The sequence below is a fragment of the Palaemon carinicauda genome, chromosome 1 (genome assembly GCF_036898095.1).
Source record: "Palaemon carinicauda isolate YSFRI2023 chromosome 1, ASM3689809v2, whole genome shotgun sequence".
Lineage (NCBI taxonomy): Eukaryota > Metazoa > Arthropoda > Malacostraca > Decapoda > Palaemonidae > Palaemon > Palaemon carinicauda.
This window is the reverse complement of record NC_090725.1, coordinates 47,532,868-47,652,867: the sequence shown is the minus strand read 5'-3', so window position 1 is coordinate 47,652,867 and position 120,000 is coordinate 47,532,868. Positions and strand designations below refer to the sequence as shown.

Sequence of the window (120,000 nt, the reverse complement as noted above, 5' to 3'; positions counted from 1 at the left end):
CCGTTTCTAGTTCATTAGGCGCCCCAGGCAAGAACTCGTTATGGCGCCCCCCTTCCCTCCAGGCTGGTAATAATAGCATAAACAATTTCGAACACAACTAGTATCTCAAGTTCTACAACAAACTACATTATTAATAAATCATCTTCATGTATATGTATACACAACAAGGAAAAGTATAGACTCAAAAGTATACAAACTATTTTTGTAAATTTTAATGGAATAACACCATTATACATTTTTATTGCAAATCCTACCTAAGATAAATTGAAAAAGGTAATCTTGCCAATCTAAAACCATAGAACTTAATACATATATGTTGAGGGCTATGCTAAAACTATTATATACAAGTTTTCTTCAGTGATTTTTCATATTTAAAACCTGACTCTTCTTGACTTTCTTGCAGCAAAATCATCTATAGTGTCATCATACGAAATCTGTTTGGATATTTCTCTATTAATACTAATTATTACCAACCCATTTAGGCGCTCCTGTGACATAGTAGACCTTAAATATGTTTTAATGAGCTTAAGTTTAGAGAAGCTTCTCTCTGCAGATGCCACCGTCACAGGTGTAGTGACAGCAGCTCTTAATACTACCCACATGTTTGGATAGATCTCTTTTAGGCCTTTCTCCAGAAAAACAAGAAGGTCTAATGTTGTCATATTTAGTTTTGGCCATTGTTTTGGAAATACTGCATCTCTACAATCAGTTCATCATAATTTAAATCAGAATGATCCTCAGATGTAAGTGTATTACACAAATCTTTTGCCTGCTTTTCTAGCTCACTAGATGTCAGGTCAGAGAAGTTTATGAGAACATTGAATTCCTTTGCAACATCACTCATCATTACAGTTCTCGCTCTCTCAGAGATTTAATGGCCATATCCACAACTACATTGAAAAAAATGAAAACTCCCTTTTTTTCAAGGTTCATCAGGGGCCTCATTGGAAAATTGCCATTTAGTAGTTCTGAGACTTTTCTGCTTTAGAGCAGCTTCCACATTCATCTCTTTAGCAGATGTCTGGGCATCAGCAAACCCAGTGTCTCTGTAGCTAACAAGGGAGGTTTCAGCCTTCTTCCATTATTCATTTATTTTGGCATTTACACTTGTATTTATTTATTTGAATTATTCACGTAAAAATAATACTTCTCTCATTTATTTATGTATTAATTTTGGATGGCAATTTGGAGCCCCCCAAGCAAATGGCGCCCCAGGCGACCGTCTGTGTCGCCTGTGCCCAGAAACGGCCCTGCTCACATCCGAGGCCAGCAGATCGCAAGGGAGAGGAGTTTCTAATAGGCTACCACAACCAGTCATGGGAAAGGGTCACTAGTCAATTCATATTTCTTCCTATTGGGATGAGCATCAAATATAATTATTCAGTATTATTAAGTCAAGGTTGAGACCATAGATATGAGTGAATCATGACCATTAGGATTTCAAGTAAACTCAGTAGCCTATTTGGATAAGCTCTATTTATGTGCTATACTCAGAGATAAGCTGTTGGACAAGTAAATGACAAGTCACAAGTTACGGTTTCATATCCTTTTAGAGGAGGTATATCCTATCACCTATTTCCAGTGAAGCTTGCCTGCTTATGTTGTATACCTCAACCCTTTGCTGTAGAAGATAAAAAATGAGATAGTTTTCCTTATTTTTGACGGGACAGTGAGTTGGTAGAACCGTAAATAGGGTTACAGTATACTCGTTTCCGATTCCCCTTCTTTTCTGGCTTATGTGCGTTAATGGATAAAGTGTCAGCCTGATGAATAATAAATCATGCTCAAATCCTTGGAACAAAAGCGACTGACTTACTATTATTTCTTTGCATTTTCATTAGGTTGGTAGTTGTAGCTTAGCAAGTAATAATAATAATACCACTGAGACTGGATCCCAGCTGTGGCATACCTCTTAATGATCTACCCCCAAATATCGTGTTTTCTGAGAAATGTTAATTTTTTTTTCATGAAACCAAGTATATAAAGAGTTGGAAGAAAATTACTATTCAATTAAGGTAATTTAACAAACGAATATGTATTATCATAAAAAAGGAGCCCTTTAGGTCAGAAATGCTAAAATCTATAATGCTGCATTTAATTAGCATAAAAGTATATCATAAACTTATGAGCAATGTCAATGAGAATAAAAAAATGATATCGCTCCACTAGTGCTAAAGTGTGATAATATGATGCTTTTACAAATTCTGGGTCGTGAAGCTCAACATAGTACAATGCAAAAGATTTTTGAGTCCTTCCACTTAGAGGGCTCATGAAAGTTCTCTGTTAATTAGCCCATGGGTGTTTAAGCAGAATTTCATGGAAGTTCTGCTATTCAAACAGGAAATACTGTGAGTATTTATACTGCAGCGATAGAGATTTATGAAGTTCCTAGCATCCAGATATGAAATACTGTGACCATTCAAATTGCAGATAGAAATCTTTGTAATTTCTGACATATAAACAAGAAATCAGTATTTCAATAACAGCAGAATAGAAATATCATGGATAAAAATCCTTTCTACCTCCAAATTGAATTGAAAAATATTTTTGCAAATGGTAAACTTTTAAAACAAAACTATCTATCAACTTTCAGTTTACTTTTGGGTTCTCTCTACACACTTGTGAGCTAGGACCTTCTTAACTTGATATCTTCAGTTCTACTTTTAATATAACAACTACTCGAGCTAATAAATAATTCTTGGTTTGGCTTCACATATAAAAATGCACCTTATTGGATGTAGTAAGACTAGACAAATGATACACATTTTATTTTACCTTACCTACTTACCATGCTATTCCAAATACCTAGCAACTTATTCCTTTCTTAGAATCTAGGCCCCTGGTCTATAAATTCCGAGGAAAGATATCTTGTTCTGAAATAGTTCATTCGTGTAAGGTTCCGAGCCCAATTATTCAAGTTATTTCAAAATCGTACATGATTACATATGTGATATTTGCTTTGTAATTTCTTTTATATAGTGCTCTGTATAAATTGCCATGTCAGTTTTTGTCGTATAGCTTTTTCTCTACTCGTCATCAAAGATGAGTAGAATAAAAGAACATCGCAATGCAGGAGGTTTAAAGGATGCGTAAGAAAAGACTTTGGAATAGATGAAAAATATGCAAAATGACGTAATGCAGTGGTATAAATAATAATGCATAGTGGTGGATTCAAAGGGTTCATAGCAAAAGGCTTTAGAAAATGTAGGTGAGTCAGAAAATAGATGAAAAAAATACAGAATTACGTTAGCAGTGTCAGTAAGTTTGTTATTCTAATACAACAAAGGAAATTAAAGAAAAGAATAATACACCTTGTGCTGTGTTAGTCGAAGAAAAGAAGTTGTAATGTGAGAGTAAGCTGACGTAGAAGGGACATAACGTAAGAACAGATGACACGATTACGTTTATTATGACCCCATTCTGACCTAACCATACAAACAGAGATAGAATTAAAGGTTACGTGGGCACAAAAAGTAAACAATGAATATATATATATATATATATATATATATATATATATATATATATATATATATATATATATATATATATATATATATATATATATATATATATATATATATATATATATATATATATATATATATATATATATATATATATATATATATATATATATATATATATATATATATATATATATGGTGTGTTGGGCAGGCTTAATAGAAGGGCCATGGATGCCTGGTGGTTTATCAAGAGGTTGTCTTTTCCTTTTTCTGATTTTTTCTTCTCAAAACCATCCTTACAGTCCTCCCTTCAGTTGAAGTGGCTATCCTGGAGGGTATTTAGCCTTGCATGGTGTATCGGCTCCTCCATGTTGACCAGTTTTTCCGACTTTTTACTATAGTCTATGGATATCATCAATCACTTTTATTATTATTCTGTACATATTGTTTTTGTTTTAAATCTTGTTAATCTAGTTTTTAAGTATGATGTCTCTTTTTTATTTCTATTAATTCTTATGCTGTCTGGAGACATTGAGCAAAATCCGGGACTAGTACGTCCTAGATTTCGTCAATGTCGTCTTCTGTATTGCAATATTCGTGGTCTTCATGCAAATATCCGAGACCTTACAGTTGCGTCCAGACAGTATGATATTCTTTTGTGCTCAGAAACTTTGGTTTCTAATATGTGGCACTCATCTGAGCTCCTTATAAATGGTTTTAAGAAGCCAATAATGCTGAAACGTGATTCCATTCCTAGGGCCAGGGGAATGGCAGTGTATATTAGGACCAAGTACCCTGCTTCTCATAAGTCCTGCTATCAATGTGGATGTCATGAGATTCAGGTAATAAAAGTTTGTGGCAGGCATAACAACTTTTATTTGTGTTCAATCTACCGGAATCCAGACATGGAGGATTCTATCTTTGATTGTCTTCTTACCATTATGGCTAAGATACAAGATGATAGAAAGGCTTCGTTTGTCTTTGTTGGTGATTTTAATGCTCACCATAGGGAGTGGTTGAGTTCTATCTCTCCTACCGATCGCCATGGCTTAAGAGCTTTAGACTTTGCCTCAGAATCAGGCTGTGAGCAAATCATAAATGAAGCTACTCACAGGTCTGGTAATTGCTTGGACCTCGTATACACTGACTCCCCTGGCGTTATAACTAGTAAGGTTGGTTCTCCAGTCGGGACTTCTGATCATGCCTTGATTTCATTATTAGTGAAGACTGAGCAGCCTGTCCCTGATATATCATATTCTTGTAAAATTTATATGAAATCCCAAGCAGACTGGAATGGGATTTTGCATGATCTTTTGTGCTTGAATTGGTCACAATTATATAATAGTGTAGATCCTGTTGTCCCTTTGAATGAGAATCTAGTCAACATAATTGATAGGCGTATCCCTTCTCGTGTGCTAAGGTACCGAATGAATTACAAACCGTGGTTCAATGATGATTGTAGACGTGCTTATTTGGAGAAGCAGGAGGCCTATCACCTTTGGAAGGGTAACAGATCAGATTTGACCTGGAACAACTATACTCAGCTTCGAGCTTTTGCTCAGAGAGTTTATGCCTCAACTGAAAAGGAGTACAATTTAATCATAAAAGAAACCCTCTCTGGTACAACTCGGGAACATAAATGGTGGTCTACCCTTAAATCTGCACTCTTTGGTGTAGATGCAACAGTTCCTCCTTTACTTAAACCAGATGGCTCAGTCACTCACTGTCCAAAGGAAAAGGCAACCCTTTTGGCTGATGTTTTTGACAGTAAACAGAGTAATGAAAAACTTGAACTTCCTCATTCCTGTTTTCCTGAGGCTAAACTAACTAGTTTAGCTTTTCGATCTCGTGAGATTAAAGCTCTGTTGATGGACCTTGATGCTTATGGAGGTGTAGACCCTAATGGTATTTTTCCTTTGTTTTTTATAAAGACAGCAGATTTCTTAGCTCCAAAGTTATCTGTTATTTTACGCAAGTTAGCAAGAAGAGGAGCTTTTAGCACTTGTTGGAGAATTGGTAATGTTACTCCTCTATGTAAATGTGTTTGTGGTAGCTCAAGTCCCACTGATTACCGCCCAATTTCCATAACTCCCATATTATCTAAAGTTTTTGAACGTCTTCTGGCAAAACGTCTTAATAGGTTTGCTGAAGGTAATCATCTATTCCCTAGTTTGCAATTTGGTTTTCGGAAAGGCCTTGGAGCATGTGATGCCCTTCTTACAATCTCCAATGCAGTACAGAAATCCCTTGATTGTGGTCGGGAAGTTCGTATGATTGGCCTTGATTTTAGTGCTGCCTTTGACCGTGTTAATCATGAGGCCTTTGTTTTCAAACTGAAACAGTTGGGAGTGGGTGGGTCGTTTCTTAGCATTATTATTGATTTTTTAAGCAGTAGATCTCAAAGAGTTGTTGTTGATGGGCACCATAGTGAGTATAGGAATGTGATATCCGGTGTTCCACAGGGTAGTGTTCTTGGCCCATTACTTTTCATACTATATACACATGACATGTGGTTTGGCCTAGAAAATAAACTTGTTGCATATGCAGATGATGCTACTCTCTTTGCATCAATTCCATCCCCTGAATGTAGATCTGGGGTTGGTGAATCCCTTAATAGAGATTTAGCTAAAATTAGTGCATGGTGCAAATTATGGGGTATGAAGTTGAATCCTAACAAAACTCAAAGTATGATTGTAAGTAGGTCAAGGACGGTGGCTCCTCAACATCCGGATCTCAGTATTGATAATGTTTCTTTAAATTTGTATGACTCTTTCAAAATTTTAGGCGTGATTCTTGACAGCAAATTTACTTTTGAGAAACATATAAGGTCTGTGTCTTCTTCAATTGCACAAAAAATTGGCTTATTGAGAAAGTCTTTTAAGATATTCGGTGATCAATCTATTCTGAAGAAGTGTTTTAATTCTTTTATTCTACCTTGTTTTGAGTATTGTTCTCCTGTCTGGTCTTCAGCTGCTGATTCTCATCTTAATTTGTTGGACAGAAACTTACGGTCTATTAAATTTCTTATTCCTGATCTAGATATTAATCTCTGGCACCGTCGATCAATTAGTTCATTGTGCATGTTGCATAAGATTTTTCATAACTCTGACCATCCTTTACATTCAGATCTCCCTGGACAATTCTATCCTGTTCGTAATACTAGGCAGGCAGTTAATTCTAATAGCCAGGCCTTCTCCATCATAAGACTCAATACTACGCAGTACTCTAGAAGTTTTATTCCAGCTGTTACCAAGTTGTGGAATGATCTTCCTAATCGGGTTGTTGAATCAGTAGAACTTCTAAAGTTCAAAGTTGGAGCAAATGCTTTATTGTTGACCAGACGGACATGAGTCTTTTTATAGTTCATATATGACATTTTTGTTGTTGACGTTGTTAATAGTTTATATATGATATATCTCTTTTGACATTACTTTTTTTAGAATGATTTATTGTTAATTTGTTCTCTTCAGTTATTTATTTCCTTATTTCCTTTCCTCACTGGGCTATTTTTCCCTATTGGAGCCCCTGGGCTTATAGCATCTTGCTTTTCCAATGAGGGTTGTAGCTTGGATAGTAATAATAATAATAATAATAATAATACACACACACACACACACACACACACATATATATATATATATATATATATATATATATATATATATATATATATATATATATATATATATATATATATATATATATATATATATTTATTTATATATATATATATATATATTTATATATATATATATATATATATATATATATATATATATATATATATATATATATATATATATATATATATATATATATATATATATATATATATATATGTAGGCTCTAAACGAAGATATAATTAGGGCTGGGGGACTCAGAATAGGAATTCTATAAAGTAATCTAATCTGGAAATTGCTGCAATAATGAAGGGTGACTAAGGATTTAAGGATTTTTATTAACTCTAGCAACCCCTCTCAGGGTATGAGAGTACATTACAAAATATATATAATTATAATTTGACTTGAAATAATAGTACAAGATGGCAGTAAAAAAAAAGCAAAACTACTTATATTCACATATCTATACAATGCTGTACATATATCCGTATACCCATATATGCCATGTATAATGGGGACATGAGCCCATATGGACTAGATAGAAAACTAATATATAACTAAAACTGTTCTATTATTATATTTACAAATTTTGCTAGGTTACACAATTCTCTCTTATTTTCTACTTTAAACAATTGACTAAACTTTATACTATTTGTTCTAGTGTAATAATATCTTTTATATACAATTCTCTGGGGCTACTGAAATAAGGATACACCAGAGTATAATACTACTCATCGGCCAGTTCCCGGGTATTACACATTGGGCATGTTTTTTGGCCCTTGGGAAGCCGAGTATCGCTTATCAGCAACAGGAAGCAAATGAGATGTCACTAATAGAGGGCCGTTACATAATCGGCAGCTTACGGATACTACTAAATTGAACAGAATGTAAACAAACAGCAGCCATAGCGATATCCTTTTGCTGTCTAGCAGTTCACTATTATTTCGGTCACTGTAAGTATATCAAAGCTTCATTGCGTTTGGTAGTTATTATTTTAAGTGTTTATATCCATAAGATTTTCCTGATTCCAGGTTTTCAGGCTTACAAAAATTCTTGATTAGCTAGGATATCGGTTCCAGACTTACGGGGTAGGGCCCAGTCTCGTAATTCAAGTTAGGCTAGGAGATATGTTTGTAATCATAGGGTGAAATGTAGTTTTACTGCTAGTTCCGCTATTGCATCATGTTTCTATCTTAGCAATGATTTTATAGAGAAGATATTGCTCCTATCCCTGAACATCACCTTGAGTTTCACTTCATGTAGTACAAATGTTATATGGTAATATTATAGAACAGTACAATAATGGGTTAGTAGAAAATAAAGCTGTTTCATTGGGTATTTTGTGGTGTTTTGAACGTTTATGATAATGATTCAGGGTTGAAATTGATAGATTATGAGTTATGTTATGTTGACTACCCTAATGGAAAACCGGGGTGTATGTATGATAGCGGCCACCAGCATGAATGATTACGAATAGCTTAGGATGGTAAATTTGTATTGTATTACAGGGTGTTATTTCGAACAGAAAATATATGTTTTCCTAAAGTAAATAACGTGATTTAACCGAATTTGACCTTCATTTCAACCGCAAACAAACAGATCAACCAATCCGGCTAACTTCAAGTTGCCGAATTGGTTGCTGTTATTACGGATGAAATGAAGGTGAAAACCGGTTAAATCACGTTATTTCCTACAGGAAAGCATATATTTTCTGTTAAAATGGTTGAATATAATTACTGTTGTCATATATGTTGTGTAAAAATATTTAAATATAAGCACTTGTTCAACGGTGTCACTTCCCTTACAAATGTACTGCGAACGATAACATTAGCAACGTTACCAATGATGCACAGTGTTACCAACGTTGACGTATAGTACACAGAGTTACCAACGGCACGATGACATTACTAATGGTAGCAATGCTAGATATTTCCATACGTATTTTAAATAATTTTTCCATATAAGTTGTAGTATGACAGGTCACAAACCTCAGGTATTTACAAAGAACGGTAAAATTCTCCATGTTACGAATGATACACAGAGTTACCAACGGTACGGTGACATTACTAGCGATAGTAATGATAGATATTTCCATATGTATTTTAAATAATTTTTCCATATATAAGTTTTACACAATATATAAATAGCACAAAAAGGGCACAGAACCTAACAAACCTACCTAACCTAACCTATGAGTTCCCCGGTCACAAAACACATATAATGACTATCGAGGAATGACGTACCTTTACAAAAAAGACGTCAAAACTTGCGGGTCACGGGAGGGTGAGATTGACGGTTTAACTCCTATGACAAGGATGAGGATGGTTGTGGGGCCAATGTTTATGTAAAAAGTGGTTTGCAAATAATATTATCTTTCATGGAAGTAAACGACTTTTTCCATGGCGTTTCTTTTTGGTTTTAGGTATGTTAGTTTCGGTATTACAATAAAACATGTGAATGACTTTCCTGTAAGATAGGAGGGAACGCACTTAGGGCACTGTAAGAGTTGAGGAATTACGTTGCATTCTTTCAGGAAATTATCAACATTGGTTGAAAAATCATAAAATCACCATGGAATTTAGCAAATGCTTTTAGGTACGGAATACTGCAGCCGTTACAAGGTTCTATAACTTCCTCCATCGCAAAATACGAAAAAATAAATCTCACTTGAAATGACGGACACCTTACTAGGACAAAGGTTTCAAGGGAAAAGGATTTGGTGGAAGGGGTATGAATAGACCACTCAAAGAGATAAAGGAAGGGTGGTAGGGAAATATCAGTTGACAAACCACTTGTGTAAACTTTGAAAACGTATCGGTTCGTGATTGATTAAGGGAAAAACAACGGAGTCTAGAGGGTAAACATGAATGAACTAAATAAGGAAACTAGTCCAGAGAAATTATTTATGTGAAACCGGGGAGTGAAAACGAAATAACAAAAGAAATAAAAACAATATCGGAAGATAAAATGGAATGTATGATAAATAATATTGAATGGGAATATAAAATGAGATGATTTTACCATGAATGAACTGTATAGGGAAACTAGTTCAGAGCAAGTATTTATGTGAAACCGGGGAGTGAAAAGGAAATAACAAAAGAAATAAACCCAGTATAAGAAGATAAAATGGAATGTATGATAAATAATATTGAATGGTAATATAAAATGAGATGATTTCAAAAGGTATACAATAATAAAATGAGTAATTGGAGGGGGAAAAGCTTCTGCGCAGGGGAAGGGATTTTTGCGCAGGTCGAAAACTGGTATGCACGAACGTACGTACGGGTGCTAATGTTAGCATGGAATGCTAACATTTGATCTACATCAGACGTTGGCAGCACTGGTTACTGTATTTTTTCATGAAATCTTTCCAACGGCGCCTCCAAAGTTTATCCAGATATACTGTACTGTTTTGTATTTTCTCCGATTATAATACATTCAAGAAGGTAATGTATAGAGAAGAAAAGGCTTGTTTTACGTTTATATATCATTTCGCCAGTATGATTTCCCCACCCAAAGCCCCGAGTTCCCACTGGGGGTCCCCCATTATCGTAGTATATAGATGTATATATATTTCTGAAACTATTCATTTGGGACGGGAACGAGTGTCATTTTCGAAGAGAGAGTAATTTTTTCTATAAGAAAAAGTAGTTGTTTTCCTAGGTTACATTGCCCTGTAATACACTACAATAAAACCCTTAGGGTACAGCAGTATAGGGGGTTCGCAGTGGTCGTTAGACCCACCCCCCCCCTCCTTTTAGGTGAGTAGGTAAGGTCACGGCTTGTAGGTTAGGTTAGGGGGGAAAGTTTAGGTTAGTTTAAGTCCATTTTCAATGAACATGTAAGGAACTGGCCACTGATATACAAAGGCTTCAATAAAAGTGTTACATTGGGTATTTTGTGGTGTTTTGAATGTTTATGGGAGCCATTGTATATCAGCGGCCAGTTCCTTCCACTTGAACTAAAATTGACATCAACCAACCTAAATTTCCCCCCTAGCCTAACCTACAAGCTGTGTCCTTACCTACTTACCTAACGGGGGGAGGGCTAACGCCCCCATGCAACCCCTCTTCCACTGCTGTATTCTAAGTTAGCTGCAACCATGCATACAGGTGGCAGCTATCATACATTTACCCCTGTTTATGATAATGATTCCTGGTTGAAAGTGATAGTTTTGAGTTATGGTGAGTTTACTACCCTAATGGAAAAATATTTGTTTGCACTAGGTATTGTCATTAATTAAGTTTGAAACTCCATAAAATATACCATGTACCAGTCTAATTGTATGATACTTGACTTAACTTTTTAAAACTTTGTTGTACCCGCTAGTCCTCATCATAAAAACCTGTGATTGTAATTAAAAAAAACAATTACACATTTAAATAAGGGTGAACTGTAGCTTTGCATTTCAGCCTCTGTTCAAACATGGGCTTGACTTCCATTTCCCATTATCAGACTAAATATATCAAGCAAACATTTCTATCCTAACCTGTCATTATTAAAATTATAGATATAATAATAGTTATAATTAAATTATATTTCCCAATATTGAAAACAAATAACCAAGAAGTTTAGAATATAAAACATTGGGCCCTTTATTCTGTTCGAACAAGTAACTGAATTACCAAGTGGAAGGAGGCTCCTGTGGCCTGTGCTAGGTGACAGAAGGAACAAACTGATATTTTTTTATTAAAATCTGTAACCTTGTCAATAGAGGTTTCTGCCTGTAACATTCAATTCAAAATAGCGTTTGTTCCGTAACTGACATACAAATCACGCTATTTAATATGGGTTATTACTTTCGGCGTAGCTGAAATGACGAGCCATTAGAATTTTAACGAGGGTTTACTACCCCACCGCTAGTTAGCGGGGGGTAGGGAGGGTAGCTTGCTATGCCCCCTCCCCCCTCACACACACCTGTGCTTGAGCTCACTTTGCTCTCGGCTCGGGTGGTAGTCTGGCGTATCCGCTGTCACCCTCGCCTTCTTTGACAGCCATTGTTAATGCTTTTTGCTTTTCCTTTGACAGGTGTGCGTGAAGTTGGACTCTGCTATGCGAAAGTGTCCTGGATTACCCGACCGCCCTTGTGGCACGTAGGCTATATGTCGGGGGTCGATACGGACCCTCACACCCTATGTCCTTATTGTAGGGGCCAGCGGTGTGATAGAAATAAAGTGTGTGGTGAGTGTAGGGAGTGGTCTACCTCCCAGTGGGAGAGGTTTTCTCGGCGCCGGAAGAAGAAGTCCAGACGGGATATTTCTCCTTCGAAGGTTTCTTTGAAAGGAGAAAATCCCAAGGGCTCTTCTTCCGAAGCTCCCACTCGATCGGTTTCTTCTGAGAAACTGTCGAGAGGTAGCGTAGGCCATAGTTCTGTTGCCCGATCTCGGGGTTTGGGAGAGTGAGTTGCCTCCCATAGCGAGGCAGCTCCTCCTCCTCCCCCGCAGGAGGATTTAAATATTCCTGTAACTAATGATGATTTTTTTCAGCTTTGGGCTTCCTTGGGGCTTGAGGGTTCGCCCTCCAAGGAAGCCTTGTTTGACATGATCAGGTTGGGGGCCGCTGTCAAACAATCGCCGACTTTAGCAGAGGTTGATCCTCTGTCTATCGTCGACGTTGTCGTGGCAGAGGCTTCCGATGAGTTGCCTCAAACCCCTGCTCGTGATGATCCTGATGTAGCTGAAGGCTTTGTTCCTCCCTCTGCACATCCTTCGAGGGAAGAACTAAGTCCAACGGTCTCTCCTGCCGGTGATTCTCCCCCTCGGGGGAGTTCACTCACAGAGACTTCTCTTCGGAGGGCTGCTAATGGTCAGCCCGCTGACCCCATGGCCCCCAGAGGGTGTATAAGGCGTAAAGCCCGCCCTCCTCTTCGCCGTAGAGGCCTTCCTCCACCTCACAAGGGTGTTAGGAGGCGCCTCTTCGGTTCATCGTCACCGCAGTCCGCCGCTGAGGAACCTTGCCATCGTTCCCCGACTCTCCCAGCTACAACCCTGGACCTCTCTGCAGATCGTTCGCAATCCCCTTTGGTGGAAGGTCGTCCTTACAAAGGGCACGCCAACCTTCCACCCGTCAGACCTGCTGACCTGCCGTCGCCGTTCCTGGCTGCTGACGCGCTGTGGGCGCCAACGCATCCCGTTGTAAAGGGGGCAACGGTCCCTTCGGGGCATCAAGGGCGTATGCGCAAGTTAGTGCATACGTCTCTTACGCGCCAGAAGAAGCTCCTGTTAAAGCGCACCAGCGCTCACCTGCGCGTCAGCGCTCATTGGCAGAAGAAGCTCCTGTTAAAGTGCGCCAGCGCTCACCTGCCCGCCATTGCGCTACTGCACGCCCTCATCCTGCTGCGCGCCATGCACGCCTTTGTTCTACTGCGTGCCAGCGCTCGCCTACACGCCAGCGCTCGCCTACACGCCAGCGCTCGCCTGTGCGCCAACGGTTTCCTGCGCCCCCACGATCTTCTGATCTGGGCGCAGGGGGGAAGTTAACTTCTTCTCCTGCTCGCTGGCGCTCACCAACACGCCACCGATCGCCAACGCGCCATGGGTCCCCGCCTGCGCGCCATCCCTCGCCAGCGCGCCTTCGCGCGCAGTCTCCGACGCTCTCCCACAAAGTTGCGTACGCACGCCCTGCGCGCCCACGCCCATCACCACAGCTGGATGTGCGCTCTCATGCGCGCCCGCGCGCAAGGGATGTGTCTCCTGCGCGCCCGCGCCCAACGTTATCACCCGCACGAACAGTCGCCTTCGCGCGCATGAGCGCTTATCCATCCTCCAGCGCGCCCTCTGCCTTCGCCAGCCCGCGCCCCTGCGTGCCATCGCTCGCCCGCGCACGCCCCTGCGTGCCATCGCTCGCCCGCGCGCGCCCCCTGCGTGCCATCGCTCGCCCGCGCGCGCCCTCGCCATCACCCTCGCCATCGCCCTCATGCGCGTGCCAACATTCGCCCGCACGCGCGCGTGAACATTTTCCATCCCGCAAGCGTCAGCACGCTCCCCAGCGCGATCCTCAACCCACGCGCGAGGCTGCAAGACAATGCACGGCCAGGTCATCATTGTCGCGTGTCCCCCCCACCCCCGCAAGCACAGAACAGCGCGCTTACCGGCGGGGGGGAAGATTCCGGATAGGTCCAGGGACTTTTCTTCTTCTTCATCTTTTCAGACGAACCCCCCTTTGGTAACTCATCCTAGGGATTGGTCGATCCCCTTCCCTCCAGAGGAAGTTTCTGACAGCGCATCTGTCAGTCAGCAGCCTTGGTTTGGGTCCTTGGTCAGAACGGTCATGCAGGCTTTTAAGCCTGTTCTCTTTGAACTGGGCCACAAAACATTGGCAGCTTCTACTCCCCTGAAGAGGAAGAGAGGAATGTCGAACGTGGTAACTTCTCCGAGGCCGAAGCTGACTCCTCGAAAGTCCTTGAGGAAGGCCTCCTTATCCCCTTAGACTTTCACTCCCTCTCCTTCTGACGAAGTTTTCCCGTCCTCAGGGGAGTCACGCGAGGTGAGGTGTTCCCCCATCACACCAATGAGGGTAACCCCACCTCGCGCTGGAAAGTCTTCTCGAGTAGGGGTGGAGAAGAGCCTCCCACCATCGTTGTTGGAGTCCTGCATCCCTCCCAAGAGGGAGTCGAAGGACTCCAAGACTTTGCCGAAGTCATCGTCAAGGCTTAGACCGGAGCCAGCCAAACACTCAGAGAACGTCCACGAGTCCCCCCAAGAAGAGCCTTTGGGGACAGGAGACTTCGCTGTTAGCCCTTCAGGAGGGGAGCTACAGGAGTCAGAGCATGCGTTCTGGCAGGTTCTGACCCTTATGAGGAATCTCAATGGGTTTGCGGATCCAGAGATTCCCCCTCGTGAGGGCAAAGACATGGTCTTGGACCTAGTCTTTGGGACTCAAAAACCCTCAAAGGCTAGTGCGGCTTTGCCCTAGTCTCAAGGGGTTAAGAGTGCCAGAGACAAGGTCGAAGCCCAGCTCTCTGAGCTTGCCTCCTCCAGCCGATCCAGCGCCAGCAACAAATCCTCCCACCTCCTCGTGTCCAACAGAGGAGGTACTTTGACATCGTTGAGGAGACTTGTTTAGCTCTTCCCCTGCACCACTCTTTGGAAGATCTTACCAGGGGAGTCCCTCTAAAAAGACTCCAATCTGCAGGTCTCGTTCTCGGCGACGGAGATCCTTAGCCAGGAGAAGATAGCGAAGTGTGCCATGCAGGCAACTTCGTGGCTGGACATCTGGCAAGGGTCCCTAGGCATCCTGTTACGTTCATAGGACTTGTCCAAAGAAAGTTCCAGGAAGGCCATGGAGACTTTTTTACTCTCTGGCAGTCGTACGATCGAGTTTCTAGCCCACCAAGTCTCGAACTTGTGGGCTAATACCATCTTGAAACGTCGAGATGCGGTGTCCGAGAGATTCCATCAAAAGGTCCCCAACACCGAGATCAGCAGGCTCAGACATTCTTCCGTTATGGGGAAGAACTTGTTCGAGCCTAAGAACGTGGACCAGGCGTCTAAGAGGTGGAGGAAGTCCAGCCAGGACTCTCTCCTACATAGGGTTCTAACATCGAAGCCCTATAAACCTCCAGCACTCCAGCAACCACGTCCTACCGAGACCACGAAACCGGCAGCTGCAGCGAAGACGACAGTGTCTGAGCCCTTTCCTGTCAAGGACAAGAAAGGCAAAAAGTCCTCCAGGGGAGGAAAGAATCCTAGAGGGAGCGGCCGAGGCCGCAAACGCTAGAATTGGCAGTCCCCCTGCATGTCCACCAGTGGGGGGATGCCTACAAAGTAGCACGAACAGGTGGCAGCAACTCGGGGCCGATTCCTGGACGATTTCCATAATCAGTCAAGGATATCGCGTCCCGTTCGCATCATCTCTACCTCCCCTGACAGCGAATCCAGCGTCGTTGAGCTCCCTTGCCATGGGATCGGCAAGGGGGCAAGCCCTTCGGGCAGAAGTCCAGACCATGTTGAAGAAGGGTGCTCTCCAAGAGGTCCTCGACGGGTTCCCAGGCTTCTTCAGTCGACTCTTTCTTGTAAAGAAGGCGTCTGGAGGCTGGAGACCAGTCATCGACCTCTCAGCTCTGAACAGGTTTGTCAAGCAAACTCCGTTCAGCATGGAGACCGCAGGCACGGTCAGACTTGCAGTGAGACCACAAGACTTCATGTGTACACTGGACCTGAAGGACGCGTACTTCCAGATCCCAGTCCATCCATCTTCATGGAAGTACTTAAGATTCAGCCTAGACAACAAGGTGAACCAGTTCAAGGTGCTGTGTTTTGGTCTCTCCACAGCACCTCAGGTTTTCACCAGAGTGTTCTCCCTAATATTGTCGTGGGCACACAGGATCGCCATCCGTCTCCTCCGTTATCTGGACGACTGGCTGATCCTAGCAGACTCGTAGTCAGCCCTTCTTCGACACCGAGACAAACATTTTGGACTTTGCCAAGATCTGGGGATCATGGTAAATCTCGAGAAGTCCTCTCTGCTTCCCACTCAAAGACTGGTATATCTAGGCATGATCATAGACACCAATCTCCACAAAGCCTTCCCATCAGACGACAGGATAGCAAGGCTAAAGAGGGTCGCAAGTCTTTTCCTCAGACGAGAAGAGCTTCCAGCCCAATCGTGGTTACGTCTCCTCGGTCACCTCGCATCCTTGGCTCGTCTAGTTCCCAACGGTCGCCTCAGGATGAGATCCCTCCATTGGCGACTCAAGTCTCGGTGGAATCAGGGTTACGATTCCCCGGACGTCATGATCCTTATGGGTCCTGCAGAACAGACGGACCTTCAGTGGTGGGTGACAGACGAGAGCCTACGAAGAGGAGTGGATCTTCTCGTCCTCCCCCCGGATTTGATGCTGTTTTCGGACGCCTTAAAGAAGGGGTGGGGGTCCCACGTTCTGTAGCACAGGACCTCAGGCCTATGGTCAGAATCAGAAAAGTGCCTCCATATTAATCTGCTCGAAATGAAGGCTGTATTCCTGGCCCTTCAACAGTTCCAACAATACCTGGCGGGTCACTCTGTGGTGGTGATGAGCAACAACACCACAGTAGTGGCTTACATCAACAAGCAAGGAGGTACCTTTTCAAAGCAGCTATCCCATCTCGCAGTAGAGATACAGAGATGAACCGAAGCCCATTCGATTCCACTATCGGCTCGCTTCATTCCAGGCAAGAGGAATGTGCTCGCCGACAGTCTGAGCAGAGCGTCTCAGATAGTGAGTACCAAGTGGTCTTTGGATCATCTAGTAGCCAACAAAGTCCTGACTTTGTGGGGTTCCCCGACTGTGGATCTGTTCGCTACAGCGCTGAACTTCAAGCTTCCGCTGTACTGCTCCCCAGTTCCAGATCCCAAGGCGCTCTGGCAAGATGCCTTCCAACAACGGTGGGACAACATCGACGTATACGCCTTTCCCCCGTCTGTCTGATGAGGAGGGTGTTCAACAAGACCAGAATATTGGTCAATCTTTCGATGACCCTTATAGCTCCGCTATGGCATCACGCGGAATGGTTTCCGGACCTTCTGCAACTCCTAACGGAACTTCCGAGAGAACTCCCTCCACGACATGAGCTACTCAAACAACCACACGCCAACATCTTCCACAAAACCGTAGCTTTGCTACGACTTCACGCCTGGAGACTATCCAGCATCTCCTCTCTGAGAGAGGATTTTTGCAACAAGTTGCGGTCAGGATGTCTGGACACCTGCGAAGGTCATCCGCATCTGTCTACCAGGCAAAGTGGGGAGTCTTCTGTGGTTGGTGTCATGGAAGGGGTATCTCTTCACTCGATGTCACTATTCCAGCAATAGCGGAGTTCTTCATGTATTTGCGGGAAGAAATTTGACTTTCAGTCTCGGCGGTGAAAGGCTATCACAGCCTTAAGTCTAGCCTTCAGGCTCAAAGGAGTGGACATTTCTTCCTCGCTGGAACTTTCCCTACTCATACGAAGTTATGAACTTACCTGCCCTCAGTCGGAAGTGAGACCTCCATGGAACGTGGTTCGAGTTTTCAGGTCTCTTAAGAGACCTTCCTACAAACCATTACAACTGGCTTCAGTTCGCCACCTAACTTGGAAGACGGTGTTCCTACTAGCTTTGGCCTCGGCCAAGCAAGTCAGTGAACTTCATGGTCTCTCTTATGACATCGCCCATTCAAGGGGATGGTGGGAGGTAACGTTCAGATTCATCCCTGAGTTTATTGCTACGACTCAGAATCCGGGAGTGCCGGACCCTCGGGTCGACTCCTTCCAGATTTCGAGTCTTCGTTCTGTAACAAATGACCCAGACCATCTCCTACTTTGTCCAGTAAGGAGTCTGAGGCTATATCATAAAAGAATGGCTGCAGTTCGTCCCCAGGTGCAGGCATTGTTTGTGAGCACTGGGAGGACTAAGAGGAGGGTTGCCAAGAATACCATCTCGGCATGGATTCGTAGGGTGATCCATCTGTCCCTGAATCCAGACCCCCCTCCGTCACGTCGCCCTAGAGCACATGACGTCAGGGACGTAGCTACGTCCCTGGCCTTCAAGAAAAACTTTTCAGTGACTACAAGCTGGGGTGTGGAAGCGTCAGACGACCTTCACAGCCCACTACCTGCAAGACGTGACCCACAGAAGGCTCGATACGTTTTCTATCGGCCCTGTGGTGGCTGCACAATAGCTGGTTTAAAACCTCAGGCTCCTTAATGGACAAGTTGCAGAAGGTTGAAGGCATTGTTACCTGGTCTTAGTCTGCATGAAGGAAAAGGTATGTCTGGCCCTTATTCTTTTCTTCATCCTCCCCTCTCTTGGGGAAAGCAGCATCCTGGGTTCTCTGCACAGCTGACCTTGAACCACTGCAGGTAAACCATGTTTCCTTGTGTTCCTAGTATTAAGCTAAGACTGTCACGTCCCCATACCCTGACGAGGTGGTATTGGGAGAGTCCTAGCCTAAAGTTTCCTTCTAAAGGACTACAGGTTAACTTCCTAGGACGAGTGACACTTCATACCTTCACACACAGCTTGTGTAGGCCGCAGCCCTTGCGTAGCAAGGTTCTAGCGAGGTGCAGGGACTCCTTATTGTTAAGTGCTGACACACTCAGATACTGAGTCCCCGGGCAAAGCCAAAAGCCAGTACTGACTGGGACTTTCCACCCTTCCTAACGGGTGAGTCACCCATATTAAATAGCTGGTTTGTATGTCAGTTACGGAACAAATGACAAATTCGGAGATAATTTGTATTTTTCCTAACTATACAAACCTTAGCTATTTAATCAAACTTGCCCGCCAGCCCTATCCCCCTTGAAGTCCTACCTCTAAGCAAAGTGAGCTCAAGCACAGGTGTGTGTGAGGGGGGGTAGCAAGTTACCCTCCCTACCCCCCGCTGACTAGCGGTGGAGTAGTAAACCCTTGTTAAAATTCTAATGGCTCGTCATTTCAGCTACGCCGAAAGTAATAACCCATATTAAATAGCTAAGGTTTGTATAGTTAGGAAAAATACAAAATATCTACAGTACGAATTTGTCATATTTGCAAAGACCTATTCAATTGTGTGAGTCCCAATGCCCAACTAATATTGCACTTTTCTGAAAATAAAACGTATCATTTAAAAGACTGGAACAGACATTATTGAATATATCCCTTTAAAAACAGTAATATGAACCTATGATATAGACTAATAATACTTTAGAAACCTAAATTGTTTATAAATTCCAAATTCATTGTCCTAAAACATTAATTGTTCCGTAACTGAAATACAAACCACGCTATTTACATGGGGTAATTACTTCGGCGTAGCTGAATGACGAGCTATAAAAGTTTTAACGAGGGTTTACTTCCCCGCCGCTAGTTAGCGGGAGTTAGGGAGGGGTAGCTAGCTACCCCCCCCCCCCCCCCCCCCCCCTCACACACACCAGTGAATGCTTCACTTTACTTTTGGCTCGGGAAGAGAACAGACCTGTCTGCGCTCTCCCTCGCTTTGACTGCCATATTAATCTGTTTTTGCTTTCTCTTTTTCAGTGTGCTTGAAGTTGGCCTCTACTACCAATGCGTACTTGCCCTGGACTTCCCGGCTGCCCTTGTGGGACCTTTATGTCGGCGGTCGACACCGATCCCCACACCTTATGTCCTCACTGTAGGGGCCAGTGGTGTGATAGTGATAATGTATGTATTTGATGTCTAATCATGATTTTTTTCAGCTCTGGGCTTCCTTGGGGCTGCAGGGTTCACCTCCAAGGAAGCTCTGTTTGACATGATCAAACTTGGTGCAGCCGTCAAACAATCGCCAACTACAGCAGGGATAGATCCTCTGTCTGTGGTTGACGTTGTTGTGACGGAGTCATCTCGTGGGTCAAGTCAAACCCCCGTTCCTGTGGCTGAGGTAGCTGACGGCTGAAGTAGCTGACGGCTGAGGTAGCTGACGGCTGAGATTCCCCCTCCGAACACCCTTCGAGGGAGGATCTAAGTCCCACGGTCTCTCCTGCTGGTGATTCTCCCCCTCGGGGGAGTTCACTTACAGAGACTCCTCTTCGGAGGCCCCTTGATGGTAAGCTTGCTGATCCCACGGCCCCTCGTGGGCGTATAAGGCGCAAGGCTTGTCCTCCCCTTTGCCGTAGAGGCCTTCCTTCCCCTCACAAGGGGGTTAGGAAGCGCCTTTTCGGCTCGTCGTCACCACAGTCCTCTGCGGAGGAGACGACTCGCCGTTCACCGATCCTGCCAGCTACCACCCTAGACCTCTCCGGGAATCGTTCACGATCACCTTCGGATGATGGTCGTCCTTCGGGGCACAGTGACGAGTCTCCCAAACCTGCTGAGTTGCCGTCAACCTCTAATGTTCCTGATGCGCTAATTGATCCTGCCGCTGCGCAGTCTCCGGGCCCTTCGGGGCTGAAGGGTCTTGAGCGCAAAACCGCGCCTCTCGCCCTCAAGCACCAGGTTCTTCCTGTGCGCCCTCCTGCTGCCGTCATCGCTGTGCCTGCTGTTGCCGCCGTTCCTGACTTAGCGCCCTCCTGCTGCCGTCATCGCTGTGCCTGCTGTTGCCGCCGTTCCTGACTTAGCGCCACGGCGCTCTCCAATGCGTGTGCGCACCACCTTTTCTGCTACGCGCCAGGGTTCCCCTGCGCGCCCACACCCTTCTGCGCCCCGGCACCCTCCAGCAGTTCCTGTTACAGCGCACTAGCGCTCACCTGCGCTCACGCGCCCCAGTGTCCCCCGGTTCCTGCCTCGTCGCACGCGGTCCAAGAGGTTCTTTCGCTGGCGCACAGGCGCCCACAGGGTCCTCTGGACTCGCTGCGCCCGTCTGGGGAGATGCGCGACACGCGCCCACGCGTGGTTCCAGATCCAGCGCTCACGTGCTTGCCAACGCGCTTCAACATCTCAGCGCGTCGCCCAGGAGGCTCCCAAGCTAGCACACGGGCGCTCACAGCCGCCCCTGGGCTCTCCTTCCAGATCGCGCGATCCTGCACGCGCTTCAGCCGCGCGCGACGCTTCGGTTGCACGCCCTGTTCCTGTCATGCTCCCCGTTCCTGTCGTCAAGGCGCCTAACGCAACCCTCCAGCTCACACCTGTGCGCCCTCATCCAACCGCGCACCCTGCGCGGCCGCAGCAGCAGCGCACCCCAGTGCGGCCGAATCCTGATGCACGCCCACGATCGCTGTGCGCGCCCACAGGCGAGCATGCCGGTCCTGTCGGACCAGCGCCAACCTCCGCGCCAACCTCCGCGCCAACCTCCGCGCCATCCCTGCCTCAGGCGATCCTGCACCAGCGCTCACGCACCCTCGCCCGGTTCTTCCGGACACACGCTCAGGCGCCCCCGTTATCTCGCGCCCTCCGGGGCCGCATCAGGATGCTGCGCGCCCTCGCGTCTGGCCGCCTCCTGTTCCGGCTCCTGCCCGCCACACGCCCTCGCCATCTCCTACATGCGCCCGCGCTCACGCACCCGCTCCAGCTGCTGCGGGCTCCCGCGCTTACTCCCTCGCTCCTGTGTCCTCGCCTGCGCGCCCGCTCTCGCCCATGCTGATACGTGCAAGCGCGAGATTCCTGTGTCGCGCGAGCCTTTCACGCGCGACCCTGACCAGGGCCCGTCACGCGACCCCCAGCATGGGCGCCGCCAGGCGGACAGGTCTTCGTCTCGTTCCCCTCCCCGCAAGCGCAGACCAGTGTGCTCGCCGGAGGAGGAGCGGTTCTCGGACAGGTCTAGGGACTCTTTCCTTTCAGCCCCACAGGCGAACCCGCATCTGTCGACTCCTCCTAGGTATCGTACGATCCCCATCTCTCCAGAGGGAGTGTCTGACAGCGCGACTGTCAGCCAGCAGCCCTGGTTCGGCACCCTAGTCAGAGCTCTTGTACAGGCGATTAAGCCCGCCCTCTCTGACGGGGGTCACAAACCAGCGGCAGCTTCCTCCCCCCTGAAGAGGAAGAGAGGAGTCTCTCCCGTGGAAACTCCTCCAAGGCCTATATTGTCTCCTCGCAAGCCCTTGCGCAAGGCTCCTTCTCCCTCCCCCAGACTTTCTCTCCCTCCCCTGCGGATGAGGATTACCCATCCTCAGGAGAGTCGGATGAGCTGGACCATTCCCCCATCGCACCAATGGGGGAAGCGCCGCCTCTCCCTTTGAAGTCTTCTCGTCCTGGGGTGGAAAAGAGCCTGCCCCCTTCGTTGCTCGAGTCCTGTATCCCGCCCAAGAGGGAGCCTAAGGACTCTTAAGACGATTCCCAAATCGTCAGTAAGGATCAGGCAGGAACCATCTAGAGCCGCCGAGGATGTCCACGTGTCCCCCCAGGAAGAGCCACTGGGGACGGGAGACTTCGCTTCCAGTCCTTCAGGAGGAGAACACCAGGAGTCAGAACACGATTTCTGGCAAGTCCTGACCCTCATGAGGAACCTCAACAGGATCCCAGACCCTGAGATTCCCCCTCATGAAGGTAAGGACACGGTCCTGGACCGTGTCTATGGCACTCAGAAACCCTCTAGGGCCAGTGCAGCTTTGCCCTGGTCTCAGGGGATGAAGAGTGCCAGGGACAAGCTTACCTCCTCCAGCAGATCGAGTGCCGGTAACAAGCTCCTCCCTCCTCCTCGAGTCCATCAGAGGAGGTACTTCGAGATCCTTGAGGAGTCTTGTCTGAGTCTTACGTTACACCACTCTGTGGAAGAATTCATAGGGGGAGTCCCTCTTGAGAGACTCTCCAACCGGCACGTGTCCTTCTCGGCCACTGAGATCTTGAGCCAGGAGAAGGTCACCAAGTGTGCCATGCAGGCAATTTCGTGGCTCGAGATCTGGCTGGGGTCTCTGGGCATCCTGGTGCGGTCCGAGGACCTCTCCAAAGAAAGTACCAGGAAGGCACTGGAGACTTTCTTACTCTCGGGCACATGGACCATTAAGTTTCTGGCCCACCAAGTCTCGAGCTTGTGGGCCAATACGATTCTCAAACGTCGGGATGCTGTGGCCGAGAGGTTCCATCAGAAGGTTCCCAGTTCGGAGGTTAGCAGGCTCAGACACTCTTCCGTGTTCAGTAAGAGTTTTTTTGAGCCTAAGGATGTGGAGCTCACCGCTGAGAGGTGGAGGAAGTCCAACCAGGACTCCCTCATCCATAGGGCCCTGACATCGAGGCCCTACAAACCTCCAGCGGCCCAACAGCCCCGTCCAGCTAAGGACACGAAGAAGACTACTGCAGCGAAGCCGAAGGTGTCTAAGCCCTTTCCTGCCAAGAGCAGAAGGAGCAAGAAGTCCTCCAGGGGAGGCAAGAACCCTAGAGGTAACAGCCGAGGCCGTAAACACTAGGGTTGGCAATCCCCCTGCATGTCCACCAGTGGGGGGATGCCTACAAAGTTGCGCGACAAGGTGGCAGCAACTCGGGGCAGATGCCTTGACGATCTCCGTGATCACTTTAGGTTATCGCGTCCCGTTCACAGCCTCTCTACCACCCCTGACAGCGAAGCCAGTGTCGTTGAGCTCTTTTTCCATGGGATCGGCAAAAGGGAAAGCCCTTCAGGCAGAAGTCCAGGCCATGTTGAAGAAGGACGCTCTCCAGGAGGTCGTAGACGGGTCCCCAGGCTTCTACAGTCGACTCTTTCTTGTGAGAAAGGCGTCTGGAGGCTGGAGACCAGTCATCGACCTCTCAACCCTGAACGGGCTTGTCAAGCAGACTCCGTTCAGCATGGAGACGGCAGACACAGTCAGACTTGCGGTGAGACCACAAGACTTCATGTGTACACTGGACCTGAAGGACGCGTACTTCCAGATCCTAATCCATCCGTCTTCAAGGAAGTACCTAAGATTCTGCCTAGACAACAAGATCTACCAGTTCAAGGTGCTGTGCTTCGGTCTCTCCACAGCCCCTCAGGTGTTCACCAGAGTATTCACCCTCATCTCTTCGTGGGCTCACAGGATCGGCATCCGTCTCCTTCATTATCTGGACGACTGGCTGATCCTAGCGGACTCGGAGGCAACCCTTCTTCGCCACCGAGACAAGCTCCTCGAAGTTTGCCAGGATCTAGGGATCATGGTAAATCTCAAGAAGTCCTCCCTGCAGCCCTCTCAGAAACTGGTATATCTAGGCATGGTCAAAGACACCAATCTCCACAAAGTCTTCCCATCAGACGACAGGATAGCAAGGCTGAGGAAGGTCGCGAGACCTTTCTTCAATCAAGAAGAACTCCCAGCCCAATCGTGGCTTCGTCTCCTCGGCCACCTCTCCTCCCTGACCCGTCTCATTCCCAACGGTCGCCTCAGAATGAGATCCCTCCAGTGGTGACTCAAGTCCCGGTGGAGTCAAGGCCACGACTCCCCTGACACTTTGATCCCTATGGGTCCTGCGGAACGGACGGACCTTCAGTGGTGGGTGGCGGACGAGAACCTACGAAAGGGAGTGGATCTGGCCACCTGCGTAAGTCATCCGCAGGAGTCTACCAGGCGAAGTGGCGAGTTTTCTGTGGTTGGTGTCGGTGAAGTGATATCTCTCTCCTCGATGCCACTATGCCAGCAATAGCGGAGTTCCTCGTTTATCTGCGGGAGGAAATGCGCCTTTCAGTCTCGGCAGGGAAAGGCTATCGCTCAGCCTTAAGTCTTGCCTTCAGGCTTAAAGGAATAGACATTTCTTCCTCACTGGAACTTTCCCTTCTCATACGTAGTTATGAACTTACCTGCCCTCAGTTGGAAGTGAGACCTCCTCCATGGAACGTGGTTCGAGTCCTCAGGTCTCTGAAGAGACCTACCTACGAACCATTACGCCAGGCTTCTGATCGCCACCTTACCTGGAAGACAGTTTTCCTGCTAGATTTGGCCTCGGCCAAGCGAGTCAGTGAGCTACATGGTCTCTCGTACGACGTCGCCCATTCAAGGGGATGGGGGGAGGTAACGTTCAGCTTCGTCCCTGAGTTTGTTGCCAAGACTCAGAACCCGGGAGTGCCGGACCCAAGGTTCAACTCCTTCCGGGTCTCGAATCTCCGTTCTGCAACAGATGACCCAGACCATTTCCTACTGTGCCCAGTTAGGAATCTGAGGTTGTATCTTAAAAGAACAGCTGCAGTTCGTCCCCAGGTGCGAGCCTTGTTCGTGAGCACCGGGGAGACGAAGAGGAGGGTTATCAGGAATACCATCTCGGCCTGGATTCACAAGGCGATACATCTGGCCTTGAATCCTGACCCTCCTCCGTCACGATTCCCTAGAGCGCATGACGTCAGGGGCGTATCTACATCCCTGACCTTCAAGAAGAACCTTTCAGTGACGCAGGTCCTTCAAGCTGGGGTGTGGAAGCGTCAGACCACCTTCACGGCCCACTACCTGCAAGACGTGACACACAGGAGGCTCAATACGTTCTCTATCGGCCCTGTGGTGGCTGCACAACAGCTTGTCTAATCTCAGGCTCCTTATTGGACAAGTAGCAGAAGGTTGAGGGCATTGTTACCCGGTTTTAGTCTGCGTGAATGGAAAGATCTGCTTGGCCCTTATTCTTTTCTTCATCCTCTCCTCCCTTGGAGAAAGCAGCATCCTGGGTTCTCTGCACAGCTGACCTCGAACCTCTGCAGGTAAACCATGCTCCCTTGTGTTCCTAGTATTAAGATGTAATACTGTCATGTCCCCATACCCTGACGAGGTGGTATTGGGAGAGTCCTAGCCTAGATTTCCATCCGAAGAACTCCAGGTCAACTTCCTAGGACGAGTCACTTCTCACCTTCACACACAGCTTACGTAGGCCGCAGCAGTTTCACAGCTGCCAGCGAGGAACAGGGACCCCTTACTTCTTGGGTACCTACATACTCGAATTTGGGGTCCCCGGGCAAGCCAAAGCCAGTATGGCAGGGGACTTACCGCCCTTCCTAAGGGTTAAGTCACCCCATGTAAATAGCGTGGCTTGTATTTCAGTTATGAAACAAATGACAAATTCGTAGATAATTTGTATTTTTCCTAACTATACAAACCTTAGCTATTGACACATATGTGCCCGCCAGCCCTGTCCCCCAAGATAAGTCCTACCTCTAAGCAAAGTGAAGCATTCACCGGTGTATGTGGGGGGTGGGGTAGCTAGCTACCCCTCCGTACCCCCCCGCTAACTAGCGGTGGGCTAGTAAACCCTCATTAAAACTTTTATGGCTCGTCATTCAGCTACGCCGAAGTAATTACCCCATGTAAATAGCTAAGGTTTGTATAGTTAGGAAAAATACAAATTATCTACCAATTTGTCATTTTTCCATTTTCTGTATCATTGGAATGGGTTGCCATTTCCATTATCCTTCTTTATTAATCAGTCACCTTCTTCAATTTCCAAAGAGGTGCTATCTCTGACATTTTGAACCAATTCTTCCATGTATCGTAGTTAGTGAGGATGTCGTTGGGCTTATGTCAAATACGAATCCATTTCCCTTTTGGGGGATAAAAAAGGTGTTATTTGTGATTTGAATGGTTTTATGTGTAATTATCAGGAAGTCATTCTTTATGAGTTATAATGATGAGAGAAACTAGGAGATATTTGTATAAACCATTTGTTCCTTTATGTAATACAAACCTGTAACCTTTAACAAGAATATGTATGACTCATTGCTGGAAGCTGGCCGTTAAGCTTTTAACAATGTGTTGGGTGATGGAGAGCACTGTTTCCCCAACAGGTAGCACTTAGAGTACAAATGTACTTTGCTTTAGGTGAAATTTCTAATCATTCCGCTTTGTTCCGTAACCGAAATACAAACCACACTATTTACAGAGGGTTTACTTTCGGCGTAGCTGAAAATGACAAGCCATTAGATTTTTAACGAGGGTTAACTACCCCCGCGCTAGTTAGCAAGGGGGTAGGGGAAGGGGTAGCTTGCTACCCCTCCCCCCCCCACACACCAGTGAATTGTCTCACCTCACTTTTGGCTCGGACGATGAGCAGACATGTCTGTCTTTCGTCCTCGCTTTTGACAGCCTTAATCTGTTTTTTCTTTTTCTCAGACTTTGTGTGTTTGGAAGTTGGCCTCTACCTTCATCGCAATTATGCGCAAATGCCCTGGACTCTCCGGCCGCCCCTGTGGTACCTTCATGTCGGCGGTCGAGACGGATCCTCACACCCTTTGCCCGCAGTGTCGAGGTCAACGGTGTGCTAGAGACTTAACGTGTAGTGAGTGCAGGGAGTGGTCTACCTCCCAGTGGGAGAGGTTTGCCTGGCGGCGTAAGAAGAAGTCCAAGAGAGACCGTTCTCTTTCAAGGGTTGCCTTGAAGAAGGAAGGCTCCAAGGACTCTTCTTCTGCCGCCCAAACCTCCTCTAAAGCTCCCACTCGGTCGGCCTCTTGTGAGAGACCGTCTAGTGTTAGCGTAGGCCATTGTTCTGTTTCCCGATCTCGGGGTGCGGGAGAGGGTATTGCCTCCCATAGCGGGGCGGTTCCCCCTCCTCCTCTGGGGGAGGATTTTGATTCTCATTATGATGATGACCATGCTGTTTCTAATGATGATCTCTTTCAGCTTTGGACTTCCTTGAGGCTTAAGGGCTTGCCCTCCAAGGAAGCCCTGTTTGACCTTATCCAGTTGGGGGCTGCTGTCAAACAATCGCCGGTAATAGCAGAGGTAGATCCTCTGTCTATTGTCGACGTGCTTGTGGCAGAGGCTTCCGACAGTTCTGGTCAAACCTCTGCTGCTGCTGCTGTTGCGGACATTGCTGAAGGCTCTGCCTCCCCTTCCGAACATCCTTCGAAGGGGTAGTTGAGTCCCACGGTCTCTTCTGCGGGTGGGTCTCCTCCCCGGGGGAGTGCACTGACTGAGACTCCTCTTCGGAGGACCGACGATGTGGATGACCTTCCTCGAGGCCGCCTTCGCCGTAAGGCTCGTCATCCTCTTCGCCGTCAGGGCCTCCCTCCTCCCTATAAGGGAGTTAAGAGGCGCCTCTTCGAGTCGTCTCTGCCGCCTTCCCCTGCAAAGGATTCTCCTCGTTGGGAGCAGACCGTAGCAGCCACGTCCTTGGATCTCTCCACAGATCGCTTGCGATCTCCTACGCCTGCCAGACCTTCCAGTCCTTCCGGCCTACCGTCACCTCTGGTTGCAGATGCGCAGCAGGCGCCTTCTCACCCCGTCACCCGACGGGCACCAGTCCCTTCGGAGCAAAGGGATGTCTCCCACGGTGTGGGTATTTCCCTTGCGCGTCAGGGTTCCCCTGTGCGCTCAGCTGCGCGTTCGCGTGCAGTAGGGCACAAGCGCTCTCCTGAGTTGCAGCCATCAGGCTCACCTCGCCAGCGCTCTCCTGCTCATCAACGCTCGCCTGCTCGCCAGCTCTCTCCTGCTTGCCAGCGCTCCCCTGTTAGCTGTCAGCGCCCTTCTGTTCCTGCTGCGCGCCATCGGTCTCCTGAGCGCACACGATCTCCTGTTCGTCAGCGCGCACCTGCTCACCTTGTTCCTGATGCGCGCCCTGCGCGCCAACGCTCGCCCACGCGCCCTAGATCTTCGGATCTTGACACAGGCAAGGACCTTACTCCTTCGCCTCGCCCTTGCGCTCCTGTGCGCCCATCTTCACCTGCGCAAGAGCGCGCACGCTCCCCGGTGCACACTTCAAGAGTTCCCGCACGCCCGCGCGCCCACGAGTCTTCGTCTCCTGAGCCCGACCGCGAGCGTTCGCCCTTGCGCATTTCCTCGCCACCTGATCCTGCGTCCCAGCTGACTGCGCGTCGACACCCTCCTGCGGGCCAACGATCTCCTGAGTGCCCGCGCGATCCTTCGCCTGTGCGCAAGCGCTCGCCAACGCGCCAGCGCTTCCATGACTCGGATCGTCACAGGTCTCCGACGCCCATACGCGCTAAATCGCCTGTGCTCGGTCGATCGCCTGCTCGTACTACGGACACGGTCAGACTTGCAGTGAGACCACAAGACTTCATGTGTACACTGGAGCTGAAGGACGCGTACTTCCAGATCCCAATCTATCCGTCTTCCAGGAAGTACTTGAGATTCAGCCTAGACAGCAAGACCTACCAGTTCAAGGTACTGTGCTTCGGTCTCTCCACAGCACCTCAGGTGTTCACCAGAGTGTTCACTCTGATTTCGTCATGGGCGCACAGGAACGGCATCCGTCTCCTCCGATATCTGGACGACTGGCTGATCCTGGCAGACTCGGAGTCGACCCTTCTTCGACACCGAGACAGGCTTCTAGGACTTTGCCAAGATCTGGGGATCGTGGTAAATCTCGAGAAGTCCTCTCTGCAGCCGTCCCAGCGACTGGTTTATCTAGGCATGTTATTAGACACCAATCTCCACAAAGCCTTTTCATCAGACAACAGGATAGCAAGACTGAGGAGGGTGGCAGAGCCCTTCCTCAGGCGGGAAGAGCTTCTAGCCCAATCATGGTTACGTCTTTTAGGTCACCTAGCCTCCCTGGCCCATCTGGTTCCGAACGGCCGTCTCAGGATGAGATCCCTGCAATGGCGGCTCAAGTTCCGGTGGAATCAGGGCTCCGATTCCCCGGGCTCTCTGGTCCCTATAGGACCCACGGAACAGGCGGACCTGCGGTGGTGGCTGATCGACGAAAACCTACGAAAGGGAGTGGATCTTCTCGTCCTTCCCCCGGATTTGACACTGTTCTCGGACGTGTCAAAAGAAGGGTGGGGAGCCCACATTCTGAACCAGAGGGTCTAAGGCCTTTGATCAGAATCAGAAAAGTACCTACACATCAACCTGCTAGAGATGAAGGCCGTGTATCTGGCTCTTCAGCAATTCCAACGGACCCTGGCTGGCCACTCCGTGGTGGTGACGAGCGACAACACCACGGTAGTGGCTTATATCATCAAGCAGGGAGGTACCTTTTCACAACAGCTATCCCATCTTGCAGTAGAGTTTCTGAGGTGGTCCGAAGTTCACTCGATAACACTATCAGCTCGCTTCATTCCTGGCAAGAGGAATGTGCTCGCCGACAGTCTGAGCAGAGCTTCGCAGATAGTGAGTACCGAGTGGTCTTTGGATCCTCAGATAGCCAACAAACTCCTGACTTTGTGGGGTTCCCTGACGGTGGATCTGTTCGCGACGGCCTTGAATTTCAAGCTGCCTCTGTACTGCTCCCCAGTCCCGGACCCCAAGGCTCTCTGGCAAGATGCTTTCCAACAGCGGTGGGACAACATCGACGTGTACGCCTTCCCACCGTTTTGTCTGATGAGAAGGGTGCTCAACAGGACCAGACTATCGGTCAACCTGTCTATGACCTTAATAGCTCCGCTATGGCATCACGCGGAATGGTTCCCGGACCTTCTGCAACTCCTAACGGAACTTCCGAGAGAACTTCCCCCACGACACGAGCTACTCAGACAGCTACATTGCAACATCTTCCACAAACCCGTAGCCTCTCTTCGGCTTCACGCCTGGAGACTATCCAGCGTTTCCTTACGGAGAGAGGCTTTTCGCAGCAGGTTGTGGAAAGAATGTCCCGTCACCTGCGAAAGTCCTCCGTGGGAGTCTACCAGGCGAAGTGGAGAGTCTTCTGTGGTTGGTGTCGTGGGAGGGGTATTTCTCCACTCGATGCCACTATTCCAGCAATAGTGGAGTTCCTCGTGTATTTGCGGGAAGAAATGCGCCTTTCGGTCTCGGCGGTGAAAGGCTATCGCTCAGCCTTAAGCCTGGCCTTTAGGCTGAAAGGAGTGGACATTTCTTCTTTGCTAGAACTCTCTTTACTCATACGTAGCTACCTGTATGAGCTTACCTGCCCTCAGTCGGAAGTGAGACCTCCTCCATGGAACGTGGTTCGGGTTCTCAGGGCTCTGAAGAGACCTCCCTTCGAACCATTACGCCAGGCCTCTGATCGCCATCTGACTTGGAAGACGGTTTTCCTACTCGCGTTGGCCTCTGTCAAACGAGCTAGTGAACTTCGTGGTCTCTCATACGACATCGCCCATTCAAGGGGATGGGGGGAGGTAACGTTCAGGTTCGTCCCTGAGTTTGTTGCCAAGACTCAGAACCCTGGAGTGCCGGACCTAGGGTTCGACTCCTTCAGGGTCACGAGTCTCCGTTTTGTAACAAGTGACCCAGACCATCTGCTATTATTCTCAGTGAGGAGTCTGAGGCGTTACTTGAAGAGGACAGCTGCAGTTCGTCCCCGCATGCAAGCGTTGTTTGTAAGCACGGGAAGGACTAAGAGGAGGGTCACCAAGAACACCATCTCGGCTTGAATTCGAAGGGTTATCCATCACGCCTTGAATCCTGACCCTCCTCCGTCACGTTGCCCTAGGGCACACGACGTCAGGGGCATCGCTATGTCCCTGGCCTTTAAGAGAAACTTCTCTGTAATGCAGGTGCTACAAGCTGGGGTCTGGAAGCGTCAAACGACCTTCACAGCCCACTACCTGCAGGACGTGACCCACAGGAGCCTTGATACCTTTTCTATCGGCCCCTTGGTGGCTGCACAACAACTGGTCTAACCTTAGGCTCCTTTTTGGACAGGTAGCAGAAGGTTGAGGGCATTGTTACCCGGTCTCAGTCTGCGTGAATGAAAGAGTATGCCTGGTCCTTACTTCTTTCTTCATCCTCCCCTCTCTTGGGAAAGCAGCATCCTGGTCTCTGCATAGCTGACCTCAACCTCTGCAGGTAAACCATGCGCCCTTGTGTTCCTAGTATTAAGTTAATACTGTCGCGTCCCCCATACCCTGACGAGGTGGTATTGGGAGAGTCCTAGCCTAGAATTCCATCTAAAGGACTCCAGGTCAACTTCCTAGGACGAGTCACACTATTCCTCCACACACAAACTTATGTAGGCCACACGTTCCTTGCGGAGTAAGGAACTTGTGAGGTGCAGGGACTCTTTTTCTCGAGTGCTTCTCACTCAGATTCTGAGTCCCCGGGTAAAGCCAAAGCCAGTAAGGATGGGGAGTTTCCACCCTTCCTAAGGGGTAAGTCACCCTATGTAAATAGCGTGGTTTGTGTTTTGGTTACGGAACAAATGACAAATTCGGATATAATTTTTATTTTTCCTAACCATACAAACCTTAGCTATTTACACACATTTGCTTGCCAGCCCTGTCCCCCAAGACAAGTCCCACCTCTAAGTGAAGTAAGACAATTCACCGGTGTGTGTGTGTGTGTGTGTGGGGGGGGGGGGGTAGCAAGCTACCCCTTCCCCTACCCCCTTGCTAACTAGCGCGGGGGTAGTTAACCCTCGGTAAAAATATAATGGCTCGTTAGTTTTAGCTACGCCGAAAGTAAAACCTATGTAAATAGCTAAGGTTTATATGGTTAGGAAAAATACAAATTATCTCATAGTTTTTCATTTTTCTTCCAAACTGTGTGTTTGGATTGTGGTTGTGATGGCGGCTGCATGGTCAGATAATGTGGCTTTGTCCCGGAAAACCCAGTGAGGGCTGTGGCCGGTACATGAGTAAGCCTGAATTCAACCCTCATAAACTTTGTAGCTTCTGTAGGGAACATTCCTATTCACAGGAGCCCCCCTGTGTTGAGGGTAGGGAGTGACCTCTGGTACAGTGGGCTTAGTTTGTCAAGAAGTGAAAGAAGTCAAGGAGGGATTCTGTGGAATCTGGTCCCGGTGCGCCCAAACTTATGCCCAAGAAGTTCTTTGGCTCCTCTATCCATTTTTCAAGTTTAAGCTTTTCCTCTTCTTTTCCCGAGGCGATGTTCATTACAGGAGGGAGGAAAAAGAAGGAGACCCTCGCCCTTCTCTCGTTGAATTCTTTGAGCATGACAGGAGTATTATCTTTCCTTCAACGATGGTAATACAATCAGCCTTCCATTTTCGCAGGTTCATTCTTTGTGATTTCACTCGTTCGCTGCACAGAGAACCGTATAACCTATTCAATATTAGATAAAAATCATAGCTGCAGGTTTGTGATAAGTACTTTCGCAGCCCGACGATGTCAAACAGACCATGCTCCTCTGCACCGAGCATCCTTCATGCAATTCCCCTCTGCACACAGCACAACACGCCATCTCATTCACTCGGCTTCAGTCTTGCATAGTCTCTCTACGTGTGTGCATCTCCCGCTTTGATCCTTTTTTAGCAGAATCACATTTTGATGTAAAAAAGTGATGTATTTGTATTGTACATACTCCTTTACAGTGTACCTAATTACCAGGTAATGTACTGTACAGTATATGTTTGATTCCCTACAGTACTGTGCAAGACATGACACATCATGTGTTGCATCATGCTTCATGATTGAGCAGAACTTTGTATGAAAATGGTTAATGGACTCTATAAAATGTGTACAATTAATGAGTCTTAACTATAACTGTATACCTATTGTACAGTACAGTATTAGAGTAATGTATATTTTTGTTTATCAACTATACTGTACAGTACTGATTGTAAATACTACTGTGCTCTACAGTACAATATGTAAATGTGTGAGTCGTCCTTCCGTAAAAAGTGAACCCTTACAGTACAGTACATGATACCTTAGCTAATGTAGCTGTACTGTGGTCATATTACCGTATTGTACATATATTACAGTAATATAGAGTACATCATCAGCGAATGTTACACTAGACAGGAACAACAGTGTTTTGATGTTATAAGTGTCCCAATGACTAGTGTTACGTACTGTACTGTATGTGTACTGTACTATAGCCTTTCTGTATACAGTACGTAGTAAATGCGTGAGCATGTACTGTACTCCTACTGAAATGTGTTCATTCATCAATACAATACTTTTGCTGTGATATAAACCAAGTAAAAACAGTATTAGGCAGTACTAAGTATGTTAGTCGACCGCTCAAAGGCAGTGGGCAGTGAGTTGTTCTGTTAGGAGTTAATCCACCCTAGGGCAACAAGTACTCGCAGATTCTTACTTTTCGCACCTGTCTCTGCTACCTATCCCCCCATGAAAAGCAAGGTCTGACTGTATCCCCCTGCCTCTCGCCCAAAACTCTCACTCTGACGTAACTGTTGACGACCCTCGCAAAGACCTGAACAGGGATGTGCTTTGGCATGCCTATGGTATTGAGGGCGTCCATTCAGTGGAGAAGGTTCTGGAGGTTTTAGCTGCAGCTAGTTTGCATAAATCTTGCTGCCCCACTGTTGCTCCCATCTGGCCTGTGGAGGAGAGTTGTGGAGTGACACTTCTGGACGTGTCCTTTGATATGATTGTTGGCGAACTACCTCATGATGCAGAGGGTACGTCGGCTGTGAAATCCTCAACTTTGGTGAAGGAGAACCATTATTGCTCTCTGTCACCTGCTTCGTCTGTTCCTCCGCCTTTTTCTGCTGAGGAGTTGTCTGCCACCACAGGATGACCAATCTGGAGACGTCTCCAGGTTTTTCTGTGGGAGGAGTAATATTGTACAAAAACTTTCTCCCAGGGGAAGCATTGAGTTGCGAGGTCAAAAAGTCAAGGCTTTTGCCTCAAGTAATAAGTCTCACAAGGGATTTTCTATGTACACTACTGGTCATGACTGTGAACTATGCTGTAATCCCTCTCCTGCCCAATGAAGCTGCCCCTAAGATCTCTGATGCTAATTGGGCTTTGGACAAGCTATGAACACCTTCTCCACATGTATACATAAAAAAGGCTGATTGTCGGTGTTGCGTTTTGTTTTCATAGGAGTAACCTCCACGAGGTGAAACACCCCCACGAGCAGAGATGTGTAAGAATCGGAAGAACGATAAGCCACAAGGTCTCTGTAGAATCCACAATCTGGAGGCTCACAAGCTGCTCCATGATCACTTCCCAAGTCTGGGAAGGGATTGAATTGTGAGGATTGTGAGTATGCACACGCCTCGTCTTCATGAAAACTTTCTTCTGACCTTCTTCTAAAAGTTCCTAGGGTCAGAAGAAGTTCCAAGAAGGTGAAGCCTACCCTGTCGCCAAGGACACGCATGATCACCGCAAAGGAGGTCGCCACAACCATGATCACCATGCTCATGACCACAACATGCACGATCACCACGCTCGAAGTCAGCACTCGTAGATCCTCCAAGCTTGCAATGCACACAATCAGCACACACATGATCACCTCAACTCACTCTAGGAACAAGGAAGGCTCTGGTTCTCCAGAGAGGACAGGATCGATCTCTCATTTGCGTATTTAGACGCACACACAAGCATCATCGTGTGTTCGTTTGCCTGTTAAGGCAAGAACAGACAAACGGTCAGGGTGTTCTTGCTCATCATCTCGTGACCATAGAGGCACAAAACCCAAGGAACCTCAATCCCCAAAGACCAAGGCTTCACGTTCTTGAGTCTTGTTTTCTGTTGTCTAAGCAGAAACACCACAGATTGTACTTTTCTTTTCCCTCGAGTTACATCTGAAGAATGCCAAGTCCGACCTGGATGCCCAACCCACTGATAGAACTCATAAACCTTTGTCTCCCAGAGATCAAGATTCCGTTGCAGCCGCATTGCCTGTCTCCTCCGAGCACTGAAGCACAGTGTTAAGGCACACCCATCAACCTGAAGAGAGTTGGCTAGTTGCACGATCTCTCCTATATTGCTACCCATTCTCCAGGGTGGAAGGAGGTCTCCTTCAGTTTTGTGCTGGACTTTTTGGCAAAGACCCATACCCCACAATACAGGATCTCAGATTTGAGTCCTTCTCCATCCACACCCTGAGTATGGAGGATTTTTTAGCACTGGCAGTTCCAAGGAAGAGATGTCAAGGCTAATGGTTTTTTTCTGGCTTCATGAGATGATGTGTTAAGTTTACTTCTTTTTAATCTAACTACCCTTCCTAATCACCCCTCTAATTCCTGGGCTGAAGGATCAAAAGTTAGCATTCTTTGATCAGAATGGGGTTGAGGCTTCTTGCCCATCCCCTTCACTAGTCAGATAACTGCTTTTCACCCAATTTCAATGACCGATTCTAGCTCGCAATGAAGTAATTTTTCTAATCAAAGGACTAAAGTATGTATAGATAGGAAAAATACTAGATAATAAAAAGAATTGTTGTGTTAGTAGTTCAATTTCAATAAATATATGAATATTTATCCTAAGACAATTACTGTAACCATGAAAATATGATAATAAAAGTGACTATTCAGTGAGTAAGCAAGGGGCGTGCTGGGTATCCCTGCTCCCGGCTGTTAACTACCAGCTGACTACCAACACCTCGTTATAAGATTATAACTGCTGCATTCCAGCTTCGCTGTTATTATTCTTCTCGGTTAAGGACTCAAGTTTGCATAGTTAGGAAAAATACAAATTACCTCCAAATTTTTTATTTTCAAACAAATAGATATTTCCCTAATTATTCTAAAGATTAGTACAGTAATTGTGTATTGTAAAATATACAAAACATCATATTATTTTAGTGCTAGTACTGCATTGTATACTGTGTTAAGAAATTCCTGTACCTTTCCTTTATATGAATTCTTTTCGCATTATGTTTTTAGTAAATGAAATATCAACACTCATGAAACCTTTATATAGCTTAGAAAATGAATTTATCTGAGTCGGTAGGGTCCCTGCCAAGCATAGTTTCTAGCCGTACAGGTGGTGGTTCGAATCACCACCCGGCCAGAAGCTGTTACCATAAAATGAATTCCAAGTGGATATGCATTTCCCAAGATAGAATTCGGTATTAAATGCATTTCGTGGGTGATATTTACATTAATTAAAATCACGTGTTCTTGTGATATATATATATATATATATATATATATATATATATATATATATATATATATATATATATATATATATATATATATATATATATATATATATATATATATATATATATATATATATATATATATGATAACTTAGTTTTTTAAATATTTAACTTAGCCGGTGAATATATAGCTGCAACTCTGTTGCTCGACAGACAAAAAACTGTACAAAAAAAAACTCGCCAGCGATCGCTATACAGGTTGCGGGTGTGCCCACCAGCGCCAACTGTCGGCCAGATACCAAACTCCATGTAAACAAAGACTCAATTTTCTCTCTGTCGACGTGTCGACAAGACGTACTTTACTCGCTGTTGAAACCTGGAGTTTTTCCCATCATCTTTGGTGAAGTACTATATTCTGGTTTGAGCTTTCGCAGTGCAGGTGTTTTATCTTCATCTTAAATCTTGAACTCGTTTTGGATAGATTTAATTTTTGGTGACAAAGAGAGTATGGACTTTCTTTGACTTTTAAATGGCCGACCCTTCCCTTAGACGGAAGTGTGTTTAGGCTTTTAGTAATTATCTTATCACGTTATAAATTAATTATAGATTTTCCTCTATATATTTTATATCTCACCGCCTTTATTAGGCCTCTTCGATTAACTTTCCATTTATAATAAACATAAAAAATAAATTTTAATGTTTTGTTTATATGCGACCTTTCCTGAGAGTAGGCGGTCCTAACTTGGAAACCGAAGTTAATCAACGTTGAGCCCTTTCAATTGTAAATAGCTTTTATAGAGCTAATGATTTAAAACTTTTTAAATGAAATATTTTATTAAAGATTTTCTTTGAATAGTCTTCGTACTGTTTTCAAAGATGAACTAACGTTTAGTTTATTTATGCTACGCAGTTTGCGCTCTATCGTTACGATAGAGAGATAGTGTATCACGGTTTCACTTTGCAGAAAGAGTAAATCGATTCTGACGTTTTGTTCATTCTTCTTTCAAAGCTTAAATGTTTTAAATTCTATTTTAAAGGAACTTTTTAATTGAAAAACCTTTCAGTTTTTTCCTTTGGTCAAATAACATGTTTTTTTGACGAAACGTAATTGGGCTCTTCTCTTAGGTGCGAAATCAAGAGAGAAAGAGAGAGAGATATAGGGACGGAGGGAGAGAGAGGAGAGAAAACGTTCCGTTCAAGCGGGTAACGTTGTTCTCGAGTTACTCTCGTCCTTAGTCTCTGTACGGGGAGAAAGGATAAAACGTTTTTAGTTTTATTCTCGTCCCCAGGCAATGTACGGTGAGAGATTGAAAACGTAGTTTTGAATGAACTAGTGTTTATTCTCTTCCCCAACCACTGAATTTTTTTATCTTAAAAGATGTTTACTGTTTTTTTTGCTGGTATTAATGTGCTTGCATTATACGACTGATTTCGCATTTACTACCTTTTGATGAGGGTAGAATTGCGTGCTTCAGGTAGAAATCAGTAAAAGTTTCGATTTCAGTGAAATAAGTGCAAAACAGAAAATCGTAGTGATAAAGTGATATTGCGCAAAGTGTTACAGTGTTGCGTCCGAGGGTTCGTCTGTTCGTGCCTGTCGTTCACCTAGTCCGGGACCTCTTGCAAGCTCCCAAGCCCAGGGGAGAAGTAATGTCGAACGACTTATGGGTTCGAGAGGCCTTGATCAGCGAACAGACGTTTCCCTCTATGGTATCGGGTGTATCTTACCAAGATCTCCCCTACCATAAGGCGAGAGAGACGTTTTTCTCCTCGTCATCCGAAGGCTTTTCGCATAAGAAACCTGAACAAGGTTTCGAGGCGGTTAAGCGAAAGTCAGTCCTTTCAGGACAGGTCCAGCGTCCTGGTTGCAGCCATTAGGACAGCTCTGACCCTATGCAGTCATCGGAGAACTGCTCGCCGCCTAACAAAAGCGTAACACAGACTCCGAGAGTCTTTTTTGTTGGCAAAGTGTTGCGGTCACAGACGTTACCCTCGTCTCTTACCGCAACCATTTCCGTTGATCCCTAATGGGTTGTACGGCAAGACATGCAGAATATGCTTGCCTCCCTTATGGAAGACTATTCAGCCGATTAGTCCGTTTAGTCTAGCCGTTTATCTCATCGATATCCTGGCTTTCAGCCAACCTAACGTCCCTTTGTGCATCCTGTTGACGTTGGCGTAGCTAAGTCACGTCAGTCAGGTTGTTTAGAACCACACTCGATGCGGTCTCGTGTGGATTTTCAGCCACATTTGGACGTTAGGCCACTTGCTGATGCTCCTGTTGACGTTCAGGACGTTCGCTAACAATCGGAGTTGACTTGTTTTGACGCTGTGCGTCAACCTCCGCATTCTAGAGTTGTTTTGACTGCTCAGTCTAGGCAGTCAAAGCAGTCTCGAGTGGACGCTGTGCGTCCTCACGCACCTGTTGTTGACAGTTCAGTTGTTGACAGTTCACAGACTGTCAAGCAGTTACATGACGTTGCATCCTGGTCCGCTACTACTGCACCAGTGCGTGTGGACTCTGCTTGTAAAGCATTGCCACCACGGTAGATCTCTCCCTTGCTTGAGACTCAGCTTTTATCGGACAAGGTTCCTTTAGATGAGGAAGTTGCTGTTCCCCCTCCTACTGATATTCCCTTGAGGACTCTGTCAGACGGAGAGGAGCCTAAAGCTGCTTAGCCCTCTATGGACTTTAATTAAATCATGCTGATTTTTAAGGATCTTTGTCCGGATCTCTTTGTAACTGCTGCTCCTCGTTCGCCTAAACGTCAGAGCTTACACTAGGCCTAGCTACTTCGAAGCCGTTGTTTATAAGCTAGTGCTCTCTCGCTCTCCTAGAGAGCTTTACGTTTGCTAGGCGACTGGTTTATCGCCAGGAGGAGTTTTGGGGATACAGCCTTTGCTTTCCCTTCTTTTAAACTGGCTTATAGAGCGAGAGTCTGATATGACACAAGAGAAGTTCTCGGCTTGGGAGTTCCTGCCTCTGCCCTGATAGACTTCTCAAATCTCGTAGACTCTCCCTGGCGCCTGGCCAGGAGACGCTCCAAGTTTTTTTACAGGTCAACTTCACAGCTGTTTTCGAGCCTTTGAAGTTTTGCTGTACAATTATGTCATGCATAAACAAGGCTTTCAGGGATGGAAAGCGGTACCGCCTACGTCGCTAACCCCGTCTGTTTCCGCACCTGCTCCCGTAGACCCTAAATGGGCTTTGCTGCAAGACATGCAGTCCAAGCTTGCGTCCTTGATAGAGGACTTTAATGCGGAGAAGGTTGCTGCCGAACATTCTGGCCAACAACCTTCCAACCGGTCGGTTGTGCGTCCTGTTGACGCTGAGGTAACCTTCTCGCGTCTACCAGTTGAGGTGGTTCCTCCAACGATGCGACCCAGTGTGGGTTGCCAGCCGCACGTTGACGTTAAGCGACGCTCGGAGGTGGTTGTTGACGTTCAGGACGTTCAACAACCATCAGAGGTGACTTGTTTTGACGCGGTGCGTCAACCTCAGCAACCCGGTATGGTGTTGACTGCACAACCCAGACGGTCTAGACAGTCTCGGGTGGATGCTGTGCTTCCTCGCGCACCCATGGTTGTTGACAGTTCACAGACTGTGCAGCAGTTCCATGACGTTGCGTCCGGCTCTGTCACGCATGCACCAGTGCGACCGGACTCAGCGAGCCAGACGTTGCCCACTCCATTGCTGTTTCCTCATCAGTTTTCGGATGAGGAACTTTCTGATGAGGACGTTACTGAACAACAAGACGATCAGCCCCCAGAATAGATCAAGCCCTGCTATCCATCCAGAAGATGCTGAAGAAGGAACGCTGCTCAGTCAGGCTGTGGATGAGTCTGGTGGGGACGCTGTCATCCCTGGAACAGTTTGTATCACTAGGAAGACTACACCTCCGTCCTCTTCAATACCATCTGGCTTTTCACTGGAAAAAGGACAAGACGCTAGAAGCGGTCTCGATCCCGATTTCCGGAAAGATAAAGTCTTGTCTGACTTGGTGGAAGGACAATATCAACCTAAGAGAGGGTCTTCCCCTGGCTGTTCAGACTCCCCACCACGTTCTCTTCTCGGACGCATCGGACTTGGGCTGGGGCGCGACACTGGACGGTCGGGAATGCTCAGGTCTGTGGAACTCGAGTCAGAGGAGCATGCATATCAACTGCAAGGAGCTGTTGGCAGTTCATCTGGCCTTGAAAAGCGTCGAGTATCTCCTTCGAGGCAAAGTGGTGGAAGTAAACTCGGACAACACCACGGCCTTGGCGTACATCTCCAAAAAAGGAGGTACCCACTCACTGACGTTGTACGAGATCGCAAGGGACCTGCTCCTCTGGTCAAAAGGTCAAGACATCTCCCTAGTAACGAGGTTCATCCAAGGCGACTTGAACGTCATAGCAGATTGTCTCAGTCGGAAAGGGCAAGTAATTCCTAGCGAATGGACCCTCCACAAGGATGTGTGCAAGAGACTTTGGGCCACTTGGGGTAAACCATCCATAGATCTCTTTGCAACCTCGCTGACCAAGAGGCTTCCAATCTATTGCTCTCCAGTCCTGGACCCAGCAGCAATACATATAGATGCTTTCCTCCTAGATTGGTCACATCTGGATCTCTACGCATTCCCACCGTTCAAGATTGTCAACAAGGTACTGCAGAAGTTCGCCTCTCACGAAGGGACAAGGTTGACGTTAGTTGCTCCCCTCTGGCCCGCGAGAGAATGGTTCACCGAGATACTTCGATGGTTAGTAGACGTTCCCAGAAGTCTTCCTCTAAGGGTAGACCTTCTACGTCAGCCACACGTAAAGAAGGTACTCCAAAGCCTCCACGCTCTTCGTCTGACTGCCTTCAGACTATCGAAAGACTCTCGAGAGCTAGAGGCTTTTCGAAGGAGGCAGCCAGTGCGATTGCTAGAGCAAGGAGAGCGTCTACCATTAGAGTCTACCAATCGAAGTGGGAAGTCTTCCGAGACTGGTGCAAGTCAGTTTCTGTATCCTCGACCAGTACCTCTGTAGCTCAAATAGCTGATTTTCTTTTATACCTGAGAAAAGGACGATCCCTTTCAGCTCCCACTATCAAGGGCTACAGAAGCATGTTGGCATCGGTCTTCCGGCATAAAGGGTTAGATCTTTCCAACATAAAGATCTGCAAGACCTCCTTAAGTCTTTTGAGACCACCAAGGAGCGTCGTTTGGCTACCCCTGGATGGAATTTAGACGTGGTACTAAGATTCCTCATGTCAGACAGGTTGGAGCCGTTACAATCAGCCTCCCTGAAAGATCTCACTCTTAAGACTCTTTTCCTGGTATGCTTAGCCTCGGCTAAAAGAGTCAGTGAGATTCATGCCTTCAGCAAGAACATCGGATTTTCGTCGGAAAAAGCCACTTGTTCGCTGCAACTTGGTTTTCTAGCCAGACACGAGCTGCCTTCTCGGCCTTGGCCTAAATCTTTCGATATTCCCAGTTTATCGGAGATCGTAGGCAATGAACTAGAAAGAGTCTTATGCCCTGTTAGAGCTCTTAAGTTCTATTTAAAGCGTACTAAACCTTTACGAGGCCAATCTGAAGCTTTATGGTGTTCAGTTAAGAAACCATCCTTGCCTATGTCAAAGAATGCTTGGTCAGACTTTATCAGATTGTTAATACGAGAAGGTCATTCACATCTGAGTGAGGAAGACCGAACTTTGCTTAAGGTGAAGACGCACGAAGTTAGAGCTGTAGCAACTTCCGTGGCCTTTAAGCAAAATATATCTCTGCAAAGTGTAATGAACGCAACCTATTGGAGAAGCAAGTCAGTGTTCGCGTCATTTTACTTGAAAGATGTCCAGTCTCTTTACGAGAACTGCTACACACTGGGACCATTCGTAGCAGCGAGTGCAGTAGTGGGTGAGGGCTCAACCACTACAATTCCCTAATTCCATATCCTTTTAATCTGTCTCTTGAAATGTTGTTTTTTATGGGTTGTCCGGAAGGCTAAGAAGCCTTTCGCATCCTGGTTGATTTGGCGGGTGGTCAAAGTCATTTCTTGAGAGCGCCCAGATTAGGGGTTTGATGAGGTCCTGTTGTATGGGTTGCAGCCCTTGATACTTCAGCTCCTAGGGGTCTGTCAGCATCCTAAGAGGATCGCGAGGCTCCGTAAGGAAGACGTACTTATAAGGCAGAGTAATCGTCTAAGTCGACTTCCTTACCAGGTACCTATTTATTTTGTTTTTGTTATTTTGATAACTTCTAAAATGAAATAAAAACTCTTAGCTCATAAGATGTAAACATATTTAACTGATCTCTACCCACCACCCTGGGTGTGAATCAGCTATATATTCACCGGCTAAGTTAAATATTTAAAAATGATATTTTAATTATAAAATAAATTTTTGAATATACTTACCCGGTGAATATAAATTAAACGACCCTCCCTTCCTCCCCAATAGAGACGCAGTGGGATGAGGAGAAAATTGAGTCTTTGTTTACATGGAGTTTGGTATCTGGCCGACAGTTGGCGCTGGTGGGCACACCCGCAACCTGTATAGCGATCGCTGGCGAGTATTTTTTGTACAGTTTTTTGTCTGTCGAGCAACAGAGTTGCAGCTATATATTCACCGGGTAAGTATATTCAAAAATTTATTTTATAATTAAAATATCATTTTGTAGCACAGTAGTGTATTTGTGCATTACAGGTCTGTTGTGGGACTTTCTAACTTAGCAGTGGTACTTCCTATATGATACATCCATCTGTAGCACTTCGCAGTTGTGATAAATGTCGGAATTATAAGTAACAGAATTATAGTTACAGAACAGCCTGACTTTGAAAACTAGGAAAATAGTAGATGACTCCTAACAGGTCAGTACTACAGTACCACTTCTTTTTTTGAATAAATTTTACTAGTGAAATGTATCTAGGCTACCCTAAGATGATATTATTATAATACTTATGACTTAAGTATTCTGAAGAGTCGACAAACAGAAAAAAATGCTCAATATATTGACTGCAGATTAGGTGCTAGAGGATAGGCGTATTAACGTAACTGCAAGAAATGATAGACACAGAATTGTTGGAAAGGAAAGTCCTTTGCAGCATCTTGAAATACAGAGGAATGCATTATTTGTACCTAGTTCTAATATTTATGTGGACCTTTATTTTCTAGTATGATCAAGTATCTATAATCCAAAGCCTTCAGCTTGGGTTAGGATAGGTAAATTTTAGGTGGATGCCAAAGACAAACTACATACAGTCTGTTCCTATGCGGCATACAAAATCTCATCCTATAAAGAGGAATATCATTTCAGAGTGAGATAGAATTTGTAGTTAAAAGTTGGATAACTGCTGTCGTAGAAGGATGCACAAGACAGGTCTCTGTATACAGTGCCTAATTTCTTTCTTCCCTTTCAGGAAGTGAATGTTAATCGGTTGTGATGGACTGGAAGCAAGAAGTTTGTGTTTGCCAGGGTATGGGAGGACGATACAACAGGTTTATGGCAAAAACAGTTGCTGATCTGGTACAGTGGTAAGCATGCGCCTTGAAAGGGAGAAAACAGGCGAAACATTCATTGGTGTTGGACTGGGCAATGCCCAAGAACACTCCGGAGAAGTCTTTTGTCACTTCTATCTCTTTAGGGAGTGCCACCGCTGCTCTCCCGTATGTCCATACGCCCCCTGGATCGGTCCTCGGGGAGTATGCTGCAGGTGTCAGAGGACTCTGATCTACATCGGCCAAGCTGGAGCATGGGGAACCTCTGGTGTTTCTTCGGAGGCTGGAGACTCCTCGCTTGATGATGCTGATAATGAGCTGACCTTCTTTCGGTCTTTCAGGTAGGCCCTCCATGACACTTTTGAGGGAGTTGGTAGCGAAGATTTTCTCTCCCTGTGTAACCCATATGGATTTTGTGTCTCAAGTGTCTCTGGTAATGCCAATGGTGAAGGGTGTGATGGTTCCCCCTTTGTCAGGGACCCCTTTGGTTCCCTTTAAAGTAAAGGGTAACTCGGATAAAGTAGCCCCAAATGGGCAGGCAAGGTGCCGGGTTTGGGAGCCATAGCCCCTACGCCTTTTAAAGATAAAGACAAAAGGAAAGGTAAGAGGAAAGAAGGTATGAATTGCTCTGTTACTCTTATCCTTGATGTTACCCCAATACCTGACCTAGTCCATGTAGTCCCCACCCCTTCCCCTGTGCTTGTTGCCTCAACCCTTGTGCCAGGGGTCCGAGGCCTGTTCCTCCTCTCTCATTGTCATTGATTGTGCCTCCAGACCCGCTTGTTGTGTGTGCTCCTTCCCCTCCTCCTGTGACAGTGTTCCCCCATGTTGTGGCCTCTGACAGATCAACCTGTGTGGTTTTTCCCTTTGGGGGAGCATCGTCGTCGATGGTTACTCAGGCCTTGACCATTCTTCTTGCAGAACCAGGAGCGAAAACTAGGAAGAGGAAGAAGCATCTGTTTTATTCGTCCTCTTCCTCCTCCTCCAAATCTAATTCCATTTCTTCTTCCCACACACCCATGGCTATCCCGGTATCCTCGGTTTTCCCAATAGCCGACCAGGACAGAGGTGTATGGCCCGTACACTTTTTGTTCCAAGGTTGATTTATGAGCTTAGGTGACCTGTTTCTTCCTTGCCTCTAGAACATTTGACACCTGCTCCTGCGCTATCAAATTTTGGTCTCTTGATTCAAGAGAGAGGATGATACATTTACCATTTGGAACCGTTATCAAGTGCTTTCGAGCTTTGGTTGGTCTAAAATGGGAAATGGAAGGCCTTGCTTCCCATGCCTTAGGGAACAGTGCCGTGGTTGCCCCTCCACCTCAACCCACAGGAAGAGAAATACCTGATATTCTTCCTGTTTCTGTTGGGTCTCATACCAAGAGATCTCCTCCAATTGCTATTGGCCAGCACAGGTCATCGACAACCCCCGATTACGTACCTGTATATGTGGGGGCCAGGAGCCGAGTCACTGGAGCATGCTGCCTCATCCTTGGTCTTGGCCAAGTGCTGAAGGCTAGTGTCTGGAAAAGGCAGACCACCGTCACGGCCTTCTTGCGAGAGTTTATCTACAAGTCTCTTGACAGCTTTGTGCTTTGACCTGTTGTGGTTGCTCAAGTTGTTGTGTAACCAGCCCAGCTCCCACATGGGACAAGGATGCATATCAAATATGGTAACATGTAGATGTAAGTCTGGAATGAAAGGTAGTATAACTGGCTCTTCTTTCTTCTTCTTAACCCCCTTTCATGGACAAAGCGGTCAAAATGTTACATGCTGTTCGGACCATATGCTGGTAAGTTTCACTTCAGAGCACCATTCTTTATATCTAAAGAAGTACAAAATCTCTCCATTCCCCTTAATGAGCAGCATGATGGTGAATTAGATACCAAACCATCAATTATCATACTTGGTATTTGATTGTGTGGTAAAGAGTTTCTGGGTTGATCAAGTGCATTTTCACATATACAACCCTAGTCCTATCAGTCTTTTATTCTTATGAAAGCAGATGGGAGGGTGTCAGTGACCCTCCCTTCGTGTCTCCATAGATCAAGCATTGATGTTTCTTCCATTTTTGCTTCTAGGGGACTTCCAACCCTTCAAGCAGTCTCCCCTAAATAAAGGACGAGTGTTTGTATGTCTCTTATGAACAAATGACAAATTTTCAAAGTAATTTGTATTTTTCTTAGCATACAAACCTGAGCCCTTTAACCTAACTTCTCTCTTCAACCACCCCTCTAAGTCCTGGGCCAAAAAATTAATAATGAGTCTTCTCCAACTGGAGACAGTGTGGAGATCCTTATCTCACACCCTTGCTAGTTGAATAACTGCTCGTTAACCAATTTTAATGACTAATTCCATATCGTATCAAAACAATTTCTCAAACTAAGGTACTCAGATTTTTATTGCTAGTAAAAATACAAATTACTTTGAAAATTTGGCATATTTATTCAAAAGAAATGATAGTAAAATATAACCTTGATAGCAAGATTACTCTATAGTTCTATTTTAGAAACCTTCATTTTTAAATATTTAACTTAGCCGGTGAATATATAGCTGCAACTCTGTTGCTCGACAGACAAAAAACTGTACAAAAAAAACTCGCCAGCGATCGCTATACAGGTTGCGGGTGTGCCCACCAGCGCCAACTGTCGGCCAGATACCAAACTCCATGTAAACAAAGACTCAATTTTCTCTCTGTCGACGTGTCGACAAGACGTACTTTACTCGCTGTTGAAACCTGAAGTTTTTCCCATCATCTTTGGTGAAGTACTATATTCTGGTTTGAGCTTTCGCAGTGCAGGTGTTTTATCTTCATCTTAAATCTTGAACTCGTTTTGGATAGATTTAATTTTTGGTGACAAAGAGAGTATGGACTTTCTTTGACTTTTAAATGGCCGACCCTTCCCTTAGACAGAAGTGTGTTTAGGCTTTTAGTCTTATCACGTTATAAATTAATTATAGACTTTCCTCTATATATTTTATATCTCACCACCTTTATTAGGCTTCTTCGATTAACTTTCCATTTATAATAAACATAAAAAATAAATTTTAATGTTTTGTTTATATGCGACCTTTCCTGAGAGTAGGCGGTCCTAACTTGGAAACCGAAGTTAATCAACGTTGAGCCCTTTCAATCGTAAATAGCTTTTATAGAGCTAATGATTTAAAACTTTTTAAATGAAATATTTTATAAAAGATTTTCTTTGAATAGTCTTCGTACTGTTTTCAAAGATGAACTAACGTTTAGTTTATTTATGCTACACAGTTTGCGCTCTATCGTTACGATAGAGAGAGAGTGTATCACGGTTTCACTTTGCAGAAAGAGTAAATCGATTCTGACGTTTTGTTCATTCTTCTTTCAAAGCTTAAATGTTTTAAATTCTATTTTAAAGGAACTTTTTAATTGAAAAACCTTTCAGTTTTTTCCTTTGGTCAAATAACATGTTTTTTTGACGAAACGTAATTGGGCTCTTCTCTTAGGTGCGAAATCAAGAGAGAAAGAGAGAGAGATATAGGGACGGAGGGAGAGAGAGGAGAGAAAACGTTCTGTTCAAGCGGGTAACGTTGTTCTCGAGTTACTCTCGTCCCTAGTCTCTGTACGGGGAGAAAGGATAAAACGTTTTTAGTTTTATTCTCGTCCCCAGGCAATGTACGGTGAGAGATTGAAAACGTAGTTTTGAATGAACTAGTGTTTATTCTCTTCCCCAACCACTGAATTTTTTTATCTTAAAAGATGTTTACTGTTTTTTTTTGCTGGTATTAATGTTCTTGCATTATACGACTGATTTCGCATTTACTACCTTTTGATGAGGGTAGAATTGCGTGCTTCAGGTAGAAATCAGTAAAAGTTTCGATTTCAGTGAAATAAGTGCAAAACAGAAAATCGTAGTGATAAAGTGATATTGCGCAAAGTGTTACAGTGTTGCGTCCGAGGGTTCGTCTGTTCGTGCCTGTCGTTCACCTAGTCCGGGACCTCTTGCAAGCTCCCAAGCCCAGGGGAGAAGTAATGTCGAACGACTTATGGGTTCGAGAGGCCTTGATCAGCGAACAGACGTTTCCCTCTATGGTATCGGGTGTATCTTACCAAGATCTCCCCTACCATAAGGCGAGAGAGACGTTTTTCTCCTCGTCATCCGAAGGCTTTTCGCATAAGAAACCTGAACAAGGTTTCGAGGCGGTTAAGCGAAAGTCAGTCCTTTCAGGACAGGTCCAGCGTCCTGGTTGCAGCCATTAGGACAGCTCTGACCCTATGCAGTCATCGGAGAACTGCTCGCCGCCTAACAAAAGCGTAACACAGACTCCGAGAGTCTTTTTTGTTGGCAAAGTGTTGCGGTCACAGACGTTACCCTCGTCTCTTACCGCAACCATTTCCGTTGATCCTTAATGGGTTGTACGGCAATACATGCAGAATATGCTTGCCTCCCTTATGGAAGACTATTCTGCCGATTAGTCCGTTTAGTCTAGCCGTTTATCTCATCGATATCCTGGCTTTCAGCCAACCTAACGTCCCTTTGTGCATCCTGTTGACGTTGGCGTAGCTAAGTCACGTCAGTCAGGTTGTTTAGAACCACACTCGATGCGGTCTCGTGTGGATTTTCAGCCACATTTGGACGTTAGGCCACTTGCTGATGCTCCTGTTGATGTTCAGGACGTTCGCTAACAATCGGAGTTGACTTGTTTTGACGCTGTGCGTCAACCTCCGCATTCTAGAGTTGTTTTGACTGCTCAGTCTAGGCAGTCAAAGCAGTCTCGAGTGGACGCTGTGCGTCCTCACGCACCTGTTGTTGTTGACAGTTCAGTTGTTGACAGTTCAGTTGTTGACAGTTCAGTTGTTGACAGTTCACAGACTGTCAAGCAGTTACATGACGTTGTGTCCTGGTCCGCTACTACTGCACCAGTGCGTGTGGACTCTGCTTGTAAAGCATTGCCACCACGGTAGATCTCTCCCTTGCTTGAGACTCAGCTTTTATCGGACAAGGTTCCTTTAGATGATGAAGTTGCTGTTCCCCCTCCTACTGATATTCCCTTGAGGACTCTGTCAGACGTAGAGGAGCCTAAAGCTGCTTAGTCCTCTATGGACTTTAATTAAATCATGCTGATTTTTAAGGATCTTTGTCCGGATCTCTTTGTAACTGCTGCTCCTCGTTCGCCTAAACGTCAGAGCTTACACTAGGCCTAGCTACTTCGAAGCCGTTGTTTATAAGCTAGTGCTCTCTCGCTCTCCTAGAGAGCTTTACGTTTGCTAGGCGACTGGTTTATCGCCAGGAGGAGTTTGGGGGATACAGCCTTTGCTTTCCCTTCTTTTAAACTGGCTTATAGAGCGAGAGTCTGATATGACACGAGAGAAGTTCTCGGCTTGGGAGTTCCTGCCTCTGCCCTGATAGACTTCTCAAATCTCGTAGACTCTCCCTGGCGCCTGGCCAGGAGACGCTCCAAGTTTTTTTACAGGTCAACTTCACAGCTGTTTTCGAGCCTTTGAAGTTTTGCTGTACAATTATGTCATGCATAAACAAGGCTTTCAGGGATGGAAAGCGGTACCGCCTCAGTCGCTAACCCCGTCTGTTTCCGCACCTGCTCCCGTAGACCCTAAATGGGCTTTGCTGCAAGACATGCAGTCCAAGCTTGCGTCCTTGATAGAGGACTTTAATGCGGAGAAGGTTGCTGCCGAACATTCTGGCCAACAACCTTCCAACCGGTCGGTTGTGCGTCCTGTTGACGCTGAGGTAACCTTCTCGCGTCTACCAGTTGAGGTGGTTCCTCCACCGATGCGACCCAGTGTGGGTTGCCAGCTGCACGTTGACGTTAAGCGACGCTCGGAGGTGGTTGTTGACGTTCAGGACGTTCAACAACCATCAGAGGTGACTTGTTTTGACGCGGTGCGTCAACCTCAGCAACCCGGTATGGTGTTGACTGCACAACCCAGACGGTCTAGACAGTCTCGGGTGGATGCTGTGCTTCCTCGCGCACCCATGGTTGTTGACAGTTCACAGACTGTGCAGCAGTTCCATGACGTTGCGTCCGGCTCCCTCACGCATGCACCAGTGCGACCGGACTCAGCGAGCCAGACGTTGCCCACTCTATTGCCGTTTCCTCATCAGTTTTCGGATGAGGAACTTTCTGATGAGGACGTTACTGAACAACAAGACGATCAGCCCCCAGAATAGATCAAGCCCTGCTATCCATCCAGAAGATGCTGAAGAAGGAACGCTGCTCAGTCAGGCTGTGGATGAGTCTGGTGGGGACGCTGTCATCCCTGGAACAGTTTGTATCACTAGGAAGACTACACCTCCGTCCTCTTCAATACCATCTGGCTTTTCACTGGAAAAAGGACAAGACGCTAGAAGCGGTCTCGATCCCGATTTCCGGAAAGATAAAGTCTTGTCTGACTTGGTGGAAGGACAATATCAACCTAAGAGAGGGTCTTCCCCTGGCTGTTCAGACTCCCCACCACGTTCTCTTCTCGGACACATCGGACTTGGGCTGGGGCGCGACACTGGACGGTCGGGAATGCTCAGGTCTGTGGAACTCGAGTCAGAGGAGCATGCATATCAACTGCAAGGAGCTGTTGGCAGTTCATCTGGCCTTGAAAAGCGTCGAGTATCTCCTTCGAGGCAAAGTGGTGGAAGTAAACTCGGACAACACCACGGCGTACATCTCCAAACAAGGAGGTACCCACTCACTGACGTTGTACAAGATCGTAAGGGACCTGCTCATCTGGTCAAAAGGTCAAGACATCTCCCTAGTAACGAGGTTCATCCAAGGCGACTTGAACGTCATAGCAGATTGTCTCAGTCGGAAAGGGCAAGTAATTCCTAGCAAATGGACCCTCCACAAGGATGTGTGCAAGAGACTTTGGGCCACTTGGGGTAAACCATCCATAGATCTCTTTGCAACCTCGCTGACCAATAGGCTTCCAATCTATTGCTCTCCAGTCCCGGACCCAGCAGCAATACATATAGATGCTTTCCTCCTAGATTGGTCACATCTGGATCTCTACGCATTCCCACCGTTCAAGATTGTCAACAAGGTACTGCAGAAGTTCGCCTCTCACGAAGGGACAAGGTTGACGTTAGTTGCTCCCCTATGGCCCGCGAGAGAATGGTTCACCGAGATACTTCGATGGTTAGTAGACGTTCCCAGAAGTCTTCCTCTAAGGGTAGACCTACGTCAGCCACACGTAAAGAAGGTACTCCAAAGCCTCCACGCTCTTCGTCTGACTGCCTTCAGACTATCGAAAGACTCTCGAGAGCTAGAGGCTTTTCGAAGGAGGCAGCCAGTGCGATTGCTAGAGCAAGGAGAGCGTCTACCATTAGAGTCTACCAATCGAAGTGGGAAGTCTTCCGAGACTGGTGCAATCCAGTTTCTGTATCCTCGACCAGTACCTCTGTAGCTCAAATAGCTGATTTTCTCTTATACCTGAGAAAAGGACGATCCCTTTCAGCTCCCACTATCAAGGGCTACAGAAGCATGTTGGCATCGGTCTTCCGGCATAAAGGGTTAGATCTTTCCAACATAAAGATCTGCAAGACCTCCTTAAGTCTTTTGAGACCACCAAGGAGCGTCGCTTGGCTACCCTTGGATGGAATTTAGACGTGGTACTAAGATTCCTCATGTCAGACAGGTTGGAGCCGTTACAATCAGCCTCCCTGAAAGATCTCACTCTTAAGACTCTTTTCCTGGTATGCTTAGCCTCGGCTAAAAGAGTCAGTGAGATTCATGCCTTCAGCAAGAACATTGGATTTTCGTCGGAAAAAGCCACTTGTTCGCTGCAACTTGGTTTTCTAGCCAAAAATGAGCTGCCTTCTCGGCCTTGGCCTAAATCTTTCGATATTCCCAGCTTATCGGAGATCGTAGGCAATGAACTAGAAAGAGTCTTATGCCCTGTTAGAGCTCTTTAAGTTCTATTTAAAGCGTACTAAACCTTTACGAGGCCAATCTGAAGCTTTATTGTGTTCAGTTAAGAAACCATCCTTGCCTATGTCAAAGAATGCTTGGTCAGACTTTATCAGATTGTTAATACGAGAAGCTCATTCACATCTGAGTGAGGAAGACCAAACTTTGATTAAGGTGAAGACGCACGAAGTTAGAGCTGTAGCAACTTCCGTGGCCTTTAAGCAAAATATATCTCTGCAAAGTATAATGAACGCAAGCTATTGGAGAAGCAAGTCAGTGTTCGCGTCATTTTACTTGAAAGATGTCCAGTCTCTTTACGAGAACTGCTACACACTGGGACCATTCGTAGCAGCGAGTGCAGTAGTGGGTGAGTGCTCAACCACTACAATTCCCTAATTCCATATCCTTTTAATCTGTCTCTTGAAATGTTGTTTTTTATGGGTTGTCCGGAAGGCTAAGAAGCCTTTCGCATCCTGGTTGATTTAGCGGGTGGTCAAAGTCATTTCTTGAGAGCGCCCAGATTAGGGGTTTGATGAGGTCCTGTTGTATGGGTTGCAGCCCTTGATACTTCAGCTCCTAGGGGTCTGTCAGCATCCTAAGAGGATCGCGAGGCTCCGTAAGGAAGACGTACTTATAAGGCAGAGTAATCGTCTAAGTCGACTTCCTTACCAGGTACCTATTTATTTTGTTTTTGTTATTTTGATAACTTCTAAAATGAAATAAAAAACTTTTAGCTCATAAGATGTAAACATATTTAACTGGTCTCTACCCACCACCCTGGGTGTGAATCAGCGATATATTCACCGGCTAAGTTAAATATTTAAAAATGATATTTTAATTATAAAATAAATTTTTTAATATACTTACCCGGTGAATATAAATTAAACGACCCTCCCTTCCTCCCCAATAGAGACGCAGTGGGATGAGGAGAAAATTGAGTCTTTGTTTACATGGAGTTTGGTATCTGGCCGACAGTTGGCGCTGGTGGGCACACCCGCAACCTGTATAGTGATCGCTGGCTAGTTTTTTTTGTACAGTTTTTTGTCTGTCGAGCAACAGAGTTGCAGCTATATATTCACCGGGTAAGTATATTCAAAAATTTATTTTATAATTAAAATATCATATTATAAATAATATAACAAGAGTGCTTATTAACAAGAAAATTACTTGTGTACAGTATATACATCTTTCTTGAATAATTTACAGGTTTATTGCTGTCACCAACATACAAGAATCATGCTTCATGTCTGCTACTACGCCATCCCACGGAAATGCTCTGACAATACTATGAAACCATTGCCTGTAGAAGATATTGATCCATTTCTTTGCACTCATTTAATTGTTGCTTTTGCCAGGATTAGAGAAAATTCTCTTGTCCCTGAAAATGAGAATGATATTGAGGTAAGACTTGAATGGTCAGGTTTAATCTTACTTAATGATCATGTTGATTTTTATCCATAAATATTTGTATTCGGAAAATATTTTAGGTTACTTTTTATGCAAATGGTTCCTATTTTTCTAGCAATCAAAACTTTTTATTATTCATATACTAAAATTTTCAACAGGTGGATTAAAACCAAATTTTATCTTGCTTAAATACAAATGAAAATGATTATAAAGTCTGATATTTGGATTTAACTTGGTGAGTCTCCTGTTTTGCTTAAATTATTCCCTTTGCCAACAGTGCTGGATGAAGGCTGTTTATGTACCTATGAGTGTTTCGTTTCATTGTTTATTTCTCTGTAAACTTTCTCCATAAGTTAGTGTATAATTTGAATTAGATTTGTTCCTATGTCTATACATACCTTTCATCCTTTAAGGTATGGATTGGCTTCATCGGCCCTAGAAACGTCATTAAGTTGCTAAGCAGGTTGCTGGTTAACAACAGGTGACACTAAGGGGGAGCTCTGCCCACTTACCTGTCACAGAATAACCACTTTTGTTTTTGTCTGCAACAGGTTCAGATGGACCGTCACAGTTTCTCAACTGTTGGATCTTTTTTATATAGTATTCATTTTTATCATTTTACTTATATGAAAAGTAATTTCGTAGTTGACCAGCCAGGAAAAACCTATGCAATAGTAGCTGTTATTTGCACTGGTATCCTTCTGGACCAAACTCTAACTCTTAGGCAATTGAGGGTAGGGATGTGTATGAAAGAATTATGTGTAGGGTAAATGGAGCAATTAGTGGGAAGAACCAGCAGATATGATGTATTGAAAAGAGAAAAGGGGTGGGGAAACAGAGAGGTGCAAGAATCAGTTAAAAGAAAATCAGACATTTAAGGACTGGAAAGTAAGCCAGGCACATGGAGCATAGGAACAGTACAGAGAAGAGGAAAAAGATCTTATGTGGAAAGTAGGTATAGCTATTAGGAGAGTGGTAGAGAAGTTAAATGAAAGGCTAGGAACAAAGGAAGGAGAAAAGGATATCTGTAAGATTTCAAACTTTAGGAAAAAGCAGACAGGATTTTGGGAAACTGGTAGTCATCAGGGATAGAGATGAAAATATATTTCATATTGACGAGGAGATGGAGAGAATATTATGACCAACTACTGAATACTAAAAATGCAAAAGAGGATCTGGGAGAAGCACAAAGAGTGGAGAGGCCAGTGATGGAGATACAGAATACATAAGTGAAGCATGCATTGAGTAAAATGAAGAATGGTAAAGCACCAGGCCATCAGAGTTTCAAACTAAAATGGTCAAAATATTAGCTACAGAGGGGGAAGAGTGGATGCTGAATTTATTGAGAGCAATATAGGAAGAAGAAATAATGCTTAAAGACTAGGAGAGCCTAATGGTATCTATATTTAAGCAGAAAGGTGACATCATGGAATGCAGTAACTGCAAGGGAATTAAACTAACAGAGCATGGTTTGAAAGATTTAGAGAAGGTACTAGATGAGAGATTGTAAAGATGGGAAACAACAGTATGGATTCATGAAGGGGAGAGGAACTATGGATATGGATACCATCTTTATAGAAAGGCAGTTACAGGAAAAGAGACTAGAGGGAAACCAGAAGCTCTTTTGTGCTTTTGTAGATTTCGAGAAGGCTTATGATAGGATAGCAAGAGAAGTGATGTTTTGTTGTTTGAAGAAGAGGAAAGTCCCGAAGAAGTCTGTTAGAATGGTAGAGATGATATACAAAATAACAAGGACAAAAGTAATAACAGCTGTTGGCAAAACAGAAACCTTTGAAGTTGGTGTTGGATTACACCAGGGGTCAGCATTAAGCTCCTTTTTATATGTGTTGGTCTTGGATGTGCTAAGTAAAGGAATCAGAAATGAAGAGTTGTGGGAGCTGCTATATACAGATGATTTGGTGATTGCTGCTGAGAAGGAGAAAGAATTACAGAGAAGGGTGGTGAAGTGGCAAGAGACTTTGAAAAGGGGTGGCCTGAGGGTAAATCTGGATAAGACTGAAGTTATGGTGAGCAGTACGGGAAAGTAGGGGAGCAGTTATAAAACAGGTAGAACAATTTAGGTACGTGGTATCTACTATGAATCAGGAGGGATGATGTGAAGCTGAAGTTAGGAATAGGATAAAAGCAGTGTTGGGAAAGTGGAGGGAGGTAGCAGAAATGGTATGTGATAAAAAAATGCCAATTTAGGTAAAAGTCAAGATCTATAGCACAGTAATAAGACCAGTGTTAATGTATGTAACAGAAATTTGAGCTATAAGACGAAAAGAGGAAGCAAAGTTTGAGAGAACAGATATGAGAATGCCAAGGTGGTTTATGGGGATATCACTGTTTAAAAGATTGTAAAATGAGGAAATAAGAATGGCAGGTGTAGTAAAGATTTCAAAGATGATAAGAGTGTCATGACTGAGATGGCATAGGCATGTGTAGGTGATGGATGGTCGGGAGTGAGTGAAGAAGGCTTGAGAGGAACCTAATGGGTATAAAAGATGAAGAGGGAGGCAGAGAAGTAGATAGCAAGATAAGGTAAAGGATGATATGAGAGAAAATATATGGTGGAAGAGGATACCTTTGATAGATGGCATTGGAGAGAGCGCATCAGGCAACCGACCCCTTCATGTAGGGATAACGATGGGAAAGAAGAAGTTATGTAGTGTGAAACTATTCTCTATCTCCTCTTCCTCTTCCCATTGTGATTCTGACAATTCTTCTCTAAAGAAGAAGTTGAAGAAATCCAGGAAGGCCAATCGTAGAAAATACAGTAGGACTCTTCGCGACACCTGTCTGGGGAAGTGGACGGCTCCCAGCTGATTCCCACTAGACCAAAACCACAACCCTGTGCTATAGGCTGAGGCCCCTTGACTAGCTTGACTACTTCGGTAGCCAGACTGGCCAGAGATGCATATTTTCGTTCGGTAGGGGTTCCAGAAGCTTCAGCACCCTCCATCACTTTTTCTATCTGGATGGGGGAAGGCTGGTCCCTTCTGTTAGGGGTACTTTGATAACCCAAATTAGGAAGATGGCACCTTTCAAAGATTTTGTTGCCATCTTTCACACAGCCAGCAGCCACAGGTTGGTGCCTGAGGTGTTACGGCTCTGTGATCACGAACACAGAAACACTGCTTAATCTCCACCATGATCAACAGAGGGAAAGGTACATGGTACCTCTTCTGTCTTTTCTTTCACAAAGTACTTTGGCCCTTTAAAAGAGGAGATACCAATGCTTGGTACTGGTCCTGCACATTGTAACACTTGGTACTGGTCCTGCACGTTGTAGAATGTGCCGAGCCAGTGAATGACTGGTCCCCATTCTAGGCAACCGCGCACTGAGCAGAGTCGACCACACAGCCAAACCCGTTCACCAGAGGAGAGTACGCTGCACTGTATTTTTCTTGCTTTTTGACACTAGAGATTGTTTTCCAGACATGTAATGACAATGTTCATGGCCCAATTAGTGATCTGCTACCCTATTTTATATTCCTTTATCTGTTCAGAGATGAGCAACTGGTTTGCTTTTGACAGAAATAGAGAAACTGATATAGTATTTTCTCTTGAATAGTAAGTTATGATTGCATCGCTTTATACAGTACAGTATGCCTTAGATGTTTTTATACCCTTAAATAATAGTTAAGGTTACTATTACTTTAACTTCTCCATTTCCTCAAGTAAAGTGTAAGGACTTTTCTTGAGCTGTATTTTGGGGGTTTTATTTTGCATATGCTTCCTTATAGAATGGTACTTTATTATATGAGTAGCCATATTTAGTGACCAAGTCAGGAACACTGCACATCGTAAATAAATCTGTGAAAGTTGAAGAGACAGTCCACAATTGAGTTATGGAACAGCATTATGCATGTATCCTGATTCATGTTATTAAGCCAAAGACGGTTTCTTTAGGGTTTCCATATATATTGGGAAATAAAATGTGTTTGTCTAGGTTGGCTGGTTATATTATTTTCATAGGCATTATAGAATCCAAATAAAAAAATAATTTCATAATTTTCTTCCAAGCCTGAAATATAGATGAGAAGGTCCTATTTTTTAGATAAAAGTCAAAGTAACCAAATTCAGAAATTTATTAAGGGCACTAAAAGCATATGATAGAGTTGATAGGGAAGCAATGTGGAATGTAATGAGGTTATATAGAGTTGGTGGAAGGTTTTTGCAAGCAGTGAAAAGTTTCTACAAAGGTAGTAAACCATGTGTTTAGAATAGGAAATGAAGTGAGTGATTGGTTTCTGGTGAGAGTGGGGCTGAGACAGGGATGTGTGATGTCGCTGTGGTTCTTTAGCTTGTATGTTGATGGAGTGGTGAGAGAGGTGAATGCTCGAGTGCTTGGACGAGGATTAAAACTGGTAGACGAGAATGACCATGAATGGGAGGTAAATCAGTTGTTGTTTGCGGATGATACTGTACTGGTTGCAGACACAGAAGAGAAGCTTGACCAATTAGTAACAGAATTTGGAAGGGTGTGTGAGAGAAGGAAGTTGAGAGTTAATGTGGGTAAGAGTGAGGTTATGAGATGTACGAGAAGGGAAGGTGGTGCAAGGTTGAATGTAATGTTGAATGGAGAGTTACTTGAGGAGGTGGATCAGTTTAAGTACTTGGGGTTTGTTGTTGCAGCAAATGGTGGAGTGGAAGCAGATGTACGTCAGAGAGTAAATAAAGGTTGCAAAGTGTTGGGGACAGTTAAGGGAGTAGTAAAAAATTGAGGGTTGGGCATGAATGTAAAGAGAGTTCTTTATGAGAAAGTGACTGTACCAACTGTGATGTATGGATCGGAGTTGTGGGGAATGAAAGTGATGGAGAGACAGAAATGGAATGTGTTTGAGATGAAGTGTCTAAGGAGTATGGCTGGTGTATCTCGAGTAGATAGGGTTAGAAACGAAGTGGTGAGGGTGAGAACGGGTGTAAGAAATGAGTTAGCGGCTAGAGTGGATATGAATGTGTTGAGGTGGTTTGGCCATGTTGAGAGAATGGAAAATGGCTGTCTGCTAAAGAAGGTGATGAATGCTAGAGTTGATGGGAGAAGTACGAGAGGAAGGCCAAGGTTTGGGGGGATGGATGGAGTGAAGGAAGCTCTGGGTGATAGGAGGATAGATGTGAGCGAGGCAAGAGAGCGTGCTAGAAATATGAATGAATGGCGAGCGATTGTGGGAGCTGCTATATACAGATGATTTGGTGATTGCTGCTGAGAAGGAGAAAGAATTACAGAGAAGGGTGGTGAAGTGGCAAGAGACTTTGAAAAGGGGTGGCCTGAGGGTAAATCTGGATAAGACTGAAGTTATGGTGAGCAGTACGGGAAAGTAGGGGAGCAGTTATAAAACAGGTAGAACAATTTAGGTACGTGGTATCTACTATGAATCAGGAGGGATGATGTGAAGCTGAAGTTAGGAATAGGATAAAAGCAGTGTTGGGAAAGTGGAGGGAGGTAGCAGAAATGGTATGTGATAAAAAAATGCCAATTTAGGTAAAAGTCAAGATCTATAGCACAGTAATAAGACCAGTGTTAATGTATGTAACAGAAATTTGAGCTATAAGACGAAAAGAGGAAGCAAAGTTTGAGAGAACAGATATGAGAATGCCAAGGTGGTTTATGGGGATATCACTGTTTAAAAGATTGTAAAATGAGGAAATAAGAATGGCAGGTGTAGTAAAGATTTCAAAGATGATAAGAGTGTCATGACTGAGATGGCATAGGCATGTGTAGGTGATGGATGGTCGGGAGTGAGTGAAGAAGGCTTGAGAGGAACCTAATGGGTATAAAAGATGAAGAGGGAGGCAGAGAAGTAGATAGCAAGATAAGGTAAAGGATGATATGAGAGAAAATATATGGTGGAAGAGGATACCTTTGATAGATGGCATTGGAGAGAGCGCATCAGGCAACCGACCCCTTCATGTAGGGATAACGATGGGAAAGAAGAAGTTATGTAGTGTGAAACTATTCTCTATCTCCTCTTCCTCTTCCCATTGTGATTCTGACAATTCTTCTCTAAAGAAGAAGTTGAAGAAATCCAGGAAGGCCAATCGTAGAAAATACAGTAGGACTCTTCGCGACACCTGTCTGGGGAAGTGGACGGCTCCCAGCTGATTCCCACTAGACCAAAACCACAACCCTGTGCTATAGGCTGAGGCCCTGTTGACTAGCTTGACTACTTCGGTAGCCAGACTGGCCAGAGATGCATATTTTCGTTCGGTAGGGGTTCCAGAAGCTTCAGCACCCTCCATCACTTTTTCTATCTGGATGGGGGAAGGCTGGTCCCTTCTGTTAGGGGTACTTTGATAACCCAAATTAGGAAGATGGCACCTTTCAAAGATTTTGTTGCCATCTTTCACACAGCCAGCAGCCACAGGTTGGTGCCTGAGGTGTTACGGCTCTGTGATCACGAACACAGAAACACTGCTTAATCTCCACCATGATCAACAGAGGGAAAGGTACATGGTACCTCTTCTGTCTTTTCTTTCACAAAGTACTTTGGCCCTTTAAAAGAGGAGATACCAATGCTTGGTACTGGTCCTGCACATTGTAACACTTGGTACTGGTCCTGCACGTTGTAGAATGTGCCGAGCCAGTGAATGACTGGTCCCCATTCTAGGCAACCGCGCACTGAGCAGAGTCGACCACACAGCCAAACCCGTTCACCAGAGGAGAGTACGCTGCACTGTATTTTTCTTGCTTTTTGACACTAGAGATTGTTTTCCAGACATGTAATGACAATGTTCATGGCCCAATTAGTGATCTGCTACCCTATTTTATATTCCTTTATCTGTTCAGAGATGAGCAACTGGTTTGCTTTTGACAGAAATAGAGAAACTGATATAGTATTTTCTCTTGAATAGTAAGTTATGATTGCATCGCTTTATACAGTACAGTATGCCTTAGATGTTTTTATACCCTTAAATAATAGTTAAGGTTACTATTACTTTAACTTCTCCATTTCCTCAAGTAAAGTGTAAGGACTTTTCTTGAGCTGTATTTTGGGGGTTTTATTTTGCATATGCTTCCTTATAGAATGGTACTTTATTATATGAGTAGCCATATTTAGTGACCAAGTCAGGAACACTGCACATCGTAAATAAATCTGTGAAAGTTGAAGAGACAGTCCACAATTGAGTTATGGAACAGCATTATGCATGTATCCTGATTCATGTTATTAAGCCAAAGACGGTTTCTTTAGGGTTTCCATATATATTGGGAAATAAAATGTGTTTGTCTAGGTTGGCTGGTTATATTATTTTCATAGGCATTATAGAATCCAAATAAAAAAATAATTTCATAATTTTCTTCCAAGCCTGAAATATAGATGAGAAGGTCCTATTTTTTAGATAAAAGTCAAAGTAACCAAATTCAGAAATTTATTAAGGGCACTAAAAGCATATGATAGAGTTGATAGGGAAGCAATGTGGAATGTAATGAGGTTATATAGAGTTGGTGGAAGGTTTTTGCAAGCAGTGAAAAGTTTCTACAAAGGTAGTAAACCATGTGTTTAGAATAGGAAATGAAGTGAGTGATTGGTTTCTGGTGAGAGTGGGGCTGAGACAGGGATGTGTGATGTCGCTGTGGTTCTTTAGCTTGTATGTTGATGGAGTGGTGAGAGAGGTGAATGCTCGAGTGCTTGGACGAGGATTAAAACTGGTAGACGAGAATGACCATGAATGGGAGGTAAATCAGTTGTTGTTTGCGGATGATACTGTACTGGTTGCAGACACAGAAGAGAAGCTTGACCAATTAGTAACAGAATTTGGAAGGGTGTGTGAGAGAAGGAAGTTGAGAGTTAATGTGGGTAAGAGTGAGGTTATGAGATGTACGAGAAGGGAAGGTGGTGCAAGGTTGAATGTAATGTTGAATGGAGAGTTACTTGAGGAGGTGGATCAGTTTAAGTACTTGGGGTTTGTTGTTGCAGCAAATGGTGGAGTGGAAGCAGATGTACGTCAGAGAGTAAATAAAGGTTGCAAAGTGTTGGGGACAGTTAAGGGAGTAGTAAAAAATTGAGGGTTGGGCATGAATGTAAAGAGAGTTCTTTATGAGAAAGTGACTGTACCAACTGTGATGTATGGATCGGAGTTGTGGGGAATGAAAGTGATGGAGAGACAGAAATGGAATGTGTTTGAGATGAAGTGTCTAAGGAGTATGGCTGGTGTATCTCGAGTAGATAGGGTTAGAAACGAAGTGGTGAGGGTGAGAACGGGTGTAAGAAATGAGTTAGCGGCTAGAGTGGATATGAATGTGTTGAGGTGGTTTGGCCATGTTGAGAGAATGGAAAATGGCTGTCTGCTAAAGAAGGTGATGAATGCTAGAGTTGATGGGAGAAGTACGAGAGGAAGGCCAAGGTTTGGGGGGATGGATGGAGTGAAGGAAGCTCTGGGTGATAGGAGGATAGATGTGAGCGAGGCAAGAGAGCGTGCTAGAAATATGAATGAATGGCGAGCGATTGTGACGCAGTTCCGGTAGGCACGCTGCTGCCTCCGATGCCTTAGATGGCCGCGGAGGTAGCAGCAGTAGGGGATTCAGCATTATGAAGCTTCATCTGTGGTGGATAATGTGGGAGGTTGGGCTGTGACACCCTTGCAGTATCAGCTGAACTCGGTTGAGTCCCTTGTCAGGCTGGGAGGAACATAGAGAGTAGAGGTCCCCTTTTTGTTTTTGTTTCTTTGTTGATGTCGGCTACCCCCCAAAATTGGGGAAGTGCCTTGGTATATGTATATATGTATGTATTATTATCAGTGGAATTTTTCACTGATAATATTGTAGCTAACTATGAAAGGTTGAATTATATTACATATTCATGTGCATGTCAGCTATTTGAAATATTTACTTGCACTTTCATTTCTATTTTACTTTTAAGGATAAGCAAAGTTTTTTAAATGCTCCAATAAAAGTTAAGTGTTTTCTGATCTTAAGTCATCAGTTCTCTTTGAATGTGGCAGCATTAGTACAGTGCATATGTAATTCAAATATGATAATTGTAAGAGATCGTTTGTCGTGGCCATTACCAGTGTTTTAAAATGGGTAATTAAAAAGTGAATATTTAAGAACTGAGAGATCAATTTTTTCATATGTTTTGATTTTTCTAGGTATACAGGAAAGTTACCGACTTGAAAAAGAGGAATCCTGATCTGAAAATTCTTTTGTCCCTTGGAGGTGGTTTATCTGATGGAGGCTTTCCAAATCTAGTAAGAGACCCAGAAGCAATAGTACAGTTAAGTTTTATTTTATTAATTGTTATCTAATTATTATATTTTGATTTAGTTATTATTATTATGGAGTTGGGAACGAGGAAAGTATGTTAAAAATAATGATTGAACACTCCCTTTTATTTTAGGATTTTCCTTTACCATCACCACAAAGCATGTGGCAAACATATTTGCATTTTCTTATGACACTATTTACTGTTGACATAGTAGTAGTAGTAGTAGTAGTAGTAGTAGTAGTAGTCAACCCTCCCCTGATTATTCTTGCTCTGGCCAGCAGTACACATTTCTGGAGTAAGTTTGATTCAAGGTTTGTGCATTAAGTCATTTCCAAGTTTCTCCTGAGGTCATATGGGATTATTGCCACTGCTTGTGGGAGGAAAGGTACTTCCTTAATTTCTCCATATTTCCATTTTCAGATCGTGATACCTGTCTATCTTTTCTCTGCTTTTCTCAAGTCTTTTATCCCTTGGTATTGCTACATCTCTCAAAGATACTTTCTGGGAGTTTTTGTGAACCAAAATTATTCCAGCCTTTAAGGCTGTATTACATTGTCAGTTCTTTCATAACAGCTCATAACTACTGTAGATTTTATTTAGCACATTTTCTTTGATATATCTGTACCACTTTTTTTTAAAATGATAGGCTATATTCTTTGTAAATCTTCCATTGCAAGGCCTTTGCATCTATACCACGTCTTTGCTATATTTTTCTACTGTTAAAAAGATATAGACTGAAATTGCTTTGCAAAGATAGATTAGTATTGCCTGTACTGTACAGTAGTTTAGTAAATAATAAACACTAAGAAATGTAACTCAGGCTCAGTTCAATAGCTGGGAAAATTGTTTTGTAATTTATTCCCAAATATAATATTTGTACAGTAGTCATAATATAAAATTTGGTATTCAGATCTTACTTTAATCAATGACAAATGAAAAAAAAATATTCAGTAGGATTAAGTATTCATCTTAATGGAAGTTTTTATGAGTCAACAAACCAGCAACCAATTTGTTAAAGGTAGTTGAAGAGCTGATCATCAAACAAGTGAAAACCTAACAAAGAAAAAAAATTGAAATGTTGTAGTGGAATTAGAAATAACAGGAAATAATGATATACTAAGAGAAAGAGAAAGCAGTACAATGTAGAAATTATAGATGAATAGGATTGTTTGAGCATGCTGTGTAAATATTAAAGAAGGTATTAAAGGAACGGCTGAACAAAAGTTTCCATAACAGTAGCGTTATATATTATAGGGTAACTACAGACAAGTTACCATTCAAAGGAAAAGATTACTGTATATCTCACAGTTGTGTATGTTAAAAAGGTATTTAACAGATTACAAAGAAAAGCTGTTACATGAGCATTATGAATGCAAAAGCTCAGGGAGTTTTTGATGCATTTGTTCTTATGCAACGTACCAACCCTCTTCCTATAAAGGGAAATTGTTTTGGTGAGAGCTGGAATCAGTTGTTGAATTTAGGTAACGAGCGGTCATCCAACTGCCAAGGGTGCTGGCCGAAGACTCACTTTTGTTTCAACTGCTGTTGGGTACTGATGTACAATACAGCTTTTGTCAAAACTGATATTTCTTTCTGACGCAAGTTTCAGCTCGGGGCTGGCAATTTCTTCTTGGTCACTTTTCATTTTTGGAGCTCGTTCGTCACAGAGATGTCTACCTGCAATCCCCCCGTTTCTTCCTGTGCCTACCAGTAGAACAAGAGGTTGAAAATGACCTGACATAGTGGCTCAACGAGGACAACCTCACTAGGGAGTTCCACTTAAGTCTCCACCTCTAGACACGTCATTGTTCTTGGATGCATCGAAGAAGGGATGTGGACCACATCTGGACGACCTAATCATCTCGGGGATGTGGACCAAGTAAGAAAGGCTTCTGCACATCATCTTTGGGATGCATGAAGCGTTCTTAAGGTTGCAAGCCTTCCAAGAACATTTAAGGAATAACTCGGTAGTGTTGATTAACGACAATACCATTATAGTGGCCTACGTCAACAAGCAAAGAGGCACAGTCATGGGCCCTCTTCTCCTTCGCCGAGGGAAGCTGCTGTTAAAGGCTACCACTCAGTCTTCAGTATGGTCTTTCCCCTGAATGGTTTAGACTTTCTTTTCCTGGTAGTTGTCCATGTTTGTGAATGGTTTTGAGCAGTCTTTCCCACCCTGGGATCTCAGGCCTCCAGAGTGGGATGTGCCCTTGGTCCTCAAGGCTCTTATGCATTTCCCGCACAAGCCATTGACAAGGTCTTCAGCCAGGAATCTGACTCTCAAGACTGTCCTTCTGTTAGCCTTAGCATCAGCGAAGAGAGTTGGTGAGTTGCATGGTGTCTTTTATGAAGTCACCCATGCTGAGGAGTGGAAGGTGTCCTTTAGTTTTGTCAGACTTCGTGGACAAGATTCAAAACCCGATAGTGCAGGGCCCCAGCTTCGTGTCCATCTCCATCCTCTCCTTTTGGGAGGTGTAGAGTGGCTATTAAGAGAGGATGCTGTTGTATCCTGGGGGCACTCTGTGGTGGTATCTACACTGGCTTTGTGAGACGATCTGTAGAGAGGCACCAACCAGGACCAGCGCTCATGAAGTCAGGTCTATTGACCCTACCCTTGCTTTTAGAAGGAACCCGTCAGTGGGTCAAGTGCTGAAAGATAGACCACCTTCACAGCCTTTTACTTGCAGGAGTTTGCCCGCAAGTCCTTTGACAATTTTGTGCTTGGACCTGTGGTAACTACTCAAGTTGTGTAACCAGCAGCTCCTACAAGGGGACAAGGCTGCAGCTCCTTCTTTGTTCTGTCCCACTACTCAGGGACAAAATGGTCAAAATGTTACATGCTGGTAAGTTTCACTTCAGAGTACCATTCTTTTAAGTTAGAAGAAGTATCTTTCCCCATCCTTCTTTATTGAGCGGATGAATGGTCGTCATCACTTGATATTTAACTCCAACTGACGTCTCTTTCGGGGTAAAGAGTTCTCCAGTGTTGATCAAGTACACTCAGGCACATTACAGTTTTTTTATCTGTTTCCTTATTTCCTTTCCTCATAGCTATTTTCTTGGAGCTTTTGGGCTTATAGCCTCCTGCTTTACAACTACGGTTGTAGTTTAGCTAGTAATAATAATAATGATATACTCATATACAACCCGGGTCCTATCAGTCTCTCATCCATATGATAGACAAATAGGTGGTGGTGGTAGTCCTCACTTTGCTTTTTTACAAATCAGTCTTTGGTCACTTCCAGGGAAGAAAATTGAGCTGTCCAGTTTTCATGTTAGGGGACTTCCAACCTTCCAAGCAGTGAGTTTTCCTGGTTTAAGGATGAGCATTTGTGTGATGCGTAGGAACAAATAACAACTTTTTAAAGTAGTTTTTATTTTTTCTAATCATATAGACCTCAGTCCTTTAATCCAACTTCCCTCCTCAACCACTCCTCTCAGTCCTGGGCTGAAAGACAAATACCGAGGAATTTCTGAATGAAAGGAGCCAAAAATTCTTGCTCCGCATCCTCATATGTTGGATAAATGATTGTTATCCAACTTTAATGATCGATTCCACCTGCAGCTAAAACAGTCTTCCTAATTGAAGGACTCAGGTTTTTATACTTAGGAAAAATACAAATTACCCTTTAAAAACATTTTTATTGTGCACAGGACAATATTTAATTAAGTGCAATAATTTTTTTAAAACATTGGCTTTATAGATTGACGTGTCTGTAAAATATTGTTTTGATGTATCTACTTTACATTATATAATATCTTATGTGTTATTTATTCTACTCTATTTCTAGTTTCTTCCTACCTGACTCTACAACTGTTTTTCTTGGCTTTTCTCCAATTTTCCCTTCTCATTCAATAAAAAGTCCTTCTGACAAATCCTTTGAGTGTAGGATTATGTCTCAATAGGGTCTTTAAAAGGATTATAATCATTGTAAATGTCATTGATGGTTTATACTGATAGGCATATTTTCATGATTTATCATCCAACAGGTTTGCTGCAAGAACAAGAGAGTTTCTTCTTGAGAATTGCTTTGATGGATTGGATCTAGATTGGGAGTTCCCTTCTTGGCCAGTCTGGAAGAGAGATAAATGTGAAAAGCATCTTTTCTCTGAACTTGTTCGCCACCTCCATGACAGTCTGAAGGTTTTAGTTACTAACTACCAATTATTTCTATCAATCTCCCCTGATTTTCATATTGCTTCTTCTAAGCCCAGTTTAATCGGACTAACCCATAAGGATTTTGAAATTTTCCCATTTTTTTTTTCACTTCCATAAGTACATGCCCTTAACAAAGGAATGGAACCCTCTAATAGTAAAAAGCCCAGGTTTCCGCCTCAGGTAGTCTTTTCATCAACGTCAACCGGCTGCGATCACATGCTCTCTGATTGTTTACATACTATACCTAAAGATGTTTTCCCCTAGTTTAATTAGCAATTATAGTCTGGAATTTGCACAGGAATTATTTCTTGGAGATCAGGATCCACATTCCCTTCGTCTTATATCAGGGGCAATTCTGTAATTTAGATAATTATTGCAGAGTGAGTTTACTCTTGGTACCGCTCATGGAAAAGTATGTTTAAATGGTTGCCAATCAAGTTAACAGGTCTAAGTGCTGAAGGAGACTTGCTGTTAGTTCAGGGGAGAAGTTTGGAAGACAAGGCTAGTTGATTGTAGCAGGGATAACAACGATATTGACACAACTCCACCTTTAGGCACACACAAGCTCAGCCAATTTTATTAATAGCGATTAGCTTCACATGCTCTTGATGTGACTAGCTTCTTTTGTTAAACTTCAGAAATTCAGTGAATCCTCCCATAATAATGGTAATTCTGGTTATTCACACCATGGTGCCCAACTTAACCTAACCCCTCAAGGTTAATCTATTTTCAATAGCATTTCATTCAATAAGGGTTCTGAAAGTATGCCGCGCTCTACATATTCAAAAGCCTCATACAGAGCCTCAGAATCTTTACCTACTTTAGTTCTTTCTGCTACTAAACCCTTGACATCCAAAATTCTGATACCTCTGTAAGACAAGTGGCTTGTGAGGCAAAAGACTAGGTGGGTTGTCTTGATCCTAATATCCCTCCACTCGCTAAAGTAAGCACTTCTCATCATTCTCGTATTACTTATGGGGATAGCTTGACATATCTTATGATCCTTTTAAACTCTGAACTAGTTAACAAAGTTTCAACTAAAATTGTATGAGTTTTCATGGTATGTTAATTTAGTAACTACTCGTTTGGTTAGGTTTCTGCACGGGATAAGCACTGAAAATAACTGTTTTGAAGAATGTGATATCTCAAGGTTCCTATTAGCAGTTATGTTTCAAGTTAGTGTTTATGGAACTGAAGAGTATATACTGTGTAGAGGGAAAGCTTCTACGTCGTAATCAGAAGGGTTGTCTTTTATTGCTCATAACGACTATGGAAAGTAGTTTTAGTTCAAGGGGAATCACAGAGAAATTAATTAATTTTTTTATGGAGTGGATAATGATATGACAATCCATACTCACTTACCAACCAAGTTAATGATCAACCTGTTTAGGTTTTAACTTATTTAACTTTCTTCACTTTTTTCAAAGGCCAGCAAGACTCCTCTTGTAGGCAGTAAGTTTGATTTGCCTGCCCAGATCTATACACTAACTTATCTTTTTCAGTTTGGTCTAGTAGCTGTGATTACATTGTGTTCCGTCAATAAGGGTTCTGATTGTGTACTGCGCCTTCTGTATGAGTTTTGATTTCTTAAATTACTCTATTCCTTCTGCAGCTTAACCCATGCATTATCACGATTCTTGTTGCTCTATATGACATCTAGACTGCGATGCAGAAAGCTGAGTTTGGTAGCTGGATCCTTATATCCCACCTTTGGCTAAAGTAAGCATTTTTAAATGATATTTTTCAATATTAAACTTACCCGGTGATCATGTAGCTGTCAGCTCTGCTGCCCGACAGAAAAACCTAAGGACGAAATACGCCAGCGATCGCTATACAGGTGGGGGTGTACATCAACAGCGCCATCTGTCGAGCAGGTACTCAAGTACTTCATGTCAACACAGAACCAATTTTCTCTCTGTCGAGCCACCGGCAAGACCTACTAAATACGCTGTTGTTTTCTGGATTGATTTTCACGTTATTTGGTGAAGTATTCATTTCTGGTTATTAGCTATCGCTGTGCAGAAGTTATCTTCAATACTTCCTTGCATTCTTTTATTGGATTTTGGATTTTTTGTTGACGACTTGGATAGATTTTGAATTCCCCCCTTTGACTAATTCAAGATATCTGACCCTTCTCAAGTCCCCAAGTACAGGAAGTGTAGCGCTAGGGACTGTTCAAGGCGTCTTCCGAAGGCCTCTATCGTTTGTTCCAATTGTAGGGGTAAAGCCTGTCAATTGGAAGATCGATGTGAGGAATGCGTTGGGCTTTCGGAATTCGATTTTCAAGAATTCCTGAAATATGCACGTAGGCTAGAGAAGGATAGGATCAGGAGGAGTTCGTCTCGCTCAATTGATTTTTCCTCTCCCCATGCCCCACAACCTATTCCTTCCCCTGTAGTGGTTGCACCCGACCCCCCTGCTAGCTCTCATCAACCTTCAATGGCAGATATGATGCGTGCCATCCAGACTCTAGGTGAGAGAGTCGAGTCATTAGCGAATGACCGCAATCAACTCATGGCTGACGTCAGGGAGTTGAAAGGTAAAAGTGCAGTGGGAAGTGAAGTGAGTGTCAGTGCAGTGAAAAGTGTCAGTGTTACGCATGAGGGTGCGTCTGTTCGTGCCTGTCGTCCTCCCAGTCCGGGACCTCTTGCAAGCTCCCAAGCCCAGGGGAGAAGCAATGTCGTACGACCAAAGGGTTCGACAGGCTTTAATCAGCGGACAGACGTTCCCTCCGTGGTTTCGGACGTATCTTGCCTAGATCGTCCCACCCACAAGAAGACGAGTGAGCCCGTTCATTCCTCGTCTGCGGAAGAGGTTTCTCGCCAGAAACGTTGGACCAAGGTCTCACGGCCTCTTAAACGCAAGGTCCCTTCCGAGCAAGTCCAACGGCCCAGGTATAGCCACTGGGTCAGTTCGGACTCGCTGCAGTCCTCCGACGACTGCACACCTCCTAAGAGAGGCAAAGTGGTACCGCAGCAGGCAATAACTCCGTCTGTTGCCGCACCAGCTGCTGTAGACCCTAAGTGGTCTTTGCTGCAGTCTATGCAGACTCAGCTAGCTTCCTTTATGCAGGAGTATCGTGCGGAGAAGGTTGACGCTGCACCCGTTAGCCTACAACCAACCACGGTTGTGCGCCCAGCTGACGCTGAGGCTGCCTGCTCCCACACTCCGGCTGTGAGAGCTCCTCCACCTATGCGCAGTCGACCCTGCCAGACGCATGTTGACGTTCGCCGACGCACGGAACCCTCCGTTGACGTGCGTGAGCTACCACAACAACAGGAGGGTGGAGTTAAGCTGCCGTGTTTTGACGCGGTGCGTCAGCCTCCGCAACCCACGGTGGTCTTCACTATCCGACCACAGTCAGGAGTAGACGCTTTGCGCTCCCGCTCAGCTATGGTTGTTGCCAGTTCTCAGACTGACCAACAGTGGCATGACGTTGGATCCAGTGCAGCCACGCATGCACCCGTGCTGCCGGACTCAGCCGTCCAGCTTTTATCTACTCCTTTGCCGCTTCCTCCTCAGCATTCAGACGATGGACTCTCTGATGATGACGAAGCTGCTCATCTTGACGACCAACACTCGGACATCGACGAACCCAAGACCACGCCTCCCTCCTTAGACTTTAGGAAAGTGCTTGCGCTGTTCAAGGATTTATATCCGGATCAGTTTGTGTCTGCAGCTCCACGCTCGCCTCCCTCTGAGTTCGCTTTAGGCATGCAGTCAGCAGCTCCTGCCTTTACGAAGCTCGTACTCGCTCGCTCGTCCAAGAGAGCTTTAAGAGTACTGGGAGAGTGGTTGCAGTCCAAAAAGCAACTTGGGAAGACAACCTTCATGTTTCCCCCGGCCAAGCTTGCTTCCAGATCTAGCGTCTGGTATGCCACGGGAGAGGTTCTCGGCTTGGGAGTTCCTGCCTCTGCCCAGGGCGACTTCTCAAGTCTGGTAGACTCTCCCCGCAGGCTGGCTATGAGACGCTCCAAGATTTGCTGGACCCCTTCGGATATGGACCATCTTATGAAGGGAGTTTTCCGTGCATTCGAAGTCTTTAACTTCCTGGACTGGTGTTTGGGAGCGTTGAGCAGGAAGACCTCCCCTTCTGATAAGGAAACTTCCATGCTCATTATGTCCTGCATGGACAAAGCCATACGGGATGGTTCTAGTGAGCTTGCGGCTTCTTTCGTGTCCGGGGTCCTCAAGAAGCGGGATCACCTTTGCTCCTTCTTGTCAGCTGGAGTCACCCCATGTCAAAAGTCGGAACTTATGTTTGCTCCGCTCTCGAAGTGTCTCTTCCCTGAAGAGTTGATCAAGGAGATTGCCGCCTCCTTGATCCAGAAAGACACTCATGACCTGGTGGCGTCATCCGCACGCAAAGCCACCTCTTTGCCCTCCGTGCCTAGACCCAGGATGGACACTCCAGCGTCAAGGTTCATTCCGCCCTTTCGTGGCAGAGCCTCCAGCAGAGGAGGTGCTCGTGCCGAAAGTCAACGTGGGAGCAAGAAGAAGGGTTCCAAGTCCTCTAGAGGCAGAGTCTGACTGCCACCTTCTTCAGACAGCAGTGGGAGCCAGGCTCAAGAACTACTGGCAGGCCTGGGAGAACAGGGGCGCAGACGCACAGTCTGTGAAGTTACTCAGAGAGGGGTACAGGATTCCATTCTTGCGCAAGCCCCTCTAGCAACAACTCCCATCGACCTCTCTCCCAGGTACAGAGAGGAGGACAAGAGGCTAGCTTTACAGCAAGAGGTGTCTCTCTTACTACAAAAGGGAGCGGTAGTCATAGTCCGGGACCATCAATCCCCGGGCTTCTACAACCGTCTCTTCTTAGTGGCGAAGAAGACAGGAGGGTGGAGACCGGTGCTAGACGTCAGTGCTCTGATTGTCTTTGTCACAAAGCAGACGTTCACCATGGAGACGACAAAGTCGGTTCTAGCATCGGTCAGGAAGGAAGACTGGATGGTCTCGTTAGACCTAAAGGACGCTTACTTTCACGTCCCCATCCACCCAGATTCCCAACCTTTTCTAAGGTTCGTTTTCGGGAAGGTTGTATACCAGTTCCAAGCCCTGTGCTTTGGCCTAAGCACGGCACCTCTAGTTTTTACCAAACTGATGAGGAATATTGCCAAATTCCTGCATTTAGCAGACATCAGAGCCTCCCTCTATTTGGACGACTGGCTTTTAAGAGCTGCGTCAAGTCGTCGCTGTCTGGAGAATCTAAAGTGGACTCTGGATCTGACCAAGGAATTGGGTCTCCTGGTCAATATGGAAAAGTCCCAACTCGTCCCATCCCAAACTATAGTATACCTAGGAATGGAGATTCAGAGTCAAGCTTTTCGGGCTTTTCCGTCGGCCCCCAGAATCAGTCAAGCCCAAGAATGCATCCAGAGCATGCTGAAGAAGAACCGATGTTCAGTCAGACAGTGGATGAGTCTGAAAGGGACGCTTTCATCGCTGGACCAGTTCATCGCGTTAGGGAGACTCCACCTCCGACCCCTTCAGTTTCACCTAGCTGCTCACTGGAGAAAGGACAAGACGCTAGAAGCGGTCTCGGTTCCTATTTCGGAGAAGATGAAGTCTTCAATGACTTGGTGGAAGAACAACATTCTCCTCAGGGAGGGTCTGCCACTGGCTGTTCAGACCCCCGACCACCTTCTCTTCTCGGACGCATCGGACACGGGCTGGGGTGCAACATTGGACGGTCGGGAATGCTCGGGCACGTGGAATTCGGATCAAAGAGCGCTGCACATCAACTGCAAGGAGCTACTGGCAGTTCATCTGGCCTTGAGAAGCTTCAAGTCCCTCCTTCTAGGCAAGGTGGTGGAGGTGAACTCCGACAACACCACAGCCTTGGCGTACATCTCCAAGCAAGGAGGGACTCATTCGATGACGTTGTACGAGATCGCAAGGGACCTCCTCACCTGGTCAAGAGATCGAAACATATCCCTAGTAACGAGGTTCATTCAAGGCGACATGAATGTCATGGCAGACCGCCTCAGCCGGAAGGGTCGAATCATCCCAACAGAGTGGACCCTTCACAAGAATGTTTGCAACAGACTATGGGCCTTGTGGGGTCAGCCTACCATAGATCTGTTCGCTACCTCAATGACCAAGAGGCTCCCAATTTATTGCTCACCGATTCCGGACCCAGCAGCAGTTCATATAGATGCCTTTCTTCTGGATTGGTCCCATCTAGACCTTTATGCGTTCCCCCCGTTCAAGATTGTCAACAGAGTACTGCAGAAGTTCGCCTCTCACGAAGGGACAAGGTTGACGTTGGTTGCTCCCCTCTGGCCCGCGAGAGAATGGTTCACCGAGGTACTGCAATGGCTAGTAGACGTTCCCAGAACACTTCCTCTAAGAGTGGACCTTCTGCGTCAGCCGCATGTAAAGAAGGTACACCCAAGCCTCCACGCTCTTCGTCTGACTGCCTTCAGACTATCGAAAGACTCTCTAGAGCTAGAGGCTTTTCGAAGGAGGCAGCCAGAGCGATTGCTAGAGCGAGGAGGACATCCACTCTCAAAGTCTACCAGTCAAAGTGGGAAGTCTTCCGAAGCTGGTGCAAGGCGAAATCAGTATCCTCAACCAGTACCTCTGTAACTCAGATAGCTGACTTCCTTTTATACCTAAGGAAGGAAAGATCCCTTTCAGGTCCCACGATCAAAGGTTACAGAAGCATGTTGGCAGCAGTCTTCCGTCATAGAGGCTTAGATCTTTCCAACAACAAAGATCTACAGGACCTCCTTAAGTCTTTTGAGACCTCGAAGGAGCGTCGGTTGGCCACACCAGGTTGGAACTTAGACGTGGTTTTAAGGTTCCTTATGTCAGCAAGGTTCGAACCGCTTCAATCAGCCTCTTTTAAAGATCTCACTTTGAAGACTCTTTTCCTCGTCTGCTTAGCAACAGCTAAAAGAGTCAGTGAGATACACGCCTTCAGCAGGAACATTGGATTTACATCTGAAACGGCTACATGTTCCTTACAGCTTGGTTTTTTAGCCAAAAACGAACTCCCTTCTCGTCCTTGGCCCAAATCGTTCGAGATTCCAAGCCTGTCTAATTTGGTTGGAAATGAACAAGAAAGAGTCCTATGCCCAGTAAGAGCTCTTAAGTACTATTTAAGACGTACTAAACCATTACGAGGACAATCAGAAGCTTTATGGTGCGCTATTAAGAAACCTTCTTTACCGATGTCGAAGAACGCAGTTTCTTATTATATCAGACTTTTGATTCGAGAAGCTCATTCTCATCTGAATGAGGAAGACCATGCTTTGCTGAAGGTAAGGACACATGAAGTTAGAGCTGTCGCAACTTCAGTAGCCTTCAAACAAAACAGATCTCTGCAGAGTGTAATGGATGCAACCTATTGGAGAAGCAAGTCAGTGTTCGCATCATTTTACCTTAAAGATATCCAGTCTCTTTACGAGAACTGCTACACCCTGGGACCATTCGTAGCAGCGAGTGCAGTAGTAGGTGAGGGCTCAACCACTACATTCCCCTAATCCCATAACCTTTTTAATCTTTCTCTTGAAATGTTTTTATTGTTGTTTTTGGGTTGTACGGAAGGCTAAGAAGCCTTTCGCATCCTGGTTGATTTGGCGGGTGGTCAAATTCTTTTCTTGAGAAGCGCCTAGATTAGAGGTTTTGATGAGGTCCTTTAGTATGGGTTGCAACCCTTCATACTTCAGCTCCTAGGAGTCGCTCAGCATCCTATGAGGATCGCGAGGCTCAGTAAGGAAGACGTACTTAAAAAGGCAGAGTAATTGTTCAAGTCGACTTCCTTACCAGGTACTTATTAATTTTATGTTTGTTATTTTGAATAACTGCTAAAATGAAATACGAAATACTTAGCTTTTAATGTTAACATGTATGCTGGTCTCTACCCACCCCCCTGGGTGTGAATCAGCTACATGATCACCGGGTGAGTTTAATATTGAAAAATGTTATTTTCATTAGTAAAATAAATTTTTGAATATACTTACCCGGTGATCATAAATTAAAGGACCCACCCTTCCTCCCCAATAGAGACCCAGTGGACCGAGGAGAAAATTGGTTCTGTGTTGACATGAAGTACTTGAGTACCTGCTCGACAGATGGCGCTGTTGATGTACACCCCCACCTGTATAGCGATCGCTGGCGTATTTCGTCCTTAGGTTTTTCTGTCGGGCAGCAGAGCTGACAGCTACATGATCACCGGGTAAGTATATTAAAAAATTTATTTTACTAATGAAAATAACATTTTCATTTGGGAAATTGCATTTCATAACCTAGACGCTCTTTAAAAGTATTCAGAGACAGCTGTTTCTTAACTATACTGTACAGCATATACCTTGTAATTCCTTAACTTTTTTGGTTCTAGCGCTGGCTAGACATATAAATGAATTACAAGCATTGTTGGTAAAGGTAGATCTTGTCTCTTTTACCTTCTTTCAGACCCAAAAGGAATTTAAACTAAAAGTCTGCCTCAATTTTTCTCACAGCCCTTCACTAAAACTGGATGAAGACAGTTCAGTAGAGGATAATTTTCCTTGTCCAGTAAAAGTCGTACAGTTGTATTTGAACAGAATGAAAGGTAGTAGAGGTAGTGTCCCTATTATTTTCGATGGGCATATGGTTCCGAATTCCTCACTAACCAGAAAGGTTATGCCATTCCTTTTTAAACATTTGTTCACAGAAGCACACAAGGAAATAGATACAAAACTCATAAAATGCTTGAAAGTAAAGGTACATGATATTGGGAACACAGCTGTTTTCTTAAATTTTTGTAGTAACCTCTTTTTGGGAAAAGTTTTTGCAACAGCTCAATGGCACACCAAGTCAGTGTTTGTTTATGATGATCATTGAACTCTAGGCTCCTTGGTAGCAGCATTAGCCATGGTCTAAGTAATTTCAGTTTAGTTGATTTGCTCGCATATCTATAAATATGTTATATTTAATATACGATTTAGAGTCAGTCATAATTATCAAGTAGATCAAAGTAACATTTAGAGGCAATCAACAGTACAGTATTTTTAATTACTGTACTTCAGTAAACAAACTGGGGTCCTGTATTTCAAACCATAGTTTGAAGGTTTATCAAAGTAATATAGAAGAATAATCTAGTTCAGGTTAGAAACTCTTAATGTCATTACATTACTTGTACATAAATTTGTCCCTTTCATCCCACCAACAGTATGGAAGTCAGCAATATGATCATCAGGGGAGTTTCATAGACATAGATAAAATTTTAATGACAAAAGTTCTTATTTTTATACCCGTGTGTCATTATACATCCCCATCCTCCTCCCCACTGACTCATGGTACCAAGAAGAGGGATAATATTTACTCTGAAACTGAAGACACTACCAGATTTGGCAATCTGGGCTTCTTACAACTTAGTACTAGATGGCTCCATTCCTTTGTTAAGGGCATGTATTTATTTAAGCTAGGAAAAAATGGAATTTTTTAAAAAATTTCACTGGTAAGTGTAGATTGAACTAGGCCTCTGGAGAAGAAGCAATATGAACATCAGGTGAGTATAGAAATAAGAATTTTTTATCAAAATTCTATTTTTTTGTGATGTAATTAACCTTTTTAATTCTTTATATTTTTATATACAGTACTTAAATAAGTTCTTTTACAATAACAGTTCTAACCTTATTTCTTACAAATTCTCTAAACAAATTGCAAGCACTCCACAGCATTAACAGTTGATTACTTAAGGTGACATCCCTGTGGTAATATTCTCAGAAGCTAGTTTTCTTCGTACTTCCATATTTGTCTAGGTTGGATAACAAAATTTATACTTTTATGGACACCTGTTATCCCCGCAGTGTACCGAATCTAAATCAGTGCATTACAGTAGTAGCATTGTTGATCTATTTCACTTGCATCACTTTTGACAAAAACTTTTATATTAATTATTGCTTCTAAAGTTTGATTGAAACTTAATAGCTATTTTACAATACATACAGTTATGTAACTACAGTGTACAGTACATCACCCAAAATCATAATTCAAACATGCTGGCAAGATGGAAGAATTTTACTCTTTCACTTTTATCAAATGAAAAATTAAGATTAAAGATAATTGTAACTATTACTATGAATGTCTTACAAAAGGTAGCTGTACTTTATTCTGTCATTTGTAACCTGAGAAAAAAGTTACATTTGACCTGCTTGTAAAAATACAGACCTAAAGAATTTCATTTTGAAATAAAGAACGTGCTCTTTATAATGCTGACAATACACACAAAATTGTTTTAAGAGAAAGCACACATTGTGGGAGATGATTGTTCAGTTAAATTAGCAAAAAATTAAATGGGCTTACTGCTGTGGACGAGAAAGTATGTATTTTGTTTGTTTTAGCATCTAACACGACTACCATGCTTATTAGATTATTCCACTGGTTAGAAAATATGTTTTTTATTTGAATGCATCCATTATGTTGAATAATGTGGTTACTGCATATGTATTTTTGTTTGCACACGAGCCCACCTTTAACCCACTTAGAGTTACACATTCCATTTATTTGAATGTTTTTAGAGTAATGAGAGCTTGTTTTCTGGTGTACTGAAAACCAGATATGTGATACACCCTATCAAATGGTAGTCGTTTCAGAAACAGACAGTTTCAGTCACAGTAGTATCTTTGGTCACGAGTTTGATTCATTATGGGAGCTAGCTTGCAACCTAAAATGCTTGTATCCTAAAAACAACTTCTCGCAAAAAGGAATAAAGGAAATTTTTTTGATGTGTTCTAAATGAACATAATACAAATTCAGTAATACTGTACCTCAGTTTATAAGTAAATTGGAATATGTTCATATCGATGTAGGTCCATGAAATTTCATTTCAGTATACTGTATTATCAGTCTGCAAGCAAAAATTTTCATTTTTATTCCCAAGGAGGACGGGAGAGAGAGAGAGAAAATTTAAATGGAATCTTTTGCATTGGAATAGAAGAACCAGAAGGAGAAGAATGAGGAGGACGGGTGAGAGAGAGAGAGAGAAAATTGAAATTGAATCTTTTGTGTTAGAATAGAAGGACCAGAAGGAGAAGAACACGGAGGACAGGAGAGAGAGCAAATTGAAAATACTAATGAAACTAGCACGCACTCTGTAGAAAGCAGTTGCACAGCGCCCATAAGCCACCCACGCATTGTTTTATTTTTACACATTTTCTCTTTGCCTTCGGTCACATCACCACCCCTACTCAGATCTTGATTCTTACACTTGCTCTGCAGTAGTTGTATCAGCATCACCTTATATTTCCAGCAATGTTCATGTATTAACCCTTTTACCCCCAAAGGACGTACTGGTACGTTTCACAAATGCCATCCCTTTACCCCCATGGACGTACCGGTACGTCCTTGCAAAAAAATGCTGTAAAAATTTTTTTTTGAGAAAATTTAGGCATTTTCCAAGAGAATGAGACCAACCTGACCTCTCTATGACAAAAATTAAGGCTGTTAGAGCAATTTTAAAAAAATATACTGCAAAATGTGCTGGGAAAAAAATAACCCCTTGGGGGTTAAGGGTTGGAAATTTCCAAATCCCCGGGGGGTAAAAGGGTTATCTTGTTATTGCGTGTTCTTTGTAGAATTGTGATTGCTATTGTTCACGTTAAGTTATTAGTGTGAACAGTATGCATCTGCATCTAGACAGTGACCCTGAAGATGATTAAGAAAGAATGAAAGAAGATTATTACTTTAGAGCTGAAAGAAGTTGTTGAGAAGTATGATGAAGGTATCTGTTTGACAGAAATGGCAAAATTGTATAATCATGTAACATCCACGATCAGCTCATTTGGAATAAGGAAGAATAAATAAACACAATTGTTATTGCGAAATAGTTGGTTACTACAAATCAACAGCCATGTGTTCTAGACAACATTGAGAACTTGCTTCTCAAATGGATCAATGAGAAGCAGTTAGTAGGAGATACAATGACAAACATCATTTGTGAAAAAGCAAAGTTTTTGCATGTTGACCTCTTGAAAAATGAGTCGGGTATGTCAGCAGATAAAGAAAATAAAATATTCAAAACGAGCTGTGTGTGATTGGAAAGCTTCTTGAGAAGATCAGGCATCCATAGTGTTGAGTAACAGGGTGAGGGTGCGAGCTCTAATGTTCAGGCAACAGAGAAATTTATGTCAGAAATTAAAAGGTTTGTGGATCCTGAATTTTACATGCTGCAGCAAGTTTTCAGCTGTGAAAACCGGTCTGTTTTGGGAGAAGATGCCCAGGAAGACCTAGTTGCTGATGAATAATGTTCCATCCAGCCTTTGAAGATGACCAGATGGTGGAATTCAAGTTCATCAAGATCAAAATCTAGCTGTCTTACCTCACTCCACTTCTTAAACCCTTGGATCAGTGAGTGATTTCAAATTTAAGAAAACTGTACACGAAGGCCATGTTCCAATGATGTTTCGAGGTCACAGAAGGGACCAAGCCTTCTCTCAGAGAGTTTTGGAAAGAACATTTCCACTTTTCCAGCTGTCTCAAATTGATTGATAAAGCCCCAATTCTGCATAGAGGAAACTGTGGTTTGTATGCGTTGCAGAAGGAAGCAGTTTACAATGAAATTGTGTCCTTGGGTAAGACATCAGTGTTCTCAATGGTCATGGTGAGCAGCCGATGACCGAGGAGCTGTTGGAGTTGATTAAGGAGCAGCAATAAGAACTAGTGGAGGATATTTCATCCAAGGAGGAGGAGAGACAAAGTGACAAACCTCTCACTTCAAGGGAAACTAGGGAAATGTTAAAAATGGGAAAAAACCCACAAAATTTTGTAGAAACATCACCTAGGTAAGGCTTCGGTAAGCCAAGCAACGAATCTATTTACTGACAATGCTGTGTCCTATTTCCATACAATTTTAAAGAAAAGACAAAAACAAACATCTCTAGATAGGTTACTGGTAAAAGATGACTGTAAGTGTAAAAAGAGAAAACAAAATGTCAAAAAATGTATATTAAAGGATTCGGTTAGTGATAGTGAAAGCTGTCTAACAGAATGAACTCCTGATATCTTACCCAAAGTTCTCATGGAAGGAGACTCTCTCTAAGCAGTAACACCTTCTTCCTCTCTCATCTCCCATACCCCAGCCACAACTTTCCTCAATGGTAGAGTGCAAGTTAATTTGACAATATTTCTATTTTTTATTATTCATTGATTTTTATTCATGTTAAGGGGTATAATTTTTTGTATATATCACATTTCAGACCATTAAGAATGAGGGTATGTGTGTTTTCCTTTATTTCTTTTTGGTAAAATTATTGTTGTTTATTATCTTGCTCCTGGAATGGGTCATGCTTGTTTACCAAAGTACCACTATATACACCAATTTACAAAGGTTTTGTAATGGGAATTATTGTAAAAACTATAACCCCTATCAATTGACAAATTATCTTGAACTTTACCTTTGAGGATAGTCCTGGCTTGCATGAGGGAGGCGAGAGAGAAGGAGGAGGGAGTTATTGTTTGGAAGGAGAATCTCACTCCATGAGAACTTCTCGTAAAACATTGGGAGTTCTCTCTCTTGAGTGGCATTCACTGTCAATACTTAAATTGCTTAATTTACACTTTTTGGACACATGGTCTTCCTTTATTACCCCCTCACATTCAATTTTCCCAAGGAACCTATTAAGAGACGACTGCTTTTGAGCCATAGCAATGGCAGTATATATATTTACTACTCACCCTGCAAAAGTCTAGTATGGGTGGACATGGCGTGACCACTGCGTGTGGGGTGTATAGGTGTCGCGTGACTGCTTTCTGTGCATTGCATGATAGTCTTGTTCATACTTGTCCACGAAAACTATCCTTACATGGCAAATTTTTTCAGTACAGGCCAGTGCAATACTCGTATCCAATTCAAATTTACAAGCTTGCATTCCAATTTTCTTGTATCCAAAGTTACTCATAACCCAAGGTACTACTGTATATGCAATTTGCACCCCACCATAGAAGTTAAGACCTATAGCAATGAATATTTGGCTTTCATAGAAATATATACAGTACTGTATAAAGTTTTTGTAGCAACTCTAACAAATTGTTTGTGGCTAATGTTATTATATTCTTTAATTGCAGTTAGAACCTCCTCTTCTTTTGACCGTAGCTGTAGCTGGACCAAAGAGTATTATTGATCGGGCATATGAAGTTCATCAGTTAGTTAAGTAAGATATCAGAAATTTTGAAGTTGTATTTTTATTTTTTGTGTAGCATTGTTAAATCAAAAGGAACTGTAAGTTGAGTAAAGAAAGCATCAAAAGACATGGAAAAGGCTAAGCAGCAAATGGCATAACATTTGATTTAATACATAAAATGTTGGCAAGATAGCTCTATACCTACATCTTGGAGAAACTTTATCATTATATTGATGCACAAAAAGTGAGACACAAAAGGCCTGAAAAATTACAGCCCAGTAGGTTTACACTCAGAGATATATATAAAATATTTACAAAGAACATATAAAGCTAAATAGAGAGACATCTAGACTTTAGGCAACCAAGAGAGCAGGCAAGTTTTGGAAGTGGTTATTCAACAACTGACCATATCCATATGATTAACAAACTTCAGCACTAATGAAAGCCCTTATAAAGAAAGGAATAGATGAATGTTATGTTAGATACTTGCAGGTATCTATACGGGTAGGGTCAGCAATCCTAAAATTACATGAAAATAGTGAAAAGAGTTTGATTGAGAAAGAAGATAGGAAGACCCAATCTCTCTTGAATGCCTAAAAGTTGGAAAGAATCTAGACTGGAAAATGTAGGAAATAACATTATTGGGAAATACCTGGCAACTTAAGATTTGCAGATGACATAATTCAGTTTAGTGAATCAAGGGAGGAATTGCAAAAGATGATAAAATGTTTGATTAAAGATAGCAGAAATGTAAGACTAAAAATTAATATGAATACAGTATGATTAAGAAAATGTTCATTGAAAATGTAGAGAGACAATAAATGTGAGTTATGAACAAACTTCTAGAGATGGTTAATGAATACACATACTTATGACAGACAATAAGTATTTCCCCAGGACATGAGACCAAAATTAAAAGAAGGATAAGCATGTTATGGAGAGCTATTGGTAAACCAAATGAGAGTATGAAAACTAAAATGCCTCTCTCTCTAAAAAGAAATGTATTTAATCAGATGGTCCTACGAGTATTATGCATTAGAAACTTTGAGCCTTACTAAAGCTCACAAAGAGTTGTTGATGAGCACCAAAGTGATTATAGGAAGGTTATATCTGGAGTTTCTTGGGGTTGTGTTCTCTGCCCATTACTTTTCCTATTATATACTGTACACATAACATGTGGTTTGATCCAGAAAACAAGCTTATTGCATATGCAGATGATGCTACTCTCTTTGATTCAATTCCATCTCCTGAATGTACATCTAGGGTTGCTGAATCTCTTAATAGAGATCTAGCTAAAATTAGTGCATGGTGCAAATTTTGGGACATGAAGTTGAACTCTAACAAGCCTCAAAGTATGATTGTAAGTAAGTCAAGGACAGTGGTCCCACAACATCCAGATCTCAACATTGATAATATTTTATAACTCTGTATGACTTTTAAAGTTTTAGGTGTGATTCCTCATAGCAAATTTACTTTTAAGAAACACATTCAGTCTGTCTCTTCTTCACTTGCACAAAAAATTGGTTTATTGAGAAAGTCTTAAAGATTTTCATTGATCAATCTATTCTGAAGAAATTGTTTAATTCTTTCATTTTTCCTTGTTTTGAGTATTGTTCAGCTGTTGAATCTCATCTTAACCCACGAAGGACGACCCGTCTATATAATGGATGCATTAATTGCCATCAACTTACGAGCGTCTATATTGTGGATGCATTTTTTTCATCTTTTCTCCCTCATACGTATGCCTCTAGCTCCGCCTTCTATTGATGTCACAGGCTACTTTAGGCAATCAGTGATTGTTTACAAAGCAAAGTTGCCAGAAATCTTATACTTTAAGGTTATAGGAGTGTGCCGAGCATGCGCCGTTGGCGATGGGGGTAGGGGCCATTTGGTTTATCAATCGAGGTTTTGCTATCGGTTGGCGGGATAAAAGATATTGATTACCTTTATGATTCAGAAACAAGTGCTGATGATTTGGACAGCCATAGTGAGCATGATAATGATGATTATATTACTAATAGCGATGTTTATGACAACGATCTTGATATTGAACCTGTTGCTTCATTCTCTAGCTGCGCAGAAGCCCTACTAACACAAAAGACATCACTCACATGAACAATAAAGATTAATTTTAGATTTAGTTCTAAATGCTTATATTACCTATCAGCGAAATGCTGATAGGCCATCCAAGAGATAATTATGAACGCTGTAATATTTTTGTAAATCCGCATTACCAAATGGTGAAAAAGTGTCACTTGATATGTTGATATATAATTTTTTTTTACCACGCTACAGTATTACTGGATAGAATATTCTGTTTTTTTTAGGACTTTTTCAAAATTATATAACAAAATTAGCACTGTTATAACAAATAGGAATAATAAGTTTTGTGATAATCCAGCTTCAAAGTGACTTTGATTTTTTTGCAACTGTGATTTCTAAAGACTTTTTTTTTTTATATCCAAAGTAATTAACCATGTATTAAACAATAAATGCCATATTAAAAAAGCTCATCTTTTTGCGGTTTCAATGATACCAAATACTTATATATTAGAGTGAAAAATAATATATTTATTTTTTTTTTTATTTTTTCTATAAATATCAATAAACCGTTGTATTCCTTTGGCGGCGCCGCCCGTCGTCCTTCGTGGGTTAATAACTGAACAAGAACTTTTGGTCTATTAAATTTCTTATTCCTGATCTAGATATTAATCTGTGGCACCTTCGTTCAATCAGTTTGTTATGCATGTTGCATTAGATTTTTCATATCTCTGACCATCCTTGCATTCAGATCTTCCTGGACAGTACCATTTTGTTCATAATAATGCTAAGCATGCAGTTGGTTCTTATAGTCATGCTCTCTCAATTAAAAGGCTCAATTCTACACAATATTCTAGAAGTTTTATTCCAGCTATGACCAAGTTGTGGAATGATCTTCATAATCAGGTACAGTAGTAGAATCGGTGGAACTTCAAAAGTTAAAACTGGCAGTGAATATTTTTATGTTGAACAGGCTAACATAAGTCTCTTTTTATAGTTTATATATGGAAATCTATTTTATTGTTGTTACTGTTCTTAAAATACTTCATTTTAGTTTTTCATTACTGCTTGTATGATTTATTTATTTCCTTTTGTCCTTTTTTCACTGTGCTATTTTCCCCTATTGGAACCCTTGGGCTTATAGTATCCTGCTTTTCCAACTAATGTTGTAGCCTAGCTATTGATAATAATAATATAGAAGAGCATGAATGTATGAAAATCATTTCTAAGAATGCATAACTTGAGGATTCAAAGTTAATTTTGCACATGCTTGGAAATGAAAGAAATCTTTTTGTGTTTTGAACATAATCGCTCCATACTATAGACCTCAGTTGATTGAGTTTAGTTTTTTATCTAGTGTTCCTTATAGAATAATTATTTCTCTGTTACAGATACGTAGATTTTTTCTTTCTTATGGGGTATGACTATCACATATTTTGGCCCTACCTCCCTTTCACTGGGCATAACGCTCCTTTGTTGAAACGAAGTGGAGAAAAGTTGTATTTTGCTACTATGAATATACAATGGTCTTCATCCTATTGGCTGAAAAAAGGCATGGAGAAAGAAAAATTAGTCATTGGAATTCCAACATTTGGGAGGTCATGGAGGTAAGAGTATACTGTTAATGACTAATACTAGTAGATAAAAAAGATTAGTTATTGAAAATATTAGATAAAGTATTGTACAAGAAATTTTTATTAGTTGTTTGGCTTTCTTTTTTTCATTTGTTAAAAAGGGTAGTTTCGAATATTTGGAAATAATTCTTGATTAATGTTGAACTCATCATAATAAAGTTGATTCCAGGCATCCAGAATATTTGCATCATTGAAATTGAAAATTAAAATTTCTTATATACAGTGATGCCTCAGGATACGAAATTAATCCGTTCAGGATGCGGTTTCGTATCCTGATGTTTTCGTATCCTGAGTCGCGTTTTACATGTAAATAGCCTAATCCGTTCCAAGCCTTATAAAAAGTCACCTTTTCTTTCATAAACACGCTAAACTGTAGTAATAAACATGCATTGCAGCCATTTCTATCATTCAATAATTAACACAACCGTTAAAAACAGCCTAATCCATTCCAGAAACCACTATGAGATTATTCAATAATGTACAGTACGTAGTTATAGCCAAGTTATCCCCCCCAAGCCCAAAGAAAACGGTCCGTTTTCTTTACTACGGTACGATACTGTATAAAAGTTACGGTACTGTATGTACGTAAAGCATTTAGATCAGTGAAGGTGTATTGTTACTGTACCTGTACGTACACTTAAATTAATTATTGATACTGTACCTGTACACTCTGAAAAAAAGGTTACAGTTAATTAGTGTAACAAAAAAGTTGAAACTTACCTTTTGAGTGAGACGATGTCCGATAGCGAAGTCGCGGCAGAGGAGGATGGCATAAGGCAGAAAATGTAACAAGTGACAGACTACGTACAGTAATTTACACACTTAACACATTAACACTTAAACTTTACAAAATAAAAAAAAATGGCAGAAATAATTAACACTTAACATTACGTATGGAAAACTATAAAATGAAAGAAAAAATTACTTTAACACTTAACGGTAACATAAAACTTAAAATTGAATTTTTTTTTTTTTTTTTTTTTTTTGCCTTTTTATAACTTTACGTTTTTCTTATTTTCTAAATCTCTTCTACTTCTTCATCACTTTCTTTTTTCTGTTTCTTTTCTTTACTTTCACCTTCTACTTCTTCATCTCTTTCTTTTTTCTGTTTCTTTTCTTTACTTTCACCTTCGTCTTGGCCTACCAATACCGCTGGCCTCTTTAATAAGAAACTATCCATTGAAGCTTGTTTCTGCCTACTTTTCAACACATTTCTAAAATGCGTTAGGCAAACGTCATTGCAGTGTTGAAGCGCACGGTTGGTATAAACTTTTTCTGGATGTTCCTTTTCGACGAAGTCTGCCATTTTATGGAAACATGCAAGAATTTCCTTAATGTCTGCCGTTTTCAAAGGTGCAACATCCTCCTCATCACCGCTAGAGAACTGCTCTTGAACATCACTCACTTGCATCGTCTCCAACTCCTTCAAGTCGTCCGTCGTCAACTCCTCGTGGTGCTCCTCGATAAGTTCATCGATATCTTCCGCGCTAACTTCCAGCCCCATGGACGTACCAAGATGTACGATGTCAGCCACCTCAGACTGCTGAATTGGTTCAGGATCGTCAACGATCTCGGCTTCTCCTCCAGGCTTCCCGAACCCCTCGAAGTCTCGTGCAGAGACAGCATCGGGCCACAGCTTCCTCCAAGATGAGTTTAGGGTACGCCTCGAAACTTCCTGCCAAGCGAGATCGATGAGTTTGAGGCATATCACGATGTTGAAGTGATCTTTCCAAAATTCACGCAGAGTGAGGTTTGTACTCTCTGTGACTTGGAAACATCTCTTGAAGAGATGCTTCGTGTACAATTTTTTAAAATTAGAAATAACTTGCTGGTCCATGGGCTGGAGGAGAGGGGTGGTGTTAGGCGGTAGATACAGGACCTTTATGAAGGAATACTCGGCCAGAAGATATTCCTCGAGGCCAGGAGGGTGAGCTGGAGCATTGTCCAACACCAGCAGACATTTCATAGGGAGGCGCTTTTCTTCCAAATATTTTCGGACAGTCGGACCGAAGCAGACATTCACCCAATCAATGAACAGTTGCCTCGTTACCCAGGCTTTTGCATTCGCCTTCCACATCACAGGAAGGTTCTCCTTAATAACTTTGTGGGCTTTGAAGGCTCGGGGATTTTCTGAATGGTACACCAGCAGGGGCTTTATCTTGCAGTCCCCACTGGCGTTTGCACAAAAAGCAAGGGTAAGCCTGTCCTTCATAGGCTTATGTCCGGGTAGCCTCTTCTCCTCCGCCGTGATGAATGTCCGACGAGGCATTTTCTTCCAGAAAAGCCCAGTTTCGTCGCAATTGAAAACTTGCTGCGAAGTGTAGCCTTCCTGCAGAGTCAACTCCTCGAACGTTTTAACAAAGGCTTCGGCAGCCTTCGTGTCCGAGCTGGCTGCCTCCCCATGCCGTACCACTGAATGGATGCCAGTCCTTTTCTTGAACTTCTCAAACCACCCACGAGAAGCCTTAAACTCTGGGGGTTCCTGCTGGGATGTTCCTTCTCCTGCTCCTTCTTCGGCCTGAGCACGCACGAGATCACCGAAAATGGCGGAGGCCTTCTGGCAAATTGTAGTCTCAGTGATTGTGTCTCCTGAGATCTCTTTGTCCTTGATCCACACAAGAAGCAGCCTCTCCATCTCGTCATGCACGTGCGTTCTCTTGTTGGAGAAAATAGTGACGCTCTTAGAAGGTGTTGCTGCTTTGATGGCCGCCTTCTGCTTCAGGATGGTGCCTATCGTAGACGGATTCCGGCCATACTCCTTGGCGATCGCACTTAAACGCATGCCAGACTCGTACTTTTTAACGATTTCAAGTTTCGTCTCCATCGAGAGCATCGTCTTCTTCTTCTTTCCTTCGGCAACATTCTTGGGACCCATGGCTTCAGTAATACGTAATATAATACACTACGTAACGTTATATACAGTCTATGTATAGTAAACACTAATACAGTACAGTGCACAGTAACGAAAGTTTATTAACGATAACACGTGGCGTACGAATGTACTGTATATTAACACAAAGTCAAACAAGCGAAAGCACACAACACAATGTCTGTTAACGATACCGCGGTCGGAACGAAAAGAGAGAGAGAGAGATGAACGCCCGTGCGTAGGCAAGCTGGGATAGTTGCCGACCAATAGGAAAGCAGGATCTTATGGCGTCAGCTAGCGTCTGAGTAGGGAGATAACCAATGGGTGAGCGGGAGGCTGTAAGTGAGTCTACCCAAGTTCAAAGTCTGGCGGCGCGCGCTTTTTAAAATTACTCTCGGCGAAGAGTTGGGATCTCGTAAGGTTTTCGTATCCTGAAATTTTATCCGTATCCTGGGGCATAAAAATCTTCGAATCACTTTTCGCATCCTGAATTTTTCGTAAGCAGAAACTTTCGTATCCAGAGGTATCACTGTACTATGATGAATTTTTTTATAAAAGAAAATTATTAGTAAAGTTAATTATTTTTTATTTCCTATGCCCTTAGAAATCTTTTTCTTTAATATTTAGAGCAAAACCTCCTTTATTCACTTTCACCAATATTTCTACTAATGCTTTGGAAAATTTCTATACATGGTATACAGCATAGAAGTTAATTTTGCTTAGCTAAATGATGGAAACATATGTCACCATTCTATTCATGATTTTAATTAAGATTTGTGAAATTCTGAATAGTGGTAACTAAGAAATTAAACTTAAGTATGTTAAGTTTAGGCAATCTGAAGAATAAATATTACTGCCCTTTCTGAATATTTCATTTTCAACAGGTTAATAAGAAATATAAACAAACTGTTAAAAGGCTTACTAATTGTATGCAATTTTTTTCATGATCATCTAACAAATAATTAAATTTTTAGATTTTCAATATTAAACTTACCCGATAATCATGTAGCTGTCAACTCCGTTGCCCGACAGAATTCTATGGAGGGATACGCCAGCTATCACAATGCTAGAAGGGGGTGTACTTACCAGCGCCACCTGTGGCCAGGTACTCAAGTACTTCTTGTTGACACCTCCTCAATTATTCCTCTGTCGTGCTTCCGGCAAGACGTTCTGGGATACGCTTATGATCTTCGAGTTTTTTCACGGCTAATTGGTGAAGTATTCTCTCAGATTTCGGCTGTCGCTTTACTGGAAACCTTCTTATATTAGCTAGATAGCTTTTATATAGTCCTGATTAACGGTTAACGATCTTTTGCTTGATTTTGGAACCCCCTTTGGCTAACTCTTTGGATTCAAGATGTCTGACATTTCGCAAGCCCCCTCCCATAGACGATGTAGGTCTTGCAATAGGCGTATTCCGAAGGCCTCGGTAGATCCTCACACCGCTTGTTCTGACTGTAGGGACAGGCCCTGTCAGTTAGAAAATCGATGTGAGGAATGCGCCGGACTTTTGGAACTGGAATTTGTCCGTCTTTTGAAATATTCAACTAAGTTAGAGAGAGGTAGAGTTAGGAGGAGTTCTTCTCACTCTTCACTTTTTTCCTCACCTCATGATCCCCTACCTTTTCCTACCCCTGTAGTGGCTACCCCCGAACCTACTGCTTGCCCTCCGCCTGATATGTCTGTTGTTTTGCGTGCTATTCAGGCCTTAGGCGATAAAGTAGAGTCAGTGGTAAGTGATCATAAGTCTCTGATGGCCGAAGTCAAGGAACTTAAGGTCAAGAGTGCAGTGGGTGGAATTAGTGCCAGTGCTGTGACGAGTGCTAGTGTCAGTGCAGTGCCAAGTGCTAGTGTCAGTGCCAGTGTGGTGCGTGAGGATACTTCTGTGCGAGCCAGTCGTCCTCCCAGTCCGGGACCTCTTGCAAGCTCCCAAGCCCAGGGGAGAAGCAATGTCGAAGGGCATAAGGGTTCGGCAGGCCTTGTTAGGCGCACAGAAGTATCCTCGGTGGTTGCGGGCGTGTCTTCCAAAGACCGTCACTCCCACCTGCAGACGATTGAGCCCGTTTTTTTCTCGTCCGCTGATCAACTGTCAGGGAAGAAACGTTGGTCTCAGGTCTCGAGACCACTTAAACGCAGAGTCCAGTCCGCGAGTGCTCAGCCAGGTTGCAGTCATTGGCTCAGCTCTGACTCGCCGCAGTCATCTGTCGACTGCACTCCGCCCAAGAGGAGTAAGGTTCTGCCACAACAGAGCTCGACTGTTAAGGCTTTACCTCAGCCTACTGTCGTTTCTGCCGATCCCAAGTGGACTCTACTACAGTCCATGCAAGCACAGCTTTCGGACTTGATGCGTGAGTGTCGGGCTGAGAGTGTTGCGCCTCCGCCTCCGCCTACACTCCCTCCGCCTGCTCTCGCTCCGCCTGCGCTCGCTCCGCCTGATCGCAGTACCATCTGCCAGGCGTACGATGTTGAGCCACGTTCTGAGTTTGCTGTTCCCAGTGGTGTTCAGCCTCCGCCTTCTTTAAGGCAACCTTTACAATGGGATCAGGAGGATTATACCTCTCTTCCTCCGCCTCCACTTGCTGCTCCACCAGTGGTGCAACACTCGGTTGAGGTACAACAACCTCTCCCGTCCATGAGTCAGTCTCCTCAGCTCTCGCTGCAGCGAGCTCAACCCTCCACAAGGCAAGCACCACTACACCTTGGCCTTGCGCCTCAGGAGCCTCAGCTTGCGAGACATTTACCTTGTTCTGCGCAGCCTCAACCTCATCACGCTCCGCTCACACCACAGGAACAGGAACTTGCTACTCCGCTTCCGCCAACCGCTCAGCAAGCGCAACCCTTGGGTTCAACCACTCATGCTAGGAGTCAGCCTCCTCCACCCATGCGCCTTCCTTCTGCTTTGTCTTTTATTCAGCCTTTGCAGTCTGAGCCTCAGGTTTTCCCTCAACAGTTACTTGAAGAGGAAACCACTAATATTGTTCCTACTCGTTCTGACTCTGCTGTTCAGCATTCTTGTCCGATCTCTTCGCTACACTCTGGTGATGAGGCGTCTGATGATGAGGAGGCACACCTGGATCCCTCGTCAGACGTGGATGAATCCAAGCCTTCTCCACAGTCTATTGACTTTCGTAAGGTCTTGGCTCTGCTTAGGGAGGTTTACCCAGACCACTTTGTCTCTGCTATTCCCCGCTCTCCGCCATCTGAGTTTTCGCTGGGCATACAACAAGCTAAGTCCACCTATACTAAGCTAGTCCTAGCAAGGTCCTCTAAGAGAGCGTTAAGGATCTTAGGGGAGTGGCTGCAGACTAAGCAACACCTTGGCAAAACTTCTTTCATGTTCCCGCCGACTAAGCTCACTTCGAAAGCGAGCGTTTGGTATGCCACAGGAGAAGCACCAGGCTTGGGAGTACCTGCCTCTGCCCAGGCTGACTTCTCAAGTCTGGTAGACTCGCCTCGGAGAACTGCAATGAGGCGCTCTAAGGTTTGCTGGACCTTCTCAGACCTTGATCACTTACTGAAGGGAGTATTTAGAGCATTTGAGATGTTCAACTTTCTAGACTGGTGCCTGGGGGCCCTCAGCAAGAAGACCTCTCCTGCGGACAAGGATTCTGCTATGCTACTAATGTCCTGCATGGATAAGGCCATTAGGGATGGATCTGGTGAGCTTGCGTCGATGTTTGTATCAGGGGTTTTGAAGAAAAGGGAACAGTTGTGTACCTTCCTTTCCTCCAGCATTACACCTTGCCAAAGGTCACAACTCCTTTTTGCTCCGCTCTCGAAGTTCCTCTTCCCCGAAGAGCTGGTTAAGGACTTGTCTGCTGCCCTGATACAAAAGGACACACACGATCTTGTAGCCTCATCGGCTCGTAAGTCTAAGGTTGCTACCTCAGTCCCCAAGACTTATCGCTCCCCAGTGGCTGATACCCCTGCTACGAGGTTCATACCGCCCTTTCGTGGTAGAGCCCCCAGCCGAGGAAGCTCCCGTCCAGACTCTTACAGGAGCAAGTCTAGGAAAGGCTCCAAGACATCTAAAGGAAAAAACTGACTCTCCGCATCTCCAGACAGCAGTAGGAGCCAGACTCAAGATCTTCTGGCGAGCCTGGGAGAAGAGAGGTGCAGACGCCCAGTCTGTCAGTTGGCTGAGGAACGGTTACAGGATTCCATTCTGCCTCAAACCACCTCTGACCACATCGCCCATCAACCTCTCTCCCAACTACAAAGAAGAGGACAAGAGGCTAGCATTGCACCAGGAGGTGTCGCTACTTGTGCAGAAGAAGGCAGTGGTTATAGTCCGGGACCATCAATCCCCGGGCTTCTACAACCGTCTCTTTCTTGTGGCCAAGAAGACAGGAGGTTGGAGACCGGTGCTGGACGTCAGCGCGCTCAACGCGTATGTCACCAAGCAGACGTTCACGATGGAGACGACGAAGTCGGTCCTAGCAGCGGTCAGGCAGGAGGACTGGATGGTCTCGTTGGACTTGAAAGATGCCTACTTTCACGTTCCTATTCATCCAGACTCCCAACCTTTCCTGAGATTCGTTTTTGGAAAGGTTGTCTACCATTTCCAAGCCCTGTGTTTTGGCCTAAGCACAGCTCCTATGGTGTTCACTCATCTGATGAGGAATATAGCAAAATTCCTACACTTATCGGACATCAGAGCCTCCCTCTACTTAGACGACTGGCTGTTGAGAGCCTCCACGAGTCGTCGCTGTCTGGAGAATCTCAACTGGACTTTGGACTTAATCAGAGAACTGGGTCTGTTAGTCAACATAGAAAAGTCTCAGCTCATTCCCTCCCAATCCATTGTGTACCTGGGAATGGAGATTCGGAGTCAGGATTTTCGGGCTTTTCCATCGGCCCCCAGGATAAGCCAAGCCCTAGAGTGCATCATGAGCATGCTGAAGAGGAGCAGTTGCTCGGTGAGACAGTGGATGAGTCTCACAGGGACCCTTTCATCACTGGCCCTGTTCGTCGAGCTAGGGAGACTCCACCTCCGCCCTCTTCAATTCCATCTTGCAGCTCATTGGGACAAGGGTTCGACTCTCGAAGCAGTCTCTATCCCAATCACCCAAGAGATGAAGACCACTCTCCTGTGGTGGAAGAACAATCTCCTTCTCAGGGAGGGCCTATCGTTGGCTATTCAGACCCCCAATCTTCATCTCTTCTCAGATGCATCGGACTCGGGCTGGGGTGCGACCTTGAACGGACGGGAATGCTCGGGAACGTGGAACGAGGAACAGGGATTACTCCACATCAACTGCAAGGAGCTACTAGCAGTTCATTTAGCCCTGTTGAACTTCAAGTCCCTCCTGCTAGGCAAAGTGGTGGAGGTGAACTCAGACAATACCACAGCCTTGGCTTACATCTCCAAGCAAGGAGGGACCCATTCGAGGAGCCTATACGAGATCGCAAGGGACCTCCTCATTTGGTCAAGAGGTCTAAACCTCACTCTGGTCACGAGGTTCATTCAGGGCAATATGAACGTCTCAGCAGATCGCCTAAGCAGAAGGAATCAGGTCATTCCCACGGAATGGACCCTCCACAAGAGTGTGTGCAACAGACTTTGGACCTTGTGGGGTCAACCTACCATAGATCTGTTTGCCACCTCCATAACCAAGAGACTTCCGCTGTACTGTTCCCCTGTTCCAGACCCTGCAGCAGTTCATGTGGATGCTTTTCTACTGAACTGGTCCCATCTCGACCTTTACGCATTCCCACCGTTCAAGATAATAAACAAAGTTCTGCAGAAATTCATCTCGCACGAAGGGACACGGCTGACGCTGGTTGCTCCCCTTTGGCCTGCAAGAGAATGGTTCACAGAGGTACTTCAATGGCTAGTCGACATCCCCAGGACTCTACCTCTAAGAGTGGACCTTCTACGTCAACCTCACGTAGACAGGTTGCACCCAAACCTCCACGCTCTTCGGCTGACTGCCTTCAGACTGTCGAAAGATTCGCTAGAGCTAGAGGCTTTTCGAAGGAGGCAGCCAGTGCGATTGCCAGAGCAAGAAGGGTTTCCACTCGTAGAGTCTACCAATCTAAGTGGGAGGTCTTCCGAAGCTGGTGTAGAGCCAATTCAATATCCTCTACCAATACCTCTGTGACCCAAATAGCTGACTTCCTTCTACATCTTAGGAATGAGAGATCCCTTTCAGCCCCTACGATTAAAGGGTATAGGAGTATGTTGGCTTCAGTTCTCCGCCACAGAGGTTTGGACCTTTCTTCCAACAAGGACCTTCAAGACATTCTTAAGTCTTTTGAGACGTCTAAAGAGCGTCGTCTATCCACTCCAGGCTGGAATCTAGACGTAGTCTTAAGGTTCCTTATGTCACCTAGGTTCGAACCTCTCCAGTCAGCTTCCTTCAAGGACCTTACCCTCAAGACTCTTTTTCTCGTCTGCCTTGCAACAGCTAAGAGAGTCAGTGAGGTTCATGCCTTCAGCAAGAACATTGGTTTCACGACCGAATCTGCAACATGTTCTTTTCAGCTCGGATTCCTAGCAAAGAACGAACTTCCTTCACGTCCTTGGCCTAGATCGTTTGAAATACCTAGCCTCTCCAACATGGTAGGTAACGAACTAGAGAGAGTTCTTTGCCCTGTCAGAGCTCTCAAATATTATCTTAAGAGGTCTAAACCTATTCGAGGACAGTCAGAAGCCTTATGGTGTGCCATCAAGAAACCTTCGAGGCCCATGTCCAAGAATGGGGTTTCGTATTATATAAGGCTTCTGATTAGAGAAGCCCACTCTCACTTAAAGGAGGAAGACCTTGCATTGCTGAAGGTAAGGACTCACGAAGTAAGAGCCGTAGCTACTTCGATGGCCTTTAATAAAAACCGTTCTCTGCAGAGCATAATGGATGCAACCTATTGGAGGAGCAAGTCAGTGTTTGCATCATTTTATCTTAAAGATGTCCAGTCTCTTTACGAGAACTGCTACACCCTGGGACCATTCGTAGCAGCGAGTGCAGTAGTAGGTGAGGGCTCAGCCACTACATTCCCTTAATCCCATAACCTTTTTTAACCTTTCTCTTGAATGCTTTTATTGTTGTTTTTATGGTTGTTACGGTAGGCTAAGAAGCCTTCCGCATCCTTTTGATTTGGCAGGTGGTCTATTCATTCTTGAGAAGCGCCTGGGTTAGAGGTTTTGTAGAGGTCCTTTAGTAGGGGTTGCAACCCCATATACTTTAGCACCTTTGGGTTGATTCAGCCTCCAAGAGGAACGCTGCGCTCAGTAAGGAAGACGAACTTAAAAAAGAGGCAGAGTAACGGTTTAATTCGACTTCCTTACCAGGTACTTATTATTTCATTGTTATTTGAGATAACTGTTATATGAAATATGGGATACTTAGCTATCCTTTAATCTTGTACACTGGTTTTCACCCACCCCCCTGGGTGTGAATCAGCTACATGATTATCGGATAAGTTTAATATTGAAAAATGTTATTTTTATTAGTAAAATAAATTTTTGAATATACTTACCCGATAATCATGATTTAATCGACCCTCCCTTCCTCCCCATAGAGAACCAGTGGACCGAGGAATAATTGAGGAGGTGTCAACAAGAAGTACTTGAGTACCTGGCCACAGGTGGCGCTGGTAAGTACACCCCCTTCTAGTATTGTGATAGCTGGCGTATCCCTCCATAGAATTCTGTCGGGCAACGGAGTTGACAGCTACATGATTATCGGGTAAGTATATTCAAAAATTTATTTTACTAATAAAAATAACATTTTTCATCTGCAACTGAAGAGTAACAAAAGTATGAAATGAAATATAACAGTGACTCACAGAAATTGTCTCTGCTGACGACTGGTCATTTATATGTGAATAAATTTATTAACAGCCTCCATATATCTTGAGAGACTTCAAAGAAAATGTGAGCCACAAATAAAAACAAGGAACTTGAAGTACTTAGGGAATCCTGTACTTAGTTATTATTATGATTTTTATGAAAAAAGAATTTGTTTATTCAGAAAATATTATATTCACCCATTTTTGTTTCAGGTTAATGAATTCCTCTTGGCACAGTGTTGGTTCTCCAGCAACTGGTCAAGGCATGCTGAATGGAATAATATCTTATTCTGAAGCAATGGAATTTTTAAGAGAAGGCGCAGAGCAATATTTTGATGAAGAAAGCAGAGTTCCTTATGCTACTAGAAACAAAGATTGGATTTCATACGAAGACAGTCAGAGTATAAGTGAAAAGGTATTATTACATTATTACATGAACAGTATTTCAATATTCTTATGAGTTCAGTCACTGCACAGTATCTTCATTGTCAGCAACCTGTTGTGGGTTGGAGCCTTCAGCCTACCTCAGGGGTGCATTATAAATATTACAAAAATGTTCACTGTAGCCTTCTTCACCTCAGTCTTGTACTTTACCTCCATTACTTATTCCTTTTTGCCACTTTACTTTGATAGAATGTTAAAGAGGGAAAATCGCAGCTGGGAATCCAAGTGGTAGCGCTAAGAATATTTAGTGCTTTTTTTAATCCACTGAGGTGAATAATAGGTCAGTAATGTAAATAAAAAATGTACTTGCTCGTCATGTGTGGTTTGGTGATGGTAGAAATGTGTAGTGTTAATACTTGCTTTATTGCAAATGCAGAAATGTGACATTAGAAGGTAAAAGAAAACTTTTTTTGATTGCTCATCTTTTATTATGCAGACATTAAGCCTTATTTATTTAATTTTGACCAAAAACAACTTTTTATGAGGGTTTAAACATCTCGGAAAACTATTTTTTCTACCTACAGGGCTAAGGTTGATAACTTCTGAATATATAATGTGTTGTCTAAAACTATTACGAAATTTAATTCCAGTTTTGGAATTATATTTCCCAATGCCTCATTACTCATTAAGTTTAGGAAAAAGAAGAATTGCTTCCATATTTTATAGTTAAATGACTTCTGTAACTAATATTGGAATTTATGGGTTACGTTTACTGCTTCAGTCAATTAAAATACTCAAAGAGTATTACAAAGAAATTTATTAAATCTAAGTGAGATTAATATTACTACCCAAATGTTTTATGTTTCAGGTGCAGTGGATAAAGAACCAAGGATTTGCAGGAGTAATGACATGGAATCTAAATTGTGATAATTGGGCTGGTTTGCACTCAGGAAAGAAATTTGAGCTTAATCATGTTATCAAAGAAATACTTTCTGGGGATTGATATATCAAAGAATTTAATATACATTTATAATTAGCAATATGTTGTTTTAGCTTAATGAATTTATGTATGAATTCCGACTTCAATTAGTGTTTATATAATCTAAGTGAAAAGTTTTGGAATTGCAGCTTATAATTTAATTAAGGACGGATTGTTGTTACTGTTTATAAAGTTTTTTTTATTTTTTCTATAAGTGATATGCATTTATAATGGGAATACTATACCAAATATATGTGATATGTATATGAAACTTTTAATACTCTGTACTTTTCTATTTACCTGGTAGTTTAATGAACATTTTACCAGTTACTATATCTGTTTCTGCTTTCAGAAATATTAATTTCTTACGCAACAATATTTTAAGTTTAAAAGAAATAAATAAAAAGTTGTAAATTGAGTACAGTATTATCCTGATCTATAAAGAAAGTGAAAAAGAATTTCTGATAGGATGTAATCCTTTCAAGTTTGAATACATTTGATACTAAGACCCAGCTGAGGTTTGATGGTATTATCATGAAGTAAAATCTACAAAGGGCCATAGCACATTAACAGTAGCTCTGAGAATCAGTTGCTACAGTTACAAACGACTACAGTTACTACGAACCATATACTGTATCGGGCTTTTGCTCTTACAAACTATTGAATATTTGTTTCCATCAACATGTTTGTGGATATAAAGTTAATGCAGAGATGTTTAATGATTAAGCTTTACAAAATTGCATTTGCCAATAAGGTATAATATCCTTTGTTAGTTTTTCCTTTATTGGACAAATTTGTTCAACTGTTGTAAGGAGATTCAAAGTATGATTGTTCCTCAAAAGCATTAAGTAGCATTTAGTGCTTTCTGCATTTATGAATATCAGCACGCATATTAAGGAATCACTTTCCAGCGGATTCTTGTTGGAACATAGCCAATTTCAAGTTGAATATCTTATCAGACTCCTCATTTCACACGTTGAAATATTTTCCTCACAGGTGATGGAACCCTTGAAAGAAATTAGATGGCCTATTTTATAAGTAAATCTGAATGGATTACCCAATATCATTGCTGTAACAGCCTACATCGCAATGAAACCTGAGGATGCTTAGCTTACTGACAGACCTGCCAAAATGTAGCTGAAGGATGAGAGGAAGCCTAAGAAAAACATTTATTCTTCAAGATACCCTAACAGAAATAGATCTTTATATAGGCTGAAGCTCAGGGAAGATTTAATTGTACTTCTAACAATACTAGTTAAATAAAATAATGGGCATGGCATCATTCAACAATTCGTACAATGATCTTGAAGCTGGCTGAAGAGAACAGTATGCAAATGGTAACAAGCTTCCAATTTACTTTATTGACTTGTATAGCTGATAATAGTTTTATTTCACGAAAAAATATTTAGAATTTTCATTTATAGCGTATTCTTATTACTCTTATAATTTATTGTTGACATTTTCTTTTCTTTTTCCATACTGGCTTGTTTTCTCTGTTTGGACCAGAATGTGTATACCATTCTGATTTTCCAATTAGGGTTATATCTTATCTTGTAATTAAACCACTGTTATTGCTACTATTACGACTAATGATCATTTTTGTTTTATTGGTGACTTATTTATCTTTTTTCCATATAGGGTTTCTCTCTGTTAGGGCCATATCATACTGCTTTTGCAATTAAGGTAACATCTTTTAGTGAAAGAAATGATAGTAGTACTAGGAGTAGTACTAATGATAATAATAGAGTTTTCTGCCATAAAATTATTGTGGATTTTCACTAATTACTTATTTCACTACATTATAGTGATATAGATTACAATGTAACAGCATAGACGTGTCTATATGAAGAGATGAGGACATTAGTGATAGATTTAAAAATCAAGATAAAAAATAAAGATGAGAAGTTATCCACAGGGCATCCTTGGTCCTTCTATTTGTCCTTTCAAACATATTCAAAACAACTAACAGAGTAGTGTGCCCCACAAGCAAAAGAACTCAATTTCAAGGCAGTGGAAGATCATGGTAACAAGGCTATGGTACTACCCAAGATTAAAGAACATTGGTTTTGCTTTGGATAGCTTTTCTCCAAAGAAAAAGAGAAGGTCAACCCTTAACATGTGGATAAATTGCACTAGAGAGAAACAGTTCTCTTCCATTTAAGTGAGTTTCCACTTTAATATGATTAATGATGTCGGATATTTGAGAAAAAGGAGAGAATGTGTAAATTTGGGCAAAGAAAAGATCCTTAACCAAAGGAGTAAACAATATCAACTTTATGGCTAGTCCTTAAAGTATCCTATAATTCTTGAGTGGTAATATCTCAGTATTATCAGGAAATAAGCACTACATCTGTTTTGATGAATAGCCAACATTATTTCAGATTATTTATCAATCTATTGATCAAGTTAATGATAGCAAAGTTTTTTATGGCATTAGCAACCTAGGGCCTACTCGAGGTTATTGATCAACCGGGAGTTTTTACCAAAAAGAGGGAGTATTCTACTGATTCAATTTAAAGGGCTAAAGAAAAATTAAGTGATCTCTGGTAGTGAAATAATAAAATTGAATTTTCAAGCTCTTAACCCATTGCTGGCTTTGATCGAGAATCAAGAGGATTGGAACTCGTCATTACACAGACATCAAAGGCTTAGAAGAAGCAACAAAAGAATTTTAATAAATTTTGTTCTCTATATTTATCTGATATTCATAGTGCTTTGTCCCCGAAGCCAACAGAACAGCGTTGTTATTGCCCAAAAATCTAAAAATTTCCTGATCTCTTCAAGAGGTGTCTCCCATCCACCAGTGTGACATCTAGTGACTAATGGCAACTCAAGGCCAGGGTTAAAAGGGCAAGGCCTGGCCTTATCTACCTAATCATTCTCGAAATCACACCTAATATACTATCTTGAACTCATTAGTCATCGGGTAGGAGGATGAGCATGTATGTGAACATCACATGAGTATAGAGATAAAAAAAATATATTAAAATCCCATTTATCTCTGTGAACCTTCCCTGATGTTCATATTGATGATTCACTCACTCTGATGGAGGTTGGTCATTAACAAAAGAGATAGGAGATTTAAAGTTGTAAATATTACTCATTTATAAACCATACTCACCTCTTACTACAGTGCTTTGGTACCAAACCATTACAGCTATGATTAAAACTTTGGGCTCCGGATTGTGTTTCTAAATAGTGTACCTGTAAGAGCGTTTAGATTCATACATTAATGGAAATAAAGTGAACCCAACTTTTCTTAATCCGCATCACCAGCAGCTACTAAATCACCTAAAACCCATTAATCTATTTACTATTATTATTATTATTATTATTATTATTATTATTATTATTATTATTATTATTATCATCATTAGTTAAGCTACAACCCCTCTTGGAAAAGCAGGATGCTATAAGCCCGAGGACTCCAACAGGGGAAAATAGCCTAGTGAGGAAAGGATACAAGGAAATAAATAAGCAACAGGAGAAATAATGCACAATTGAAATCAAATATTTTAAGAATACTGATGTTGAAATAAATCTGCCATGGTACAAAAGGTTATGGCAGTACCCAAGACTAGAGAACAATGGTTGATTTTGGAGAGTCCTCCTAGAAGAGCTACTTATCGTAGTCTCTTCTACCCTTGCCAAGAGGGATGTAGCTACTTATCAATTACTGTACAGTAGTTAACCCATTGATTGAAGAAGAATAGTTGGGTAATATGACAAATTTCGTAGATAATTTGTATTTTTCCTACCATACAAACCTTAGCTATTTACATGGGGTATTATTTTGGCGGAGCTGAAATGACGAGCCATTAAATTTAACGAGGGTTAACTACCCCCTCGCTAGTTAGTGGGGGTTAGGCAAGGGGTAGCTAGCTACCCCTCCCCCCCCCTCATACACTGTGAATAGCTCAATTCACTTAAAGGTAGAACTTGACTTGGGGGTCAGGGCTGGCGGGTAACATTCGCGTAAATAGCTAAGGTTTGTATGGTAGGAAACATACAAATTATCAACGAAATTTGTCATTTGTTCCGTAACCTAATACAAACCACGCTATTTACATGGGGTGACTTACCCTTAGGAAGGGCGGAAAGTCTACAGCCTTCTGGCTTCGGCTTTACCCGGGGACTCCAATTCCGAGTTGTAGAACTCAAGGAACGTGAGTCCCTAACCCTCGCATGTTGTCATGTTTGACCATCGTGCGGCCTTCTAGGATGTGTGTGAAGGAGAATAATGTGACTCGTCCTAGGAAGTTGACCTGGAGTTCTTTATGTGGAACTCTAGGCTAGGACGTTCCCAATACCACCTCGTCAGGGTATGGGGGACGCGACAGTATTAAACTTAATACTAGGAGCACAAGGAAGCATGGTTTACCTGCAGAGGTTGAGGTCAGCTGCGCAAAGACCTGGATGCTGCTAGCCCCAAGAGAGGGGAGAATGAAGAAAGAAGTAAGGGCCAGACATACTCTTTCATTCACGCAGACTAAAACCGGGTAACAATGCCCTCAACCTTCTGCTACTTGTCCAATAAGGAGCCTGAGGTTAGACCAGCTGCTGTGCAGCCACCACAGGACCGATAGAAAACGTATCGAGGTTCCTGTGGGTCACGTCCTGCAGGTAGTGGGCTGTGAACGTCGTCTGACGTTTCCAGACCCCGGCTTGTAGAACCTGCGTCACAGAGAAGTTTCTCTTGAAGGCCAGGGAAGTAGCAACACCCCTGACGTCGTGAGCTCTGGGACGACGTAATGGAGGAGAGTCGCGATTCAAGGTGCTGCTTATCACCTTGCGAATCCATGAGGAGATGGAGTTCTTGGTGACCCTCCTCTTTGTCCTCCCTGTGCTCACAAACAAAGCTTGCACATGAGGACGGGCTGCAGCTGTCCTTTTAAGGTAGCGCCTCAGACTCATGACTGGGCACAGTAACAGATGGTCTGGGTCACTTGTTACAGAACGTAGACTCGTTACCTTGAAGGAGTCGAATCTTGGATCCGACACCCCAGGGTTTTGAGTCTTAGCAATGAACTCAGGGACGAACTTGAACGTTACCTCCCCCCATCCCCTTGAATGGGCAACGTCGAAGGAGAGACCATGAAGTTCACTTACTCGTTTGGCTGAGGCCAATGCGAGTAGGAACACCGTCTTCCACGTTAGGTGGCGATCATACGCCTGGCGTAATGGTTCAGAGGGAGCTCTTTTCAGAGCCCTGAGCACTTGAACCACGTTCCAAGGAGGGGGTCTGACTTCCGACTGGGAGCAAGTAAGCTCGTAGTTGCGTATGAGTAGAGAAAGTTCCAACGAAGAGGAAATATCCATTCCTTTCAGCCTGAAGGCTAAGCTTAAGGCTGAGCGATAGCCTTTCACCGCCGAGACCGAAAGGCGCATTTCCTCCCGAAGATATACAAGGAACTCCGCTATTGTTGGAATAGTGGCATCGAGCGGAGAGATACCCCTTCCACGACACCAACCACAAAAGACTTTCCACTTCGCCTGGTAGACGCTGGCAGAGGATTCTCGCAGGTGTCGAGACATCCTGTCAGCAACCTGTTGAGAAAATCCTCTCTCTGTGAGGTGTCGCTGGATAGTCTCCAGGCGTGAAGCCGAAGCAAAGCTACGGCCTTGTGGAAGATGTTGCAATGTGGTTGTCTGAGTAGCTCGTGACGTGGAGGGAGTTCTCTTGGGGGTTCCGTTAGGAGTTGCAGAAGGTCTGGGAACCATTCCGCATGATGCCATAGCGGAGCTATAAGAGTCATGGAGAGGTTGACCGATAGGTTGGCCTTGTTGAGCACCCTTCTCATCAGACAAAAAGGTGGGTAGGCCTAAACATCCATATTGTCCCACCTGTGTTGAAAAGCATCCTGCCAGAGAGCCTTGGGGTCCGGGACTGGAGAGCAGTAAAGGGGCAGCCTGAAAATCAAGGCTGTCGCAAACAGGTCTACAGTCGGGGAACCCCACAAAGTCAGGACTTTGTTGGCTATCTGAGGATCCAAAGACCACTCGGTACTCACTATCTGCGTCGCCCTGTTGAAGCTGTCGGCAAGGACATTCCTCTTGCCAGGAATGAAGCGAGCTGACAGTGAGATCGAGTGGGTTTCGGACCATCTCAGAATCTCTACTGCAAGATGGGATAGCTGCTGCGAGAAGGTACCTCCCTGCTGTTGATATAAGCCACTACTGAGGTGTTGTCGCTCATCACGACCATGGAGTGGCCCGCCAGGGTTTGTTGGAATTGTTGAAGAGCCAGAAAAAAGGCCTTCAATTCTAGCAGGTTGATGTGGAGGCACCTTTCTGATTCTGACCAAAGGCCTGAGGCTCTTTCGTTCAGAATGTGGGCCCCCCACCCTTGATTTGCGCGTCCGTAAACAGAGTCAAATCTGGGGGGAGGACGAGAAGATCTGCTCCCTTCCGTAGGTTCTCGTCGTCCAGCCACCATCGAAGATCCGCCTGTTCCGAAGGTCCTATGGGAACTAGGAAGTCCGGGGAATCGTTTCCCTGATTCCATCGTGACTTCAGCCGCCACTGAAGGGATCTCATCCTGAGGAGGCCGTTTGGAACAAGATGAACCAAAGATGATAGATGGCCTAAGAGACGTAACCACAGTTGGGCTGGAGAGCTTCCCCCACGGGGAAGAAACACTCCTGCAGCTGCTCAGCCCCTTGAACGTAGCCGCAGATGCAACTGCTCAGCTCCAAGGACATAGTTGCACAAATGAATTTTAAATTATAAGGTAAGAGAAGTTCCCCCGAAAGAGAAACAACTCAAAACCTGGGAAAGGAACCTCCCTCAGAAGGGAAGTGTCCCCACCCAAGGAGGCGGGCCTCCTGAGAGTTCTAAGATGAACTGAGGATCTGTCGGTATCACGGGAGGACTTCCAGGAGGAGAAACACGCCCCTGACAAAGATCCAACCCACAAGACAGCTCTGTTTCGTAGACCCATAGGCAAACGAAAAGCAAATCATTAACTGTGAAAAAATAAACAGTAATTAGTTAACATTCATTCCCTCAGGAAGACTCCGAAGATGAACCCGAGGGAAAAAACCCAAGAATTACATAACGGGCAAGCGCCCTCCACCTCACCTATACTCATGGGAAGGGGGGAGGGGAGGGCGCGGGCGAAAGCTGTAACAAAGCAGAATTAAAACAGTTACGCTATGCAATTCAAAGAAAGTTCACTAAAAGTAAGAACGAACAACCCCGAAGGGAAAACGTTCTGAAAACTGAAGTTAACAAAAAACAATTAGATTATAACAAGTAATAAAATAATAATTGTAAAGCACAGCATTGTAACTCCACCTGCAAGAGGAGTTATGTAATAATTATAGTAAATGTAGTAAAGGTGAACGAACTCCAGAGAGATCGCGATCCATGAAACTACAACTTAGTGGCCTGACTGCTGGCGGCCACAGGAGATATCGACACACACACACACACAAGCGTGAACACTGAAAGGAAACTTACTGATTTCCATACTCAGATATATACATAAACATAAATTATGTTACATATATATATGAGTACAAGAAATGTAAGTAGTTAAGTAAAGACAAAATAACAATAATGGCTGGCCAAGCGAGGACAGGAACGGAGACATCCGATTGCTGTCCGAGCCAAAAGTGAATTGAGCTATTCACAGTGTGTGAGGGGGGGAGGGGTAGATAGCTACCCCTTCCCTACCCCCCGCTAACTAGCGAAGGGGTAGTTAACCCTCATTAAATTTGATGGCTCGTCATTTCAGCTCCGCCAAAATAATACCCCATGTAAATAGCGTGGTTTGTATTAGGTTACGGAATAACTCAGTGTTGTAAGGTGTATGAGGGCAGAGGAGAATGTGGAAAAAAAATGGGCAAAACTATTCATTGTATTTGTAGGCAAAGGAAAACTGACCCATAATCCCAGAGAGGGATCCAATGTAGTACCGTCTAGTCAGTCAAAAGACCAAATAACTCTCTAACGGTAGTATATCAACAGGTGGCTGGTGCCTTGGTCAATATACTACAAGGGTCTCTAGGATAATGTTTTTTAATATAGATTGGTGCGACATGAGCTGCAGCTATAATTCTTCCTAGAGAAAGATTCTTGAAGAATTTCAGCGTCATAGCTGTACTTCCAATTTCATGTAGATTAATCTAACCTTGAAGTTTCTTCTCTGACTTGGATGCAACTCCTTGTGAACCTCTATGACCAATCTTTTAATCAAATAAGATATAGTATTTGGACAAATGAAGATTTGACAAGCCAATACTTTAACACAAACTAGGAACATTATCCTTGTCTTCAGTTTTGGTCCTCAGATTACCAAGAAATCTATTGTCTTCTGCAACCGTAACTTTCTTTCACCAAAGATGGAATTTGAAAATCTAGGCTATGCCTTTTGTCTTAAAGATTATTCTTCGCTCTGAAAGGAGACAAAAGTGATATGATCCTCTCATGTTTTCCAAAACCTAACTCGGATTATAAGGTACCATCATTCAAGGACAAGAACAGACCATCTTGGGATATGAATGTGCTCTTGGTTAACTATTCTTTCTCCAGAAGAGCATAGAAAGTAAGTCCCATTTAGCTTGTGAAGTTTCACCATCATGTATCTTTTCTATTTTCATTTATGCTTTTCATGAATTATTTTAGCTACCACTCTTATTTCCATGAACTAAATTAGCTAGGGTTCAAATGACTATCTTTAGGAAGGAAGATGGAGAATATCCCCAGAGAGTTGAGGACAATGACTATGGAATTGGGTTAGAAGGAATTTACACAGTACGAGCGCATTCCATTGAGTCCTCTGATTTTATGAAGAAGACACTATCCTCAGTCCACTCAACATCATCAGCATCATATAAAGGAGTACCACTTACTCCTCTACATCCTTACCAATGCTGGAGATAGGCATCCACCCTTTAATGGAGGAGTGGACAAGTGAGGGGAATTTTGGTTCCTGTACAAGGTAGCAACACACAAGCAAAAAGATTTGTTGGATGTGTAAAAGATGATCCCCTGCTGAACTGCTTACAAGGGGAAGTCCAACAGACAATCCTCCCAAAAAGTTACCAGCTTCTGTTTGGTCTGAGGAAGACCTGCTACCCTGATGATAAGGATTGTTCCAAGGGAAACATAATGGGACAAATTTTAGAGCTGCCAAATCCATTTCATGTCAGGAAAGATGTGGAGGATTTCTACTTCTGGAATTTCATTGGTAGAAATTACCTGCAGGACAGTAGGGTGAAGTTCGATGAAGAAGAGATATTTGATCCTCCACAGCTTCTCCTTGGAAATATTCAAAGAGTTGTATGATAACCATCACACCTGTAAGTTGAGTGTAAAACAAAGAAGTCCAAATACAGTTCATAGAGAAATGTTTGTTGCCATATGGAAGCAACCGATTATCAATAGACACCCGGAATCACGCCCCCACCATATCACACAACAAGAGAAGTACAATTAAGGGATTTTGACGAAGGAAAAATCTATTTCTGGGGATAGACCTGTGACGCCCGGTGAAAAGAGTCCTTCTTTACACTTTTCTGATATAAATTTTCCAAATATACCAGAGAAAGATAAAAGCATGGAATGCAGAGGTTACTACCCTCGTGTGAGCACCTTGTGGGTGTCGTGTATACATCAGGGGCGTGTGAAAACCACTATTCACATGCTGTCTTCCATTTAGATAAATCCTTCATCAAAGGGAAGGGCCGTAACAAAGGCCCTAGAAACCACACTTGGACCACGCCACCGTCACCCAACACGAATGCCCTCTAGGTCATCCTTCTGCAAGAACATATGGCTTGGCAAGGAAAGGGTGGGTCCGTACAAAAATAACCGGGAAGGGTTTCACCGGGCGTCACAGGTCTCTCCCCAGAAATAGATTTTTCCTTCATCAAAATCCCTTTTCTGGGTCGACCTGTGACGGCCGGTGAAAATGTACCAGAGAATGCCTTCCAAGCCCAATAAAGTAATAACATAATGAGGAGAATACAAACACCATGTAAGACAATAATATAATATAATAATGTAAGTAAACCTCAAATTACAAACTATCCAAATGACATAGGGAACGTAAGGCTAAATAAATATGAAGACAAGGAATCAACTGAGTGTCGAAACGCAAAAGGCATCAAACCTTACATGTCTAAGCATATCTAAACATTAAAGGAACGGTGACTACAATAACAGTTAAACCATAGGAATTAAACATGGTAAATATCATAGGGCTAACGAACTACCCAGGAGAGTGGCGACGTGGTGTGAGTGGCGGGTAGGAGGGAGAAGAGAAGAGATGGAAGAAAGGAAGAAGAAGAGATTAATGGGGAGAGACAAGACTCCCTGCTGCCACCGTCGGGTATTTAAGGGCCTGTAAGTTCTTTGGATAGTGGCGTTTGAAAACCATAGGGGATTTCCAACCCGTATATTTTTAAGGTCATCAAAGTCCCTGTTCTGGACATAATTGATGGAGGTATCTACTGACCGAATATCATGAGCATGGGGAAATGATTCCGGATTAGTATGTTTAATGAAGTAGAGGATTTGTTGCCTGATACCGTGAATGGAAATAGTACCTCCTTGTTCCCTGATAACCAAGGGGCCAGACGAGCGGGTGGCAGTTCTAGCTAAAAAGGCCCTGAGAGTAGTGACTGAACACAGAGAAAGGATTCTGGGGAAGAAGGATAATCTTCCGAGGGGAGCACCTATAAGCGGATCCTCATTTTTAGCTAGGAAAGCTTTGTCTGGAGAAAGGAGTACTTCAGCTGAAGGGAGGAAATCTATGTTTTCCGGGTTTCGTGAGAGAGCTGCTAGTTCTGATATTCTAGCACTTGAGGCCAAAGCTGTTAGAAATAAAGTCTTCCTAAGAAGAGTGATATAAGAGCAGGATTCATTGTCCGTGTCTGTCGCAAGTTTGAGGACATAGTTCAGAGACCAAGAGACCTTTTGTGGCCGAACCGAAGGTGAAAGCCTAGCTCATGCTTTTGGAATAGATGAGAAATAGGAATCAGCCAGGTTAATGTTAAACCCAACAAGGAAGAGCTTCTTCAAAGCTGACTTGATGGTGGTTAAAGTGCTAGCTGTTAGGCCTTTGTCAAATAGGAACCTCAAGAAAGAGATGGCTAAATTCAGAGACATACGAGTATGGTCTGAACTCTTAGGAAATCTGCTAGTTTCTTAACGGCCGAATCATATTGACGAATTGTCGAGTCCCTTTTGTCTGATTCGATGAAGAAAACGTTTTACGGGTCAATGTTCGCGTCTCTACGAAATGCAAACTTCATGTAGTCCACAAAGTTAGAGTTTTGGCTATCCTTGAGTAATCTGACACAGTGAGTTTGGATTACTTGGGTCAGTTTGGGGAACGGGATCCGGAAGGGACGGAGTTTCAACTCGAGGAGGAGAGGAAACCAACTGTTCTTTGGCCAGTGAGGTGCTACTAAAGCCACTGCCCCCCGGAAGGAGCGTAGTTTGTGTAAAACTTTTATTAGAAGATTCACTGGGGGAAATAGGTAAATCTTCTTCCAATGGTTCCATTCCAGGGTTAATGCGTCCATGGCATAAGCCTGAGGGTCCAGGGTTGGGGTCACATAACAAGGAAGTTTGTGATTCATCTGAGTTGCGAATGGATCTACCTGGAGGCCTGGAACCAGCCTGAGTATCCACCGGAATGAAATTATGTCCAGAGACCATTCTGATTCCAGTGGTTTCGTCCTGGATAGTGAGTCCGCTCTCACATTCTGGACTCCCGCTAGGTGAGTTGCTGACAGGAACCAGTTCTTTTCTGTTGCCCAGGCGAAGATAGTGACCAGGATCTGATTCAGGTTGGGTGACTTGGATCCGCCTCTGTTGACGCAGTGTACTACGTCTGTGCTGTCTGACACTACTCTGATGTGGGTCGACCTCGGAGGAGAGAGTCTCTTCAGGGTCAAGAACACTGCCATGGCTTCGAGAACATTGATATGGGACTGTTTCATGGCAGGTGACCAAGAGCCCTGAAACATCTGATGTTCGGAGTGATCCCCCCATCCATTTAGAGACGCATCTGTATGAAATGTCACTTGTGGAGGTGGGAATTGTAGAGGAACCGATTTGGAGAGGTTCTTCGGTTCGGACCATGGGCGTAGTCTCAGTTTCAAGACAGAAGGGATCTTTGAGACCTTGTCTCTTAAAGGTACTGTAGCTCTCTTTCTCCAAACTCGATTGATGTCTTTGAGTTTGGCTTTTAATAGGAGATCTGTTACTGAAGCGAATTGGAGAAGACCGAGGATTCTTTCTAAGGCTCTTCTGGACACCTGTTTGTGTTTGAGAAAATTCTTGATCTTGGAAGCTATTTCTCTTACCTTTTTGGAAGGAAGAGACAACGTGTGCTTCGAAAGGTCCCACTGAATGCCTAACCATTCTAAGTGGCCAGATGGTTGCAGGCGGGACTTTTGAAGATTTACCCAAAATCCCAGGTTGGCAAGAAATCGAAGTACTTCCTTCGCAGCTCTGTTGCCTTCCATGGCCGACCGGGCCCAAATGAGCCAACCGTCCAGATAAGCAATGATCTGTATCCCTTGGTTCCTGAGTTGTGCTAACACTGTCTCTCCCAGTTTCGTGAATATCCTGGGATCAATGTTGAGGCCGAAGGGCATGACTTTGAACGCAAAGGCTTTCCTGCCTAGGCGGAAACCCAGATAAGGAGAGAAGTTTCGAGCTATTGGTACATGATAATAGGCGTTGGTAAGGTCGATAGAGGTGGTGACGGCCCCCCGGGAAGTAAGGTCCGTACCTGAGAGATAATCAACATCCGGAACTTGTCACAGAGAATGTAAGAATTTAGCTTTGACAAGTCCAGGTCCACTCTCAATGCCGACGAGCCTTTCTTTGGAATTGTGAACAGGCGGCCTTGGAACTTCAGTGATCGAACCCGTTTGATTGCTTTTTTCTTGAGTAACTCTGTGGTGTACGCTTTCAGGATGGGAGTAAGTTTCTGGAAGAAGGTCACTGGTGGAGGAGGAGAACCTTGTGGCCATTTCCACCCCAAACCTTTAGAGATTATGCTATGAGCCCACGGACTGAAGGTCCAGTGGTCTCGAAAGTGGTAAAGTCTCCCCTCTACCGGGACCACCTCATTGTGAGGGAGTGAATCTAGGTCCTTTCCCTCCTCGAGTCCCCTTTGTCCTAGGTCCGCCTCGATGGCGGAACTGTCCTCTACCCCTGTTGCTTCCTCTCTGGTGTCCACGAAAGGAACCTGAGGGTTCGTAGCTAGGGTTGTATGCAGGCGAGGGCATCCAAACGGGGTTGGGTTGTGTACCTGGGGAATCAGTGAGGTAGACCACCTATTGAGGGGGATTCGGATGCAGAGACGTCGAAGCAGAGGGAGACTGTGATGACGAGTGGGTAACTGATGATTGATGGTAGTGACCCCGGTTCGTCTTGTAAGAGGTAAATCTCTGCTTCTTCTTGAAGAAAGCTTGCTTTTGGGCTTCGACCTTCTTTTCGGAAGTGAGGCCCCGCCTCACCTGCAATTTTGGTTTGCTCTCGCATCATCTTGTAGAACCTTGTTCATCTCCTTCTGAGGGAAGAAGGTTTTACCCAGCAGAAGGAAGCTATCAGCCTGTTCGGTTCATGTCTGATAGAGGCCTCAGACAGAATGTATTTCCTACAACTAACCCGATCAGACCACAAAGCGTGTAGGTCGATTTGGTAGGACAGAGATAGGTTCTTCGTGAATATCCGAAACAAGGTCTCAGTGGGATAAAAAGAGGCTAGGGACTCAGCGAGGTGGGGTCCGTCTCCTTAAGATCCGGCATGGCAGAACCTTCTTTGACAGCTTGAATAGTAAGACCTGTCAATTTATCCGTAATAGGCAAGGTAATAATGGGAGCAGTTGTAAATATGGCGTAGGCCCCATTGTGTGGGGTGAGCTTGGTGCCCTAGAATGTGTTGTATCTGCTGTTGTATCTGCTCTTTAACCATATCCCTGATCAGGTCGGCGGGGAAGGAGGGATCCTGAGCACGACCCGCTGACGAAGCCCTGAACTTAGCGGACTTTGTCTTTTAGCAGTCACAGTTTCATGCAAAGTAATATGAACATCAGGATCCTTTGAGGGTCCTAGGACCGGTGACGCAGATAATGGCAAAGCTGAAGGCTCAAAACTCATCACCACCTACCTGCTCGTGCATGGGTTTGACGTCCAACTCTAGAGAGGACACGTCCCCCTCCAATAAAGCTTCCACTTCCCTTGGAATGGTTGCTCTAACCACCTCAATTAACGGGGCCGCTGTCTCCGGTGGAACTGCCGCAGTAGTAGAGCCCGAGAACAGGCGAGAGGCCATGTCTCCGTCGAGGAGATAGGGTCCACCAGATGGAGCATTCCTTCCAAATCTTGACACCCAATGGCGGAGAGCCGCTCTTGCAGCCCGGAGAGATCCATCATCATCCTGAAAGAGGTAAGGAGATTAGTGATGAAGGAGAAGACCGTTCTCCTCAATAAGCGATGTATACATATATCAAGAACAAATTAAATCATTGCCAAAGGATACCAAAAGGAACAAATTAGAACCAACTTACATCATCGTTCAGGAGTAGGGAGGACAGCTCGTAGCAGAGCATGCATGACTCCGGGAACCATACCATGTAGGCGGACCTTCTGTAAAAGAAAGGAGACATAAGTCTGGATGTTCCTTGAGACTCTGGTCAGTGATCCTATTCACAGGCTGGGATCAACTAAAGTATCTACAAAACAATAATATATGTGTATATGTATATATTTGTACATGTATATAATATATATGTATATATTCATGCATATATTTAATTACATATATGTATATACTGTATATATATATATATATATATATATATATATATATATATATATATATATATATATATATATATATATATATATATATATATATATATATATATGGATAAATATCCATACAACATCGTGTTCAAATAGAAATAAATTTCTACTTCATACTTGGGATCGAACGCTAGCCCCTTCTAATGAAAAAGCCAGGTCGAAACCAACCATGCCATGAGAGGCCATTTTTCTGGATAACATTAATTATGTGTGCCTAACATGGCTCTATCATTGCTAGCTAGAGCTACAAATTAACATACAAAGTCAAGTAAACACGTAACATGTAACTATAAACCTCATCGGTAAAATGATGTTAACCTTGGTTCTGAACGTCTGAGTGATCTCCGGTGAAGCCGGAGATCCGGTGACAAAGGTCCGTAATAATGAAATTGTGAACATCAGCGGCAAGATAATGTTAATCTCAATGCTGAACGTCTGTGAGATCTCCGGTGAAGCCGGAGATCCGGTGAAACAGGACCGTAATAATGAAATTGTGATTAATCATGAAAAAGGTTCGTGTGCATAAGGCCGAAGCCGGAGTCTGAGTGCCGGGTTTCACCGTTGCACTCCAAATATCTGACTAGTTCCCAACCCAATGAGTATCCATTATAGCGGAGTATAACTCAAGGCGGTGAACGTTCCGAAGAGAGCGTAACTACGGGTGGCGGCATAAAGCGATCCCAAAATAATGACTCATACACTAACGGAACCTCTTAATAATGCTAGCTATATTAACAGTAACCACATCAATTAAACGTAAATACCATCAAACGTAATATCATGAACCCGGAGAAGAAGAGGAGGCAGGGATAACTCGTGAGCGTTTAAAACGGAAAACGGGAAATCCACCTCTCCTTACTCGAGATTAAGAAAGAAAACGAGAGAGAGGGTAACTCGTAACTGTAGTAACAGAACACGAGAACTCCATGCTCACGCTCTCATGGTTACATTATAAAGAACCAAAAGCACACAATAATATGATATAAGAATAATGATAAAATTGTAATAACCAATAACGAAGAATAACAACAACGTAACAAATAAATATAAAGATATAGTCTAAAACGACCACCTTCCCGAGGCCTGCACTTAAACTATAACAAAGGCAAGAACGTTATTCTTCGTTCGTCCAAATTGGACTTGCTAGCAAAAAAATACCATAGTAAAAACAATAAAAAAATAATGATAATAATGGTCATAAATCGAAAGTGATATAACCTAGATGACAGAGTACCAGATGGGCAATATTAACTTGAAATACTAGCGAAGCAAACAAAGCAAACATGGCTGCCGACACCGAGGAAGGCCAAGCCGCTCCCAAAATTAAAATCCATATTACTGGGAAGAGAACAAATGCCCGGTACTGAAAAAAGCTGTCAAAACAAACTATGGTACTTAACATTGGTAAAGGTGAAGTAGCAGCGTCAGTCATGATGAATTAACGACAAACACGGAAAAAACACCAAGAGCACAAACAATATGACTATGCGGGCAAGTCCAAAACAAAAGGATGACCTAGAGGGCGCTCGTGTTGGGTGACCGTGGCGTGGTCCAAGTGTGGTTTCTTGGGCCTTTATTACGGCCCTTCCCTTTGATGAAGGAATTATCTAAATGGAAGATAGCCTGTGAATAGTGGTTTTCACACGCCCCTGATGTATACACGACACCCACAAGGTGCTCGCGCGAGGGTAGTAACCTCTGCATTCCATGCTTTTATCTTTCTCTGGTATATTTGGAAGATTTATATCAGAAAAGTGTGAAGAAGGACTCTTTTCACTGGCCGTAAAAGGTCGACCCAGAAAAAGCCACACCCATTATCTGTGCCTCTGTCCAAATATTTCTGTTGCTTGAGTGAATGTCCTGATGACTCGAGAACAGAAATCCTCAGGAGAAGGAGAGAGAAGGTCTGAATAATGTGCTCCATCTTTTCAAATGGTAAACTGAACAACGAAATGTTCCAGCGTGATCCCAACATCTAGAAAAATACTAATGACAGCATGGACACCACCTCAATCCTTACTGCTACATTTACATTGATGTTGAGGAATTCTAATATAAATTAGAAACAAGAACCTTACCTGACCGCTATTCTTAGAGGACCTTTGTTTGAGCTATCCTGATTATTTTTATTTTTTTAACTCAGGAGAATAGTCCCTTGTTCATCCAGAGGAACTGTGACCTGCAGTCCATGGCCTGGCTAGGTGACCAGGAAACTAAAAAATTACAAATTATGAGTGAATACTCTCTGGCTCTTGCATCAATAGTTTTCCTCTGAGTGCTACATGGATGGATCTGAAAATTAGTGACGACATATAATGCCTGTGGGCACCTAACAAGATTGGTATTTGGCACAAGAACCAGTCACTTCAACAAGGAAACTTTAGCTCACTTCCCGACAAAATCGCCAAGAAGAAGATACACATTATAATGTGGCACTGTCATTTGGGGTATGAAGAGCATAGGATGTAAGTCTAGTTGTACCATAACTATGAAAAGGTATTGCAGTAGTACTTGGCCCTCAATTTCATTGAGGAGGTCAAGGGCAACAAATGCCAATCCTGTGTGACATTGCTGGCCTCACCATCCTATCTACACGGATTCGATAACCACTCTGATCTTTCTGACTTTTAATATATGCAACTCTGATCTTTCTGACTTTTAATATATGCAATCAGGAGAGTGCAGACTAGTCCCTCCACATTTGCCACTTGACATGACCTAGTTTACTCAACATTTTGCATGATGCCTTGCACATGTTCTGCCTTCAGCCATATGCTATTATACACATTTGAGAGAGACTGGGATTACAGCCGTCTTGATCAAGTGAGATATAAAAAATTCAAGGTGACCCTTTTAGAATTATCTGGTGGAGCTACGTGAGTGCTTCTATGTGAATATTTTTTGTGGGGACATACCAGGTGCCAGAAGCCTTGAATGATGCCAAAATAATCACTGACATCATCATGGAGGCCAGCATAACTCTAGTGGAATGGGTATTGAATATGCCAACTTTCAGTGAGGCAGGTGAAACATTCTCCTTGTAATCCAGTTGATCCCTGAGAGGGACCTATTCAAAATCAAGGAATAGTGTACGTGACGTAAAAAGGATAGTATCTAACTTTTCCAGTGTGTTTAATGCCTTCAGATCATTGACTTTCATCACTATCCATGATATACTACTCCTGCAGGAACTGTGGACCAAGAAACATGATGGAATTTACCCTTAGATCGGGACTTCGAATGAAAGCTGCTTCACATGCTAAGGGTTTTCATGGCACTGACAGCCTGCAAGAAACAGAGATGGACTCTGCACATAGTGTTCCTGATAAATTTACTACACAAAATAGTAACAGTAATTCACAACGGTGCTTCAAGCATTTCCTAAAATTGGTAGATGAGTTCATCTGGCCCAGATATTGTCAGAACCCACTCAACTACCCATAATAATGGCCACCACACAACCATAACGCCTAAGTGACGAAGAAACAGTCTGTGAGGTAGACTCTCGACACTCAAGAAACTATAAGTGTTTTATGAAGCAGTCACAAGGCTAAATAATACAGCCCAACAATCAAACGATCTTTGTTTCTTCCATTTGAGATTTGGGATTAAGGCTCAAAAGTGTAACTAAGGCTGTATGCTATCAACAAACATGTAACAGGGCCGCAGCAGCAGCCCAGTCAACTAACCATCAGCGACTACCATATTGGTTGCCTCATGTATGGAAACAAGCCTGACTTTCGCTGTCTTTCTTCCAGGAAACGGGGAAAAAAAAAAGAGTTCACCTTGTCTTTAAATCATAGATTAGATGTCTCACACGCAATTCCTCATCGACGAGGTCGCATGCAAATCATTTGTCCTAGGCACCCTGAATGAACATTTAAAACCAGCCCCCAACACCCTCCATGTGTCTTCTGCAAATGGTGCACTATTAAAAATTTGGGGAACTAGAAATACAAAACTAGCATTCAACAGCAATTCATACAGCTGGACATTCATCAGAGCAGACCCCACCAATAATAATAATCACCACCATCGCACTACTTGGGGAGGATATCCTAAAGGCACACGACATGTGTGTAGATGTATCCCGAAATCAACATATTCAGAGAGACGCCCATTGAACCCACATAACTCTAAGGGCAGCAACAAGCTCTACACTTGGAACAGAAATCTCTCGTCCTCAGGAATTTCCCGAAGTATTCAAGGACAGCCACCAGCATGAACTCATGGTACATGCCCTATGAAACACCACATATAACACCATATTGTCACACAGGCCACCCCCTCCCATTGCATGCGCGTTTCAGATGGCTGACTTCAGACAAACTGGAACAAGCAAGGTATATTCTTGGATATGGAACAGGCATGAATCTTCCAGAAAACCTCCAGCCCATTAGTATCTCCCCACCACATGGTGCTCAGAAGCAACTACTGGCAACTTAACATTCAAACAGTATCAGACAGACAACCACTACTTAAAATCCCTGGCATAACTAACCATCACAAAGGGGCAAGAATATTCATGAAGAATGATCTCTTGACAGGATCAAGTACTCCCAAAGGGACCGCAGAAAAGACAGCAATCATCGCCAACTTCGGATTATATACTTTTAATTTCAACTGTTTCGGCCTTCGAATTGTATGCACCACCATTCAACGACTCATGGACATCATCCCTGGAGAAATACCCTGCAAGGTCATTTATGTCGAAGATATCCTTAGTTTCAGCCCACCATTAGACAGTAAACTACATCAAGTCATCGAGAAGCCTAAATAAAGGGGATTGATAGTGCAAAAAAGATAAATGTGAATGGTATGAAAATGTAGTAAAATTTTTTAGTCTTCAAATAATCCCTGAAGGTGTTAAACCTCTCAGGAGGAAGGTCCAATTTATTGCCGATCTCCCAAGACCGGAAAAAAGAGCAGTGCTAGAGCTTGCTGGTATGATAAATTGTTCTTACTATTTCATAGCTAACCTGGGATGTGATTTTCTGTCAGATTTCTGTATAAATAAACTAGTTGGCACCAGGCAGAGTTTCTGAACAAATACTGACCAGCAAAAGATAATTGTCCAGTCACAATTACGATGGCTGTACAAGAATATGAGGATATTTTGGACAAAGAATGGTCACTGGAGCTATGGGATGAAATTCTTACCTTATCTTCTTTACTAATATACATTCTCAAACAGCATCGAATGCCTTCTTACCTCAGTTCTGCATTGCTACACATGTGTATTGTAGCAGTTGTTCATGGATGTTTTTTCCAAAGTAGTTCAAGAATCTTGGCCTTGATATGCTTATTAAAGTTGCTTAGTAGTAGAAACTATCGATTATCAAGATTAAGGAAAGTCTGACAATAAGATTCTTGAATATGACATTGCCCGTATTTTTATTGACGAAAACACAAAAAGATTATAGTTCATGGTTATGAATATTCATTGTACCTTACAGTGAAACGAAATAAAGATATAAAAAGAATATTTAGTAAATAAAAAGGTGATAGATAGACGAGATAATATGATGTACTTTCACGTTGAAGCAAAATTCTCTTATTTGAAGAAAAATATCTAAAACATTAACTCGACTCTAACAATCGAAACCGCTATGATATAAATAACCTGTTAATTCTAGGTCAGTACATTTTATCTGCGACGAGAAGTTGGCAAGAGATGAATTCTGATCTAGAGTATGTTTTCGTTTTACCAGACACAGGATTTATCATTGCTTTTCTGATTCTTCAAATGAAAATAGAGTAAATTTATCTAGATAGGAGCTGAGACACACCAGCTTAAATGTAGATTTGGATTATCAGTGAAAATTCCTTATAATTTTACATTTAGTTTTAAATACTTTTAAATGGCTCTATTATTATTATTATTATTATTATTATTATTATTATTATTATTATTATTATTATTATTATTATTATTATTAGATAAACTACAACCCTAGATGAAAAGGCAGAACGCTATAAGCACAAAGGCTCCTACAGGGAAAAAATAGCCCAAAGAGGAAATGAAATATGGAAGTAAACGAACTAGAAGAAAAGCAATAGACGATTAAGATAAAATCTTTTAAGAACATTAACAACATAAAATAGATCTTTCAAATAAAAACTATAAAAACTTGCAATTATGAATCATAATAGATAGCCTACTTATTTATATGCTAATATAAAATACCATATTCGCACTTTTTTATGTAATGTTCGGACGGGTGGTCAAAAGCAGGAAACGAAACAGCAGTCACTGTCACATTCATCCAAAAATCAGTTACGTAGAAAACGTCTTCAATGTCACTTTTTGAACCTTCTTGAAGGATTCACCAACAGCATTTCAAGACTCCATACATATACTGCCGATTAACTTGTCGTCCAAGAAATTATACATTTCCTAGATACCAAGGATTTTGCTAAGTATCCTTCTTTCTCTTCCTGAGGAGAATCTTTACCAAGGATTTTGCTAAGTATCCTTCTTTCTCTTCCTGAGGAGAATCTTTACCAAGGATTTTGCTAAGTATCCTTCTTTCTCTTCCTGAGGAGAATCTTTACCAAGGATTTTGCTAACTATCCTTCTTTCCCTTCCTAAGGGAAATCTTTACCAAGGATTTTCCTAAGTATCCCTCTTCCCCTTCCTGAGGAGAATCTTTACCAAGGACTTTGCTAAGTATCCTTCTTTCCCTTCCCAAGGAAAATTTTTACCAAGTATTTTACAAAGTATATATCTTTCGTCGAAGTCTTCATCGTTAAAGACTTTTGTCGTCATAGTCGTCGTCATTGTCGGAAGTGTCATTATTGAATGAGGAAAGGAAATAAGGAAATAAATAAACTATATGAAAAGTAATAGACAAGTGAAATAAAATATTCTAAGGTCAGAAACAATATTAAAACAGATCTGTCACTCTTTTCTTTCCTGGGGAAAATCTTGCAAATTGTACACTGTTTTCAACAAATTACTTACATTTAGTGTTAAATTAATACGGCTCTCTTTATTTGATATTTCGCCCGTGTGTTTTAGCTTTATTCGTAAACATTAAAATCAAATAAACACTAAAATAAAGATTATAATAGAAAAATTATATTCAACGAATAGACAACAATTACGGAATTCTTTAACATCCGGAAACTCACTCTAAAAGGCCACCAGATATGCAATTATTGTACATAAATACCACTATGGTAACTTTAGCTCACTGTGGTTGTCTGGTTTAATTTGTCCTTTCTCTTCAATGTAATTGGGAAGTTGTGGTTACGTAGGTCTTTGGAGGAGTAAACTTTGTTAATCTGATTTTTAAGACTTCGTAAATTTGTCAAAAACTGTCATTTTTGCCCATAATCTATTTTTTGATGAATGGGTAGATTAGATAATGAAATACAATAATGACTATTCCAGGTTTTGCAGAAGTTTCTAATAGATTTAAGTTATACTTATATTAATATCAACTCGATAAATTAACATATTATTAAAGTAATCTCACTCAATTTATGAATATAAAGTCTAATCTCATATTCGTGTTCTTAATAAATTAACTCACGTCATTTCTAGAATAAGAAAAAAAAGTCTTAGAAAAGACTAGCAACTACACGTCCAAAGAAAATATTTCTTTTAACCCGAATGTATTCCTGATAAAAATTTTCAATGATAAGAAGTATCTACAGATAAAAGATGAAATGTTTTTAATTTTTGTTTATTCATCTTATTCATTCATATACGTGATAACCCACTCGTTCATTATTTGATTATTATTACTAGTAATATTCATTCTTAATCCAGCTCAAACAATTTCACCCATTGTAAAACCTACCTTTAGTAAAATTGAGAAAAAAATCTTGCACAGTACAATGCCATGAAAAGTAAGAGACTGCAATTTCTCCTGGATGTTTAAGGAAGAGAACAATTATATATAAATGAAAAAAATAATAAGTAAAATAGGAAATCTCACAGTGCCCCGGTTGGGAATGGCTGTTCTTGACATTACTATCGTTTACCATTATAAATGCTAACATTGCACATTGAAAACGTATTACAAAATTTGTTAACTAGACAAGCCTGTGTCAATGTAAATGATACCTGTGACACATTTAGCAGAATGAGTAGAACACATAATTTTCTATAATAGTCTTTGTTCACTGTTTAAAATGTTTCCTGAACACCAAAATTACAGACAGATCTTTGTTCAAACAATATTCATA

General features: G+C 43.3%; 1 protein-coding gene across 3 annotated transcripts; it reads left to right on the top strand.

The window, feature by feature from the left end:
* Window positions 1-7,939: 7,939 nt before the first annotated feature.
* LOC137642033 (acidic mammalian chitinase-like) lies at window positions 7,940-97,349 on the top strand. Of its 3 annotated transcripts, none has more exons than XM_068374596.1 (9): window positions 7,940-8,040; window positions 43,706-43,869; window positions 53,597-53,791; window positions 62,891-63,015; window positions 66,997-67,150; window positions 81,218-81,303; window positions 84,705-84,920; window positions 95,821-96,022; window positions 96,860-97,348. In XM_068374596.1, exons 3-9 carry the CDS (start codon window positions 53,627-53,629, stop codon window positions 96,992-96,994), a joined length of 1,083 nt encoding a protein of 360 aa, XP_068230697.1. In that variant the 5' UTR covers window positions 7,940-8,040; window positions 43,706-43,869; window positions 53,597-53,626; the 3' UTR covers window positions 96,995-97,348. The 3 variants fall into 3 exon arrangements, with proteins under 3 accessions (XP_068230697.1, XP_068230706.1, XP_068230712.1); XM_068374605.1 differs by having other exon boundaries at window positions 7,983-8,069; XM_068374611.1 differs by lacking the exon at window positions 43,706-43,869 and having other exon boundaries at window positions 7,985-8,040; window positions 96,860-97,349.
* The last annotated feature ends 22,651 nt before the right edge of the window (window positions 97,350-120,000 follow it).

Bases quoted from the DNA above. Each gene is read 5' to 3' on its own strand.
- LOC137642033 (XM_068374611.1), top strand. From the start codon at position 53,627: ATGCTTCATGTCTGCTACTACGCCATCCCACGGAAATGCTCTGACAAT. The intron at 67,151-81,217 runs GTTTTAGTTACT...CTTTAATTGCAG, and splicing joins ACCTCCATGACAGTCTGAAG to TTAGAACCTCCTCTTCTTTT. The intron at 96,023-96,859 runs GTATTATTACAT...TTTATGTTTCAG, and splicing joins GTCAGAGTATAAGTGAAAAG to GTGCAGTGGATAAAGAACCA.